The sequence below is a fragment of the Nestor notabilis genome, unplaced genomic scaffold (assembly GCF_000696875.1).
Source record: "Nestor notabilis isolate BGI_N333 unplaced genomic scaffold, ASM69687v1 scaffold4286, whole genome shotgun sequence".
Classification (NCBI taxonomy): Eukaryota; Metazoa; Chordata; class Aves; order Psittaciformes; family Psittacidae; genus Nestor; species Nestor notabilis.
The window spans coordinates 1-129501 of NW_009934101.1; the positions used below are offsets into that span (position 1 = coordinate 1).

The following is a 129501-nucleotide window of genomic DNA, read 5'->3' on the forward strand; positions in this document are numbered from 1 at the left end:
TACAAATATATATATATTTCCTTTTCAGGTGAAATGTGATCATTACTGGCCTTTTACAGAAGACCCCATTGCATATGGGGACATCACAGTAGAGATGCTGTCGGAGGACGAGCACACAGACTGGGTTTATAGGAATTTCAGAATTAGCTATGTAAGTGATGACAGCTCCCACCTCTCCCCATGGTTTGAGTTCCTTTAAGTCTTAGAGACAAAATGTGCTGTGTTGAGAATCTTATTTCACCTGAGGCTTTTCTCATTGTAATTCTTTTTTTAATGATAATGAGTATTTTTCTAAATCTTTCCTTTACCCCTGTAATGTTGTTTTCTTCCTTTTTGTTTTGTTTTTTTTCTTCGAAACTTGAAAAGAAAACTTCTCAAGTCCAGTCTTCATTTTTTGCCAGCTGAGTTGTTTTTCATCTGTGGCAAAATGAGAAAAGAAAGACAATGGAATAGAAACAGGAAAAAAACTTAAACTTGAAAAATGCAACAGTTCTTAAGTCAAAATAAAATTGAACCACCATGAGGAAAAAAAGCACAAGACAAATCCCAAACCCAAAAAGAAGTTCATGCTGTTTTGATAATGATGTCCTGATATCCCCTGCCCTTGTTAATCAAATAGTGTGTAAATTGTTTGCCACTTTTTCGGCTGCCTTTGCATTTTTAGGCTGTATTTGGGGAAAAAAAAAACAGTACAAAGTGACAGAAAAACCTCAGTCTGACTGAGCATGACTGCCCTGTTAAAACTCCTATGAACATGCTACTGTTCTGCTTCTCCCATTAGGCTGATGAGGTGCAAGATGTGATGCATTTTAACTACACTGCCTGGCCAGATCATGGTGTCCCCACAACCAATGCTGCCGAAAGCATCCTCCAGTTTGTACAGATGGTCAGGCAGAAATCAGCAAAGAGTAAAGGCCCCATGATTATTCACTGCAGGTAAATACTTCAAGGAAATGGAGAACTAAAGGCTGTAACTCATTAAATAGATTGGAAAACCATTGGAAGCCCCAAATCTGCTCTTCCAATGACCAGAGGAGGAGATGTGCACAGAGACACACATCTGCAGGGAAGCAGCACACTGTGGCACACTGCCGGACAGACCACACCATCCATATTATGAAGTTGTGGAAATGAGAGAGCAGGGGCAGGCTCTGGGCTGGTGTAAATCGGGGTTGCCCGCTGTGCTCCTGAAGGCATTTGTTGATCACATCCAAAGAGATGACTCTGCTCTAGAAAGAAATGCCTTAGTGTCTATGGCTGCAGGCTGAAATCCCAGCCCCACTGAAGTCAAAGCAGGGGACTAATCCTTTGCTCTTAACTCAAGAGAGCCAACTCCAGTGAACAGTGCGTCTCTGTGCTGATCATCCTCCTCTAGGCATTTGGGTTTTGGTACAGGAGGTGGCATGAAGAGCACTATCCTGTGGTAGCAGTAATACCGGTATCCTAACAGTTATTTGGGTTTTTTTGTTAGTTATGATATCATACCACATTGGTTCCTGATGCAGTTCCCTTAACTAGCTTCAAACTGCTTTGTGGCTTCTCATGTGAATAGGTACTTGCAACAGGTTTCTCAGATACACACAAATAGGTGGTTTGCAAAGGATGAATACATGGGTGGAAGGGGGCGGGGGGGGAAGAATGTATTTATCAACTTCTACAGCAATTGTTCTCAACATTAAAAAGTCACAGAATTAATTTATCAATTAATGAGTCAGAAGTTCTGTTGTATTCATCTTGAAATACGGACGGTTTTCTTAAACACGGGCAAAAAAGCCCAACTTGTTTTGTGACAGTACGTTGAGCTGTGTTGAGATGAACTGTTACACTTTATTGCAAATATTTTCAAGGCTTTTCTGAAAAATATGACAAGACAGCAGAAAGAAATTTTGCTTAAGAGACACACTTCTACCCTCAGTAGTAGGTATGGTGTTGGGATGCTATATGAAATTCCATAAAACCTCTAAAGCCACACTCCTAATTAAATCAGATTTAAACATTACTTGTGAAATCACAACGCAAAGAATCATATGCACATAAGAATCTCTAAATCAAAGCAGTATGTCTTTTTTCTAGTCACTAAGCTTCTCTTTGAGGAGGATAAAGATTTTTCAGCCAAGTGGTTGCTGGCTATTTCTGTCTCTTGCTTCCAAGACAGAAGTCTAGAAGTAGACTCTTCCGGGTGGTCTGTCTTTTGAGGATGAACTTCAGTAGTGCAGTGCTTTTGCAAATCCAAGAGCTTTGCAATGTGGAAAGCTGTGGAACTGAATGGTTCAGGTTCAACTCCAGCTGCCTCTGTGCAGCAACCAGAGTCTCTACAGTTACGACTACAGCCCCTGTAGTTAGAGATGCCTCATGAAATCTTTGAGGGGAGCAGTGAAAGTAGGAAAAGCAGACAGCTATGTGTGGATGAGGATATGTATGCACCTTTTGTATGTGAGTGCATGGAGAGAAGTACAAGAAGGTGAAATAATTGGAGAACCATCCGCTCCATACATTCCGCCCAAATAATGGATGAAGAGTTGCATGGCATTAAATCCTATCTATTAACCAACCTGTCTGACCTCAGATTACCTACATCTGATTATCGCACCTGCAGGACACCTGCTTTTTGCAGTACCATTGATTTTCCTGTATGTCCCCATCGAAAAGCCTGAAATGAGATGCATGTCTCTGTGTGTTGCAGTGCTGGCGTGGGCCGAACAGGAACCTTCATAGCCCTGGATCGGCTCTTACAGCACATTCGTGATCATGAGTTCGTAGATATATTGGGCCTGGTGTCTGACATGCGGTCGTACAGAATGTCCATGGTGCAGACAGAGGTAAGATCAGTTTACTTCAACATTGTTAAAGTATCATTGGATCTATTTCATACATCTCTGTAGTGTGTTCATTTCCAGTGACTGTTGTTCCCCCTGAACACTTGACAAAATAGCTATGAGTAGATACAATTAAGTATTCATCTTCATTGCAATATTGTCATGTTATTAATCTCCTACATAGATGAGTCTGATAATATACATACAATCTCACTGATGTCTTTCTGGGGGGATGAGTTATTCTCACCTTCTGTGAAATTAATATGCAAAAAATGCATTAGAATAGATTAACATATGAAATTTTCAAACCATTTTGAAAAGAATTGAGCTTGCTGAGAGGATTAATAGCTCATGAAATGATATCAGTATTGGACAGCCATTCCGGCTTGTTCAAGAGGGTATCATCTGGCCAAGCGCAGGAACTCAAGTTACACAGTGGTAATACAAATAACAAGCAAAGCAGAGAAAAGGATTGCGAGTCTGCCAGACACCCTCCTTGCCCCTTTCACTGCCTAAATACCTACTGGGTAGGTCTTTTTCCATTTTTCTAAGTCATACTGTCAGAGTATATCATGGAAAAAAAATCACAAAATCTTTTCCTAAAGTGGAAGCAGCTTTATGCATCTGAAACCTTCCCAGTTCCTCTGCTAATGAGGGAAAGATTTCATGCCTGTTGTGCTCTTCATTGGGTAGACACAGGGTAAGCTGGCAACCTCCATATAATTGGAAGTGCCACCATCACTGTTTGCAGGCTCGGTCTGGCAGATAATTTAATGCCAAAGGTTATTGAATCCAGAGCAGAGCAAAGCAAAGAAGATCTAACTAACCCAAAGGCAGATCTGAAACCCTGATGTTGATTTCAGCTGTAACTGCTGTAGCACTCCAGAGGTGATGTAATTCTTTCTACTTTTTATTTCCTTTTTTCCCATGTACAAACTCGCTGCCTCCCTGGGGCTGGTGTCAAGGGCTGGGCTTTGGCTGATGCTGAGCTCCTGCTTCTCCAGGCAATACCTAAGTGTGGCTGCAGAGGTCACCAGGTGACACTGACACTCAGGTGCAGAGGCCACGGAGAAGGCTTTCCTTACAAAACCTGAAACCACACACAGCTCACCTGAGTTCACGTTGCCCCGCACACTAGAAACTTGGCAGTGTTTCACTGAGCAGTTTAAGAAAACAAATGGCACAGGCCCAGAAATGGGGTTAGATTAGAGAATACCCTGAGTTGAAACCAGTCCCTTCAAATTAGAGGAAATCAAGGCATTTCTGTCATCATTAATATCTCCTGGCATCAGCAGACCACTGGGAACAGGGGCCAAAATTCAGACTCAGATTTTGGGACAGCTTTTATTGCTTGAGCTCCACTCACTCCCTGTGCCTAGTGCACATAAACTTTATATAAGGATTCATCAGGGTTTACCTTCTCTCTCTTTGAAATCTAAAAGTTATCAATTAAGGTTATTCCAAATTGAATTACATGATTTAGTCTACATGATGACAATGCTTAGAAAAGTCAGGCCATAACCAAAACCAAGGATAGCCACAGTCTTGTTGCACAAAAACCTGTCCACAAATATAACAGTGCATGTAATTGACCCGACCTACTTACAGTGTCACTTACACAGAGGTTGATAACTCCCCAAATAATTAACCAACAACTGCTCTGTGAATAAAATAAGGTTTCAGCTTTTTATTTGTAAAGAAGTCAAGCACTAAGGAACATGAAGTTCGTTAAAATATTTCAGGTGCAGATGTGCCATGGATGCAATTTGTTGCACATAAAGCATTCAGGTACCTTTCTGGGAAGGAATTAATTTCAAGCAATATAAAGTAGACCCACTTTCGCTCAGATTCAATGGAATTATTATATTTTATTCTGTTCTACTCTATTCTCATCTCCCATCATCATTCAGGTTATTAGTAAGGGATTATGATGCCAGGGCAGCTCAGGTGGATTTTGTGCTTCCTCAGCTGCTGTCTGTAACAATTGCTGGCTATTATTTTGGGAGCTGACAACACACTGTACATTGAGAGGGTCTTAGGAGGGAGAGACAGAGAAGCTCTGTAGGCTGTTACTGAGAACTATCAAACTGTTTCACTGTTTGGGTTTTTGTCATGCTTTCTGAGGTGCAAAAATGCCCACTTATTTGGTTGTCTCTTCCAGGAACAATACATTTTTATTCACCAGTGTGTGCAACTGATGTGGCAAAAGAAGAAGCAGCAGTTCTGTATCAGTGATGTTATATATGAGAACGTCAGCAAGTCCTAGTTCAGAGTCACAGGTGGTAAGTAAGTCAAACAAGCCTGGCCGTGCGCCATGCCCACAGCCTCACATCCCAATTGCTCGGATGCAGCCAGCAGGCAAACATGGATATTTGCTCCAGGAGCTTTGCAGGTGGTTTGGAGCTTTCTGGGCCTCATCCCCCATGTTCACATGGACAGTGAGAAGAAAATCCCTCTAGACTCTAGCAGTACATAATCTGCTATACTTTCCATGGCACTGGAGGAGTATATTGGCTCACTCATCAAAGAAAAAGAGAATCTGGAAATCCTGAGTTGAGCCATCTAACCATTCCTTTCTACTTGTCCTAACATTCCTTACAAAGCGTAAAGGAGCGGAGGACTTTAATATCTTCAGTCAGTCTCAAGTCATTTACCAACCACCAGGTTTACAAGGCCAGCAGAGTTTTAGGGATGCTCTGGAGCACTGCTGTTTTGCTAACAGAGCTTGCTGGAAGGCGAGATGATAATTAAAATCCTCTGACATGAAACCCTGCAGATTATTTTTCATAAAATAGAACCAGGGAACAGGAAGGGTCTCAAACTGCTACTACCTTTAGCATAAGTGAAGTGACCATAGACTAATAGAACAGTTTGGGTTGGAAGGGACCTTCAAAGGTCATCTAGTCCAACCCTGCAATGAGCAGGGACATGTTCAACTAGGTCAGGTTTCCCAGAACCACATCCAGCCTGGCCTTGAATGTCTCCAGGGATGGAGCATCCACCACCTCTTTGGGCAACCTGTGCCAGTATTTCACCACTCTCATAGTAAAACGTTTCTTCCTCATGTCCAGCCTGAATCTCCCCTCTTTTAGTTTAAAACCATCATCTTGCCTTTCCACTGGGCCCCAGTGCCTGACCTGTTGCATGCGGTCCCCAGGTGCAGAGCAAAACAGATGGGTCTGACCTACTAAGAGGTTGGTGGTGGGGGTAAGCTGTGAGGATGTACATTGCCGCTGTTTAAGTCAATGAGTTTTAGCTCATTAGGTGGCAGTCGTAACACAGCCATAACCTTAGTACTTGCTTTTTGGGTGAAGCAGGAAGCTACAGACTTTAAACACAAAGTAGCTTCTCAGACAGGTGGTGGAGAGCTGGGCTGTGTGCACCAACACCAGCAGTCTCCACCGTGTGTCTGTGGCGTTGCGCATGCTCATAAAATGAACCCTGATTTGCCTTATTTTTCCTAATGTTCAGGTAGTTTACTGTCTCATCTGAGTCCCTGGTAAAAATATATACCAAGAACTGTATTGATTTCCTTTCTTATCTCTGAAGCATTCTGTTTGTTCGGTTCCAGGTGAGATCATGAAGCACACCCATCTTCCCTTGCTTCCGATTATTTTTCTGATGATGGTTTGAACAGCCAGTTATTCTGCCACAAGAGACCGCTGCTTTGCAGTACATGGACAAAGAAACTTTTACCTTTCTGAAGCACTGGGGAGACAAAGCCTTAACGAGCCTGCGGTGTCTTTCGAACTGTTTCATTTCTGGACATTTTTTTAAAATACTGGACCAAATTCAACTAAACAACATGAAGGAAAAGACACTTTATGTGCGTAATATAGATCGCTCCAGATGTTGGGTTTTTGTTTGGTACTTAGGTTTTTTTTCTGTGCAGGTTGGGCTTAAGGTTAAAGTAAGTGCAATATTTTTTTAATGGTTGACTGAAGAGCTTTCTTCATGTGTCACTGGTCTGTGCTAACGTCCATAGGAGAGCAGGCATTGTTAGTATCTAATAATACCTCATTAGTGAATAGCGAGGCATGAACATACATGAAGAAATCTGGAGATTGTGAAAAGAAAAGGGGTTGGGAGGGTGGGGGACGTTGCTGGGTACATAGATTTGACTGTTTCTTACAGCACTGATGTACATGGGGCTTGGGGGGAGCACGAGACCCAAGGAATGGACTGATGAGCAGAAATCCAAACCACGAAGCCTGAAGCTGATGCAGGCAGCTGACACTGAGCCGGGATGGTTTCGGTTCTTGACTGTGCTAGTACTAAGCAGAGGGACCACTCTTTTTGCCAACCTTTTCAGTAATGTCACTGATCAGGCTCTTGTTTTACTGAATATAATTTAAGGGCATCTGAGTTTCAAGCTGGGATACCTTAAACTCCATTACTCTATAGGATTTAACTCTTCAAGCAGTCTATGGTGCCTATACCCCTCATTTGTTTATTATTTTTAGTAAGTACTAACCCTGTGTAAAAAACATGAAGCTGATTGAGGTGAGGGGTGGGAAGAAAAATAAAAAGTGCTTTAACAGATGTAACTTTTTCTCCAAGGAATTCACTATGTTACAAAAACAAGGGTTTGGCATGTGAAGGGCTGGTTATTGCTTTATTGCTACAAGGCTGCCAAAGCATCAGTATGGATTCCTGCAGGGCCTTCGGGGTCAGGGTGGGGGGCTCTTTTCTTTTTTGCTGTCAGTTTCAGTTCTAGTCAGAATAATTAACTATATATATATTTTTTTTTGTCTTTGTATAATTCTGGTACATCATTGTGTATTGTGACATGGATGCTGTCAGAATGGATGTTGATGGCATTTTTGTAACCTGTTGCTTTGTGTCACCTCATTGGAAGTTAGCAGCAATGGTACTCAATGTAAACAAAACAAACTTGAACTGAAAGTAAACACACTGGATTGCTTACCTGTGAAGAAGTCACTATCAGCAAAACAGCAAACACACCCGCATATGCTTTATGTTCACTCATTCTGGGGTCTGCTATTGCCTGTCAGGGTTTTGGGGTGTAGTTCGGTAGCTCAGCTACTTCCAGGATCCTGATAACCTCCTTCAGATGATATTTGTATTCTTTTCTTCCAAAGAGTTATTCCACTAGCAGGTAAATAGTATATTCCTTTAACATTTACTTCACCATCATATTGGTTACAATAGGAAATTTCCTTCAAACTGTCCCATATATATTATGCAAAACTGCATAGTCTTAACATAATCGCCAAAATAAAACAGGTCCTTGTGAAGGGTACTGAAGAAACAGGACTCTACCTCTGGTTATTAAATGGGTATGATATGAATTGCCACTCCCTTCTCTTTCCATGCATCTACTATTTCTACAGTTTCCACTAGCCCAGTCCTGAAGCAGAGATGCTACTTGTCTAAATAATCTGCATAGAGGTAGCTGTCTTCAGGGAGTGGACTGCTAACAAGAAAGGCTCTTACTTCACCAGGGAGCCTCAGCTGGAGGGCTTGCCGTTTCAGTAGGAACAGCAAAGATTTGTCTGGCCTAATTTGAACAGAAGACAGCCCTATAAATGAGCACTTGGCCATTCAGACCTTGCCTCCATGCTTTTTTAAAAAACTGTATTTCAGAGTTTCATTGTATGTTTACTCAGAAAATATGTTCACATCCCTATAGACAACTAACAGGGAAAAAAAACCCACACCACCAAAAAAACAACAAAACCAAAGCAACCACAAATGTTCTTGCTTTCTCATCCACTGCCTCCTCCCTCCTGCTGGCCATTGCCCACTGAGTCTACATTTATTCTGTTCCACAGTCCAGCGTAAGTAGGTTTCTTTTAAACACCTCATGTGCACACAAAATATCACAGTGTGAGCTGGCTGTTAACAGAAGGTTGGCTGAACATGACAGGGTACAAGACTGCTGCAAAGATGCCAAAATCACATCGTTGCAAATGATACTGCCTGAATAGCCTCAATTTGCTAGACAGCTTTGGATGCATGTCAAAAATTATTCCATTTGCACAGTAACAGGTGTGTATTTTTCCTTTAATAGTTACTTAATCACAAGATCAATTACAACGAAACTCCTTCAGAAAAAACTCCTTTTCCTACCCTATATTATATGCAAAAGCTGCTTAAGTCGGTGTGTTTGGATAGCAGTGGAAACCATCTCTCCCAGACTACAAGACGTAAATAAAGCAATGCAATAGCCTGGGTGACACTCTGTTTTTCAGAAGACTCATGCAGAGTCTTTTAGCCTGACTTGACAACTCATACTTTCGGCTTTACCTTGTCACTCTCCTTGAAAGGAAGTCCAAAAGAACAATGTTTTGGACTCACACTGCATGTTGATAAGGTTTCCAGCATATGTCAAAATAAAATTCTCAAGTCACAACAGCTGTAAAGCTGCCTGAAACTTCAGGTTTTGTAATAGTTTTTTTGAACTATGGGTTTCATGCCTATAGCTCTGCTGACATTATAGATGCTCTGTACTGATCTGCTGCTCTTACAGCATCTACTGACCCAGATGTATGTAAAAGCAGCTCTGCACAGTGAGTGACCATTAATCAAAATCAGGGCAGGTTTTTCTCCTTGTTGACACATGCTGTGCATGCTGCCATGGAAGGAACAAACAAGTAAACCCAAGGAAAGGTTTCAGAAGAGCTAAGGAGTTTTTAGGGCCATGTGTGAAAAACGTCTTTCCTAGCACAGCCTGTGCAGTGTGTCCTGACATGCTCAGGTCTTCAGAACTGTTTCCTTCCATCCTCACACAAAGATGAAGAACAGGTTGGGAAGCCTTACTTGTGCTCTACTTCATTTTACATGGAGGTTTCCTCCACCTAAAGAAGATAAACTGCCCCTTGTCAAATATTCCACAGCATAATCTTAAGCACCCCAGTGGCCCTTCCCTCCATCCATTCATTAACCATCCAGTCACACCACCTTCCTCCCACTTCCAACTTTTTAAAGGGCTTGTGTGAAAACAGCAGTTTCATTCAGGCAGGCAAAAGCTGCTGCTTTCAGCCATTTGTCACAAGAAGATAACATTTAGCAATGTTGACGTGGATGGGAGGGGTTGAGCTTTGCTGCTGCTCTGACAGGCAGCAGTGGTGGCTAGGAAGCATACAGAACTCTCTTTATTTTCTTTCATCTCCTGTTTTAACCTACAATTATTATCAAAAACTAGGAGCACAGACTAATAACCTGGTACTGGATGCTGACGAAGTAGTGTAAGGCCAAAGCTACACCCTAAGCATGTAACTACAGAGAAACTGAAAAAAGATACCAAAGAGCTAAAGTCAGTTAAATAGGCACTTACTTGCAAATATTTAACATAGCTGCAGTAAAAATTCAACCTGTTTGTAAAATATTTAAACACAGAACCCAATGCACACTTACAAATTACCTTATGTTTGTAATTTCCATACATAACATTGTTGCTTGTATGCGAAGGTGGGAGGCTGAGCACAGAGATAATAACCTCAAATACTCTTGATGTATGAGACTCAATACTTGAGGCCGTTTGTTTTGTGTTTTAGACACTGCACAGACCTCGCAGTTGAGGAAAACATCATAGAAAGAATGGGCTCCTATGAACTAGTAGCCTGGCCAGAAACATGGGCTCCCATTCATAATCATGTTTCCCTTATGCATGAGGTGCAGCCCAGGAAAATAAACCTGCTGAGTGAACATAATACTGCTAGGAATCCTACTCACTCTCCACCCTGTTAAATAGGCAGACTCATTCACAGTGAAATAGTAAAGTAGTTCCTATATTACCAAACACAACTTTTCCACATCTAACAAAGCACTTTTTGACCTTTAAAAACCTGCTTTGTTTCCTTTTCAATGACACTTTTCATGTATCACAGCTTTCTAACGAATTCACGTAAAGAAAAAAAATCCTCACTGCTCAAATCCTAAAGAAAACATTTTGAATGAAACACTGCATCTTACTGCTTTCATTTAAGACACTGAAAATTTTGAAGACGGTATTTGTTTTCACTTGAGGAACCCCAAAGGAGATCTCTTCTTTTTGATTTCTACTAATTGTCAACAAGCTGAAAATTCAGAAACCATGCAGCAAAGGGGTAAAGCTCTCTGCAGTGCTTTTAACCATCGAGGAAATTCCAGCATAAAGGGAAATAGCTGCATTAATGCCATTCAGACTGTAACACAGTCATGCCATTTCTGTAACACAGAAATCATGAAGTCTAGTTCAGCAAAGTTAAAGGGTAAAATATGGCTTGAGTTGTACTTAGTAGTTAATTTTAAAAACTATGAAAGGTCATGGAAACAAGCCAACAAACCCAGCTCCAAAGCCCCCAGATTGTTCTGCTTATCCCTTAAGGCCTTTCATCTTTTCCTCCCTAGTGTCTCCAAAGGTGCCTCTGAGCACACTGACCATGTTCAAACATGTATAGAAAGAGCCAGACAAGAGGTACACAGAAACCCAGCTCCAGACAAACAGTTGTGAAGCCATCTCTTTTCTCTCAACGTTGAACATGGATGCTTCCTCCAAGACCTCCACATGCCAAACTCTGCAAAGTTCGAAGAGCTTCAGAGCTGATGCCTCCTGGACAAAAGCAAACCCTATGCTGAATGCTAGAATAAGCTTGCAGAGAATATGAATATTGGCTAAATATTTTGGTAATTGACGTTGGTATAGAGGTGTAGGTAACTACCACAATGCTTTTTATTGCATCAGCATTCAACCTGTTGGAGCGAGACCAGAAGAGGGCCACGAAATGATGAGAGATGGAGAACTTCTCCTACAAAGGCAGGCTGAGAGAGTTGGGCTTGTTCAGCCTGGAGAAGAGGCTGCTATGAGGAGACATTACAGCACCCTTCCACTACCTAAAGAAGGCCTTATAGGAAAGTTGCAGAGGGTTTTTTTTTTACAAGAGCTGGTAGCAACAGGACAAGGGGGGATGGCTTTAAACTGAAAGAGGGTAGATTTAGATTAGCTATTAGAAAGAAACTCTTAACTGTGACGGTGGTGAGACAGTGGAACACGTTGCTGAGAGAAGCTGTGGCTGCCCCATCCCTGGCAGAGTTCAAGGCCAGGTTGGATGGGGCTTTGAGCAACCTGGTCCCTGCCATGGCAAAGGGTTGCAACTAGATGATATTTAAGGTCTCTTCCAACCCAAACCATTCTATGATTGTATGATTTTCCATGAGAAAAGACAGTGACTCTAATTCTTAAATACGAAGTTTCAAAGACCTTTTAAAAAGCTTCCTACTCCTGCACTTACAAGTAATCAAGCATCTATGTAAGAGTAGCTTCCGATCTTCATTTTCTTCGTCATTCACCCTCCAGTGTAGAGGACTGCTGTACATGAAATACTCTTCAGGTAAGGTATGGATGTTTACTAGAGAGGGTAAGGAACAGGAAGTTTTACATGTGAATCAGAGAATACATCAAGCCTTTGGAAGTCTGGTTTTGACCTTTAACTGTAGGACAGGCAGTGAGACAAACAATCTTCCCCCCTAAAGCTATGTATATAGTATGAATGGATGCAGTTACTCAGGTATGCTGGTTCAAATGTTTCCTACTGGGAGAAAGCAACTGAGAATCACCATTCCTTTCACTGAGTATAACAAGATTCCATTTCTTAGGGATTGCTATGGCAGTTGGAATCTTCCGTTTGGGATTTTTCACTTCTCGACCCATTTCAGGATAAGACTACATTTAAATGACAGGTGTAGAACCTACGCGCTTTTCACAGGCATAAAGAATACATATTAAATGTAAAAATATATATAGACATGTAACCAGCACTTAGAAGTAGCATTTGCAGGGACATTTACAATAAATGGCACTAAACACGTTTATTAAGATTTTAATTTTCCTTTTATGAAAAATGAATAGGATTCTTCTTTCCCTTGAACACAGAGGAAGAACAAACTAATGGCAAAAATCAAGAACACTTTCGTATTTCAATACCATCTTTGTAGCCACAAAGATACAACTATTTAACAGACAAGAAATACTATTTATTGCAGACTTTAAGCTGATTCATGTGAAAAAGGCACTATGACACTTAATCAAACTAGATGATTAAATTTGTCTAAATTAAGTGATATTATATATTATATATAATACATATATTATATATAAAATCACATGACCATGTGAAATAACAGAATATTTTGTGACAATAATCATTGGATCTTCAAAAAATAATATTTGCTGGAAGTAATGTTTCCTTTTCTTCCCCTTTTGCCTCCAGGAATCCACTTTTCAAAAAGGTTACATTTATAAAGGAACAATAGCTTTTTACATAAGGAAAACCTGATATCTGGGATCAACACACAGAGAAGTCTAGATTATACACTGCTCTTTTGATGGGTTAAGTTACAGACAAAAAAAATGAAAGTATATTGAAAAAAAGTATTGTGAATTGTTTCATGGCTACCTACAGCAGATCTGATCACCTCTTTGAGCTGACTTGAGTTACTATTTTCTAGTTATTCCTTCATGTGCAGTATTACAGTTCATCACAGATGAAGTATTGATAAAATCAAGGTACACAGTATTATTTTGCTATAAACAGCATCATTAGTAACAAAACATCTTGGGAGTGATGCAAGAAAGATTCATTCTATGTTGGGCTGCTGTTCATTCTCTAAACATTTCCTCTCTGATTACTGGCATCAACGGCTTAAGTAAACATCCTGCAGCCAAATGCATGACAAGAAAAACTAAGCCAAAAAGACATAACTGCACATTACAGCAAGAGATCGGATTCAGAATCTTATTATTACTGAAGGGTTAAAATGTTTTTTAGTTGCTGCCTTAACTCTCGTATGAATCACAAAGACATCTTCCACTTTGTCATATAATTCCATCAAGCCAAGACTCATTTGTGGGTGTGAATGAGTCATGGGTCAGTATTTTCACCTGTCAGGAACCTCCATTGAATTTCTCAGCTGTTCATTTTTAACAATGAGAAGCCAGCAGCAGGGAATTCTGTGGAGACTACTGTAAGTTTTCTTTATGGTGGCTAGTTATGTTTACATAGTATAGTAAGACACTCCTCTTCACTGCTTCCTAAAGCAAAGCTGGATGATACAATGCTATGGACAATGGAATTAAGGAAAAGAGAAAACACATTTAGTGGCTGCTTCCTTCATCAAAGGACTCCACACCTGAATCTGTGGCAGCTGCACTGATTTTTTCTTGTCGTCTTCTCATAATTTCTTGCAGCTCTGAACTACCACTGTTAGCCTACAAACAAATAAAAAAAAGAGTTTATTTGTGGTTTTGACACGTGATGAAGTTCCTCTGCCAACATTTTGCCATTTGAACAATTTAACTCACCTTGCAGCTCCAGAACTGAAAATGTCCCAAGAATCTGATTAAATAACATTTGAAATAGGAAAGTATTTACACTATCCTTAAACATGGACCCCAAAAAAACCTATTAAAACTGTCAGCTTGCCTTTCAGCACTGCTGAGCATCTTTACTTCTCATACAAGCCCCTGGAAGTTTTGGATATTTATGGGGTGAAATATGGCTTCAATAAGAGCAGGGTTAAAACTCAGCAAGTTTTTAGGATTCCACCCCTGAGTACTTAAAAATCACATTAATCATGTTTGGCAGTTAAAGCACATAAACCCTTGAGGGGTTTAGATTTACGTAAACACAAAATTCATACATGCACATGGATTTCCATAGCCAAGGCCTAAGTAAGGACCCAGTCTTTGTATCTCACAAGACACAATACACCTTCAGGCGTTTGCTGTTCAGAGACACAGGTTTCAAACTTGGAGCATGGTATTAAGTATTGAATCATATTACTATATTCGCAACAGTGAAGTACTGTGAGGACAAGGCTTTTTTTCACCTTTCCAGGTGAAAAACATGTCTGCTGACCAAGTCGCAAACATATTGCTTTGACAATGTAAATGAAGTTATTAGCAAGGCCAGGGTACACATCCACTAGAGCACAACTTCCAAAGTGTGCATGACTTTGAATAAAACTAGAGGATTATAATGCTAGTGTGTTATTTGGCTATGACATGACCTTCCAAGCCTCAAAACTAGCTTCCAAAATAGGCTCTGAATAAGGAAGCAGGATTGTGAAGGGGAAAATCCTTCAACTGATCTAAACTCTGAAAATTTAACCAATTACATAAAATTTAATTTAGATTTATCTAATTCCACTACCTGGCAGACAGGTTAGGTGTCTACAGGGAGGGAGGCTACAATGCTTCTAGGCAAATTACCATTGCTCTCTTCTCCCAGAGTGGAAGGGCAAAGCAAGGGGTTTATAATTTACTCTCTGAAGGTGAGAGAGCAGTTTTGTCTTCATTCACCTTGTCCTTGGCCACTTGGTTTCAGATACACAGCAAGCGTAGCAGTCACCCATTACTGAAGTCACGCATAAAAAGCATCAGCAGATACCCAACAGCATGCTCGATCAGATGTCATGTAGAAATATTTTTCTGAAAAGGACTGAGCAGCTGGGCTGAAAGTTTACCTTCCTGATAACATCAATAACAACATGACTGATGAGCGTGAAACGCTGCTCAACAGACCAAACTGCAACATATCACATAGCATGGCATGACAGGCGCATCCTACCCAGAGGCAGGGTACAGCATCACTACGTAGCCTATTGTTGTTCTTAGCAATATAGTTTTTGGAACAGGCTGCTAGACCTTGGCCCCACTGATTTTCCCAGCTTAGCCTCTAACCAGATCATGGCTCCAGCATTCAACCCCACTTCTGTGTCTGGGCTGGTGTCAGAGAGAATAAGCTATTTTTCCAGGCAATTTGATACTATTAGACAGAAACCATTACCAGTTCTAAAGCAATGTGTGCCCATGCTTCCCACTGATGGAGTGTTAAGACAATAACAAGGTGGACCTGAAGTGTTCCCTTCTGGAGATGACAAAGGTGGTGTTCAGGATACTGCGTCTCTATGCTTATCTTCTGTGGCACTTTTCAAAACCAGAGCTTGAAATGCTCAACAAAAGTTAAGGAAATGGACACGTAAAATCCCATAATCATGGACACTCTTCATACTTTCACTTTGCAATGAAAAAATAAAACCATATATATGACCAGCAAAGCTGCTGTAATGCACAAGGTGAACTCCAACTCTCTGGAGCAGCCCCAAAAAACAGATCCAAGAGGGATACTTTGGTCAGTACAGAGTATGGCACATCCCACCTCCTCCTGAGACACTGCTGCTTGCCACCACCATTTCTTCTGGCAGAATGGAGGTGTGTGGCCCTGGCTGTGTTCAGCTCTCTCTGTCAAGTTGACACACCAGTCTCGGTTAGAGTTATCTTTCTGCTTTTGCTTGGCCAGGCCCAAGCAAGCTGGTAAGCCCCAAACACCTTCCTTGTACTTGCAGTCTGTTACTTGGTCATGTTTATACAGGGCCACAAAACTCCATAAGAAATCTTGCTTCCTTGTACATTTTAAACTCTGGTGTGATTCAGGGTTAAATGGAATTACCATGAAAAAAAAAGTAAAACCATTCAAAGTATGCTATTTTTTTTTTTTTTTTTACTAAAATTTTAATAGAATTTTTACTAAATTCCAACAATAATTGGAATTCCATTACAAAATACTGACTTCATCTGCCTGAGGTAGAAAACACTAGAAGGAAAATTGCAGATGCATAAAGGTGAAGTTCTGGTTGTCCGTATTTGGGAATGCAGCCCCAAAGCTGAGAGGCAGGCCTTTCACTGGCTTGCAGAAATGGCATGAATCCAGAAACACTTGTGGAAGATCCCAAGAAGAAATAACAAATAAGGATGAGGCATGAAGTTCAGTAATACTAGAGAGTATGTGGGTTTGCTCTGTCTCTGGCTATTATTGCTATTTGTACTTAACACCCAGGACCTTAACTGCAAGATGACACCACCATAAAGGATGCCAGAGCACTTCATGAAAATTTATCACTGATTAATCATGTAGGACAATAACAGTGGTCAAACCTATAACCCAGCAACAGCTTGTAAAAAGCATTCAACTGTAAAATAGGCCTGACACTGGTACAAGTATGTGTGTGCTGAAATGGTTCTGTAATTGACAGTGTTTTGAGTTTCAGCAGTAAGAACATAGCCCTGTTTGGAACACAGAAGCTCATCTTTGCTTGGTCACGTGTAGACATTTTGGCTGCAATACTCATTCCTATAGCTTCTCTTAAACACAGACAGCCTTCCTAAGCCCTGCAACTTGAAATATGGTAGGGACAGAAAGGAAGATGCAACTTAATGTTTTGGGTAACTCGGCAAACATCAGGCTAAAGCAATCGGGAATTGCATAAATTCTGGAATTCATCAGTTAAACCTCAAATAAATGAGAAAGAAAGAAATATTTCAATTATATTTTCACTAACAAAATCCAATGACTTTGTTAAACTCTCGGTATCTGTTTGTTAACACTTGTAGAGAATTTATTAGACAAGTTTTGACTGCTCCGTTTCCTGCAGAGCAAGACCTAGACAAGCCAAGCATAACAACAGCATGGAGTGAAAAAGAAAGGAGACTTCTATGATCCAGTGCATCCCTGCTTTTCAAACCAACTTCCACCACGTAGGCACTTCCTTCTCACTGTACAGAAGCCTTACAAGACTGAAATAAGGTATCTGACATTCCAGAAAAGTTGAAGAATACACATATATCTCCACTAGGAAATGATGGATTGCTCTGGACTGTAGCAACGTACATTCCTAAGAATGAAAGCAACATGTTTCTCCCTCTCACAGGAAAACAGAGCTTGAGGAAGAGAACAAAGCAATTTTAACAGTGTTAGAAAGCAATGCTCTCTGATCCATACTGATCAGGTAAACTGTAAAATATGCATCATCTTAAACTTGTATTTAAAAATATATCTGGTAGTTAAAGCTTAAAATAATTTAAGACAGACAGTCCCCAGCTTCATGAGGGGCTAGAAACATACTTTAAACTTCTTCCAGATTTTATTTTAAACAGGATGTGAAGAATATAGCTTCTCATTTGGGTTAGCCTCACCTCTAGACAATAGAGTCCATTTCTCCACTTGCCACAGCAAGTTTAAAAAATAATAATAATAAAAAGTAGATGCACCTGCAGTTCTCCTGGTTTAAAATTAGCATGCATTCTCCCTAACACAACTCTGTATACAGGCTTACAAGGTGTTTGTGTTTAAGGCACAATACTACTACAATTAAAGCAAACTGCTACAGAGCAATGAATAGAGAGATAGAAGACTTTTATCCTTAGCTCAACAACTCAGCTAGCAGTGTTGAATGCGTTTTCCCCCACTAAGGAACACACCAATACAGATGCCCCAGCATTGACCTGAATGGCCTTAAAATTCAACAGTGAGCTCATGCTACCACTTTCTCATATCTAATAAAAAAAGTCTCCTCTAAAAATACAAAGCAAAACTAACTCATTACCACCAAAAGTACTAGGATGACCTGTTTGTCCAAGTCCAGGCAGAGCAAGAAGCAAGAAAAAGGGCAGTTTATGCTCTCCTATTGTTTTCCCCAAAGCTCTTTTCAGCTCATTTTGTCTTCCTACAGCCCGACTACAGTGCACAATGTCTTAAACTTGAGTTTAAGTTAAACCATGCACTTTTTCTAACGCTTTGTGGACCTTTTTACACGCAAGAGATCCCACCTGATGTTCTGATGGCTGAATAATGTTTCAACGTATTAATACTTCATAACTCAAGTACAAATAACGCTTATCAATGCCATGGGAACTGAGAAAAAAACAGCTGTCTCACAGAAAGAACTATTTACCTCTAGGTTCAAAAGTGGCAGCCCAGCCTCAGGTTAGTAAGAAGGGTTATACATACCTCTAAGGCAGATTTCTGTACCGTAATTTGGCTGTAGACTCGAGACCCTTCTGGGCAAACAGTCCTCAGTTCCTCTTTATTGAGGGAGAAAAGCTGAGCACCCGTCAGCACACCAAGGCTGTTGACAGTCCTGAGGTCACACCAAGGGAACAAACAGAGAAAAGCAAAAATACACTAGTCAAGAGAGAGTAGTAGATTGTCTTCTACCCACATTATCAGGTAGGAATACTAAATCAAGACAAATCTTTATGCAACAGGACTCAATAAGTCAATTCAGTACCTGTTATAAAAAGTACCTTTTGGTGGAGGTTAATATATAGGTTTTTTTCTCTAAATATATCTGTATCTCTATAGATCTATAACAACATTGATATAGTGTGATACATATATATATGCATATATACAGAAATATATATATGTACAATGTAAAAAGAAATTCTTTTTTCCAAGGGTGCAGCTGAGATGTCTTGAGAAGGCTGCTTCATTTTAAAAAGTGGACAGACCACATCCTAATTACTGACAGGAAGATAATTTTGAGACATTTTCTTACAGTTTCCCTCAAACTTACACTGGGTTGAATCCCTTAGACTGCAACCATGCTTTCACATCCTCAGGTGAAGAATCGTAAGTGATGTTAACTACTGGAATGTTTGGTCGTGGCACATGGAACTTCCTCTGGGCAGCACTCCGGCCGATGGTGAGCCGGTGAACAAGTTCATCCTGCACCTCCTCCATCTGCGATTTCCTGCCTAGAAAGAGAGATATGCCCCAGAGGAGTTATTCTCAAGGTTGCTTTATCAAAGACAGGTCATTTCTTTTACTTCAATTTAAATTTTAAACTTTTTTTTCCTTTAAAGATTCACTCACTAGATCTCATTAAATTATTCTTCTCCTAGAGAAAACTTCAATATTCCCACTACTCTCTTTGCAAAACAAAGAAAAAAAACCCCACGAACCCCAAAATTCAACTGAGACCCTAGAAAGAGGAGATGTTGCAGAGGCATAGATCAGTCTGACAGCACCCAAGCTGTAGAAGAAAATGAGCACAGAGGGTTACTCAATTGTCATAGTCTGCGATTCTTCCAATAGAATTATGTTGTTATAAAAATGGAAACAAAAAATATGAGAAAGAATATAAGACTGCTCACACTCTGGATAAGCAGCACTTTCTACAAGAATTTTAGTTTGTAGTGTATTTTTAGTGCAAATCAATGTAGGAAAAAAAATTTCTTGCTGCTGACACACATCGCCTTACATCTAATAAGCTATTATAGGTATCGAATTTTTGAAGGGGTTTTAAGAAATCTGAATGCACTCCAAGCCTGGAGTGACTGGTTAGCTGAAACTATGCCACACTTCACTTTAAAAAAGAAAAAAAAAAACAAGAAAAAGAAAAAAGAGAAGAAAAACATTATTTGGTCTCACCAGACACACAAGAATTGGGCAAAAGCTTTGTTGGGTTTTTTTTTATTAAACAAAACTGCACAAACTCGCTATCTCACAGAACCCATTTGTCTGAAGAACTTAGTTCATTTGCTCACCATTAGCAGGCAACAAACTGAAGCGCTTTTCATGAATTTCAATAAAATCAGTTATAACAACAGTGATTTTTTTTCACATGCATATAAAAGCTTCTGTGGAAAATTTCACAAGAATGGGTAGAATACAAAAGGGTATACGTATCTTCTGGGGCACAAAGAAGGTACTGATTTAGCACAGTTAAACTCTTCATGCAGTAGCTCTGGAATAACTATAAAAATCCTTTGACACATAACTTTAAATTACCACAAAAATTCTCAGGGTTTTCTTAGCAAGATATTTTAAATCATCTTTATTCAATCTTTTCACTTTAATACACACACAGTAACTACAGCACCTGCTCTGATGCACTCAGATTTCAAAAGCTATTCCTCTTCTCCCATTACACTGATAGCAACAGAAGAAAATGACCATAACTCCAACATGAAAAAACTGTAAGTCAGCAAAAATGTTTCTTTCTCTACTTTCCTTTTCAATCCCCCTAAAACCTCTGCAAGGACCAACATCCCTAGCCAGTTAGACAACTAAAAACAAGCTTTACATAGGCTTTTAGGATTTTCTTTTTAATCACTACAAAAAAGAAAAATCCTTGGTTTAGCCATTTTCTTCTTTCTTTTACAAAATAGCCCTAGGTTGAAAGTAGAAAAAGTGTATCTAGTAAAATATTTCAGGCATTTGGGCCCTATTGTGTTGGCTTATTTCCCCCCAGAGTGTGAATCAGAAGCCAAAATGAGATGTGTTCAGTGATACGTGAAGGTCTGAGACAGGATATAGAAGTAAAGCCTTCAGGCAATGTTATCAAAGCATGCACCAGTTTCTTTTCCAAAACAGGAAGAGAGCAAGAAAACTGCTATCTTTCTTCTATTTACACAGATTTTGAAAGACTTACGTTTTATCTAGACTTAGACTGTTTCAAAAGATAAATATTTAGCTGTTAGATAACAGATTCCTACTGTTGTTAGAGCATTATCATAAACAACGAAGGTATCCTCGGTGTGAAGGTACTACATCGTGTGTTCTCTGCAGGGTTCAGGTAGGTACTTAATGTATGGGCAGGGCTGCCTATTAACTGGGCTCCCAGTAGGGCACAGGAGCTCTCGTGCATGGCCTAGGGCCTCAGCAGAGATTGAGAGGGCAAGAAATGTCTTGTAACCACTTAGACTACAGCAACCCTTCACACCTCACACTCTGTATCTGAAGCCAGGATGGTCTTCACATTTTCCATCAGTAATGAATAGAGAAGGCCATCACAGATACAAAGGAACACCTGCTACAGCATGCAAAGTCCTTCTTACATGGAAATAAAATCATCATTTGTGTGTGAGAGAGAGAGAGAGATTCACCCTCATTTTCTACATCTTCTATAAATAAAAGCAGAAACCCAAGCAGTTAAGTAACAAACTGCCCAAAACAGGACAAAGCCAGAAGCTGGCCCTACCGTTTCCTTGGGAAGCAGGAGTGAAGCCTGTTCCTCCTGCCAGGCTGCTCTCCATTCATAATTTCCAGCCAGCCAATCTGTTAGGTGAAAGGACTAAAAAGGTCCTAGAGCCTTCCTAAAAAGCTATAAGAAATGCTTGCCTGCATGTTCCAGTTATGTTTAAGACGAGCAATCACATTGCTTCAAGTGCATTTAGTACAGAAAATACTGATTAAATAAGTTCTCCCAACTTAACTTGCTTTTCAGTCAATACAGAGTAGAAGCCTCAGCATCAGTTAGACTTCATGTTTACAAGGCAGCCTTAATCAGAACTTTTCATGACTGCCACACACTGCTGGATGCAGGTTGTCATGCTTTTCCACCTAAAGGGCTACAGAGTATGTAGCCACAACAAGGACACAAAAGTTTGCTCAATGGTCTGCCAATCGCTGATGCTTTAACCAAACTAAGGGAACCTGATTATGAGACGAATCTCCAACAACACTAATACAGCATGGTTACTGTGCATCAGCCAGACTTGTAAGTCTTCTTGCAAGCCTTGGATACATGTTTCAGAATGGTGCAAATGCCCTAGAAATATGGATGACCATGGACAGAAGTGTTAAAACCAGCCTAACTGATTTTAAATGCAATTTAGATTGTAATGTGGCAGTGAGTTCAGGTGGATCACATTCATCAGCCAGAATACCAGCATGGGCATTTACAGTGTAGAGAAAACCACAGTGATTCATAAAAAGATGCGATTTAGGACTGGGACAAGTGTAGAAGTGTTTTGCCCCTATCTACCACTGTGATTAGCGAGGGTCAGAACACATACATAGAAAATTTGTATTTTAAACATAGGGTTAAAGGTAAATATTTCAAAAACATTCATCTGAAACACAAGGTTTTAAGGAATTTAAGGATGAAGCAAAACACAGAGAAGTGGAAGAAATATTTTTTTCCTTGTTTCCTAGACAAACTTACGATCCACGGGAACTTGCTTCTGCCTCTGGGTGTCTCGTGCAACACTACCACCACTGTCACTAGAGGTGCTGCTTTGACGACTGATGGCTGCTGGCGCTTTGGGCATGGGAACTGGTATAGGTGCTGGTGTGCTAGGAGGAAGAGGAACAGCCACAGGGACAGGAGCAGGTGTTGGAGGTGGCGAAGGAGTAGCAGGAGCTGGGTCAGGTTGCTTTGCAATATAGTCTGTCCTTTGTTTCTGAAAAGATGCAGAGAGACTCAGTTCAACAACAGTCTGGACATCAGACAAACAGGTTTCTGCAGAAAACGCTGGGATGCTTTGCACCAACTGATTTCATTTATTACACAAAGACATCTCACTTGCTAGATATAGCTCCAAAACTTGCCAAAATTTGATTTGGCTTCAATTTCCTTCTCCTTGGGGCACAAAACTTACAAGCAATGGCATCATGTGAAATATGTTTCTTTCCTTCAAACGAACGAGTTCTATAAACTAAATTGTTTCTAAATCCCAAACTTCTATGCCCTGGCACTTTTAAACAACTTCCAAAATTTTTGAATTGCTGGACTTCATCACTACAAAAAATGTATATTTTAGAGATGTTATGTAAAAAATAGTGAAAAATGAACATATCCAGCCACACCTAAGCCTGACTAATGGTTTAACTTACAAACATCACTGGGTTGGGCTAACACATTGTTTCTTGAGCTGTAAGCACCATTTAAAAGATTCCTGCTCCTCCTACCCATTCAGTTGTGCCTTTTTAGCTACTTGTGTGACCACTATATGCCACCTCAATGTAATAATCTAATTAAAAAACCCCAACCCCCAAGCTCCACAACTCTTGGAATAGGACTGTTGTTTCTTTTCCTCCACCTTCTTACACAACGTTCTAACAACATGCAAGTTAGCTTGCTGCTATTAACTAGGTAGCAGGTGCCTCAAAAATAATTTTGGGGAATAATTTTTCTCTTTCTTTGCCTTTAGAATGGCACCAGTCGCAGGAAGACATGTATTTTTCCAAAGCAATCCCAATGACGGACAAGCCCAGAAGCTCATAAGCTACCTATGCTACTCTTCTTTCAAACAGTTCAAACTCTGCATCTCATTTTTTTAACAGTGCTCCCTCTCCACGGTTTGGGATTAACACATCTTGAAAGTTTAATACTGAAGTTTGTTTGCTCAATAGGAATGCCTCATTTCTTAGTTATGAGAAGTCTGCTTACTTTAGTATGAAAATAGATGAGTACATTCCCCAAATTCATTACTTCTTCCTGAAATACCTTTCCCCATTTCCCTGGAGGCAGAGGGTTTATGGCAGCTCAATTCGGGAAATATTTGTAGGAGCCATATGTTAGACATTGAGCAGCAAATCACTGCCCTGACAACAAACTTTCATTAAATGTGAGCAACTGCCCTTACACAGGATTCCCCAGCTCAGTAAGTCTAACTGATGGACAAGGCATTTTGTAGTCAATGTAAACTGGGACCATTACAGCTAAGCTATGCTGAGTTACACCAGCAGAAAGCTTATCCCATCAGTTTCTATGGCCAGTCAATTAAGCCTAGGAAAAAAAGTCTTTTGCTTCCCTTAGATAATTTTCATGTAAACTGAAGCAAAAGTATAGTCTTGAAATACATTCTCCATTAAACCTTTGGGTTGTTTTTTTTTTCCTTAGCATTTAGTAATTCAAAGGTTAATGCAAAGTTCATCTCAATTACTTTGTGTCCACTTTGTGCAGTGCATTGTGAGGAGATTTTTAAAAAACCCAAAATTGGGTTGATTCACTTTTCTGTGAATCTCTAGTACTTGAATGTTACAACAATAAATATTTTTTACATGTCAAATGCAAGGAAAAGTGAAATGCACAACATAAAAGAGAACAAGTAGAATAATGTATATATATAAGAAACCTGTCCTTTGATGGCATACAGTAAATAACCATAATTTATGATATATAGATGTACTATGGTATATCCAAAATATTAAGGAATTTTAGTTTCACAGATATTATTATGTTCTAATGATATTCAGATAATTGTTTTAACTTGTTGACAGATTCCAATTGCTAGACTGCTATCCTCACAACGTACCTTCATGTGTGCTCTGACCTTAAACACCATGCAAGAAAAAAACAGAGGTTTTTTTTATGGTAGAGAGGATTCATTACAAACCAAAGCATCAACTGCACATCACCACAATCATCATCCAGAAAACGTGATAGCAAAACACTACATGTAGCTCTCAATGGATGCTCCTGATATAGTTTCAAAAACATGTTGTACTGCAATCACAAGCCTCATCAAAAGTACTTGCTGGAGTGAAAATAAAAATTAATCTAGAAGCATCACTCAGATTCTAAATTTACAGATGAAGCTACATTAAAATACACTTCACATTTGTTGAACAATGCCCAAAAGCCAATTATACATTCAAATCACATTTCATTTCTTTTTATAACACTTCTTTTTTTAACTCAGATCTTTTGAGGACATTCATCCCATCACTTCTAGTTGTTGCTACAAACAAAACAAGCATGCACTATGGGATTTGGTAACTACATAGTCCAAAAGAGTAACTTTTGAGGTTCAATTATCAGAAGACTAATTTTGTTACCTCTGAAAGCTCTCCCAGCAATTGCTGTGAGGAAAATGGAGTAAATCACATCAAATAGTACTGTTAGATAGGTAAAAAGTAACTCACACATGACTCATGAAATTTCATGCACATTAGCAATTTAAAACAAAGGAACATCAGTGCTAATGATTACCTCTTCTTACTCACTAAGCAACTCACGTAATGAGTTATTCTAATTTTCTTCTTTTGAATAATGAACACAGCGTTGGCTACAAAATACACATATGTGAAAACATATAAGCTCTTTTCAAAGACAGAAACTTGGAAAGATGTTTAATAAAAAACAAAACCCAACAAAAAACTGACAATGGATTTAAGAGTGTAAGGTGAATGTAGAGAACACTTGCAGCTGTAGAACAAGAAGGATTAAGTCACAGCAGGTATTAAAAAAAGGAATTTATTCATTTTAGCTTAAGAAATATTGCGTGGCTTAGAAAATGAGATAAAGGTTGCTGTTGACACACACATACTCACTAATTTGCTGACAGCCATAAGAAAAACAAACTCTGGATTTTGTTTTTCCTTCTTTGTATTTTTTTCTTTTAAGAAATAACTTGCAGTCCTCAACTCATGTAAATTGGAATAAATACTTTAGATTACTTGGAACAGTGATACACACTCATTAAAAATCTGCATATATCAGAAAAGCTCTGGAAAAAGCTTAAGTTTTGCCAGTAAATCTTTGGGTTTAGAGGAAAAAAATAAAGTCCCAAAGCTCTTTTCAACATACTACAGGCTGCATCTTCTCAAAAATCAAGCTTCAGTATGATTTGATCAATTTTGAATGTAAGCAAAATAGTAAGTTTGAGTAAAAGTGCTAACTAATAGTATCAACCTTAATTCTTGATCATTGTAAAAAAACTGGGAACAACACCTTCTCAAACACAGTTTGGCATGAAAAGAAGGGAAAATGTGTATTCAAACTATGGTAAATACAGACTTTGCATTAAAGAGGTGTTGGATACAACCACAACTAGCATTTGTGCTGGGAAATGCTCTCATTAAGTTAACACAGACACAGAGCTTCCTGTTTAACTCTCTTCTCAAACTTTTTAATGCCACATTCCTGTTTGCGCAGTGCCAGGAGTTCACCGAGAGGGCTGCAGAGCATTCAGCCTCAGTTTTGTCAACAGCATCGTGGTTTGGATGTTTGCGTCAGACTCATTTCAAGCCAGAAGAGAGAACCGGTTACTTGTCTTCACCCAAAAGGGACAATAAGGTACACAAGACTGGAAGAGCAAATTTCAAGTGAGGCCTTTTGCCAGAGTTTCCTTTGGTGGGTTCAGCTATTATGCAGAATCAAACAGCTGCCTATTAAAATCTCATTACAAGTCACCTAACTAGCTCTTTGCAGGGTATAATGAATGTATTTTTTAATTGGATCTGCAAATCCACCTTGCTAAAATCTTGCCAGAAAGCAAGCAGTACATTAGGATAGAAGAAGAAATTTAGACAGAATTTACTTAATCAAACTGATATTATGTAGGATTAGTCCCCATTTATTAAAAAAAAATAAAAATTAATGGCAAACTGGAGACTTTTAATTTCTATCATTAATCAGATCCTTTTTATTACTCTTCAGTATGTTTTTGTATAGTAAGTGGCATCCCATAATTTGGGATTGGATCAGTGTTGAATTGGACAGGAAATATTTTTTTTTTTAAAGCCATCAAATAGTCTTGGCAATTTTAAAGAGCATTCGATGTGAAATGAGATAAAAGAGATACTGGCTTCTGGTCAAAAAATTATGACAACTCTTTGGCCACTGCAAAATGGACACCTGGGAACTGCATCTCTTCATTATAAAATACTTCATGAAAGATATGAGTTGCCAAAAGATGAGTATGACTCTGTCACGGTTTAAGCTAAGAAGGAGAAAAATAACTGTCACAGCTGAAGCCAGGACAGACACTGACACTAACTTGGAGCGCAAATGATGTGCTTCAGGGGAAACAACTTACCACAGAGATATTTTAAGTGAGCTGCTAAACAAGAGACTTGAAAGAAAGGTTTTGATAGTAGACTGTCATCTAAGAATTGCAAAGGACGCTGTTATGAATAAATAGGGTTATGCAAACAGGTCCCAAGTGAACCATGTACCTGTTACAGGCAAAGAGTCAAATGAGCATGCTCAGGGGTGCTAAAATTATAAAAATCACCATAAAGTTAAGAACAACACTGCTGACATGTCTTGGTAAAGACGCTGTTCGTCCTGTGTAACTCACTATATTCCTAAATAATTTCACCGTATTTCAAGCTTACATTTGAATATGATAAAGCTACAAGGAACAACCTGCCAGAGGGCAAAGAAATGAAATTATCTTAAATGTTGTCCTCTGACCCTAATTGCCATACTTCTGTGGAGAGCCTTTGAAAATTACTATTTCATTATTTCCCACGTCATGTCATTATTTCAAACAGAAACTTCAAAACCTGTGGTGCATTACAAAAAACAGTGTAAGAACTTTCTGCTAAGAATTTCTTGGCAACAACACACAAAGTGACATGTACCCGAAGAAAAAAGTCAAATCTTTAAATCAGGATTTGAAAAGCACTCTGTAAAATGAAGCATGCATCTAGACAGGCAAAACCCATAACCAGTTTAGAAAGAGCTCATGGGTCACAGGCAAACAATTAGGCACAGGAGAAACTCAGAAAGGTCTGATCTAAGCCTAACAAGCTCAAGACTGGTCTACCAAATTACTGTGCCAGAAATAGCATAGGATCCATTTTTCAAGAGATTTTCCATGGCAAAACTGCAAATACTGAAAGAGCTGTAGCATTCATGATTGCTGTGCACACAGAATTCGGCACAGCAGCACCTTCAACTGGGACTTTCAAAAGAGTTTGCAGCAGAGACAGTTGATAGTAAGAGTATGGCATTTCTCTTTTTTCAGCCATCAGCTGGAGTGTGTAGGCACAAGGAATGAATATTAGATTAAATTTAACTTCAAGTTTCAACAAAAGTTTGATTCGGATTTGGACTGAAAAAGCCTGATTCAGAGGCAGGCCTGGAATTCTGCTTAATCCAAAAACTTGTTTGCCTAACCTTTCAAAATCATTAGAAATAAAAGGAAAGAAAATACAACCTCTTATTTCATGATCCTCCAGCCCATTTAAATGGTGTCTAAAAATACACGTTACAACTTTACCCTGTATATCCTTACTCAGGTGGACAACTGCACTGACGTAAGACTTGTTTATTTTTTATATGCTTTACACACTAATTCTGTTCAACATATAAAAGAAACAACAATAACAAAAAAAAAAAAAAAAAAATCTTAATTCCACACCACAGCATGAAAGAAAGAAAACAAAAACTAGGTCAGAAGAATAGAGTTCTATTGAGGCACAGGCACAGTAATTGAAAAATACCTGTTTTGTGAATTCAAAAGCAAAGACGCCTATTTTTATGACTCCAAAATTACAATAACTAAATAAATTCAAGACTAAGATAGAGACACGCAAAATCAGAAACTAAAAAGAAAAGATAGTGTTCACTCTCCTAGGAGAAACAAAGATGACCCTACCTTAAATAATTCAAACTCCTTCTTTGGCATCAACAGCTATCAATCCACAAAGGATATTTGCAATTAAAATAAATGCATACACAGCCATTAGGATTGAAGTTACCACCTCTATGAAGATAAGTAGAACAAAACCCCCAAACTTAAAGGGAAACATTTTCCTGTCACTCTATCAACTTTATTCTCATGTTAAGACTCTATGCTATACAGGAATCAGCATGTACAAAAAATACACATCTTTTGACATACCAGTGGAACATGCATATGTTTTAGCCTTGCTGTGAATCTCTTTGTCCTCCACATGCACACAACAAAAGAAAATTTTGCTCCCAAGGAGCAGACAGTACCTGGATGCTGCGGGTATATGCAGGCTCTGACCATCCTAGACCACCTTCTTGGTTTCTCAGAGGGTCCAAAATGTTGTTTGGCACAAAGCCTGTGCTGCCACTTTTATTCTGAACCTTCCACCACTGCTTTCTGTCATCCAGAATCTGAAATAATTTGGTAAATTAATTACATATTGTTTTCTGGCTTTCTTCCTGCCAGTACTTAGACAGTGCACCATTTAGAAATTAAACCAGGATGGTAAGAGGGCTGGAGCACCTCCCGTATGAAGACAGGCTGAGGAAGTTGGGGCTGTTCAGCCTGGAGAAGAGAAGGCTGCGTGGAGACCTCATAGCAGCCTTCCAGTATCTGAAGGGGGTCTACAAGGATGCTGGGGAGGGACTCTTCATTAGGGATTGTAGTGGTAGGACAAGGGGTAATGGCTTTAAACTTAAACAGGGGAACTTTAGGTTAGATACAAGGAAGAAGCTCTTCACAGGGAGGGTGGTGAGGCACTGGAATAGGTTGCCCAAGGAAGCTGTGAATGCTCCATCCCCGGCGGTGTTCAAGGCCAGGTTGGAAAGAGCCTTGGGTGACGTAGTTTAGTGTGTGGTGTCCCTGCTCATGGCAGGGGGGTTGGAACTAGATGATCTTAAGGTCCTTTCCAACCCAAACCATTCTATGATTCTATTACTTTGTCAGGTTCTGTGATTGCCAACAGATTTTACACAGATGTCCCTAAGAAACCCCTGTAAGGCTCCTTAATGATCACCATCATTACTTCTACATGGTCACACTGCACTTTTCAAAATGTGACTCTCAAGAAAGGATATCGAGAAGTGTGAACTCAGACATGTGCTAGACAAGACAGTGGAATCAAAATCTGCTTGTGCAGAGAGGCTGGCTTCTTTACAACCTATAAACTGTCGACAAAAGGAGTAAGTAACTACTAATAAGCCAAGGAAAAGTGCATCATTGTAGGAAAGCACAAATTTGGAGAGAGAGTACTTCTGAGTAAACAGAGAGCTGGAGCAGGATGGCCAGGAGAAGTCCAAAATGTGACTACCTGCTGTGCAATCTCTCATGCAACATTTTCTCTCTTTGTTGCTCCCTCCCTTCCAAATGTTTCTAGCTTTCAGAGTACCAACTCTTCCAGAAAAGGACAGTATTTCACTGTTTGCCAGAGCCAGCTAATTAAATACTATGAAATGAGGCTTTTAAAAGCAGTATCGGAGAAGATGGAAGAAACACACAAACATATTTCTAACATGGATCTCTACAGCATCAAAATTCACAAGTCAGTGCAAAATCTCTAGTTATCTTGTCTACAATGCAAAACAAATGAATTGAACTTATAGAATCAAAGAATAGTTAGGGTTGGAAAGGACCTTAAGATCATCTAGTTCCAACCCCACTGCCACGAGCAGGGACACCACACACTAAACTATGTCACCCAAGGCTCTTTCCAACCTGGCCTTGAACACTTCCAGGGCTGGAGCATTCACAACTTCCTTGGGCAACCTATTCCAGTGCCTCACCATCCTCCCTGTGAAGAACTTCTTCCAAATATCTAATCTAAACTTCCCCTGTTTAAGTTTAAAGCCATTACCCCTTGTCCTACCACTGCAGTCCCTAATGAAGAGTCACTTCCCAGCATCCTTGTAGGCCCCCTTCAGATATTGGAAGGCTGCTATGAGGTCTTTCCATGTTAAGGGAAATAAATCAAACACATTGAAGTAATATTAAGAACAGCCACACTGTCCACAGGAAAGGTACCCTCTGCTTTAGGTAGTGCCTGAAATTCGTGCTTTCTCACTAAGTGGGTTGGGGTAGAGGGGTGGGGGGAGAGAAAATTACCTCTACAATCTCTTCTTTCATGACAGAAAGCTCACTGTTGTTTCGTGCCATAAATTCATACTTGCATTTGGCATATTTCTTGGTCTGTGCTTTACTGTGTGCTTCATAGTTTCTGCAAAGCAAAAATCAGCCTTGTTCAGGGAGTTATTCAAGCAACTAAAAACACTGACAAAATGCCCTCTTCCCAGCCTGCAAAACATTTAAACAATCCTCCCCCCCATCATAACATGATGCTGCTGTACAACTACCTATTTTTAACACACTGATTTAAATGCCAGAAAAAAAGTAAAAAAAAAGAAACAAAAGAGGCCATTTAGCTACATGGACCTCAAGAACTGGCAGTCTTTACTGGCTCACTGTTTGCAAGATCTATGATAGCAACTTAGATTAGCAGGTACTATTGTTTTAAAATAAACATGTACACTATATTTAGTCCATTTTCCTACAGTAGGTTAAACAATCATTTTCCATATAAAGAAATTACTATACTAAGTACATAATTGAAATTTTGTGCTTTGTATGAAACTGTATTTCTGGTGTTCAGCATAGTGTTTCAAATCCATAATAGATGAATACATTTTTGCCATCAACACCAACGGAATTAAACTCTGAAAAATGCTCACCTACAGTGGGTCAATTTTCTTAATTGACCATAAGATACCATCAACTCTAACAATATCAACTTACTGTATTAATTAAAAATGAGAAATAACTTCTTGGCAGTTACAAACAGGGCTCATTGTAGAACAAGGTACACCACGGTGTAACTCTATGTCTTTCCGTTTCCATGAGGAAAGACCTGTTGAGAATGCCTTTGGCTAAGAAGCTACTAGTTTCTTTGATGTAGTACCTCTTCGAGTGGAGAAGCCCCCCAGCCCCCTCAAAACAGGTACAAAAGAAACAATAACATTATTCACTTTTTGCAAATTACACCCAGCAACCTAAACACATACCAAGTAATAAGGATGTTTAAAAAATAATAAATCCAAACAGAGAATGAAAACATGAAGTGATCAATGGCTTGAAATGCTGCACACAACTTCACACGACAGATATAACAAGTATCACAGATATCACAAATGCAGACAGTTGCTCATGTTGGTGCTGTGTAACTGTGGGTCCTAGGCATGCCTGAGTAATCCAGTAGTTATCTAGCTACTGCACGGCTGTGGAGAACTGTCTCACCTGACTTGAAGAGCAGAATAAAGGAGGAGTCATATTTAGATTGAAAGATGATTTTGAAAGAAAGACAAAACACTACAAGTATTTAAGGAGAGTGAAAAACATGGGATGAACCCCGGCCTACAGAATAGCTGTTATGAGGCTGAAAGATGTGTGTGTAATCCCATTTTTTTTCCACAACCCACTCAAAACTAATATAATTTTGAACTCCTTACTGTCTCAGGGATATGACTAATGTGCCTCTGAAAGTACTTGTACTTTTAAGCTGCCTTTCCAAACTCATTTCACTAACTGTGTCTTCATACCTTACCCACACCTAACTATGCTGATCCCTTCAAAAATATGTCAGGAAGGATTTTATAAAATGCTTATGTTTCAGCTTGACTCCACTCTGTTGCAATCAACAGCAACATCCCCAGAACATGGTCCAGGAAATGTCTGCATGCTTCTGAAGAGACCATTATTCTTTAAGCCCAGCTTTATAAGCCAAATAGTTTACTTGGGGCACAAATATTCTCAACACTTCCCTTCACCCTTCCATCACTGTGTTTTCTTACTGCCTATGAGATATACCGTACCTGTAGCCCTGCTCTCCAGTGCAGGCTGCTCAAGAGCCTAGTGGATCACACAGACTTTCCAAGTCCTTTTCTTCAAATGACAGTGCAAAACCAAACTACACAGCATACTACTTTGAAAAAACACAGAACTTGCTGAAAAACTATTCAGTACTCTTTCAGCATCAGAGTCACCAATATACCTAATTCACACTAAAGGTTTAAGATCCTGACAGCTTAAATCACCCAAGGAAAGCTAGATAGTGCTAATTTTTTTCCTAGTAGCTGGTACAGTGCTATGTTTTGGATTTAGTATGAGAATAATGTTGTTAGCACACTGATGCTTTAGTTGTTGCTAAGTAGAGTTTATATTAAGTCAAGGACTTTGCAGCTTCTCATGTCCTGCCAACGAGAAGGCTGGAGAAGAAGAAACTGGGAGGGAGCACAGGCAGCACAGCTGACCCCAACTGGCCATAGGGATATTCCATACCATACGACATCACGCTCAATATATAAACTGGGGGGAAAGGTGGCTGGGGGACACTGTTCAGGAACTGGCTGGGCATTGGCCAGTGAGTGGTGAGCAATTGCGTTGTGCATCGCTTCTTTTGTATATTCTAATACTTTTATCATTAGTATTACTTTCTTCCTTTTCTATCCCATTAAACTGCCTTTATCTCAACCCACTTTTACTCTTCAAATTCTCTCTCCCATTCTGCTGGGGGAGTGGTGCTTAGTTGCTGGCTGGGGTTAAAACACCACAACAAGGTGTAACATACCTGTCCCAGAAGGTAGTGGCTTGGTCACTGCCTATGGACCACTCATTAGGGATGTCAGCTTTGAACAAGAACCAGCAAACAATGGCTGAAAGGATCAGCTTGAATTTCTCACTCCCTCTCCCAAACCCACTCCTTTACCTACTTCTTCACAGATGTTTTAAAATTTATGTTTAAATGGAAGTTACCTGGGGTAATACACATTAACAGCTTTCCCACAACAAGGAGCTCCTACCAGGCACGTTAGATATCTCAAGAGGCAATTAACAAATGGAAGTTTGTGTTGCGTTGAACAGACTGCAAAATAAGGGCACACTGGGGTGTCTGCATCTCTACCAGCCATCTAGACTCCCTCCTACAATCAGTGGTGAATAACGGGCACCACTACAGCACGTCTCATTTCATATGTTTCAAAAGACTAATTTCACCTTACATAACTGCTTCTTAGAAACACCCATTTCTCTTTACCCGCCACAAAGGGGGCCTGGATGACTCTTTCAATTGCAGTCAGACACAATGATATCATCAATGTATCAGTGCAGTAAGACTCATTCTCTAAACCTGAAATGGAGGCAACAACGTTTGCATGGAATACTCTTACTCTAGAAGGACAAAATAGGTCTTATCCCATTACAGGTAAGAGAGAAAGGAATTTACAGCACAGATCACCTAGATTTCAAGCTGACTGGCCCTGAGACAAGAACCCAAAAAGTAAGCAAGTTTGAGAAACTGCTTAAGAGATGAATACTACCACTGTTATTGTTATGAAGAAAAAATCCAAAGTTTGATAAAAGAATTTAATTGAAACCTGCACACCACATAGGAATTTGTTTGCATGCAGATTAACAATGGCATCTTTTAACATGTAGCTCAAAACAAGGGATTATGCAAAGGTTTTCATCAGTAGAGTTATATCAGTGCTGTTTTATGCAGGTATTTCATCCAAAGTAACTTAGTTTGAATATCTTCTCTGGCACAGAAGCCAAAATACTGTTCATACAGTGAATGCAGAATAGGATTTGACATGGGAGAACAATTCCAACACTGTTTTTACTGATTTACTTCTACAGCTTGTGTTGGTATAAGTTCTCTCCTCAGATAAGGCCGAGACTCTGAGGATCACTGCATTTGATCCTGCCAAGCTGTTTGGATTTAGGCTAAACTGAAGGGGATGAAAGAAGATATGCAAAAGGACACTGGTTGCTATGCAAACATTTCAGAACATTTTTGTAACATATGAAAGCGAATGGAAGAAATGAAGAGTTACTATTCTGAAAGTGGATATTTATGCACCAGCTCAGAAAATAAAAAGCAGGAGACTATGGAGCACTAAGTGAGCAGCTAATCAAATCCAACAATCATTCTAAACAAAGACAGATGAATCTCAGAGCAGACTTGTGATTCTCTGTAGTTCTGAAAAGAGCAAAGAGTATATTTAAAAACATGAAACAGAGCAGAAATAAAATCTGAACCCAAATAGGAAGATTCTGTGTTCTCAGTTGGGTTGGAATTCCACTTTATCATTTTTGACAAAAGCATCAATTTAACAGCATACATAAACAGGGTAGTTATATAGAAATTATACTAGAAGAGTCTTTATGATATGCCTTAGAGAAGCAAAAGCAGAATACCCACTGCTAACCAGAATCGCTTCCTCATAGAAACAATGCTCTGCTCCAGACACAACCAGAGGTAATTACAGACACCGCCACCCCAACAGCAATCAGTCGGGACAGTTATCCACAGCACCACGTACGCCGTTGATTCAGTGTTACCTATCTACATGTCGGCTAACAGTTTGCTTAAAGGCAGCAACAGCTGCCCCCTGGTCCAGCAGAGGCCCTCTTTTGTAAACTGTGTTACTGAATGCATACCCATCAGACGGAGGATAGTCAGGAACACTGGGAGGCTGGAAGACAAAACAGAAACAAAGGCACAAAGTGGATTAGTGTCATTAAGCAGCCTAGTTCACTTCACCCAGCACCCCTGGGGTCCCTGTCAGCATTCACACATCCTCAGGTGCTCATGGTTCTGCTATGAAAAGTTAATAACTTCTGCATTTCGAATACATAAACAAGGAGATCAAACGGGTAAGAATAAAAGAATTTCTATCCTAAGTCACCCCACTGCATTAATATTGCAGTGGATATTCTTTAGAAAAACAGTTCTCTTGGGCAAGCTCCATGTCATCTTTCAGATATCACTACAGCAACACAACTTATAAACAATGGCTGAATGGCTTTAAAATAAACTGTGCTGAGAAACTGCTTTGAGCTTTTGTTCTAGATGTACACTTAAAGCCAGAAACCTCTAGCTAGCTAAAAGTGAGTCTCTATAACAAATAAAACCTCCCAAGTAAAACTGTCACTCTCTTGCAGGATTGTAATATGAAGTGGCTCATTTATGTCACCCTCTCGCTGAGAATGACTGTAGTCAAAGAAGAAATGCAAAAGGAATGTGATAGTTGGTACAATTAAGGATTCTAATTAAGGAAAATTATCAAAATTTATTGCAAGCACATATATAAGACTTCAAGGCTTTAGGAAATTCTTTTTAAAAAGCAGTCCTTTAAAGAAAACCACTTTGAATCCAGCAATGATGCTCTGCATCTAAGTAAGAATTATTTTAACCACCACTCCCCAAACCAAAACAAGCTAAGCAGTTATTTTCTGGAGATTACGATCTTGAGATTGCTCATTCTAGATCTTTTCTCGTACCACCACCCAGCTGCACAAATAAGAATAGCTGAGATTCATCAGAAATTGCCAAATCTCTAAGCCTGTTTTGTTGTCGGTTTGGGTGTTTGGGTTTTTTGTTTGGTTTGGTTTTAGTTTGGGTTTGGTGTTTTCCCCTATCTGTGCGGCTACAGAAAAGGCACTCGCCTAATTTCTACCTCCAAATATCTGATCTGGTACTCAGAGACATTTGGATATAGGGCTGAGGGGTTATGAAAAGAAATTAAAACCACACAAAAATTGCCACAGGCATAACATATCCTTTAAATTTATATAATTAAGTTAAAAAAAAAATAACCTCGTCACCTAGCTTATGCCTTACATCAGAAGACACCCAGGAAGCAGGAACTCATTTTACTTCAAACACAAATTATTTGCATCACCTTAGCCTCACTGGACTATCTATCACCACTTCCCCACTGTTTAACTGCCATTTGAAGTCCTCATTGTTGAACCAGCTTCATCCTGAAACCCCTCCAGTGGGAAAGCTGTGTGTGTGACTAGATCTTAAGATTTAGGGATGGAAAGAAAAGTTAAAAAAAATGGTTCTCAGGAGTGGGGACCTCTAATGCACTTTGCCAGATGCCCTGGCAGTCCCTGCCCAGCAGAGCGTCATGCACCTCTTCTCCACTCACAGCACGACACAACTCTGGACATGCAGCCTTGGTCCTCTGGAAAGCAATGTCACACTGAGACACGAAGCCAATTAGTGACAGGACACAAACACTTGTATTCTCATTTTTCCAGCATTTTTTGTTAAACAAGCTGTTATAGCAGACTTATGAAAGAACAACTATTCTGGTATCGCCCACTCCAGAGCAGTCCTTTTGTTGCAGACAAATAGCATTTTGCACTCACACAGCTTTTTCTGGCTGAGCACCCACGGTATTTCACAGCTATTAAGCAGCTCAGCACTTTTCCCCCTAGGGATGTGCTGAGGAGGCACTAGTGGTGTGGGGAGCCAAGGTACCAAGGTTAAATGACTTGCTCAAGACTACGTGGGAATCAGTGACAAAACTAAGACCTGACATAGAATCATAGAATGAACTAGGTTAGAAAAGACCTTTAAGATCACCAAATCCATCAGGTTCCCCAGGTAACAGGCACACACACACATACCTTCAAGTGAACTGGGATATATTATTTTTGTCTTATTCATCAAAAGAAAAATAAAGAGGCTAAGTTGGCACAAACAACTACCAATCCAACCAACATTACCACGATGAAAAAGAATTAAATCAAATTCCTGAGACACAAGCAACCAACTTACCTCAATATATTCTCCCCCCAAAAATTTGTTTCAACTTATCAATAACAATAAATAATAAATTACATCATCAGAAGAGAAAAATCAATGGTGCTCTCATTTCAACACTAATTTTCCTTTACTTTTTTTTTTTTTGTGTTATTATTTAGGAAGGAGCTTAATGCAAAGAACAACAACAACAAAAACCCTGCATGGAAATATACAGCAGTGAAACTCTGAGACAATGTTTGATGAGACTTTCTGGGAGATGACACCAATGGCAACAGTTAAATTTCACATTATTGTGCCCGTTAGCTTTACTAAATGCTTTTTTGATCACAATGAATCACTGGCAATAACTTAGTTTTGGCACATTTATTCTTGTCTATCTTGTTAGGCATGAAGCCAAACAGTGTTTTAAGTAATCAAATATGTACCGTGTTATTCTTCGTTTGGCAGACTTTTTACCCAGTTTGTTTTTCTTTATAGCTAAGTAGACTTTTTTTTTTTTACTAACAGATATTTTCATGAAAACAAAGTTTTATTGTGACAAGCTTTCTATAGGCAGTTTTGATAAACTTCTGCTGCAGAAGCTTTGTTGTCTCCAATAGGAGAATTGCTCCACAAGAGAACACTGTCCCTTAAAAGCCAATAATCCTTCCCTTGAATCTTCTTCCATATATGCATTTTTTCACTAACAGATAATATATATATATATTATAAAGTTAAAATAAAATCCAGTATGATGGTGTTAACATGTACTCAAGGAAGATAGGGAAGACTGGGGACCGAACCTACAAAATTCTTAGGTGCACTTCATACCACAGCTGCTAACAGGGGATCTTGGACTAACTAATACTTAATTTAAACTAAAACTAGCATACAAAAATAAATTCAAATTTTAAATTAAAACTTACATCATCCTAACCACAAAAAGCTTTCAAAATGAAAACTTTTATAAGTATATAAAGGCAATAGCTTTTCCTGTGAATTAAAAAAACCCCAAACAACAAAACCCACATATATTCTTCAAATTTTCACAAAAATTGAAGTACAGGGAATTTCCTAACTGTGTTTTTGGTGGCTGAACAGGTTTTGGCTTTGTATAACTTTAATATAAATGAAATGAACTTCACTGATGTAGGAGGCATCAGAGCACGGTTACTCCAACAATGCCACAGAATGTTTTCTTTACGAAGGAAGCAGTTGGTGCAGACTTCAGCTGATTTACAAAACGCTGTTGCAGGTAACCTACCTCAGTTGACAGTCTTTTCATTTCTTGCTTCCGCTGTTGCTCTGCAACATTTGCCACAGACTCAGCCAACTGATTGAGTTCTTGCTCATTTGGAGCTCCCATGAAGTTCAGCAAAGGCGGTTCCCAACCATTTCGGAAACGGGGAACATAAGGTGGAATAAAATGGTCTTTGGGCCAATCCGTTCTGTATGAAAAGTAAATAAGACATCTGTATCAAGGGCCACACAAATAATGATTTAATAGGTTTTCCTGAAAACCAAAATGCTTTAGAATTTTTATTAGCATAGAGAAAAGGTTGGGATTAAAGTACAGGTAGAATTGTGTTAGAACACAGAAAAACTGGAAAAAAACATTTACTGACCACAACTGTGCTCCCTGCAGGAAGAAACTGCTCCTGCTGTAAGGATGTGCCAGTGGTAAAACACAACAAATATCTGTCTTGTAGCAAAGGATGAGTAATAGAGGACTCAATCACAAATAAATCTAGGATTTAACTGTTAAAAAGGGAAAAATACTGCAATGCTCTATTTGTGTGGAAGCGCCAGACAAACGGTTTCAAAGGAACAGCCTGCTCTATAAGAAAGCCTGAAAGCAGGTACAGAGCATGGAAGCTTAGGGGGCCTAGTTACACTAAACAAAAAAGTTAAGCAAGAGCTTTTACTGACAAAAACCCCAACTCTACATACTCCAAGATACAAGAATTATCATCACATTTGCTGTTTTATTGTCCAGATTGACCTCTATAAAATACTGTATTACTTTTCAGAGCTTCATTAACATCCCCTATTGTAATACAAAATACCTAAATTTAAAGCTTTCATGCTCTGGCTTTGCACTGTACATAGCAGACTGTATCTTCACAGTGGAAGAAAAAATAGGAATGTACATTACAGTCTTTTAACAGTCTCATTAACACTGCTTAAAATTAAAGGAACAAATACTGCCAGTCACACAAGTTGCAGGAGCAGTCAGCAACTACTAGCCCATTAGCAGGCCTGAACTAGGTCAGTAACCCTTGAGTTTTATCATTCACCTCTCTAGCTACACCACACCACAGCATGCCTCTGGATACAGAGATAATCAGATCATCATTTCTTATCTGCACAGATCAACCAACTTAATTCTTCACTGCCCAACACGACCTACTTCTCTTTCCATTAAACTTTTTATCAGGAAAGACTAAAGAAACGATGATGGTAGTTCCCAAGACAAGAGCCCATTACTTTATCCAGTGATCTGTTTTCCCTGCGCAGGGCTCCCACACTGTAAGGCATTTTCTACTGCCAGTCCCATCACAAGCTTCTGTGAAGCCAGCACAGCTTGGAGCAGGTAAAGACAAGCAAATGGTATTTGGATTAGGTAAGCTCTCTCACAAGGAGCTACAATTCCTGTTTCCAGCTCATTTTGTAGTAGCAGGCCAAATGATAAACCAAAAGGATGAATTTGGACATTCCTGGTCCTGCAGCAGAGTGAGATCAAGGAAGGGAAAGACCTTTACATCACTTTCCCACATGCTCTAAAGCCTTCCATGCAGCCTTCGTTTCCAGCAAAACACTCAACTACTTTTTAATTAATCAGTTAATTAATTAAAGAAATCCACTTGGTAGATGTTTATGTTCCAACTTGAAATCTAAGAGCAGAGATGAATAAACTTAAAATACATTATACATTTCCAGCCAAGCTACTTAATCATCACCATATGTACTTACCTACCACAGATTAGGATTAAATACACTTTGCTAATTTAAGATGTTTCTTTTGTGTGCTCTGTTTACCTAAGTAATTCTTGATACCACGGACAAAACAAACATTTCTATCTGCATTTTCTCCCACCTTGAAACTCATAAAATCAAACCACTCCCAAATCTCACTGAGGCTAAAGACATCCTTTCAAAAACTTCAAAGAACAGTTCTGAAGAGACGAAAGCCCAGCAAATTAATACTGAGTTTTTTGGGGGTTGGTAACCTGGCTAAAATTGTGTCAAAATAAACCTGAGTTGAGGGATCATCTCTAAAATATGCAAAGGCTTTTTCTCACCTGGCTTTGGTCCATGTGTCACCCAATGACATCCATAACTGTCCTTCCTCACTGGTGACAGTATATCGTAGGAAGTCTATCGTATCTTTTGTTAAGAGGGGGCTGAGTACTGTACCAGCAAGCTCTGGACCTCCTGTTGTCTGCACCACCTAAATGCAGGTATTAAAATAATACAAAAAAAATACACATTGTCAGTGAGGAAGCAACGTGAATGGAAGTTACCTACAGTGCTGCTAGGGAACATTTATCACTTGCAAAAACACCCCCTCAAAAAACTCTGAGAAGCTAACAATGTGTCTTAATGTCCTACAGCTTACCTAAACCATTTATTGCAGAAGAACTCATATTTGGTCACCATTTTATAATTAGACTCACTTTTGGCAATGTTATTCTTGCTCTTCTGATCAAAACTACACATACTTCCATTAAATAGACGTATGTCTATGATTTCAACTCTCCTCCTGCATTATGCAAAGTATCTCAATATTTTATTGTTAATTAAACATTATAATGGCAAACTGTACACACACAAAGCTAAAGATGAATTAATTAAATATATTTAATAAAAGGAATATATGCAGAAAAGGATATATATTATTTTTTAAAGAGAACCTCATCACAAGATACATACATTTCTCTGTAGTTATTTTCAAGGGACACGACATTTCAATCTTGTTATCATTGAAAAGGTTGTAGAGCATATAAACAGAAGAGTTCTGAAGGAAGACACTGAGAAAATTATAAAGCCTTACCATATGTAGTGGGGTAAAGAGAAAATGAACCAGTTCAGCTGCACTAGGGTTCTGGATATGGAACTTTAATTTGGCCTAAAGGAATGGAAAAATGATACATTTTAGAAGACATTTAACTTTTATAACGATAATTAGTTCACATAATGGCGATTGCTGCTCAGGCCAGAGGTCCACCTAAGCCCAGTGTCTACAACATCCACTAAGTGCAAGTGCTCATTCATCCAATTGCTTTTGAACCCATGCATATCTTTAGCACCTACTGTGCAAAACAAGAAGTTCCATGACTGGATCATATACTTTGTAAAGAAGCATCTCCTTTGGAAATTTCCTGCCTCTTGGTTTCATTAGTATTCTGTAGTTCCCTTCCAAATGAAAACCAAGCAACCATTCTCTACTTGCTTTTTCCAGTGATTTTCATAACCATTTACAGATTTATTACATTATTCCTCTCTTTGGTCTTTTTTAAGCTAAAGTAATTCTTTCAAGCATTCTCCTCCCTGTACTTTCCTCAATTTTGCTACACTGGGAACAAAATAGGTTAGGGAACATATCGGCAATATTGATGTTCTTTATTTGTTAATTTTCTCTATTTTTTCGTCCCCTAATAGTTCTTAACATTTGTTTGATTCATCACCATTGAAAAAGGATAATATTTTCACAGAAATCTGTATAACACCAAACACCAAGATTTTGCTCTGATTTATTTTATCTATTAGATTTTTCCCCACCTTTCCATGACTACCGTATCTATCAATATTGAATTTCATCTGTCACTTTATCTGCTGTCATGAGATATTTCAACATTTGTAGACTCTACACTCCCCATTTGCCAGAACACTCGAATGCCCATTCAAACAAGGTTTCTAGTCATCTGCCTGTAACTTGCTATTCTGATTTGCTGTTCTTTAACCTACTACCACTTCTTCAATTTGAAACAGATCATCTCTTGTGCCCCCCCCCATGAAAAATGGTTTTCATGAACATTTTGTGCACTATCAAGCTTTTCAAAGTAAACATACACACTAAAAAATCATACACTTTCTGATACACCTTCTTGGAGGATTTCTTTTATCTACTGATCACCCATTCGCCCTGCAGGCTCCAGAAGAAACAAGTACACCAGAATGTGTTTTAAAAAGTTATAGTAGTTTTTATCACATCTTGCCGTCTGTTCCTCAGACTGCTTTTGGCTAGCCTCAACCTACTTTTACATCTAGCCTTCCAGAATGCACCCGCAAATGAAGAAAGGAGAAGGATGTGTTTTTACTTCTAATAGCTTCCTAACATTGTTCTTCAGTCATAATAGCTCACTTTTGGTCTTTCTAAAGGGCTTTTTTGACAGATGGAAAGCATTTTCGAGAAGCTTCTGGCATTGTGTTTTAAAATAGTTTCCATTCTACCGACAAAGATTTTATTCTTCTAGCTACTCCTTTTATTTTTAAAATAGATTCTTCATTTTATACAGTTCTCCATGTCTGACATGGAAAAGTGAAATTTCAGGCTTTCGTGGCTCATGCAATGATGCCGAAGTAAACTATTACAAGCATGTAGCTCTTCAAGAGCAACATTAGAAACCAGGTCCTAGATGCTGCTGAGCACCAAACCAAGAACTGCCTCTTCTCCTGCACAGAAGATGAAGATTAAAGATGCATATGTTGCTCTTGGGTGAAAAACTAATTTAAATGCAGAACATAGTAAGAAGTAAGAATGGGGGAAAAAAGAACCACATTACAAGCACTGAGGAGGATCAGCATGTTCTAAGATATTCATCCCTCCAAAACAGCAATCCTTTAAGGTCAGAATCACAGCATTCAATATAGGGGTTAAAAAATATATATTCTTAACATTTCTAAATACCTCCTATAGCCCTGCAATCAGAGTGCACTCCCCAAGAGGGAGGAAAAAAACCTGATTTGACTCAGTAAATGCAAGAATGATTTTCCCCATTGGCACAGCTTCCACAGCAATTGGAAGGGACAGTCAGCATCTGAAAGTAAATGCTTTGAAGGTGTCCCACTTGCTGCCTTCCTTTAATAGCACTTGCAGAAGAGGAGATGCCAGCAGAAAGCTCCTGAATTGGCATCTCTGCTTGTTGAGAATCAATCTGTCAGATGGAGCATTCTGAGAGGCCAGAAAGGTCCCATGTAATGATAGCAACAAGCACAGAGAGTCTGATGGGCACAGCTAAATAGAACTAAATTAAGGCCACAGCTGGCGATGCTGGCAAGCATGGAACAGACCTGTGAGCCCTACAGACATTCCTTGAAATTCTTTCATGAATTTCAAATAGAAGGATTTAAGGAACCCAAAAAAGAAGAAACACAAAGATGCTGAAACAGAAATATGCTCATCTAGTCACTGAGTAGAGAAGTAGAGGAGCAGTATCCCAAAGCTCGAAGGAAACCTAGGCCAGAGATGCCCTGCTCTTGCCTCAGTTCAACCTAGGATGGAGAAGGAAATGATGGAAGTCCAAGACCAGTCAAGTATCTGCTGAGCTACCTTCCTGTGTGCCAGCCAAGGACCAAATAAGATTACATATCCAGGTATATCAGCATTCTTCAAGAGGATGCTTGTGGGTTTGCTCCTTCTGAAAGAGCAGTGGAGACCAGGATAACACAGATTCAGATTTACAATTCCCTGGAAGGCATGACCACCTCTGACTGGCTGGCAGCAGCAGGGCATTTAAGACCCACAAGGTCTTAAATGGACAAGGCACCATGAAAGTGAGGCAGAAGACAATATGATCTTTTTGACACCCACCTCTCTCAGGGGCACCAATAACAAAGTATCCACACCCTCTGGAAAAGCAGGACCCTCCAAGAAAACCCAACTTAAAATTAATGACCAAGAAAATCCATCATGTTACTGATTATTCCTCCTCCTCTCCACCTTCCACCACAATTTTAGTTCTTCGCTTCTTACTAGTGGAATAAGACATAAGAAAACCAATGCAGCAAAACCAACACTCAGATTACTTTGTAGTGGTAGGGAAAACAAAGATCGTGTTACACTTAACATCAGCTGTCCCAGGAAAAAAGCATTATCACATGCCTCACATCACCATATCCACTGGCAGTTACTTACCAGAAGATTGAAGCCATGCTTGAATTTTTGGAAGCAGTCAACAAATTCATCTGGAGGTGGTGGTTTTGCACGGAGAGTAAGAACTCCCTCTGGTGAACAAAATTAGATTTTTACAGATCTGTTTTTATGGTATATAATTTCTATAAATATTACCAATAAACACATAAATACATTATAAATTTGGAAACTTGCAGAATTTTGTAAATATAGAACCATGACAATGAGCATACTCTGTGGTCAATTCTCTTACTAGACACTCCCCATCAACTTCAAACTCATGATTTTCATAGGTTTCCCACTAAGAAAATACTGCACAGGGTTTTTTGTGCTCAAAGTGAAAGAAAACTACTACATTAATGAAAAAAACAACATAAAAGGACACAATTGCTAGCTACTTCAGTGACACTTAGAGAAACAGAAATGTGTACAGCAAGAACTCCTACCTCCAGGTCCTTTCTTTTTACTTTTCTTCGCTTTCTTCCTCTTCGAAAGTTCAGTAAAAGCTTCAGCAGCTTTTTGAAGTTTGGTAACAAAATACTCAATGTCATCCAAGATATGGTTCAGAATTTGCTATGGGAGAAATGAAAATAACAGTTTCTTTATGAATCTATAGCAGAAATTCTCCAGAAATTCAAATGACCACACTCTGACAGCTTCCAACAGCTTCCTCAGAACAAATTTCATGCTAGAACTTTCCATATTTAGATTCATTATATTCTTAACTTTACATGCCTGTAGAATATTTTACGTCTCAGATTTTTAAAAACTTAGGGCTACTGGAAGTTTTAGAACATGTGCAACAAGATTATTAAATTCAGATTGCAATTACACAACTTGTTCAAACATTACATTTTCTCTCACCACACATGAAAAACATTCTAGTTATTTGAACAGATAGAATTTTCCTAAACAGTGTAACTTCGTAATACATATACATAATACTTCGTAACTACTTAGTACTTAATCCTTTAGTACTAAGTATTAAGCTATTTGTTAAATGTCAGAATGTAGTTTTATAGAAAAGTGCTCTTTGAAGAATTGTTTTCAAACAGCAAAAGCAGGAGAATGAATGAGCCCCTGGTGAAAAAATCACATACACCGATTCAGCAGGCCCCAACATGCTCTCCTCAAGATCCTCCAATGTTGCTAAGGGCAGAGTGGAAAAGTAGAAATTTACAACTGACAAATGGGGAAATATTTGATATTGCATACATCATAGGACCTGCCCAATGTAGTTGCTTATAGGAAAGAAAAGTTTAGGTTATGCAAATACATATAGTCCAACTGTCTTCAGAAATGACCATATGCTTATTTTCCAGATATTGCACATGTCTAAGTCCCACTAAATTGATGGAAGTATTTATCCTTACAAAGTCTGCTGAATTTGGTCTTCCAGACAAAATTACTATTAGTGTTTCTAGTTCTTCATAGCAGAGAATTTTATAACAACATTCAGTCTCCCCCTTCGCCTCCCTTTTTTTTTAAGGAGAAAAAAGTACGAGAAAGAACTACCACCTATTCATTTTTAGGTCTACCACCCAAACATAGGCTGCCTGGAAATCTTTCCTGCAGAACTGAATTGCTCATGTGGAAAAAGGCTTTCCATGAAGTAGAGCTGCAAAATTTCACAGACATTAAACAATATCACTTGTAGTTTCTCACTTACAACATCTCTGTCAATCCGGGCTGCTATCATCTCTGTTGTTTCTTCATGATCGTGGTATTGCCTCTGTTTTTCAACTGCAGAAGAGAAGAGAATAAGACATCTATATACGTGGAAATAGTAATTAAAACTTCCTATACAGCTTATGTTTTAAACCATACTACTGTAAGAAGAAGATGGACAAAACTGTTTGTACCATTCACTTTGCAAGGACTCCACACAACCTGAAAATCTTGCCTGGCCCTTTTCAAGTCTCACAAGAATCTTAGGTGTATGCTTTCAGTCAGCTCAGCTGAATGAATGAAGTTAACCACAGAAGTGTGGTTAGCCAGGTTCTAAATAAAAATTTACTGCAGAAATGGCAGTTTACAAATACAACATAATGAGACATCATCCTATTTTGCAAAATATGCTGAAAGCTACTCCAGCAGAAGCAAGCAATTACAAGTGTAGCCATGACTTCAAAGACAATTTAATGTAAAAAATAATTAGCAAAAAGGAGTACAAAGTCTGGCAACATAGAAATGGGAGGTAATGATGTGATAGAACTGGTATTTCTAAATAACAATGGATAAAGTCAGTAACTTTTACTGAAAAACAACAAGGGTTAATATTCTGAGAAATCATAAGTTCTGTACTTTAAGGTCACACTAAATATAACATTGCATTTTTTAACAGGCGGGATTTGAGAAAATACATACTAGAAAAGATCCACCAGTGGAATAAAAGGAACTGCAGGAACTCAGATCCACAGGTGGTCTGGCAAGACTCCTGACAAACTAATGAAACTTTTCTGAAGTGAGAAGTCAAGCAGAAGAACAAACTAGCTTTTCCTCAAGATAGATATAATATTGCAGATAAATAAATTAAATCATTACAGATTTCTCTGAACATTTTTAATTGTTTTATTTGCATAGTCATGTACTTTGTTGAGTGATACAGTTTAATAAATCAAGAATAATAAAAAGACTCCATGGTTAATGACTTCTGATTCTCAAATCATAGTATCTATTAATCAAAAAACAAACGAACAACAGAAAAAAACAACTAACCAACCAAGTAAAGGTCTCAATTTCACCTTATTACAGTCTATTTTACTGTTTCAAACAACAATGTTTTTTATTGTTTCAAAGAACATTTTTCTTCAAAGAAATCTGATACATATAAAACTGTTCCCATAAGAGATGGGGGGGAGGAGGGTGGGCCAAAACAAAAACAAGAAAAAACCCTGCCACCGAACAAAAAAAACCAAACCCATTAGAAATGCTACAGCATTCCTCGATTAAGGCTTAAAAGAAAAAAAGAAAACAACAAACAAAAAAGAAAAAAAAAACCCAGTAACAACAACAGAAAGAACTAGTTTAGCCATACAAGCCATTATAAAGATGAACCTACAACAAATAAATAAGGCTGATCTCTAGTCACATTTTAATCCATGATTATAGTTTTTAATTTTCAAAAATATCTGACCTACACTCTCCATGTTACTGAGAGAGAATCACTAAATTACTGGAGTTATGACTGTGTGGTTGCTGTGACCATTACGATGTTCACAAAAAAGCCCAGGTTAAAATCAGTTGCCCATACCCCCACCCAGCTAAACACAAGTAAAAGCAGCTCTGAACAGAAATTCAGAAAACAGACAAGTGCAACTAAATGACAAGTCAGATTATGACAGTCAGGTCTTATTCCGCAGATGAGGCAATGGTGGCTTGGGGCATTTCAAACTATACCAGGAGAATATTCCTGTCTGCTCTCAGTGCAGACAGATGGGTGACCTTGTACAACTATTTCTGTATCTGGATTCAATTACTGTAGTCTTTATGAAAGTGGTCTTTCCAAATTATTTTTGCATCACGCAAACGTACTGCCCAGAACAACTGCTTGCCACTGCACTGCGCGGTGGTGGGCTCCCAGAATACTCACACTCGCCCTGCTCAGCAGCCCACGCAGACCACGCTGCCACACGGCTTCTCACATCCACCTGGGTGATGGTCCCTGGTGGTACAGGGGCAGGCGCCTGCGGCGGTGGCGGAATGGCACTGTCAGCTTTGGATATCATTCTAGAGGAAAAACAGAAAGCCCACAAGTGACACTTGAAGAAAAAACACTGTATTTTCTAGTGCTTAATCAGAGAAGACAAGGAGATTTCACAAGGACCTCTTCTGTTCTTGAACATACTATGAGCTTGCCAAGTAAGCAGTACTCAAGACCATGATGTGTAAATATGTTGAGTGCAATTAGGAAACCCACTCCATGATGGAGCTAGCAAATCTTTTTTGCACGTTTTTTTACCCACATGGTAAATCTCCAAGCAGTGTCAGAGAACATGACGTCTAGAGATCTGCCAGTTTACACAGGTAAATTCAGTGGCTTGGATTTAGTAGGAGGAATTTTTATCACCATATGCAGACTACTGGCTGGACTTCCATTTTGTGTGAAAGTTTTCATTAGAAGCTACATTTTAGCGATCACAAGTTGAGCATCTAGTCCCTAAATTTGATAGGTTGTCAATCACCTGTTTCTTAAAACCCTACCAGCACAACCAATTAAATGTACTGGCTGATTTTCCTTTTTGCAACCTGTCTTGATACAAGTATACCTGCAGTGTTCCCATCTGCAGTTTTCCAGTTCCTAATGTAGTTTTTAAATACCATAAGGAAAGAGATCTTCAAAGTCATTCTACAGCTTGATACCAACAGACAAAAAAATCCCAACTCCTGCCATACACACACACATCCCATCCCTTCCCCCTGCCCTTACGTAAAAGCAAAATCTTCACCTTAAATTCATCTCTTTATAATGCCGCCACATTCAGCAACACAAAATGTCAACCCTTATATGGTCTTTGAACACTGAACAATAAAATATTTCCTTCACCTTTCCTTCTTTCAGTCTCCCAAGCACTCTTCTCTGCATGTCCCACACTTTTACTTGACAATAACGTTGCAGCAACCCAATAACACAATGTCAGGCACGAGGGTCTCTCCCTATGACCGAATGCCAGCATGCACATTGTACACCAGCAAGTAACCGGCGGTAAGCTGCCATGCACTCATGACCTCTTCACTTCATAAGCCCTCAGAGACTGATATCTCAGATTATTTTTCCATCAGATGTACTGACCTACATTCTTTTCCCAATTATATCTCCCAATTTAATTAGAATTAAATTAATCCCACTTAGTTTCCCATTCACATCCAATGTGTTTGGGTCCTCGACTGCCTCTTTGTGCTTATACCTGTTTGTTAGTCCCACAAACAGTAAAGTCTACCCATTTACTTTAAACCCTCAGATAAAGTCAGACACCGTTCCAGTTTTGTTTTGTTTTTATAGGAGTATCCATTACTCTGGGAAAAGTTCATAATTTTTCAGAATTTAACAGGTAGCTAAGACTGTTACAAACTCATTCATGTAATGGTGACGTTTTTACTTAATGATTTTTGGTCCAGCAAAGACTTCTCTATCTGAACCATAAAACTAAGTGTTATTGGGATATATTATCAGTATATTAGTTACATACTAACTTTTCAACAAGCTACCACCATTATCATTCATTATCTAATATATGCGTGCCCTTGTTTCTATGCCTCAGTCAGTTAACTTTCATTTCTGTATTAAACTTCTATGAACCCGACAGACTCTTTTCCCCCTACATTTTCCAGCTGGCAGAGAAGCCTTCATTACCAGGGAAACAAGGAGTCTTCAGCATCACTGAACAAGCAGGCAGGAAGATTATTCTATCCACAGTTGCTATTTCATTTAACATCTTTAGATCCCAAACCCTTTTAACATAATCTTGTTTATTTGGAGTTATGGAGCATTCATGTTTTTAATTTACATTCTGCTTGACCCATATGCAGAATTGAGACACACAATGCTATTCTCTGGCGTCTGGCATTGATGTCAGCTGTTCCCATCACTAAGGTAGAATCAGGAAAGGTAAGAGTGATGCTATAAATTGAAAAAACATCAATAATTATTAAAGCAAGGTTTCTACACATGGTTTTGGAAGTAGATTTTTAACTAGCAAAAACCAGCAGAAGACAGCTGGCAGACTTGGAGAGTTTCTGAATGCTTTAACACTATTTGATAAACCTATATACTGCCAAGAAGTTAGGTTTTTACCTCAGTGTTTCAAGTCTCTTCTTTTGTTTCCCACTTTTGCTGTCACTGATTGCACTTTCAATATCTTCATGAATAAAGCTAGCCTAAAGAAACAGAAGCAGAAACCATGAGTTATCAGCTAGGCTATCCATATATATGAAATAAGTATCTACTCATGCACTTCTTTTAGAGCATCTTTAGATTCCAGAATATTTTATCAAATGCCATTTATTTAAAAGTTCTGGGGTAAATTCTTTTACATATAAACAGAACAAAGGAATACACAATGCTATTGTCTGGGAGTTAGTATTTTTGTCACTGTTCCAATGTCAAGCATTATCACCAGATGAGTATGTAATCTAGATACCAAATTTATCTGAACAGCTGTAATTATCTCAAGTCCACCATTCTTGCATAGGCTATTTTTTCCCCTCTGTGCAAGTTATTTTTGTTTTTCTCAAGTATTTTAGGGGAAATATATACTGTAAAAAAAAAAAAATCTACTATAGATAGTAGCAGCATAAAGGTTTAGGAAAGTAACTTGTAGTGATACAGCTTCCTCTAAGAAATAATGACAGCCTCCAATTTCTCTTCAATGTAATAGAAGACGAATTTTTCAGCACATTTCCTAATCCGTAGGCTCCTGCCTCTCCATAGCTGCAGCCTGCTTCCACTAGCGGCCCACAAGTGAAATTTTGACGCATGTCTAAGGCATTAGTTTAATAGATCTTTCATTAAATAGGTCACAGCTTCTCACAGGACTCTGTTACTTGTCTTCAGCTGACAAAATAATTTCCTACACAGGTTGTCAAAGCCTGAGCATGTCAGTGTCTGGCTAACTCTACAAGGTCCGCATCTTCCTTAGTACCTCATAGCGGAGATGTATGTAACTTTTTGGGAGGAATATGTAACTTCTGCTGGGACCAGAAGATTTTGTGCAATTTATGATCCAAGAGGATTGAGGGACTTCTCAGGTTATAATTAGTTGCACTATAGATTATGGATGAGAGATACATTAAGATTAAAGAATTAATAGAAAAAACTTAAGGAGATTTGGGGAACTTAAACCCAGAAGAATTCCATTAATCACACTTTATATTTATTATTTAGCTTTTTTTTTTTGTTTAGAAAATATTAACTGCCTCAAGTATTATTGATTTTGACTAATTTTCTACAGCAGAAGCTCCTGAGGTCTGTGGTAACTTCTAAGGAGGAACAAGGCAAGGAAGAAAGACCTAACGTTCCAGAACAGCCAAGTCTCCAGGGTAAGGAACAAAAACCTAGGATATGGTCACAGACTCAAACACTACCTCAGAAGAAAAAGGGGATCCTGAACTTCCAAGTCATGTGCATGTGCTCTGCATTTTTATTTGTATACAAAGGAACAACTTCAAAAGATGAAAGTCTGAAGGAAAGAGACCACCTCTACACTTTGGGAAGCTGGGTTCAACCAGACGTCAAAAAGGATCCCAGCGTTACTTAACATTATGCCACCTGAACTTTTCACAGGATCCCAAATTCCACCAAACCAGCAAATTCTGGACAATGAATCCCATGATTAGCCAATTATCTTCACACCACTCTCACTACACCGATTTCAAAATGGCTGCACAGTGTGATTAGCAATCTGTTGTTTTAAGACAACGATATGAACTACTGCAAAGGAATTTTAAAAAATCCCCATGAATTATAAATTGGAATTTAAAGAAATACCAATTATATAAGATAACTAACAGAAATTAAAATTTAGAACCCTGGAAATAAAGAAGTATTGCAGAATACATTAAAAATTATTTATGCTTGAAGGAAATATTTTAATCAGAGATGAACAATCTCTTTCCTTGTTTTGTCCCTTGTTTTGAAAGTAGTATTTTCCTTTTTATTATCACTCCAGCGGAGCAGAGATGCAGAAAAGTGAGAATGTGAAGAAGGTTTATTGTTCAGTAACAAAAAAAGCAGAAAAAGGGTGAAGAGTAGGTAAGAATAAGGGCTCAGATGAGTTCTTTGCAGATTATAAGATAAATATGTGGTAACTCAAACTATTTTACACCACTTTCTTCAGAAACATGACAGCACACCATACACATAGTCCAGGGATTTACTCACTTGCAAACCTAAATGAACAGCTACAGAGCCCAAAAATCAGTATTTACAGTAACAATATATTTGAACATGCACTAAGGATTCAGCCTGCATACTGGACTACTCTCTTTCAAGACAATACTGCACTACATTTACGAACATACTGTAAGTAGTGTGGATAACGTTAAGTGCATTAAACGTAAAGCATATTTGTAAGAAAAAAAGAACAGAATTATTTTCTAAGAATCAGCTCATTTGATTCTATCCACTGTACTTGCTAATTCACAAAATTTCCTCTATTTGAGTAAGTCATAGCAGATCTCCATTACTATCTTACCTTAATCTCATCACACTGGAAAAGATGCAAATCAGGCTTGCTTTGGGTTGGTTCTTTACATACCAATGCAAGAATTGAATTGTAATTGCATGCATTCATCACGGCTTGGCAATGTTGAATTGTGCTTAAAGGAAAATTCTCCAGTTCATTCTGCCAGAAGAGAAAAGAAAAAACAAACACTAAACACCACCTTACTATACCGTGTCCTGATCTCAGAAAAGCTGCAAGAGTTAAAAGGAGAAAGTGATAATAAGCTAATTAAAATACCGAATCTCACATAAAGCATTTTTCTGCCCGTTTCCTTTTTTACTCTCTCTCTGAAAATGAGACTGCCACTCACAGATCTTACCTTTGATTCCAAGTCCACCAAACTGACAGCTTTGTCATCCACTTGAAGAATCATATCTTGAGTCCACACTTTGCCTTTGGCATCCAGCAATTTCAGCTTCCTTATTCCATCATCCACTGTAATCATTGCCTCTTTTCGGTCCAGAACAAAGGTAGTCAAGTGCTAGTGAATGGGATGTACATTTAAAAAACATAATTGTAATTTTCCCCACTGCTTGGCAGTGTCAGTACTCAAATTGCCAGGAAATAGCAATGCAAATTATTCATGAATAAAAGTGCCTTTGTATATGACAGATCCCACCAATAAGCTGTAAGAGAGGTTGTTTAGTCCATAATGTCATTGGAAGTCAACTGATTTTTGTAACTTACTGTTTGTCATCCTCTGTCATTTCCTCACCACAGCAAGTGGTTAGACTTGAAGGCATATTCTGACATCTTTCACACAGCAATGCTAGAATTAAACCCTAAGCATTTAATTAGCTTCCTTGAGAAGTGAAAACCTGCCCCTCTTGGCAAGCTGAATCCAGGAAGCCTCAGCAGAAGCTTTCCGGAAACACACTGCCTGTGTACCTCCATCACCACCCCAACCGGGAGTGTCCTCATCTCTTCCAGAGCTACCAGCTAGCATGCCAATGGCAATCATGATGGGCTTACATCTTACTGGGATACCTTATGGACAGGCTAGACGCTTCTTTTATGCGGACCACAGCAAAAATGTAGTGTGCTAACTACTTGTGCTCACCATCAACTTGGAATATTCTCCAGATTCAATTAAGGGTCTAGAAATTGAATACCAACTCACAGACATCACCTCAACTAGCTTGCCTGTCATTATGGTTTTGACAATTTCTCCTTCAATATGCCAACCATGCAAGAAAACCCATAGAACTATTTCATTATATCCAGGCATAAATCCAGCTCCACATTCTTACTGAAGACCTGGTTACACTCATTCAAACTGAACCAATTTTAATATATGCCTGCACACTTATTTTCTAAAGAACTTAAAGAACACAAAGAAGAATTAATTGTACTGTCTTCTATTACAGGATAACAGCACTTAGTAACGACAGACAGGAGCTGCATATAATCAAAGTATTAAGTTGTAAAGTGAAACAAACTGTCTACTGGCTGCTCACACAGGAATGCTAAGATTCCAAATACAAGTACTAATTTTTATGCCAGTACAGTACCAAAACCGTTATGGAGAAACCAAAGAAAAATAGACAATTAGAAGCAACACAACTATTCATTTGCAAGCTGATCATAGGATAGAAGCACTTGAAATTAAGACTCTTCTGCATATGATTTCATAATTTACATCCAATTTAAAACACAGAAAAAAACCCCAACCTATGGTATCTGAAAGACTTGGCTTAACCCATGATAGTGGTCTGACAGCAGTGGGAGAAAGTTTGTGCCAAAGTAAGACTACAGAATGAAGCACTGCATCCAAAAGTGCTTAACAGGCTACATATGGGCACCCAGGATTACTTTGCTGAATATTTTAAATATATCTACTCCTGAATAAAATATGCCAGCAGCATGCAGTACTTCTGCAAAGCGGCTTAAGATAGGAAGTAACATACTTTGCACTTCATGTTGGAGAAGAATCTTTACAGGCAGAATATATTTAACTACTACGTAGTAGACAAACTTGGGCTTCTAGGGGTTAATGCTCAGCTCTTTCTGAATGTTGTCACCTCTGCTGATTATAACTGATTAAAGCATTCATTTTAAATATCTTCCAGTGTGCCTTGCCAACAGCCAACAGCTCTGCCTCAAGCTTGCAACAAGCCAGGTTCAGAGACAGGGCAGCATAACACGTTGAACTGATATCCCATTGAGAAGTCCTGTCCATTTGCCAAACTACACACAAATCTGCTTACATATTTCTACACAAAAATTTCAGCTCATTATGGCAAAGCTATAGAATTTGAGACATTTCAATGTAATCTATTCTGAAGTGACCTCGGGCTGGCAGGGTATTTTGGGAGATGTATATGCCTTCAAGCATACATATCCTCAAAAAACATGTAGGCAAAAATAACTGAAAGCTATAATTGGTATAGCATTCATCATCTCACCTCTACATGATACTGGGAAGTTTCGGATATGCTGCTGGCACTGTCTCGTGCATAATTCTTTCTTTGTTCTAGAGATGGGAGAAAAAGAAAGAATAATTATTCATTCAACTTCTTATCCTGCTGTTTTGAATATTTCTCAGAGATACTTAAGACTAGTTGTATAGCTGAAAACGGAAGATGAGTTGTTGTTAATTTCTGTATTTGACAGAAAAAAACCCTCCACCTCCACATATTCCAGCACAAGGATCATACTTACATCAACGTATTAACAGAGAGCCGATGGGTGCAAACAAAAGCCAGTTATCTCATCACAGTGAGTCAGGACACCGGAGGGGAGCAATGTTCTGACTGAAAGCGCTTCATTGGGAAGCCTGATTACTGAAATCACTGGCTTACCACTTCGGCAGCAATATGCTAACTAGCATCAGGCTTACTGTATTTGCATAAATGCACTTGAAAGCAAAAGTATTTTCTAATATACATATAATTCTGTTAAATCTACAAAGCAACAAAGCCACACATGAACCAGATCCTTTATTTTTTCCTAAACTGTTCAAGTTGATGAATTACTAATGTAGAAATATGCATACAAAGGAATTAAACAAAACAGAGGGAGAGAAATACACACCAAATATCTCAGCTAAAAAGACACAATGCTGCAAAATCAGAAACATCATGTGCCTTTTACTTTATACAATAGATTAATATTAACCTATTTAATATTAAATCAGGAGAGGAAGGAAGAAAAAAGGCAAGATGAAGACACAACACACACCCAAAACGCAATATACCAAATTTAGATGAATATTGAAGAAAACCTTTCAATGTTAGAAAAAAAAAAAAAATAATAAGAAAAAATCTGAATGCAACATTTGGAAGGTTTTTCTCTTTTTTCACTACAACCACTGAAGTGCCTGATCTAGAACACCAGGAGCTTTATCTAAGGAAGAAAGTCGCTGAATGACATGGCCAAGAAAGGTCCAAAGAAACTCTGCAAGCAGCCAATTCTTTTCTCTCCATTTCATGAAATAACTTAATTTCTGATCTTCAAGTGAAATAGGCAGTTTGATTTTGTTCAAAGGAAAATACCTGCCATACATAGAAAATATATCAATTTCATCATACTTGGAATACTTGGAGGAAAAATAAAAATGAGCAATTCTGTTGACAGGACTGCTAAGTAACTTTTTGCAAAATAAAATGCTAACTACTACCAAGCACATGATCTGTGATGTACAGGAATCTGCAGTGAGAACATATAAAAGCTACACTGTAAAAGTCTCTTCTGTGACCAAGGTTCTCTCATACAGGAATTTCAGGTGCTGACAGCGCCCTCATTTTCAGATGTCACTTGTGACACTTGTGTATGTGTCACCTTATGTAATCACACTATTATCTCTTCTTGGCGACTTTCATGAAAGACCCCACAGCTGGTGAAATACCTCACTTGGCTTGAAGTCCCCCTCCCATGATGAAATACACTGCTCATGCAGAAGACCCATCCTGCTCCTGTACTAGTATTTCTGCTTTTGCAGCATTTACTTTAAGTACTTATTTAGTTGATTTTCTTTTTAACCACAATACAGACACACACACATGCACACCCCAGTAAAGCATTAAAGCAGTACTGTCTGATTTGCTACCTTTCTTTTTTTGTTTGGATGATGATCTGAAGAAGTAAAGTCCATCTGTTCCTAACAAAACAAGGGAATTAGAAAGCAGTATCTAGTTTAATCCCATAGAATTATTTGCATCTCCAAGGGCATCAGTTAACAGTCTTCTGTTATAGACTGCAAATGACAGTTAAATGCTGTCCAGTAAGAAAAACTATATGCTATAAAAAAAAGTCACTTGCTTTAATTAACAATGCATCAGATACTCAGTTTTGACTGTTACCATATTCTTTCCAGTGAACAAAAATAGTTTTTAACTGTATTGAATTAACAAGGATAAGAAATTTTATATACACTGTAAGATTTATAAATCTTGCGAACAAAAACAGTTGGAGTTGTTTTAAATAAACAAATAAATCCTGGCATATGTAAAGGCTCCAAAGGAATTAAAAAGCAGAAAGTAAGTTTTGCAAGAGACTCCCTGCTCTGCTTCACATATATCCTGTGTTAAAACAGGATATACAAAACATTCGTAGCACTGATTAACATATCCTCTTCCACAGAGCAGCACAACACTCACAAGACATGATGGCAAGGTTTCCAACACACTGTCATATTGAGAACAATAGCGTTTATATAAGAAACGGAGCTTTCTGAATGCTAATAAAATCCGTGATTGCCTATACTAGTGAGCCAAGGAGTGCCCCTCGAGTTCTGCATTCTTAATTACAGCAGAATAGTAACAAGAACTTCAATACAATTTTCAATTGGCAAAAGTCAATCTGTATTTGTGTAATAAACAAAAAGTATGACCACCACAACAACAGTCCATACCGAATTTAGCAACAATTCCTATTTACCTATTTATTTCTTTAATGTAGATAGAATGCTTATTAAAACCTGCTGGAGATCCAAGTTATAACTTATAATAGAATATTTCAGTTGGAAGGGACCTGTAACTACCTAGTACAACTGCCTGCCCACTTCAGTGCTGACCGTAAGTTAAAGCATGTTGTTAGGGCATTGTCCAAATGCCTCTTAAACACTGATGGGCTTGGGGCATTGACCACTTTCTTTTTATCTTATAGGCTATTCAACCTAAAAACACCAGGTAATGTATGTCACTTACGCAGACTTGGAGACTCCATTTTCTGGGAGTCCAAGTGATGCAATCTAAACATCACACTGAAGCATGCAAGCTAAAACTGGTGAGGCTTCCAATCTTGTTGCAGTTACAGATCCGACCTAAAAGAGAGTGGGTACCTCACAGGCTCTTAAAAGTTACTGCAGCACTGAGCAGCAATGTAATTTTGTATGAGCTAAGAAGTAGCCTACAGCAGCTATGAATGCTGTCAACACTGGTAGAGGTAGATACTATGGGTAACTGCTCCATCCTGAAATTACCCTTCAAAATGCATCTTCTAATAAGTACCCTAGCATAAAGCAAAATCCTTTCACTGCTTCTGGAATGGTTTTTCCTCAACCTTTGTTTTTCAACTCTTTTACAATTCAATAGGTAGAAAGCGGGTCTCCTTTCCTATTGTCATGGCTTAGCCCCAGCCAGTAACTCAGCACCACGCAACCACTGGCTCATCCTCCCTTCCCTCCTCTGAGCAGGATGGGAGGAGAGTTGAAAGAATGTAAATCCCAAGGGTTGAGATAAGAACAGATTAATAATTAAAGTACAATATAGTACTACTACTATCACTAATAATGATAAGAGAAATAACAAGGGGAGACAACATAAAACTAAAAAGGGAAGGAAAAAAAAAATCAAACAATAAACACAAGTGATGCACAACACAACTGCTCACCACCCACCAGCTGATACCCAGCCTGACCCGAGCAGCGATCTGCGCCTTCCAGCTAACTCCCCCAAGTTTCTATACTGGGCATGACGTGCTGTGATATGGAATACCCCTTTGGCCAGTTTAGATCAGGTGTCCTGTCTCTGCTTCCTCCCAGCTTCCTGTGCCCCTCCTCACTGGCAGAACATGAGAGACTGAAAAGTCCTTGATCAGGGTAAGCGCTGCTCAGCAACAACTAAAACATTGGTATGTTATCAGCATTGTTCTCAGACTGAAGGCAAAACACAGCGCTGCACCAGCTACTAAAAAGGAGAAAAATAACTATTACAGCTGAAACCAGGACACCCATACAGGATTAACCCAGCTGCTAATCACCCAGGCTCCCTGAGAGATGGTTTTCTTGGCTACCTTGCATAAATTGCAATGAACTCCCACCATGACAACATGAGCATAACACAAAGGAAGAATTAAAACTGATATAAGCCTGTAAATCTGTTCTGCATCCTTCTCTACCCTGATGACACAAGAGTCTGCTGCTTCTTCCTACAACACCTCCGCATTTCCATTTCCAAGTCAGATATATCTGAGCATAATACTCTCACAGTCTTTTTAATTCACATATAGCTCCTTATTTTTCTTCTTTCCTACAGAGTTGCCCATTGCCATTCTTCTGGAAATATAGCTTTTATCTCCTTAACTCTTTCACATACCAAAGAGGTTGATTATTATTCATCAATATTAATCTGACTGCTTTTACAGAAACCCTAAAAAATGCCTCTAGACTTATAACAATCTTCAAATGCAAGTAACTCACACCCTAGTACTGAAAATGAGCAACAGAATTTGCACATTTACTGAACGGACTGGGTCTGTCTGGGATGGAGTTAATTTTCTTCACAGCAACCTGTATGGTATGTGATTTGTGACCAAAACAGTGTTGATAACACAGGGATGTTTTAGTTGTTGCTGAACATTGCCAAGGCCTTCTCTATTTCTCACTCTGTCACCCCAGTGAGTAGGCTAGAGGTGCCCAAGAGGCTGGGATGGTACATAGCTAGGACAGCTGACTCCAACTGACCACAGGGATATTCCATACTGTATAGTGTCATGCTCAGCAATAAAATTGGCAGGTAGTCTTGCTCAGAGACTGTCTGGGTATGGGTCTGCTTATGGAGGTGGTGAGTATTTTTCAGGTATTTTTCCTCCCCCCTCTTTCCTTCACTTGTTTATCTTGATCTATCAGTTTTTCTTGCTTTTACTTTTCCGATTCTCTCCCCTATCCTGCTGCAGGGAGGAGCCAGGGGGAATGAACAAACAACTGGGTAGGTCCTTAGTTGCTGGCTGGGGTCAACCCCTGACACTGAAAAAAAAATGTATATAATTTTGTATGCTCCATTTCACTCTCCTAATCCTCCCAGTCAATCTCAGCCTCTCATGGGTCCCTTCATGTGTGAAGAGAGTTATTGAAGGTAAAGCGAAATTCTGCAACAGAGACTTCCAGATAGGATTTATAAAACTATCAAAGGATGAATTCAACTATCAAAATTATTGTTTGGTTTGTTTGGGTTTTTTTCTATTTACTCTGTTTACTGCAGCTCTTACATCCCACATGTAAAATACAGTGCAGGCTTAATACTGCAGTTAGCACAAACCCTGCTGATACACTGCACACAATTTACCTAACATATTTTCCTTCTGATAAAGAAAAAAAGAAAAAAAAAAAAAAACAAAAAGGATCATGGCACAAGGCACTTAAGTTAAATTCTTAATCACAATTATATCAAATGCAACTCAGAGGAATTCGAGCAAAATAAAATCTCTCACAATGCAAGGCAATAAACTTAAAAGCAGCACAACATTTCACTCCTAGGTCCTGGCTGAAAGATCTACTAGCTACTAACCCTTTCAAAGGAACAGGAACATCGATCCGCAGAAACTAATACTCTTCCCACTGTCTGATATGCTACTGCTATTTGTGTCTTTGTGAACTTATTATTGAATTCACCAATCATCAGGAGTGGACCATATTTCTGGTTTCAAGATGTTAAACGGTACTGATTTCATGCTCTATTTGGAAGCATCCAAAACATCATAAAGACAAAGACTTTTAGCCAAGTCAAAAATACTACTAGACAGTACATGACACAGACAAACAGGATTCAAGATTGCCTTTGCTCATATTCTTCCTTGCCTTCACTACACTATGTGCTCTCCCCAGTTCTTTCTGTGAAGGACTGTTTCATACTTTGGAAAGGTAACAATTCCACAGTTTCTGGAAAAAAAAAAACAACAAAACAACAAACCACCAGCGTTGCCCAAGGTTCTTGAGGCAGAGCTATGAATAGAACCAAAGTTAGAGTCCTATCTCTCCAACTGGAAGAGAGTGCAGGATTCTGGCAAATCAGAAAGCTGCTTAATAAACTGGACTGTAGCCTGTGTCTGTGCCACTGTCCAGAAGACTACAAAGAGAAATGTATCGCAGGAGGAGAAATGTAATGATTTATTTAGCTAGAGAAAATTCTTATCAGAAGCAAAAATATCTCAGGCTGGGCCTTAAAAGATGACCTGAAGAATGGTGGTGTTGGTTAGGGCTATGATACCTTTAAGCACAACAAATTTTCAGTTCCTAAAACCCTAAAACAGAAAATGAGGAATCTCGATGCATAGACTCCCACTAATGTCTTACAAATAGTTGTATAGGCCAGATGTAATAAATGTTATCAGTACTACAGTTATAATAACACGAAGAAAGGTAATGGTGGATTCCATCTTCTCCTTCCATAGCCAAATTGAAAAATGTCTACACAGTGTACAAAGAGACAAAGCTCTGAAATCTGACGGCAATCCATGTGGACATGGATTAAGAGTCTCCCTCACAAACTGTCCTAAGAATCCTGGAGTAACAGTATAAATTATTACCCCACATCATCAAGCAGAAAAGCCCAATACTTAGTTTACTATCATGTATTTGTGGTTTGCATTGGACTGATCGCTGACAACCCCTTAAAAGTGTATTGCAGCAGCTGGAAAAACTCAACTCTCGACTGAGAGCAAAGTGCAGGAGATATGACCTACGCATCCAGGGAGAAAGATCAAAACTTAAGTTCAAAACAAATTTTCAGAGGAGCAAACACTATCACTTTCATAGATTTATGCCACAAGCTTCTCAGTGGCCATGTGGGAACCAGCTATCAAAGGAAGCGTACTGTTTGGTAAGCAACTGTCAATTTAATTAAGAGTATCAAATAATAGAAGCATGTTACATGGATGGCTTCTTTTAATGGACTCATTTACTTAGTCTATGATTTGCTTGTGGTTTCCTTGAATTTATTACACTGCAGTTCTTCTGAATGAAATATTCGACCAATGCAAAAATACACAAGCAATTTCACTGCTAGCACCTAATCATAGCCATGAGAGTATAAACACAATGTCTGAAACACCTAGTCCTTTCTGATGCAGTGTGAAGACAATTTTAGCAACATTTTCAATTCCATGCCATACAATAATCTGACAGTTTTGAGCAAACCACTAGCTCGCTACTCCTCAGGAATGGGGCTGCTCCACACTGTGTCACTTGCTGGCAATCCTGCAGCACGGCTCTGGCTGATGCTGCATGTCTCCCAGCAAGCAGAGCTGCAGAAGACAGATGGAGAAGCCACTGCTAGAACAACAGATGACAGTGTGAGCCACAACCAATTTCAGATAGACCAGGAAGCAAACGATTAAATAAACCCCATAAGAATGTGCAGAAGGCATCTTCCCTCCCAGTTCGGTGAGAGATTTATCATGCCAATAGAAAACAGTTCATTTCAGGAAGGAAATGAGTGAAAAAAAAAAAAGCATTATTTGGCAGAGGAGAGAAAAAAGGCAGTTGCAGGAAGCTTTTGCTCTCTGATAACCACATCAGAGACAGTTACGCTCCAGTCTAGTTTTTAACCGAACTGTCTGTAACACCAATAAAACCCCAGCCTCCTTTCCCACTGGCACTGTGGCCAACCTTCTGCCTGATCTCTGAAGTAACTGAACAGTCATGCATCACCTCAGACTGGGACTCAAAAGATAAACTTCATGCCATGACATATAGGTTTGTGTGTCCGTGTATACACATGCACACATATACATATAGATACACACAAAATTATTAACAAGTTTTTTTCAGTCTTTACTGTACTTGGAAGAAATGTAGCTCAAGACCAAGTGGCCATTTCAGAGCCCATGTACCATCTTCACCTGTTGGTATCCTTCGACAGGTGTTTTAGCCCAAAGGACATTCAAAAGTCTTCCAAAAAAAGGAAGTCTGTCATGCACAAAATTTGTTGCTAACATTACATTGTCGCATTTTATCAAAGAAAAAAACCACAGTCCATTTTACTTCTAACATAAAATTATCTGTCTTTTCCAATATAAGTGAAACTATTAAATAAATGATCTTTATGTATTTACATAAACAAAATACCCACATTTAATATACATGTACATAACGAATTATAATAAGAAAGCCAGGAAGCCTCCAATCTGCTTCATAGGCTTTCAGTGTCATGGATCTCAAATAAAATACTTCAGTTATTAATTATAAATAAAGTATTTTATAGTAAGCATTTTTAACACATCTTAATAATTCCAGTATCACTCAACTGCTTCCCACCCCTCTCCCCTTGGGACAGCATGCACAAAAATCCCTCACACCACAAAGGAAGAAAAGACACACACGGGATGCAGCAGAATGGTAACATGGTTGCTAAAATTAAAAGTATCCTGAATTTGAGAAAGGTTTAGGTGTTTTCCTCTTTTCTCCAGTTCATACATTTAGTAATACTGACAGTCTAGTTCTTTATGCATTCAAAACAGACCAGAAGCAATTCCTCTCCAAAATTTGTGTCAATATATCTTCACTCAGAGCTCCTGGATAATTGAGTCTCCTACTTCATTCAGTTCCTGGCAAGTGCAACTACAGTTTTGTGATGTATCTACCAGCAATGGAAGTGAACCAAGATCAACAATTCATTTTACAGGAGCAACCACACAGCAGTTATATGGTAAGTATTTTCAATTAGTATCTGAATTCAATCAAGCATTTTAGAAGTAAAAGACTGTTTACTATTACACATCTCACATTTACTCACTGGTCCCATCTTTTCTGACACATGACAACCCCATCACATGTTTCATATGAAAAAGCTCAGAGAAGTATTATTTTAGAAGCCCCTAAAGATTAAAGGACATGGTTAAGGCACATTTTGATACTGCCATACTGTTCAAAGCATATACTCTTGAAAAATTATTATGATGATTATATAAAATGAAAAACAAAAGGGCAACATTCTCATAGTGTCTCTGAAAGAAATAATCTACTAAGAGTTTTTCACAATGTGTCTTTCTGGTTTCTGTTACCACCTACTATTTCTGTCAACACGTGCAATCAGTTTGTTGAGTGAACCCATACAGGATGCAGAAATCACCATTTAAAATGATCGCTTCAGAATTTTTGTCAGTTACAGTTCCTGCCTTTAGAACTATGTCCAGTGCCTGACTTCTGTAGCATACCACTAAAAATGATAAACTTAGAGTGATTCACATGCAACGTCTTTTTTAATGACAAATGTTTCACATTGTTTCTACTTCTGGCTTTACTGATTTTTTTACAAGTGGATCTTCACACTATTCTAGCAGCATGCCTGCAGCCACCAAACCACAACACCTTTTCCACACCACTCCTTTTTTCACGGGATACCAAGCTAGGAGACCTCCAATCTCTTTTGTGGGCTTTTAGTCTCATGAATTTCAAAGCTATTTGAAACCCAACAGGGCAACTGATAGAAAAAAGTTCTTCTCATGTGGTCATGGATGAGTAACCAAACTCCAGACCTGTAGGGTATCCTTCCAAGGGCAAGGTTAACCCTGCTCTAATGCCACAAAGCATCCTGCCATCACTTCCCTAACCTCTGAAGTCACTCTCAGCCATCAATCCACCCAAAATAGGAGAGAGAACTAGGGATGTTGAAGTTCTTGGCCACTGCTTTTTGAGCTTTCCAGTTTGGTAACCTGCAAGAGAGGTTGTAGATGCAGTAAGGGAGAGCAGGCTGAGGTGTGAGAGGGTCGTGCACAGCACTGGGTTCTCAATGCAAACCTTGTTCTTCCAGTCTCAACAGTTGTACTAACTTTCAAAAGAGCATTTAACAACAGGCACAGATTTACACAGCAGAAATCTCTCAGCCTCATTGCTGCTTCTATTTCCATTACCAGCACAGTTATCAGCAGGATGTATTCACAGTGGAGGTGGATGACCAGGAAACGATGCGATTTGGCTGGTAAGGACCATGACTACATTCTGTGTCAACAGTGATTTGGCTATAGGCTAGAGAGTAGCATGTACAGCCAAGACAAATACTAGCATTTGTAGCAGGTAAGCAAAACAACATTTAGGCGTTTGTAAGGAACATCACATTTGACAGTCACAAAGTCTATTGAAAATAGCAGACCAAATAGGACTCCAAATCCATTACATCGAATCTGATTTCCATGAAATCCTTGCATAAAACAAGGATAATACGTAAATCCCTCTTCTGCTAGCAGGGGATAAAATTGGGGAAGCAAGACGGGGACACAAGTCATGAATCAAACCTATAGCACTGCTAGACTCCTGAACGCTTTCTCCCTGGTACGTATCTTAGCTATACAATCACTCCTAGTTTTTTGATAAATGCTTTATACATTGCTGCCTTAAAAATTAGCAGGTGGAAGTTCTCTGCTTAGTAAGCCATAAAAACATTTTCTAGCTAGCCTAGTTAGTTTTACCAGGAATAAAGTCACTTTGTTCTTTAATTTAGATAACATACACACCCATGTATGCGTACATACACTTTCAGATTTATATGCATAAAATATTTCCACCATGACATCACAATCAATATTTAAACAACAATTTTAACATAAAAGTTTAGAGGTTTTAAGACTGCTGCCTTACCATAAAGAGCTTTTGCACTTGTTCTTGAATTCTGCTCCCTCTCTGATTGGGCAAATGTTGGGGAACCATAGCCACTGGAAGAAAACATTTCTGGTTAACTTCTGAAGAGATGTATTTGCCACACAGAAACAGGCACTAAAAAAACCCCTCCCCTTATGTAAGAGTACACATACCTACAACATTACTAAGAGAGATAATGATACTGGATATTTGTTCTGCACAGTGATTATAATGAAATGTGGTTTACTTAGGCTGGAAGCTCTTCTGAGCTCTTTTTTGTTGCGTTAATACATCATCATGCACAATGGGGGTGTGGTATACACATAGATACTACCATAATGTAAGTAATCAGAATCACTTAATAACAACAACAACAACAATAATAATAATATATTAATATTACTACTATGCCACAGACTTGGTAGGATTTTTTTTCCCTGCCTACACAAGTGTTAATTGTTTTTAACAATTTTAACTGCTTTTCATAAGACTCAAAAGGACTATCATTGCCTACAACACATGAAAAGCAACCCAACTTCCTTCTAGTACAACAACAAGAATGAATCATACACAAACTCACTTTAAAGGGACAACAATATGAGAAACAGCTGACAGCACAGATGCCCTACTCCATACAGGAACACATGTTCTTTGGCATCAGATTAGGATAATTCTCATTAGTGCTGTGAATGAGCCTAGCGCCATGCTTCTGATACAGGGAGAATCCTCTTATCTCGGGCAAGGTAGCACTTTCAGGTAACAGTTGCTCAGTTGTGTTTACTGTGAAAGAGTATTTTCTCACAGATGGAAAGGGCAGCCTCATCTTTTATGCATAAAAATGCATCCACTCAGAGCTAACCTCAAACCTCAGGTATATAAAGATGTCTTCAAGTAAAATAGTAAATAGGTTATGGCTACAGCAATTTTCCTGTTCCAGATGATTCCATTCTGTAATACATATTTACCCTTACATTAATCAGACTGACCAAGGTAAGTCCAATGGTATCTGCCAGTTTGGTTACGTGGCTTGGAAACTACACATTCTTTCACAGAAACTGCCTTTGTATTATTCCAATGGGATATAATAATTCTAACTGAAATGAAAGCGTAAAGAAGAAAATACAACAGTTTTTTGTCCATAAAAGGAAAATCAAAAGCATGACCTTACTTCATTTGAGGAAAATAACTTCCATATCCACCGGGAGGGGTGTTTGATATATGTCCATTCATTCTTATCGTCTCTTACTAAGGGAAAATATCTGGGAAAAGAAACAACAGCATATGAATTTAAGCCTCTTAAAAGATAAAGGTTTAATACAGATGTAATACAAACCTAATGAGAAAATTATCGTTCAAATGGAAAGAAATTGCATCAGCAAGCTAAACTGTTGTTATTTGCATTGTGGTGATGCCTTAAAGATCCGTTACAGAACTTCTCCCATTTGCAATTTGATAGTTATTGCTTCAAATAATTTAGTGAGGGGGAAAAAAAAAAGCCATTATTTTGATACAACGGTCTTTAAGAATAGCTTTAACAATAAAAGGCTGACTAAACAAAGAACAACATCCTCTGCAGAAGTGAACAAGATGTTCCGAATGGCCACTTCAACAGTCAAGCATGTTTGATTTTAACCCCCTGTTCATTTTTCTCAAATGAAACTTTTAAAATGAGCTTTTGCTGCATTTCTATGAAACTTATCAGATGAACTGAAAGATGCATTATTGAAATAAAACACAATTGTTGGCACAAAAGGAAACTTGGTTACCTATTTTGGGACTAAAAAGGTGTTTGGGTTTTTTTTAAGCAGCATTTAACATCCATGAAACCTCTCATATAACAGTGACACTGAAAGGCTATGAGAAAAATTCCTTCTCCCTTCAATAACATGCCTATTTAAGTTAAAATTGACTCTGGAAAGTGAGTTTCAAAAGCCTCTAAAATTAACCAATCTCTATTCAATTTTACCATAGGCAAATACTCGTTCATTTATACATATATGAATAATATATATTTGAATATTTCCCTGAATCTCAGTCATTAAATAGAAAAAAAGATTTCTTTTAACTCTATAAAATAGCCAGAAGTACCAAAGATAAAATTTGTACCTAAAAAAAGCTCCATTTCCAAAGTAAGCACAACCTGCTATGTTATACTAGCACTACCTTGCAAATAGCTTATCTTCGGAATCATTAAGTCAACTTACTGCTTCACTTTAACTGTTCTCTTTCTGTTTTACAAAGCAGCAGCAGCTGACTGATCTACAGTACCTACAGTATTTTGTATCCACATATGTTCTGCTACTTTCCTCTCTCAGGCAAAAGTACAATCAATATCAAACTCTGTTCTCAGCTCTGAAGTCTTCTGTCATTCAAGAGAAGTATGAGCTGCTTTTGGAGTTGTGTACTGAAAACAGAATCATTTTTATACCTTTCTAAAGAACACCTGACATCTACCTGAGATGCAGTTATCAAAGCTAACTAGACCTGAATAATCACGTGGAACTGTGGTATCATGCACCTTTAGTGAGCACATACTTGGTAATTTTGGTTAGCAACTCTTTTTAATTTTTCGTTTAAATTTTGATTGCTCCTTGCAAACCATCTTTACTGACATACCCACATTTTACTCCCATTTCTCCTGCACAGCCCCACAACTATATCATATATCCAACCTGTTTGGCTGCTTAAAGCCACTTTTTATAGAGTGCAATACTTTGCAGCTGTCTTCAATAAATTTCAGCCTGTGCCAAGTGCTGCTCAATCCACTAGTGACAGCAACCTTTAGGAAGCATTCTGAAATCATCCCATGACTTGGAAGAATAAAAATATTTATTATCCCAGCAGAATTTGCCAGGTCACTGTGCACTTGCTCCTTGTTCCGTTTCAGCAACTGCAGGACTGGATCTACTCAGAATGCTCTTCTCCAGCTCTTGCTGCTATTAAGCTCTTCAACACTTCCTATCGGCTATTAATTTTTATAGTCTGCAGTCGTAGCTTAGTTTGCTAACCTGCTTAGCAGTTTACCCTGTGATTAGCAATTAGCTTCCTAAGAGTGACCAGATCCAAAAACCTTACACAAACTTCCTCTACTTTCCATACACACATTATTTAGAATCAATGAATCATAGAATAGTTAGAGTTGGAAAGGACCTTAAAGAAATCTAGTTCCAACCCCCAGCCATGGGGATTTAAGATAATACTTATTTATTAATTCTATTCTCCATACCCTTTTATCATTTGTGATCTTTTTCATATCCCTACTCATAACAAAGTCTGCAACTATATGCTTTAAAGTGAGATTTGGAAAAAAACTTGGTTTTAGACTCCCTCAAAATTATGTCACACATCTTAATCTGGCAAATATTTGGTTTCTTATTTGTACTCAATTTAATTTTATGAAAGTGGTGAAACAGGTATTTTAAGTAGAAGGAATGTAATATAGTAGAACTTAAAGCTTCAGTCTTTGAATTTAGCATAACACACCGATTTTTGAAGCAGCAATGAAGCTGAGCAGCAGATTTTCACATTAGGGGAAGAAAACATGTCTTCAGACTAAATACTTGCCCACTGGAAGGCATAACGCCCCTTAGAATTAATATAAAAAGCTTTAAAATTATATTTTTAATCAAGTGATAATGTAAATCTGAAGTTAGAAATGACTGTATTTCAAAAAAAAACAAAAAAACTACAGCTCATTCTGCCAACTTAGCATCAAAAGTTTTAGTGAGTTTTAGCTGATATGCAAACAAAACACCACTTGCATTTTGATAGCTGAATAAAGCCAACAGTATTTCCTGTTCCTTACACAATTTGCCACTGTTAAAAAAAATCAAATGCTTTTGAAATGCCAAGACAGCTACTTTAACATGACAATTTCAAGAGGCTATGCAATGCTTCTAACACTTCATTGGAGAAAGCCCCTGATTGGGAATACAAACAAACCCTTTACAGTCATTATTTATAATTAGTCTAAATATTTATAACAGCATCAAAAAAGCTTCCAGTAATTCCCGAGAATTATCAGGCAATTTCATCTCTCAATCTAAATGTTTCAAAAAACCAAAAACAAACCCAACCCCCCCCCCAAAAAAAAAAAACAAAACAAACAAAAAAAAAAACCACAAACATTTCAGAAAAAATCTAATTTTTTTATAAAGCACATGATGAAGAGAAGGTAAAAAACACAAAAGGATAACAGAATGTGTAATGCTTCACTTATTGTTCACTTGTACAAGCTTTCTCTGCTGCATTTCTCATCTCAAATGCTCTTTCATCTCTTACAACCAGTCTCATAGCAAAAATCAGCCCGTGCACACTGCAAAGGCATTGTCTATTAATAAACTCCACTTCCTCTTTAATCTCGCTTTTCACCTCAGCCAGCAGTTCACAGCAACACGCGCTGGTGTCCTAGACCTTAAAATAAACATCCTTCAGAATTAACTGTACCAACAGTTCACTTCTGAATATGCCCAAGAGTGGTCATGTCTTTCTCAGGATCCTGCAAAGAAATCATGCATTCTTGGAACAAGAAGTACGTAAAAGCAGAAAAACGAAGTATAAATTTAAGAAGAAAAATAAGAAAATAGGTAAAATAGTAAGAAAACAATATATTATTTTAACATATTTTGAAATTCTAAAACCAAATAAATAATAAATTCTTTTCCCACAATATCAGAGACAGAACAAGAAGAAATCCAACTATGACTTCACAGCTGCCATCAGCTTTATTTTTTAAGGGACTGTAGCATATTGATAGTAAGCAGCAATACAAATGACAAGGTTCCAGCTTTTGGTTGTTTAGTAGTCTATTAGGGGTGGTCTAATCCCAAATATGAGAAGTATTATATTGGTATACAACATAATTACATCAGTCATAAATATTCATTTAAAAAAATGCCTGAATGCTAAAATTACTCTTCACCTTCCCCACCTTGTAGCACAGGAGCCTTATGAAAACAGTACAATCTGTTTGTACAACAAGCTGACACATCAACAACTCACATGCCCTGCCATTTCATTTCCTAGCAGGAGTTTGAAGGTAACAAAACCCCTCAATTTATTTTAGAAAAAATCCTCTTCTAGGAAGGCAGAGCTATCTCATTAAAGAAAATGAGATATGCCAGAGACTAGTGCTCTTTTTAACTCACTCTGATCCAACCAGTCCCACCCAGTGGCAGATCACAGTATCAGATGGGAAAATGAGAGAAAAATGGCTTAATGGGTGGATATTTTAGAAATGATGGAGCAGGAAGGGTTAAGGAGAGGAGGATATAGAGGAAGGAAAAGGAAAGCCAAGAACCACTGGAACACTAATTATCTACCCATTAAGAAACTGTTGTTAGTAACAAGTCATTATTATCACATGCCCCAAAACCCCCAAGAATTCTTCCCCGGCTAGATAGCAGACACAAACTGTAACTCCAGCCTAAACAAAAACCAGCGGACAATTACAAGGTAACGCTTATCTGTAGCAGATCTGACATTGTTGCAACGTCAGATAAGGACACCTTTTCTCCACCCTTTTCCTTTTTAAAAATATTACGAAACAGTAAAAACAACAATAAGAAAAATCACATGCATCCACGCTACACTGTAACTCACTATGCATTCAATAAACACACTTCTCATTGCTACTCCACAGCATTCAGTACTGCTGTTCTACAGAATGTAGAAAAAGCACTGAACTTGCTGCATGACTTAATATTTTTCACATGGTTCTTCTCAAAGTTCACCCTGTTCACCCCAACACACTTTCCTTCCCCATGCTTAATAAAAATAGTTATTATTTTTAACCCCCTTGTTTCTCCACGCTGATCTTGTATTTTGGTGTCTTCTCTGTGTCTGCCTTGTTCTGCCCGAACACACTCCTATTTGTATCTTTGCTCCAGCCACAGACTTTACAAGTGGGAAACTCCTGACAGAAATACATCCCACAGAGTCAGATGAAATGTTGCTGCTGACCTCTGCTTCAGGGCTTGCTTCGGACAACAACCAAGAGCAAACATGAGTTCTGCTGGGTATTCAACATCTTGCCTCGAGATAAACACCAAGATGCAGATGCATGCGCAAGTAAGTATTACTTCAGAAATGATCACTGGGGATTTTCCATCCTCGGTACATTGGTATCAGAATTTCTCTGAGGCAAGCTGCTTCTGGTTGGGCTGGCAGCAGCTTTGCACTTTAAAGTTTTCCATTTTCTATTAAAGGAATCAGTGCATCCAAAGGCTGGTCAAAAAGAGGACAGTAAAAATCACACAGAAAACTGCAAGCCAGACCCTACAAGTGATGCAGTTTCAAGATAAAACTTTGGTTTGGACTTCATTCACCACTATTCTGGCTGTTGTCTGCTTTGCCTCCTTCAAGCCACTATATTAATGATAGGGGAGATAAAGTCTGGGAAAGGAATAGGTACTCCAAGCAAACATGTTAATACAATAGCCACAATGAAGTAATCTTGAAAATCCTCTTACTTTCAGCTCTTCGCTGGATTCAGAGCAGTTGTCCAGGATGGCCACAGTGGTAATTACACTGCATTTGAGTTTATACAAATTTGGCACTGAGTCACATCCTGTGTTTAGGTTTTAACACATCCCCAAACGACCCTTCTGCTAGATGCAATGTTAGCTGACTGGGGTGCCTGCTAAAGGAACTTGGATAGGGAGGAAAGGACTGGGTACATCCCTCTCTCCCCATCAATTTCACTCCTTATGGAAAGTTGATCTTAAACCCAGAATATTATTTACCTGTTTGTCTATGAGGGCATAGGGGTAGGAGCATTTCAAGAAACTAAAGACTGATAGCCAAATGAATACAGCTCTGGCCAAGCAGGGGACCACACCGCACAACAGGAGATACAGCACTGCCCAGAAGGAGGCATTTTTAAGTGTATTCACCCCCACCTCCACAAAGCAATTGCAGATGAGTTCAATCAATCCCACTTTTTCCATTTTCAAAGAGTGTTTTGATTTGCATTGACACTTTCTGAAATCTAGAGTTTTTTCTCCCTCCTTTGGTAGAAGGAGTATGTTAAATTAACCAGCAGTATTCCTTTCAGCAGGAGGGGTAAGATAAATGTGTTAAGAAAATTTAGTGACATAATTATCAAAATAGGATACTGGATATGTTAATTAAAGACCACTATTCAGAGCAAGAATTTTCAGCTAAAAGAGATGCTTCCTGTCGAAAAAACTATTAAGACCAAAAATGCCCTTTATATCTCCTTGTTCCTACTATGACATTTGCCAATGCTTCACTGTTAAGGAAATATTCTAAAAATACAATTAAGATAGGCATCTTTTATTTTGAGAAGGGGAGAAATATGAAGACCAACAGGAAGAACTGAATAAATAAACTTCAGGCAGATCCTGTTCGTAGATTTAGCTCTTATTACTGCCACAGTAATAAAGACCCTGCTTGAAAACAGGTTCTTACTCTGGCATGGCAACCTATTTCCATTCATTTCACCCAGGTCTGGGCCATGATTTATAATTAACTATATTGAAAGAAAATAAAACAGCTTTATAGATACAAAAGCTTCAAAGACTTAAAAATCCCTATTGGAACAAAGGAATGTTAATAAATGTGCTAAGCACTAAAGCCACCACTCACTGCTGTTTTTAATTAGAGAATTACCCACCTCATCTAAAGCAAGATGAGTAGTTATTAATTACCAAGATCAGGATAATTGTGCAGAGCTTGCAGAAAGTATCACCACAGCAGGAAGAGCAGTATTTTGTATACAAGCAAAACAAAACACCAAAAAAACCCAAATGAAACACCCTCCACACATACAGAACAGTCTAAAGAGGAAGGCACCTGTGGCACATGAAGGTACTTGTAGGAAGAGGTAGAAAAAGGTAGAAAAAATTAGTGTCTCTGGTATGTCTACCTCAAGTATGCGAAGATCAAAAAAAGAGTCTTCCAATGGAAGAGGTCATAGATTTAGAGAGTTACTGGCATACTGCACCAGAGCTTACTTTGGCACCTCATCTACAGCACCCAGGAACCCCTGTGCACCTGTGTGGACTTGCATAAAGGACACTAGGAAAATATTTCCTATAGGACAAGCCCCAGCACCATCAGTAACTTCTCCTTTCCAGTGTTCAAGGAACAGCTATAAGACAACTGCAAAGAATGAAGATCCTATTTGAGTTTAGTATTTATTATAATTCAGAGCAGTAGTTCTCAATTCACACTTGACTTTGAAGGCTACAGTTTTTATTACAGATCTGAGGAAGGGCCCCAGAGCTTGGAAGGTGTCTACGTTATTTCCTACCCCCACCCCTCATCCAAGTACAGTAGTGAGCTAGCAGACGATACTCTTTCTACTCATAAATCCTAATCCAAACATGGCTGTAACAGTGCACTCAATACCTCCACCTGAAGAGGAATGTACAATAAGTGGTTCTGGTTTGGGGTTTTGGTGGTTTTGTTGTTTGCTTAAAAAAAAAAAAAAATAATTAAAATTGAATTGGAACCACTGACTGGTGAATACAGCTGAACCAGCACAGACAAAACAGTTTTGTTTCTATTCTTCACTCTCTCTGCTTCTTTTCATGACTTCATTTTATTCCTTTCTATATCATAATTCAAACAAGATCATAAGATTTCAAAAGAGAGCACTCCAGACATCGATTTGAAAGTCAGCTTGTGGTGTACAATCAACAAGCCATCAATTTGACTTTAGAAATGAAAGCTCATAAATGATATTATAATACTATTGTGCATCTTTAAATGGGCTAGCAGAAAACTCAGAAAGAAGTAGTGTGCAACAGGTGCTTCTTTCCAAATGCCATATAAGCACATTTCCCACCACCGTGAAGCCACCACAAGTCAAAAAGATCCATGGAATTGGATATACTTTTCCCTTTCACGTTGAAAACAGTCTGTGAAGTTAGATGATGAAATAGTTCTGAACAGTTTCTTGCCCTGAAGTACTTGTCAAAATGTTAAGAAATTGTGCGAATTACTATAGTGGTACTGTAAGTGTGTAAAAATGAACAGAACAATGTCTCTAGGTGTTGTCTGCTGTTTTAGATAAAGTCTTCCTTTCAGTCTGGCAAAAAAAATGTGTGAACTCTCAACACAGTTAAAATACTGCTTGCTGCTGCAAGTTGACCAAATTAAACTCGCTTAACCACCTACCCACATCTACTTGCAAGCTTAATAGCTGTGTCATGACACACTGACATTATTAAAATTACTGTGTTAGAGTCCATAATAAAAGCTGCACTGAACTATATAATGACATACTCCAACCAGACCATTAAAATTAACATGAAGGAGAAAAAAGGACAGTACCTTTCATCAATGCCTCTCTAATTTAGTTTAGTAAAACCATGGCATGATCTGATTCTTGTTTTCTGATATTTACTTTCTTTAGTTTTGGTGAATTTAGATATATTAGCTTTTATCCTGTAGTCACTGTAGCCAGACACACAGATGATATCTATTCTTATTTATTCTTAACATGGCAGCACACAGAATAATCCAGAACAAAGGCTCACTTCTATTAAAATCCATCAGCTAATTACTTATAAGAACCAATTTCTAGGATACTAGTAGGTTATGATCTTGAATTAAACAAGATAAAATAAGTTGAGTAGGAGCAACATCCACAGATTTTATGATTACCCTAAACACCTGAATGCCATACTACCGTAGACCACCCTTTGACGGTATCCTTTGATGATATGGTCCCTGCATATTTTATGAAATCTTGATCTCTTCCACTAATAAAGTGCCTCATATGCCAATTCACACAAGGCTGGAAAGCCTCAAACTTTACCACAGGAAGGGTTTATACTCTGCAATTTCGATGCAGTTCAGTGAAAAAAAAGGTGGCTGTGTTTAATGAAGGTGAACAAACATGTTAAAAGCTATTGATCAGACCACAGCAAATTAGCAATGTTGAGCTGAAAGGTAAGCTCACAGTGGAGCTCAATAGCAAAACTAAAACTTTCCTTTTAAAACTTAATAAATGAGCACATGCTATTCTAATCATGATGATTTATTCTTCAAATTTCCATGTTAAGAAAGGTCCAAATCATATAATGAGCTACAACGTTGATAGGCAGAAACTCGTGACTTCAGGTACCATGATTTAAAACAACCACCACCATCACAAGTTTTGGGGATTAAACAGGATTTTAATGCTAGAAAAGTAAAGTGTTCACATTCTCAGATGTAATTTAAAATATTCCCCTAATATTTGTCAGTGTGCTTGCAACATCATGTATACATGAAAGTATTAAAATAACGTGATACTGTGAAAGTATTTGAATTAATTCCAAATCTAGTCAGCAGGTTTTCACTTGTCATGAACATACGAAACACATAAAAAGCAAAATTTGTCTTCAAAGCTATGTAGTTATGAAGATGTAGTGTATAGCAGCAACATTGCCAATACCTATGAGTCACGCCTCCGTGCCCTACCTCTGCATGGAGTTTTGACTCTGAAGCTGGTTTATAGACACTGACAATAGAAAACTACATGTAATCTTTAAAACTTACCCTGTGTTACAGAAATCCTATTTCTTTCAAACTCAGGAGCCTAAGAAAATTGCTGTGTCATTAATCTATGGGGAAAAATGCTACTTCTCAAAGTTGGTATCCAAGTTGCCATCCAGTCACTCAACTGACCACTCTCTCCTGTGTTTTCCATTAATAGTAAAAGACATCATGACAAGGGGCCTAAATACACAGTGTCCATGTGGTAAGGTAACAACAAAACCAAAACCACAGGGACTCTGAAAAAAAGGCAAAGAGACAAAAGATAGAAGAAAACAATATTAATTTTTAAAGAGAATTGGAAAATAAGTTGCACTATAAGCGATTTTAAGACCTAGCACCAGCAGTCACTGACTTTTACAAACCCTGTTCAGTTTTCTCATATATGAAAGAAAGAACCTATATAACCATCCCTCAGGGTTTTAAGTGAACCAATTGAGATATTCAATTTAATACTGTCAAAAATACAATTTTCCAGTTGTTGCTGGGGAAAAAAAAAAAAGTATGTTTTTCAAGGGAACATTACTTTTTCTTTTTTCCCTTCTACTTCTCCCTACCCTCCTTGACACTAAACAGGTAATCTAAAATTATTTCCAACTCCACAGCAGAGTGGAGTAACGTAGAGGTACGAGAAGACCTGTGTGACTTGTTTGCCTGTGCAGAATTGCGAAGTCAAATGTTCAGTCCCTCTATGTCATACAGGATTTCCCTGATGTTTCTCCTTCTGAACCACGAATTTGAAACAATAAACTTCAAGGATGACTTCCCCTCACCTAGGGTTAAAAACAGGCACATGACTGTGCAGTAAGATGCATGACCTTGGACACGGTCTACGCAGTTCTCAGCACTTTCAGACACACAATAACTCACCTGTACCCACACATCCGCTTGTTTGGGGCACCAAAAATCTTGAGCATCAATTTTTATTTGCATTAATGCTCACATAACCCAAAGAGACTATATTGCAGTTCAGCACGTAAACTAAAGGCATCATCTTAAACATCTAAGCATAACTGATCAGTCCACACTGGGGCTACAATTATTCAGCACAAAGTGATTCAAGTGTAAAAGAACATACTGAACTGAGTCACAACTGAATGAAGTCACACCCCACCATGGTATTAGCCATGCATTTCTGTAACTCAGCATTTATTTTGTGAAAGAAAATATACTGAACGATCACAGATTCCATAATTTGTGGGAAGAAAATGAATTTAAACTTTTGGAGTTTCATGTCTCTGATTTTCTAGTTTCAATTATTTACGTTTCTCTGTACAGATACGATTTTCTCCTCCACTAATCTGGGGCAACCAATGTCAAATTTTTTAGATGTGGGTTTGTTGGGTATTTTTTGATTCCCTGATCAAATGCAGAAACACGAATATTTTCCAAATCAATTAACAAAGTCGTATTTCCAAAAGCAGTCTCTGATGTGAATGCCCAGGCTTGGCAAGTTGCAGGTTTGTCTTTTAGAAGTAAAATACATAATTTTTAAAATTTCAGCGCCCTTACAGTCATATACTAGGTTTCCAGCAAACATCCAGTGATTAAAGATACCAAAATTAGAAACCTTTATAAAGGAAAAATTATAATCAGTACAAAATGCCTTGGGCTCAAATTTCCTTTAATTGTGGAGTTTGATTTTTCACATATCACAAGAAAATTTCACCCAGAAATTTGCCATTGCTGGTTACAAAGTCAAATTTAACAAGCCATCACTAGAAAGGGATCGTGAAATACTGTAACCAGGTATTTTACTGAGTTTTGCTCATTCATTGGATTGAAAACAGTCTGCTGAGGCATTTCCAGTGTCTTTTTCTTTTAAAACTGATGTCAGATAGGTTCCCAATGGAAACCTCAGTTTGGGACAGGAGCCCAACATACTCTGCTCCCAAGAAACCTCAGAGGAGCTCTGATTTTTGGAAAGTTCCCATAGATTTTGAAAAAAGATAACTTGCAAAAATCTTTCAGAATATGGATTTACTGTTCTCCACCCAGTTCTTTTATTAGAAATAAGCATGCATGAAATAAATGTGAGTGGGAAGGTAGAGGGGAGAAAGGGAAGGAGCTAGAAAAGCCATACGTGGTAATGCGTTTCGATCTTTTCCTGCTTGGAGGGGTGATAAGATGTGGCTGGGGAAATCCGAGTGTATCATGCATTTCCATGCACTTCAAGAATTGTTCTAGAGCTGATTCTAGTGATCTTAACAGGATGTACGAAATACCACCTAAAAAACTTTTTTCAGAGATATGGCTACCCTCCTACAGAGGTAAGAAAGAGTTAAATATTTTTACCTTTCAAGATGAGTCACTACTTTATAGGAATCTTGCACAAATGATAATCTGGAGACAGTCCTTAAAGCAATGAATGTTATCTTAAGAACTATTTTCCATAAGGCCCTTATCCTTCCGGTTACACCCATGTGGCTGGAAAACAGAATGCTGCAAAAGATGCTAGAGAGAAGACATCCACAGAAAATTTTTGAAGGACAAAGGACTACATAAATAGAGTTTTCTCCCACATTGTAGGCAACTAAGAAATCCTGTTTATCATAAAACTTCACCAGATCCTCAGTAATAACTGAATGTTCTTTACAGAGATTTAAGTTGCCTACACTGTTACACATTTTCTATTTGGTGAGATTGACAAGGATATTTTCTCTTCTTCCAGAAGGCACACTAGATAAACTTTAAATTCGTAGCCAGTTTCAAAGGAAAAATATTTGTACTACACAAAGCCTTCATTCAGAGTCCCTGTTTTTACTACAGGAAGAAAAATAACTGTGCCCCAGATAATTTGTTCATGTATGCCAATAAAAGCACATTGGATTAGAGCCAGCACTTCTAGCAAGCACCCAAAGATTTCTGAAATCCTATGAAAAGCAGAACTCTCTTTCTCTAGTTATCCCTTTTCTATTTGTCGCTTTTATTGCAGTACTTATTATTTGTCTCTATTACATTTGTCTTTACACTACTGTGAGAAGCAACTACAAAAGAAAAATAAGACTAATGAATAAAAGCAGAGCACTTTTAAGGAAAAAAACCCCAAACTTTCAGGTATCTTTATACAATGTTTAAATTGTTAAGCATGTATCCTTTTGAATTCCACTCTAATTAAAAATGATAAAAAAGACTAAAGTATATTCATGTTTTAGAGGTATAAAGAATTTAGAAACACACATAATTAGGTACATCTGCTTTCATGCAGGACTCTGATCTGTTTGCTGCTCAACCTAGAGCAGGTCTGTGGCAGAACCAGGGTATAAAAGAACTCGTGAGAAAATTCTTGGGAAGTTATTCAGATCATAGCAGGATTTATCATGCATATGTGCTTCCCTAAAAGCCCATGTTTTTATAAACAGTTTCTCAAACAATCACAGAAAATGGGGATGAAGAAGAAAGAAGTCATCTTGTATCCTTAAGGGAGAAGCAACTGTGCCAAGAGACTTCCCAAAAGGTATTACTTCCCAACTTCTTCCTTGGGCCACTAGTGAGAAAGGCTGAAAATCAGGGTGTCACTACCTTTACTCTGGAAATGTTTTTCTCAATATATTATCTCAAGCTTTGTTGCAATATAAACTCATTTGACACTGCTTCTATCCACAGCATACCCAAGAAATACAGTAGGTTCTTAATTTTAGAAAAAGGAAAAAAAAAATAAAGGTAACAACAACATGCATCCAATCAGTGTGAAAATGGCTTTATAATAATATCCTGTTCCTCAGTCTTGTTTGATGAAGAATAGTTGGCTTACTGTTATCTCCTCTCTCCTTCACAACTTATCACTCACATCAGCATTGCAATAGGCCTACAAGGATGTTGTCTCATGCGTATCATCCTGTACGTTTTTCCAGCTAAGCAATCCAAAGTAAGCAGATGTCAACTTCTATTTTCCCGTAGGAGCCCACAAGGCAAGTTTCAGGGGGAACAATATTATAGTTACTTCATCTATATATTATCTTTCATTATCACAGTGTTTTTCTAAACTGCATCCTCTCGCTTCTTCAACTTTGTGTAACTTCTTCTTTTTCCTCATATTGTTTAACTCAGCCTTATGCTTTTCTCCTCCTTTTCCTTTTGTCATGAACATCTACATGTACATGACTTTCTGAAACAAAGTAATTCAAGACAAAATAAGCCAACTGCAGCTTCAAAAATAGTTCCTGATGTTGACCAAAGCCTTTAAGACAGGGACTTAGCTTGCCATGCACATTGTGACTGTCCTTCCTCCCCTGTCTGACTGGGATGGATGACCACCAAGATAGGGGTTTTGTGACTGAATGTGTTAATTTCTGTTTCCCAGCTACTGCATTAAGCTTTCTGAAACCTCAGTCATTCACAGGTAAATTTAGGTGAAACAACAGAAACAATTACTACTCTAACTGCCTATGCCCTTTCTGCCTTTACAAGGAGGCGAAAATGTGACATTAAAATCTCAATTTCTCTCTGTGAGCCATAGTTTGAAATCCAGTGCACAAGAGCAAGCTGCAGCTTGCGGGGGTTAGGATTATGGCCCAAATGAGATTTAGCACCAGGATAGGGCAGTTTACTGGCACAACAGGAAGGTTGTCAGATGTCCCATCTTTGTCCCTCCACAAACAACTTAGATAGTCCGCAGGCTACTCACACTTGGTCACATTCCAAAGATTTTTGCCACAAACCAAGGAGGTAGCTATTAAGAGACTCCCTACCCCAAAGTGGTACTTTGCAGAAAGCTTGCTGAACATGCTCCTCAGCCACTTTCTTACGCTCTAAGAAAGACCTAAGTGGCTTTTTAAATCCTCTGTTCTCTCCAGACTCGCCTTTACTCCAACACCAGCTATCCATGTGTTACTTCAGCGATGTGCTAACCCACTTTTATTGCAAAAAGAGGCCACAACATGAAGGGAGACCTCCACAGAGTGCAGTCAGCAGTGCAGACCCAGCAAGGATTTTGCATCTGAGGTGCCATGTCTCCTGCTGCTGCAGTCTCCAGCTGGACACTGTCTGCCAGACAGCAACACAGCAGCAGTGCCTGGCATTACTAAATCTCCTCTGGCCTGGTCTAAACCACTACATTTTGTCCCCTGTTTCCACAAGCAAGTCAGAGAGATGCAGCCTGCCGTTCAAGTAAGAAAAGCCTCCCAGGTCTGTGTGCTGAATGATGGCCCACCCCACTGCAAAATGGCCCTCGGGCTTCAGCTGCTCAAGGCACAGCAAGGACTTGGGTGAGGGCAGACCTTCAGTCACACCTCAAGCCAGTATTTCAGCAGCAACCTGCCCCATACCACACTCAGCACACTGTTCAGCTGTGTGCTGAGCAAAGATGTTTCTCTAAGCACCAAAGTGCTAATGGTCTGTAAAGACCTCTCCCAAGGCAGAGCTACCCCACCGTATTTCCTTTGTGAGCCATGCAGAAGGGCTGGTGGGAGTGAAGCCATTAATTGGGATGTTGCATCGTGTGGTGGGAATGGAGAGGTGACCAAACCATTTCCTGTTCCCACATAGCAAGGTTAATACTCCTAGCCAAAGGCACTGGTGCAGTTAATATCTAGCCAAGCTGACCAAGCCAGCTACCTTCATGCTGTTTGTTGAAGGGAAAACAGCATGGCTGCAATCCAGAGCACTGAAGGTGACATTATCGAAATACATATCCAAAAACATTTGCTTCCTTTGCCATTATTCAGCTTTGTGACTCAGTTCTTCCAAGCCTGTGTACATTTCAGCCAGTGTCAGCCTCTCAGGTGATGTTAAGGGGAGATACATGCACCCATTTTCTCTAAACGAAGTTAAAAATTCTGAGTAAGATTGCTGCTCTAATCAGACTGGGGAGGCCAAAGGATTACAGAAATTAGAAAGGGAGGACATTGGAGTCAGCTCCTTTCCTGCTACAAGACCTCTCTCCTGGGCACAAGCTTTCCAGTTTTACAGCACCTGTTGAAAATCTTACACTCAAAGGAAAAACACAAATGCAGATGAGACGCAATAGAGTTGTTCTGCCAGGAGTAACACACTGCTGGGAGCACAACCATGCTGCCTTTCCCCTCCTGCCCGTACACCCCTGTGATATTTGCACAGTGCTGCTGTCACCCAGGAGTTTCTCCTGTACCTTAGGAGGGGCCCTTGATTTAGATTCTCACCCCCGGCTAAAGGAAAGGCACATCGTGTTTCAGCTGACAGCCTTGAGTCTTGCTAAAACCCACATTCATTTGGAGAAAATACTGAGAACTCGCTATCCAGGGATGGGAAGAAAGCTCACCCTCTTTCAGGCTCAAATAAGGGCACTTGCTGCCAAGAATCTCAAAACCCTTTATCATTTCTGGAAGACTGAGACTGCTGCCCCCGTCTTCCTCATTGCTTCTTCTCCCAGTGGAAAATGTATTAGAAAAACCACAGATTTGGGGGAGGGAGGGAATCCATTATTCTATAAACAGGGAGATCCCAACAGCTATCCTAACACCTTTCCTGTTGCCCAGATCAACTGGAGAGCACCAGGGGCTCCTGTGTTGTTCACTCCTGCCAAGTTTTAGTATTGCTTAGCAGACAGCTACTTCTCACCATGCACAGGGCTTTCCTCTCCCCAGCACTGGATGGTTTTGTGTCATCTAAGAACAGAGGCACCAGTCTGCCAGGCTTTGTAACCAGTTCCCTTCACACCTGCACCATCAACAGCATGACCCCACTTTCTTGCCCGGGTTTGGCACAATCTGGATGCTCAAACCTTTTAATCATGACCAGAAGCAGCACTGCAGCCCTAACACATGCAACAAGACAATTCTAGAATGTGATGAGAAGGACAAAGTACTCTACTAACACAAAACTAGTGGCAGTGATGGCTCTCCTTCAAAATTTTGAGCATATATTGTACAGTGTACTCATTCCCAATAACGAAGTCTGCCATCTGCTACAGTTCAATGTGTTACTTGCTTTGAATGGTTAACAAAGAAGTCTTTTACCACTGTAAACTGTCCTCAGTACATAAGATAGTGTCTCTAGTGAAGGAGGAGATGACATTCTCTTGGACTTGCTCTTGAAATGGAAATATGTAAAATGTGATGTCATGTAATTTGCACTTCTCTAACAGTAAGCTGTTCTTATCTAATGTTCCCCTCCTCATGTTTTAGTGCACTCCAAGGGGAAATTATCCAGGAGGATAATACACATGATGCAGAAAACTAGCCACATGCAATATAAAAACTAATTCCAAAATGACCACAAATGCTTTTCCAGAGCTGATTTCCAGAACTGTCCAAGAGAGGCAAGGAACGGAAGAAATCTCTCACTCCTGACTCACGTTGTTGGCCGGAACACGCGATGGCTCATTACTCAGAAACGGTATTTGGATGCACCACCATCCCCAGATGAAGAGTGCTGTAGACAGCGGAGGAAGCATCACAGCTCCAGATTTGTGGAAGAGAAAAGACTGCACAAAACTCGAGGAATCTGGGATACATTTCAATCCACAAAAGTAACAAAGGAAACTATAAGCAGCATAATGATTTTTTTTATGTATTTTTTAATTATCTAGAGATAACTATCTCTGTGTTATAATATTTTTTGCCTACTGTCCACATCCCACAAGAGTCTGAGTCAGCTGTGTTGCTCTCTCCCAAGGCTACAAATAAGGCCGGGGGAAAATCTTGCTTCCACTGTATTTTTCATTCTTTTTTTTTTTTTTAATCCCTGTTACTTTTTAATCCCTGTCTTGTAACACACAGAGAACCAGCACTTGAAATGTGATTGCTATAATACAAGAAATACTCAGATCAAAAGTTCAATACTTAAAGTTACAAAAGCAGAAAACAAAAGTCCACAGGGTTTGCAAGAATAACATAAAACTGTTAGAAGAAGGAGATGACATTTAAGAATTATTTAGGAGCAGTTTGCAAGAGAGAAAATCACAATAGTGTACTGAGCATGAGAGTGCTTGGACATTGAAATAGTTACTCAGCACAGATAATCATTACTAGTCAATTAAAAGATAGGCTAAAGCCTAAATCCATGATAGCATGGATTAGAAGTGAAAGAAAACTAAAAGAAAAAGAGCATCATGAGATGCAAACCAGTCTTTCTCCAAAGAAAAGCTTTTTTCCCCCTTTCTGGAGAGTTTTAGGGGAAGGGAAGCTGAGCAGTCAACTGCCCAGCTTCCATTAGTTTCTTTAAAATATTTACTTTGAAAAATATTCCAATTTCATGAGAATCAAGGCACTTACATGCACCAAGATGATACTCAGAAGAACACGGCATGAGTAGTATTTGTGTGTGTGACAGTGTAGTCAGCTGGACATTTTTGTTGTCTTTAACACTCACTTCCAAATGCTTCAGTAAATAATTTATTTCACCACAATATGCTCCCAGTATTAAATCTCACACCGTGTAATTTGAGCACTGCTGTTCATGGATCTGTCTGCTCAGAACACCCAAAATATTAATTAGCCTTACCTGATTAAAACACCTAAACCAGGAGAAATTATTGGAATTCTATGAATCCACCAAACTTTAAAAAGTTTTAGAAAGGGTATTTAATCTTTCCAGAAATCTACAATCCTTCACTTCACCAGCTCATCTTGGAAAATTACACCACCACCCTCACCCCCAACTTTCCTCCACACCCTCTTTTCTTTGGATATGAAGGGGAAAAAATATCTCAATTGCCAATACCAGGTTGGTCAAGAGCAAACCTCAGACGCCAAAACTTCGGCATTTTAATAGAATTTCAGCATAAAATAGGGAACCAATGAACTTGAGAACCTGCTTCTGTTCTAAACTGCTAGGCCAAGTTGGAGCTAACGCATGGCTGTTCTGCAGCTGTATCAGCTTTTGGTTGACTGTGCTTACTGCACTGTGTGCATAAAAAAAAAAAAAGGCGTACATGGCATTTTTTATTTGTTTGTTTTGACCACCTCACATCAACACAGTTCCTTGGAAAGGAATTAGAAGTTAACTGATAAAAGATTACAGCTAGAAAATAACCTGGGTTGAACGAGGGTTCCACAGAGGTAAAGCTTAATTATTTACAGTTTAGTTCCCGACAGACCAGGTCCCAAGGTCATTTATCACCAAGAATGAATATAAAGCACTGGTTTCTGGTTTTTTAGTGCAATAACCAGCACTCAAGGTGAGTAGGAGGAGATATCGGCCCTTAAGTAATACCACAGGATGGGTTTTCTGAGCAAGAAAAATTACAGAGGATAAATGTATCTTCTTAAACAGGCGAAATATGTTCCAAACCAAAAAGAACTGACATAATTTGTCAGCCTCTTTTACTGAATCTTCAATGAGAGAAGCTATTCAGAACACACCAGCAGCTCTCCAAGCGAACCATGAAAGTGAAAGCTCTCTGGAGCAGCAGGATGGGGAAGTCAGAGACACTGTTAACCCTTGTGACCACAGAACACACCACAAGCTGGCATTGGAAAGCCTGCCAAACACAGATGATGCTGGCTGTGAACCCACAAAGCCAACCCCATGTATGCAGCTGTTGTCCTCTCCAGGATCCTCTCCCGATGTGCCAGCATGGATGGCTTTTTCCCTAAAAACTGGTAGGCAAAAGAAGCAGGAGCAGCACGAGGAGCAGGCACAGGCTCCCTCCTCTGCGCAGGCACACACTGGAGAGGAACAGGAAAAGCATACACCCCATGAGCCAAGCCAATACGAAGGTTTCAGAAACAATACACCTGGGAGCAGGCACAGCAATACTGGATGGCATCAGCTTTTATAACAACAAAACAATTGCCAAGACCAGGCAGGGATCTTGGCCACAGCAGAAGGATACACCCACTAGTGCAGAAGGACTCGTGTGCCGCAGTCCCCCAGTGACAAGGGAATCTGGAACTGGTAGTTATACTCAATGACTTGGACTAGATGTCATCCCAGATGCCTCTTTATTTGTGTCTTTATTGCAGCCACAATCACAGCCCTAAAGGTATCTCCACCCCACAACAGATATGAGAACAGTGATGAACATAGTACTAACTAAGGCATAGTTCAGGGCAATATCTGTACTCTCCATGGCATGGCTTATGTGAACAGCCCACATCATTGGGGCCAGCACCCTGCCAGGGTTATGATGGCTTCAACAACTTGCAAAGGGAACCCAGAAAAAGAAAAAATCAGGTGATTTGTGGGGGTGTAACTTTGTAATACAGGTATTAATCATACAAGCCAAAAGAGCATAATTTTTAGGACCTGCCTTCTGAAAATAAAGCTAGTTTCAGGTAACTAAGAATGAATATCACAAGGTTTAAAACATGCACTAAGCCCTGTGTTGATTTAACTTCAGAGCAGGTATTTGTACCATTTCAGATTTGTATTTATTATTCAAGTTCCAAAAGCATACGATTCTTCTTCTACTTCAAGGAAAAAAATGCTATGTTATGCACTGGTAGTTAACGTACATGGGACCACAAATCACCATTTGTAGAATAAACATATTGTGAGGATACATATCACTATAGCTAAGCAATGGTGTTTATACTCTATGACAGCAGTAGCAAAACAAATGCTTGGTTATACCAGGAATGAAAGTTCAATGATTCAGTAACATTACAAATCAACTGCAAAATAAATATACAGAAATGTATCACTAAGAAAATGTATTATTGCTGAAAGTTTTATTCCAGTGAACAGGTGGGATCACCATTTTGCTACTGAGCTGTTTTTAAATGGGCACAAAGGAACGGAAGTGTGTTAATGACCTATCAGAGGTGACAAAACGCAACAAGTTAATTCTTTTTTTTTTATACTCTCATTCCCCTGCATGCACATACTATTTGTGTCGTCTTAGCAGTAAACATTTTGTGGCTAGGTCTCATTCAACGAGAGTTAAGAATAAGACTTCTCAACAAAATTTGATACAAATATATACACAGACCTTTATTTCTATGAGCTATCAATTAGACAGTGACTTATCAAGACCCTTTGACTACCAGCCTATGCAAATATATCAAGTTGTAAAACAGACCCACATGCTTAACTCACCTCTATCTTTTAGCCTGTGAATTACCAACCATTTTCCCAATTCCGTGCTGTGCTCACCAGTTCTTTTGCCTGTAGAACCTACTCCTTAACTATGTTTAGATCATGGTATAAATTGCAGAATAAGTTAGGCTGGGAGCAATCTCTACAGGTCATCTAGTTCCAACCTGCTGATCAAAACAAGGCTAACTTTGAAGTTAGACAGAGATAAGACCTATGAATTGTATACAATAATCACAGTGACTCCTCAGGCAACCAAAAATTCAGTAAGTGATTGACAAATAGCTCCTGATCACAAGTTGAATAAACTCTCCCATTTTGGTTCCATGCTTATGTCCTGCTACATCTGAATGGAATCAAGAACAGAAGCAAAGGTCTTGGCGAAAGCACAGCTGCCAACCTGTGACTCAAATGCAGCTCAATAGCATTTTAGGAAACCTGGTGTTGGGACAGCCAAGCTTAGAAGAAGGCAGCATAGCAAGGACAGATAGCTGCAGGAATCCAGGAGGAAGGTGACAGCATGGTGGGGGGAAGACTGCGAGTGAAAGTCAAGAGAGCATTTCTCTGGACGACAGCAGCACAGCTCAGCTGGCTAACACATGGAAAGGCTCCTGCAAACCCATTTAGTATGGTTTGCATGGTCCCTGGTGACCCAGAGATCCGACTTCATGAAGACATCTGTATTCACAACAGCCCTGCTACAGCTGTTTATACTTTCCCCTTAACCGAGGCCTCACTATGGGGCCACAGGGAGGAGAGTGACAGAGTTACAACAAGCTCCATCCTCTAGCACAGAGCACAGAACGAACATTTACTATCTAGCACAGACAATTTGTCAGGCTGTAAACTGATACAATTGCTTGGAATTAGCATAAGTCATATGCATATATATACACACACACATATATATGTTTTGGGTTTTTTTTAATAAGAATTGTAGCACCTCAATATGTCCCAATATGTCTGGCTTTGCCTCTTCAGACTTAACTCACCAGGGATACAATAAGGAGCTATGCCAAGTGCAACAGGCTGCACGTTACTTCATGGTTTGACCATCCTACACTACAGTTTGTCATGATTCCCACATGCAGAAACAAACGCTGACAAGCTTGAAAATGGTCACTCAATAAGTATAGTGTTGAAAGCACTCTGCATTAGGAGGTGTGTCCAAAACACAGAAAAAAGTTTTGCTGTTCACACTGCGACCATACTGGAAAATTAAATACTGCTTCTCCACCAGCAAGAACAACAAGAAGGTTGTTAAGATTTCATACTTTAACAAATCATAGTGCTTAAAATGATCCACTGCTTAAAATCCCTAGTGTTTTCATTTCCTGGCAAACTGAAAACAATTTTCCTTCTGTGCTTCCTCTCTGTAGTACAGCTGAAGGACCTTGGTGGTGGGAGAAGGTCAGTGTCGATGAGAAAAACAGTCTTTAAAACACTGATTCACTATTTGATTTTAAGTACTAAACTCACAATTTTGAGACAAAGCCAACTTAAGAACATTTAAGTCCTGTGACCTCAAAGAAGATGTAGGAGTTTCAAGAGCAAGTGTTTGAGCTTGCCCCAACAATCCCTTTCTGCAAGTCAAGGAAGCAATAGCATGAGCAATCTCAAGAGCAGCAAACTACTAAAACACAAACAAACAATCAAAACCCACAAGCAAAAAAACCCAACCAACACACAAAAGGAAAGGGATGGGGTGGATTGCTTCTACCTTCACATATCCCTCACTTTGCCCTGTACGTCGCAAACTGATATAAATTACTTTAATCTTTTGCAGATCATCAAAGATTTGGTTTATTTGTGGTTTCGTCCTTTCCCCAGGCTCTTACGGTCTCTTATCCTCCATGAATAAGCAAAAACTGTCAATAGTTCAGACGTGAGTCCAGACAGCTTCTCAGTATTATAGAGTGGTGACTTCCAAATGTTTGGATAGTCAGGTCTCAGCATTTATTTATTTAAAGACAGAATATTGATCACTTTACCCTTAAGAGAAATAATCTCTAATTAATTTTAAGCAGAAGTTTTCTGTATGCCACGTCTACCCTCTAGACTCAGGGTATGTCCCAAAGTAAAGATAAGAAGCTGGGCCAGGAACCACAGAGCACACATAAAATAACATAAAGGAACAGTTGCCCTAAATACTGCAAGCCCAGCGCTCAGGGTGGATGTAGCAGCCTCCCAGGAACCCTTGCATCAACCCATGCCCAGCTCAACTCACCTAATTAATCTGGAATCTATTTCAGCCCCTCTCTGCCTCCACACCTACCCTCATGTTAAAACATCATGCATTTAGAAACTGGTAGCAATTTTTCTTTTTAACAATTAACACCAAATCCCAAACCTCTTATAGCACCCAGACAAAATTATTCTTGCAATATAATCAATTACTTGTATTTCCTCTTTCTCTCATACCTCATTGCTCATTCACAACTAAGCTGCATCTTCTGATGTGCTTGCTAACAGTACAGCATTGTTGTAGTTCAGGCCACAGATGAAATGATAAAATAAAGTCAGTAAAATTTGCATGCACAAAAGATAAATAGCAAATCTGGGGTATAAATCAAGTATCTGTGCATGTCTCTAGCTTGCTTCAATTCTGTTCAGGCTGACAGGTATTTTACTGCAGGTATTTTATCAACAGCTTGACAGTTGCATACAGACGACCTAAACAGAAAGTTTCTTTGAACCTATTTGATAAATATTGAAATAATGGAGAAAACAAAGGAAGAAATTTCTAAAAGCAGGTTTGAAGCCATTTTTCGAAATGCTGTTTCCCCTCAAATGGATTTATACTTCTAGAAGAGTACTAAACTCCAAAGTAAGGAAAATAAATGCTCTGAGATTAAAGGCAGCAGTTCTGGTCTGATAAACAACAACATAAAACCAGCACCTTTGCACTCAGCAGATCTGCCTCCGGTGTGCGGTCAGAAGTAATTGCTGCTGACTAGTGAGATAAATAAGGTCCTACTACTTTCATGCTTGTTTGAAACAGGATATCAGTGGTATTGTTGTGCAGCACACTGAATACTATTGTCTTCTATACAAAGCTAAGTTCTTCATTAATTTTCAATTATGTACCTGAACAGTTCTTGCTGCACCACTCAATAACAGGTAACAGGACACAGAGACAATGTCAGAGCATGCTTTGCCCAGCACGAACTTTGTGATGTGAAAATACTCAGGGAGATGTGTCTACAAGACTGGGAAATGTTTAATCCAGAGCCAAACAGAAATTCCAGCCTCATAAAGCTACTTTTAAACAAGCACTTTCCAGATTCAAGGGCTGCAGTTTTTCTTTATAAAATGCTACAGATGCAAGCAATCCTAAATGCGGGGAAACTAGAGCAAGAAATTAGTAAGCAAGTGTGTTGATATGAAAAAATATAACAAGCAGTTTTCACTGCCAAAGTTCAATGTTGTATGTGTAGGCTGCAGGTATAGTACACAGAAAAAATATGTCTTACTGGTATGATACATAAATACCAGCTCATTTCAATTAATATAGACCAGAAAACCTGTTTTAATTTATGATACTACCAGAATATGACTGAATTTTATTTACAGGACTGGTTAGTAAGTGATTGAAAATAAACAGGCCATGCAAATTTTCAGCATTTAAATTGGCAACCCACCACCTTCTAGAAACTATTAGGAAACATTATGCTTGGAAGTGAGGGTTTAAAATACTTTGTAGTGTATTTTGACGATACTTAGAACTTCAAAATTGGAGAGATAAGTAAGTCCCTGAAAGAAGAAACAGATAGGGAAATAAGACAACCTTGTTTTGTGCCTGAGCCTCCCAGGACTCACAGACTAAATACATCACCATTGTTTTCTTACCACTACCTGACTTGAAGGCCATGAAAGCGAAGTATTTTCCTTAAATCAAATATAGCATACAACATATTTCCATCTGGAAGCACCTGCATCTGTCTTCAACATATCAGTAAAAACTCAGCGTTGCTACTGGATGTCACACTGCCATTATTATACCTTTTTTCCCCCATCAAAATCCACCAAAAATAATTATATCAAGCCTGACGTTTCTCTTTTTCCATATTCTTTCCCTTAAAAAAAAAAAAAAAAGCTTCAGTGAAGTAGTAAAGACTTCAATACACTGTTCATCTTAATGAACAGACAGTAAATCTATTAGTAAGCATTACTAAAACCATTCAGTTTGTGCCAGTAACAACGTACATGCTTGTGATGACAGATCCATTTAATTTCATGCTACTAAAGAACAAGTCAAAAACTTAGGGCAGAGAACAGAAACAGATTCACTAGAACTTCCATGTTGTTACTAACAGTCAGAGCTTTCTATTCCTTCCATATTTCAGATTTAAGAGGCTGGTTGACATCAAAAAAATATTTTTCTTACATCAGAAGAGTGTTAAAATGGTGCCAAAGAAGATTATAGGAACTTGCTCTCTCTTTTGTTGCATCTTTAGGCAGACACTAAATAGAGCTTCTGGCACACAATAAAATAAACTAAATCAACTTCTCTTAAACTCGTGCTTTCCATGATTCAAGCTACCAAGCCTTTAAGCTATGCCAAGCTTCTGCAAGAATTAAATACAGTTCAAGTTAACCTGGCATAAAAGGCTGGGTCCTTATCAGATGAACAGCAGCACAACTATCAGTTCAGTAGCTTCACAGCCATTGCACCCTGATGCTTGTAAGAGCTGTCTCTGGTCCAGGATCCAATTCTGCCAGTGCTCACCCACAAGCTGAGGAGCTCTGCGCAGAGCAGGGAAGGCTTCTCCCACCAGTTCACCTTCCTGTGCTTATTTATTACTATTGCTACATCCCTTTTTACCTGATAATAAAGGTAGCTGTTCGAGCTCCTCAGGGATGTGCAATGTGAGGATGCATCTCAGGAAAGCAACTAAGAAGCAGGTGGTATGACTGCAGGCTTGCAGTGCATCTTGATTCAATCACAGACCTGGGATGCACAGTTTTGGAATGGGAGAAATTCTGGTTTTAAATAGCCCTCTGCTAATACATAGGAGCACCACCTGTGCAACATATGCTCACGTACATATATGCTCCAAACATTTGCACACCAGAAACAGTTATAACAACATATTTGGTACAATGAAGAAATACATTAAAGATCTCTCACATGACCCCACCCATCCACACAACATTGCACTGAGATTTTTTGGTCCAGTCCTAAAAGCAGCAATGCCTGGACATCACTATACCAACACCGATATGGTGTCGCTGCTTGTGCTGGCTAAATACCTTACCATGTTTTGGTAAATGCAACAGAGAATCCCCTTTGGAAGGGACCCATCTTCAATTCTGCAATCAAATACTACACACTGCAGAAGCAGATGTATTCTTACTAGGCAGATGCTTAGTAGAATGTAAGAGCATCTCTGTGTAAAACCTTTCTACAGAAGAGCTTACATAAAAATCACAGATCAAAACCCCCAAACTACCGTATAAACCTAGCACACAGCTGAGCTAGCGTGGTAAGTAGTATTAAGGACATCAGCACTTCTGTTTCTATACCCCGTTCCACCTCCTGATCATCATCTTCTGTACCACCTCCCAAAGCAGCTCCCTCTAATCTTCACCTTTTTCTCCCCTTCTTGAACCACTCAGTTGCCATAGACAATCAGGTGATGAAGCACTGTGCAGTAAGAATCCCTTCAATTCCACCTTGCTGGACTTCAAAAAGTTGTTCTGCCACCAGAACCTCAGCTGAGTTTTGCTTTCGGAAATGACTGTTCATAAAGCTTTAAGGGGCTCCGTGTTTGTTCAAACACTTCAGAACCTTTGCCCTTTGCTATTCAACACAGTTATTCAGTAAGAATCTGGGTACTTTCCTACTCTTTCTTAACAAGGTGTTGGGGTGGGGGGAAGTTGCTGAAAACCACCTTTTTTCCTGAAGTTCCACTGACACACCCTTACGTAGGATTCTCAGCAGGGAACAGTCTCAAATGTCCCCTCTGAAGCAGGCATAGCATTCCTTTGAGGGACATGGAGAAGATGGACACACAGACTACACAGCTCATGCGCACACTGCACATGATGCTAATAGGCATCAAAGCTAAAACTTCCTCTGTCCCTCTGAAAAAACAAATCTAACCTGTTTAAGGGTTTCAGGTATGCATTTTCAACCTTGAAACAGGAAAACTTTTCAGCAAAGAGCTTTTAAATTGAATTCCTTGTCAACAAAAGTGACTGGTTTGGAGAAGTGATTGCTGAATGTATAGAGAGACCCCTCACCCCAAAACTGTGAACAGATTCTCAAGTTGCTTTGGATCCAGACAGGCAGTTTCTCCATTTAACACATCCACTGATCTGTTACCACGTTCTCATTTTGTATTTCTGCTTAGAAAGTTAAAAAAATATGTGGCCTAATTTATAAGCAGTGTGATAGTTCTGGATTTTCCAAGCATTTGTTAGTACAAACAGAATTAAAATATATTTAAGCTCAGCTGCAAACAGATTTTAGTAGACTTTAACAACTCAGGTAGCAAAACAAATAACAGGGCTTTTTCTAGACTAACCCCAATGTTTGGACAGGTGTCTGGCATTTATATGACATGATGGTTACTAGAGTATTCACATTTATGCCTTAAAGCTGTCACCAACTTTCCCTCCCTCCTGATTAGGATAAAAACAGAAACAAAATATCCGCTTGCAGTTCCTGGTTATCTCCTTGACTGATCACAGCAGTGAATAACCAGACTGATTTGTAAGTGATTAGCAGCCCCCTGCACTTTGATACAGTACAGAAAAGAGGTTTCTTCTTATGAAGACAAGACTAAACTTCTGTTTCTTTTTACAAGCAAAAAAAAAAAAGGAACCTTTCTGAAGAGACTGGGTGCTTTCGGTTTTGTTTCTCCATGTCTCTTTTTCATACATGCCAACTTAAATTTGCATACCTTGTTTTTCCTGAGAAGAGAACGGGAACTGGAAAACTAGTTCACTGATATACATTAAAAAAAAACCCAAACCAAAAAAAAAAAAAAAAAAACCCCAAAAAACCAAAACAAACAAAAACAAAACAATCCCCCTCCCCCCCCAAAAGCCAAACCAAAACACAAAAAACCAAACAAGCATACATTATTGTTGAAGACTTATTCATAAGACACTATGTAATCTTGCTTCTAAAGAGGCTGTTACAGTCACACTTCCTCAGTGGTCTTCATTTTGCCTCCAGTCTTACACTTTCAGTTACATGGTTTCCACTAGCCTCACTCTCCTTAACTCAGGAATAAAGCTGACAAACTGAAGTACACCAAAGGTGAGGTTTAAAAGCACCAAAGAAAATGGTCCAACATGGCTCCAGCTGGGAGCGTTGGCTCACAGGGTAGAGGCAGAGTCTCATTTCACTTTCTCACATCCCTTATTCATCCCTTACCTATTTCAATATAAACCAACTCCATTAAGCCAGAACATGCCCAGGGCCCACCATGAAGGATGTCTCTGCGCTCAATTAATTAGACAGTGTAATCACCAAACGAGTTCCTTCTCACTTTTTATAGCAACTTGTACCTTGAGACTCCAGCCAGTGTTCGGTACTCTTGATATTTTATATATTGTGAGTTACTAATGACATGGATTTAGACATACACCAGGCACCTGAAAAAGGCAGGCAGAAACTGCTGATGGCAGAGTTGAAACCTCTGATACCTTTGACAGAGTAGAATTTTAAACGTTAAGCAGGAGCACATGGATGGCAACACCAGCTTAAAGGTAGTAGAATCACTCAGTTTCAGCTGGCTGTTAAACCAATGAATCACTACAAAAATCCATGCAGGATACTGTAAAATAATCTGTGTGTTTACTGTGCAAAGTTATAAGGTGTTATAATTAAAAATAAATCAGAAACTGTAATACAGTGAAATATTTTGGAATAAAAGTAAACTAATGCCTTTTATTAAAACAAGCACTTAACTAGCAGTGACAGAAAGTAGATAACCATAAATACACATGAAAAAGCTAAGATGGTACGTGATTTGTTCTCAATGAATATCTAAACATTAACACTTACTCTGGTGAATCCTAGTGCTTTGTGCATTTTGATCCTTATAAACAAAACAGATTTGAACTAAAAATGCTTGTAATGAGAAAGTAAAATATGGATTAGCATCCCTATTGTATACTCACTCCAAAGCATCTTCAGGAGCATATGAATCTCTCTCAAACTCATAGCTGATATTATTCAAGCCTTCCTTTCTCAGTGTTTTGTGATTTAAAAAGAAAAATAAGAGATCAGATTGTTAAATCTATCTTTTTCTGCTTCACTTGCTTTAATTATTTATCGAAATTATTTCAAACTTCATGAGTTTGAAGCAAGTGTTCTTTAATGCCATACATCAATGTAAATCCCAGAACACCAAGCACTGAAAGAAGAAGAGAAAAAAAAAAATTATCTTTCAGAAGAAGAATAATTAAAAAAAAAAAGAAAAAGAAAGGAGAAAAGAGTGTGGTTTTTCCATACGTTCAGGTCCCCTTCTATTTAGCTACTTAAAACTAAAAACTCTATTTAGCTACTTAAAAGCACTCGCTTACCTCATATTCACAACTTGTCTTTGGAAGCTCAGTAAGAGCTTTAACACAGTAAGTAAATACACACATTAAAATAAACCAAAGTTCTCTTTCTAAAGCGAAAATAATTAGAAGCACTGCTGTAAAATGTAACTTTGTTTCAGTTAAGCCTGATGAACTCTAGGTACTACAGGAAAATATGTAAGTTTAAAATATAGAAGAGCTGACATTGTCTTTTTGGGAAAAGATGAGGGAGAGGCTGGGTGCTGCAGGAAAGATTAAATCCAAAAGTAGGACAGCCATCAGTGTTGCATCTGCAATAGTCATCACCACTCAGTAAGCTGCTGTAGCCTATGTACAACTAGTACTCTGAATTCATGTTAAAAGGCACTCCGGCACAGGGAAGCTGCAACTGGGAATCCTTAAATGCGACTCAAGATGCTCAGCACGTAGCTGTTACTGACACAGGCATTTTAAAAATACTTACAAGATTTCTAAAAAATCCTCTCCAAAACTTCAAATAGGGTTGTTTCCAACTTGATAGATTTCCTGATGTGTTAAAATATTAATACTTTTTTAAAACTATTTAACAGAAATACTGGATATTGTAAGATAAAATATTAAAGCATCCATATTAAATATACAGAACTGTGCAAAATAATCCCTATATTGGTACTTTTGTTTAAAGTGACTAACCACATTTTTTTCCCAAAAATTTCTGGAGGACATTTAGGACAATTTATAAATTTTAAAAAACAAAAGGGGGAGGAAAAAAAATAAAAAAAAGCTTATAATAATCTACAGTAGTATTCAACCGGAAGTGGAAAGCACAACTTGTATCTTTTAAACATTTCTATTAATATCAACTTCACTTCTATTAGAACTTCAAATTTCAGTATCACTGGGGTTTTAATTCAGAATTCAAACATTATTAATGTTCTCCAAATGCCAATAAAGGATCTTCTAAAGACACATCACCTACTGCAAGTCTCTCCTGTGTAGTTTGAACTAAGTCTTGATTATAAGGATTTTGAGAAAAAAGCCACTTATGCAGAATCACTGTTCATTCCTGGGGCTAGCTGAACACGGGAGGGGGAAGCAAGTTGCAGCTGCTTTTGCAAGTATTAGGACTACAAGCCATCTGTATTTAGCATCATTAGTATTCACAAAGTTATTTCTTAGCAGTTTGGTCAAACACAGACTATGTGGTCAACCCACTCCTTAACTAGACTAATTCTGAAGGTCAAACACCTTCAAACACCTGTTAGCACCCAACAGCACACAGACATCCAAAGGATGGAATCACTGCTTCTAGCAAATGAGCTCGGAAGTCAACCTGGTCAAAAGGCAGGAACTTGTGCTTGGGGCGGGGGGAATAAAAAAAGAAAAATGAAAAACACACCCAAAAAACCTAGTGCAATTAAAAGGGCTAATGCTAAAACAGTTCAGTTTAGCATGGCTCTACTAATTTCTCACGGGCTGATTCCAGATGGTGAACAGTTCCTGCCCCATTTGCCACCTTCCCTCCTAACTAAAGAAGGAGCATCCTTCTATCCCACCTCCCTACAGCACTCCTTTCCAAGCAAACAGCCTGGCACTCAGACCCAACTTGCTCCTATCTACATTTCCAGCAGAACCAAAGCTGGTGACAATATAGGTGTGGCCCAGCATTTACATTTGTGAGTCATTGCCCTGTGACAATAACCACAGGGCACAAAGGGACTCTCAGAACCCCAACCACTGGACTGCCCAATCATACCACTACCAAACTGAACCAAACCTAACCTACCACTGCTCAAAACTCAAGTACAATTTTCTCCCACCCTGTGGCACTCTTTTTTGCTTTTTTTGCACCCTCTTTGTCAATTTAGTTGTATGAGAAGAAAGTAACAGTAGGCAGCTTTATCAAGTTAACACCCTTGTTTCCTCCACTGCAAACAGTAAAAGACAGACTACACAAAACTGTCCTCAAAGTACAGTTCAGCGAGAGAATTTAAAAAAAAAAAAACAAACCAAAACCAAAAACAAAACAGCCTGATTATGGATAGGTGGACTAGCCATAACCCTGTCTTTGCAGTTCACAAGGTCAGAGTACAAAATGTTTCATACATTCTGGAAAGAGTTTCTATTATTGGAATACAGCATAACACACTCTGAATGAAGTGTCATAAGTTACCTTGGACTTAGGACTTTCAGATTGCTCAAGAATGCACTGGTAAATACTTTAATTCAACCATTTCCAGTTAAAAGAAAAAAAAAAAAGGCAAAGCTTACAGGAGAAACATAAGTAATAAATGGTAAATTAAAAGCAAACATACCTGGATCCACTGAAATGGGTTTCCTGCTCTGGAACCAAAAGCTCCTTCCTTGTCTCTATGGGATGGGCAGCTGCTCTCTTCCTACTTTAAAGTTTTTTATTTGCTTCCCAAACGACATTAAGAGCCAGGAACAGGCAACATGCCAGGCAGAAACAATCATCTGAGCCCAGGACAGCAGCAGGTTGCCTTGAATCACCACTAGTGCCCCTGACGGGAGGGTCTCAGGCACCAGGAGCAGGGTACCCCCACCGGCTGCCCACCCAGTCACCCACAAGAGATTTAGGAAGCCTGGGTAAATTCAAAACTCTCTGCATCACCAGTGTCACATGGTTAAAAGTAAGATCATGATAGAAATGAGGTGGGTTTCTTTCCTCATCGCAACTTAAACACACAGATAGTGACTGGCAAAGGGCGTTTTCTGAGTACCGCTTTAGGGGTGGGTGAAAGGTAGTCAAGGTAAAAGTCAACAAGACCTTTAATTAAGCTGTGAAGAAATTCTTGATTTCAAAGTCATCTTTGTCACCATCAAGGACTCAGCAAATAAAACCCAATAAGCAGCTCCCTAGGCATTATCTGCATTGCTCACAGCTGTTTGTCAATATCCACTGAAACAAAAGATAAGAGTGAAAACTACTTGGAGTCTTGGGTTGAGAGGTGGGACTCTGGATCAGGCACAGGACACCTGTGCCTTCATGTACCTCTCCTGCACTCCTTGTTCTGGGGCGAGGGGCAGCAGCTGTAGTGTGTTTTTCCCCTTCCTTTTTACAACTTCAGGAGAAGTTGCAACTCATGCTTTATCTCTGAATTCCTTAGGTAGGATTTGCATTCTGCCATTAGTGCAGTAACACCCACAGGCATTGATGAGAAGAAAATGACAGCTACACAAAGAGAGCCACTGCATGGACCCATGGCTCTGAGTGAAGGACACGGCCTGACCTGGTGCCATGCTCACCCAAACTGACATTACACTCCTTTCCAAAGGGCTCTTTGTCTTACCTCCCTCCTTCCCCCAGTCCTAGTAGGTCCATGGCCCATGGATCCACATCACCTCTTAAAAGGAGCTCCTCTTCCCTCCTCCCAGATTCACAGCTATCTTCAGTATCTATTGACAGACTTACGTCCTACTTAGAGGTTACAACTGAAACCAGAGACTGTGCTAAGTCAATGGGAAAACATTTGAATAATCTGTTAGACTAACAGAAAAGCTCTCAGAGAAAAGGCCCTTCACATTTCCACTTCCCACTCGGTACCAATGATACTTGATTTGCTCTGAGCTGAAACAGCAAGCATCACACAAGCCATGGGCACAGCTCAACAGAAGTGCAGGCATCACTTCAGGACTTCTCAATCTCTAAAACCAGGAACTTTTTTGCCTGCTCTCACCACCGGCTGGCATTGGAGGTCCTCTCTCAATGGTTATGACAGCTCAGGGTGAAATTTATTATGGAAGCATTATTTTAGTACAGCACTCTACCCAAGTGATTCTTCACTATTCTAAACCAATTCCAGTTTGCATACAAATGATATATCCACAACAACAACAAAATTAAAATATCCACATCAGATTTAAACCATATTCTTTCCTTCAATACAAAAGTCAAAAATAGTTTTGCAAGCTTGCAAGTCTACACATTGCCTCTAAGCCTTAACTATATGCTGAAAGTTCCTCGAAGCCACATGCTTCATAACTTTTGGGACAAAAATCCTAATGCTCGGAAAAGAAACCCTCAGGATTAAGACTGTCTACTCACAGCTAAGATCAACTGGAGCTGGACACGATCAACAAAATGAAACAAAACTGTGTAAACCTTGTAGTTTGATGTCAGGCAAATAATTTCAAATTAAGCCCAAGATTGTTGTGATCATCACACTTTTATCATCTCCGAGGAATCAGATTCTGAAGGTCTACAAAGTACAGGTGATAGTAATGCTTTAAATTCTCACAAAAATCTTCTTTTACAAGACATTTCACTGCTGATAAACTATAAATGCTCAAAGGGCCAACAGTCTAAGATTTAACAATGTTGTAAACCATGCACTGATTTTAATACATACTTTGACAAATGACAATCGAAGCCATTAAAATCCTTAAATAGCAAGTAAAAAATTCTTTCATAGTTAATAATACATTCTTTCAAAGCCCCACCTCAAAAATATTTAAGACACAATCAGGAAGCACTGACACTCGAGATGCTGCTTTACCTCTTCCCTAAATGACAAATAACTTAGCATATCACAAAGAGGTGTCATCTTGTCTATAAGTTAACTATTGCATGCATTCCTGATTGAGTTTTCTAAAGGCGTTAACCAAGAAGTCTTCTATTTATTAAATAAGCTGTCAATTTGCTTCTGTGCAACAGCTACCCATTGCATTATAATTTTACAACAGTGAATACCATTGTAAAGGGGAAGAAGAGAATAAAAGTATGCCTACTCACAGTAGTTTAACTCAAGGAATAACCAATTTAGCATCAACAAAACACTAAATCACCGTATATTTCAATGCAAAAAAAGGTAGCTTTACAAGGCAAACATCTAGACAATTACCACGCTCTTTTCAAAGCCCCAAGGACCAAAGTCAAGTTTTATTATACTGTGATACCACAAACAATAAGGACTTTGAAAAGGTACACTTGTCTACTTAGTGACATTTTTTAAGAATGAAACTTGAAAGAATAAAGAAAAAAAGTAAATCCAAATTAACAAATTTGGACAGAGCACAGCAGAGAACAATGAGAATTCCTAGTCACATGAATACTATTTGCAGTATTACTTTTCCAGTTTGCTTTGAAAAATCTCAATGCATATATTTTGGAACATTGCTGATAATGAAAACCAAGAACATAAAATCACTAACATACATTATGCCAGAACCCCATAGCATTTCAACTGCACCTATGCAATCCCTACCAAACTTGTCTGAAGGGTTTTCTACAGAGATTATTGTGAGCATCGGGAGCTGTATATGATTCGGTACCTTTCCTATGGCTTCCTATTTATACCACAAATTTCGCCTCACATTTTCTATCAATACCACACTGTCATGTTCTGTTATTTCAACAGTAAATGTAACCCCTAACACCTGAGCATGGGACAATTCAGAACACCAACTGACAGGCTGTGCATATTCTGGATGCAACAGAAAGTCAGACAGGACACACACCCCAAAGCCTAGCTTTGCTTTGCCAGGTCCCCCAGGTCTTAGGAACCAGCCAGGAGACAAAGGGTTGGTTAAAAACACGTGGGAAGTGAGTTCACCTGGGCAATTTTGAGGAAAAGCCCAGAACAGACAGTAGTAGTTCAAACCAAAGCTGGAGCATCAGGATAGTAACAGATACCAGGAACTCCTCCCATTTACAACCACCTATGCGAGCAGACCAAATCTCTAACTTAAGTTATAAACAGCACCTGAAAGGTTTTGCTTGTTCAGTGCTGACCATTTCTTTGCCAGCAAAGAAAAGAAAGAAGCCCAGAGAAGAGCGAGCAGGGAAAGTGATTTCACACACACACGGAGCACTGTTAAGTACAGAGAGGAGGAACTAACTGGGGGAGGGGAGCAGAGAAAGGGGACTGTGGCTTGCAGCTGCTTGACTAATTGTGTTTTCCATATTGATAATGAATTTAAACGGCATGTTTAACTGAAAATTTTTAAGTAATGGGAAAAAACATACATCCTTATTAGTGAGAAGGGCAGTGTCACTCTAACCACCTTCAAAGACAGCACAGAGGAAGCTTTTTAAAGTTTTTTTATTTTTTCTAAATAATACAATCCAGTAAGCAATGAACGAGTTTAAAGTGAGACCCTGTTTATCTAAATGGTCACACAGTAGAAAGACTCTTTTCCCCTCCTATTTTGTTTTGGTTTTAAGAAGACAAGTAACAATAATAAATAAGGAGTTCAGGACTGAATTTCTCTGGACCTCCTCTTTGAACTCGAGTGAGAAGCATGAGAAACAATTCAGCAGCTGCAGAAGAAACATCTTTTTTTTTTTTTTTTTTTTAAAGAAAAAAGCATACAGAAGATATTCGTAAGAACTAAAAAAATCATTTATCCAAGAAGGAAAAGTTAACAACTTTATTTAAATGAGAAAAGCAATGAAACAAGAAAAAATGAGCCCATCTTTGCAGCCACAACCATAATGACTTGTACGTTTGATCCATTTGCTTTAATATTTTACATCTCTTAGCAGCCAACACTCCATGGTTGACCACAACATAAAGCAGGTGATTTTTGTGACCTTCACTAAGAATTTTAGACAAAGAAAGTCTCTTCTTTACACGCAGAGGGATGAGCATGAAAACTGAAGTAAGAATTATACCCTTCCCTCTTGAAAAGCTGAAACCTTCAACTGGTGCGTGCAGTTCAATGTTTTAAAACCATACAGGTGTATCAGTGTCATCCTATTACTCTTCCTTTTCATAGAGGGAATTTGTATTTCCTTATTTGCTATGCAGAGCATATTTTTTTGCACTTCACCTCTGTTACAGGGATTGACAGTTGCAGCCAGCTGCACCTTCCTCTGAACAGGCACGTGCCAAAGTTCATGGGTTCATGAAGCTCTCTGGGAAGCACATATAACTTTACCCAACACAATTTGATAGGAACATATTCATACTGTGTAAGCTGAATCAGATCCCTATTTATCAGCAATTAAGTCTACCAAGAAAGTAGCACAGCAGCCTCCTCTTTACCCAAAATGCTACTTAACCATAGCAGACAAAACATAGATGCAACCCTATTACACAAGGCACATGTTGCATGACCTGTGTAAGAGCTATGGTATGTTAGCAAGGGCTCTTGATTAAACTGCAGAAAGGACACCAACAGGGATGAAATTGGATGGATATTAGAGACTTGGTAGTAAGCACAATGTCTTACCATGTACCCAGCTTCAAACAGTGGCCTGTGCCACAAAAGCCAGAACTGCAGGTTTGCCTTGACCTAACTGTAGAGCAACTGAGGAGTGAAATGTAAATCACGTCAGCAAGAAAGTGCCTATCCTTTGAAATTGCAGAGTATGATTCAGCCACCTACACCCCTCGTACTGACCAGTACCTGCATCTGAGTGAGCAAGTGCAAAGATGACCAACAGCAAGAGGCACAATGCTGACTACAAGAAGTTTGTGTTCCTCTCCTTAAAAGAAAACAAGATAATTCCTAAAGCAGCTACCTACTTAATTAAGAGGGACTGCCTGAAAACACAAGAAAGCAGGTGGTAGGTATTGAGGAAATGGACACAGTTTTGTATCTCTTAAAAAAAAACCAAACAAACCACAGCCACCATCACAAGCATGAACAGCACTTAAAAACTCACTATTTAGCTGGCTGTTGCAGATTTCAGTGAAGTGGCAATCTGCAAGTGGCTTCTCTGCACATGCAAAACAGCCATCCCACCAACAAGTGAATTTCATGTGGCCCAGCGAAATTCCACATGGTACAACCTTATCACAGTAATGTTTGACTGTGGAGGAAATGAAAGTAAACTAGCTCCAGGTAAATAAATTTGGTAATTAAGTATCCAAAATGTATTTAATTTTGGATGTTTATTTTTGTAAGCAAATGTAACCTTTAGCTCATTGCTACTGCACCACAGATACTATTTGGTTACACAACTATATGGTGCTTTTAGGAAATACTGTTTGTAAATAAATAGCACAGAGCAGCCTTTTACTCTTCCCTCTAAACAAATCTCCCTTGATGCAGTAGCTAACAGTAAGAAGTTCTGCCTGGCTTACAGCTGGCTGTATTGCACCTCAACTACTGTAAGGAATTGCACAAAAAAGTAAACTCTCCATTTATAACCTGGGCTGAATTAAGAAAAAATCTTGTAAGTAAAGCTACTGGAAACAATATATTATAGAAAACATACCCATGGCTTTAAATTTTCTATATATCAACAGATCTTTCATATAGAATTTCTAAATAAATAACCAAAAAGGAAGACATTTCAATCCCCACACGATAGCAAAGAGTATTTCAGCTTCTGCTACAATAGCTACAATATAAACTGAGGAACTGTAATATGCCAACATAGGATTACCTGCTAAGATGTACTACATGAGAATTGGGTTGCTAGCAATTTTCAAATGTTTTGCTATCACATCCTCATTGGCTCACCCATTACAGTTTCAGACCTCCACCAAAAATTGCAGTAAGTAACAGATTACAAAACTCCTCGGTCAGCACTGTCTGTTCCTTACCCCATTCACACCTCTGCATTTCCAGGAACAAGGTATCTGTATATGCCTGATAAAAATTAAACCAGATACTAAAATGTTATTCTCAACTATTCATGAAAATACAAATCAGGAAAAAAAGCCCTTAAAATTTTACACAGCACTGTTCATGCTATGAATTTACATCAGCAATATAAACACTGAGCCTGTATTCAGTTACAGATATTCACAAAATATATTATTCCTCTAGTTTCAAGGGAGAAACTAATGAAACAGAGTACCCAAACACCAATCAGCTTTTCTGTTTAACGCATACCAGGGTGCCAAAAAGCTGTTTTTTCAGAACAGCTGTAATCCAAAGGAAAAGAACCTGGGTTTAGAAATTAATCATTTCATTCTTAATGATCAGTAGTCTAGACAAGGTATTGAGAATGTTATTCATAATCCTCTTAGATATCGATTCTGCCTCTTCAAAAACCCACTCAGTGGTGAGCTGCATACCCTGCCTTTTCATACTGATCTTGCAGAAGGATGCGAAAGCCGAGTGGGCTGAGGCTGTGCACAGACACCCCTGACCTTCATGGAGACGTCACACCGCACAGCTCCTCCTTATGTGGGAAGCTGTCCCTTTCAGTGTGCTCTCCCTGTTCACCTCCATTTCTCCGTGTGGGAATGGAAAGAAGAGTTTTTCTCTTTCCTCTCCTGCCAAATCGCTCCATTCAGACCCAACTTGTGAAGCCTGAAAAGTTGATATCAGAACACAGGCAGTTTTCAGAAGTCTGAGCACTCCCAGTGAGGGGAGACATGTTTGTCTATGGGTCTGCAGAACAAGGCTTTGCACATGCTCACTGGTGTGCAGCTTTTCCCTCTTGTTACCTTAAATAGTGAAGGACCAAATACTTACTCTGCATCTGCAGCTAATTTACAGATACTGCATGTTTATAATCCAAAGCCCCAAGTGGGCGTTCAAATAAGTGCCAGATCTTAATAAGTGTATTTTAACTCTATCAAGTATTTAAAAAGAAGATAACAAGATACTGTCAGCTATTAAGCAATGACATTCCCCTGCTAAGTTCCCTGATTAAACACATGCAGGAGAAACAATGCACTCTGCAGAAAGAAAAGAGCATGTATTGACTCCTTCTGTCAGCCATATTTTCTTAACATAAGCCAACATCAATCAATCTCTTCACTCAAAGTGCAATTCTCACCATCTCCATGTGGAACATGTTAATGATTCTCCATTAAAAAAAAACAAAAACCCAAACCACAAAAAACATCTGTGTTTATCAGGTACAAAGCAGTAACAGGCTTCAATATACATAGTGCTGCTTTCTATATATTAAAGAAAAGCTAGGAGGTTCTTCTCTTACCACACAGCAACTTCATTTCAAAGACACTGTACTAGCTTCAACTGACATAAAATACAAGCTCACAAAGCCAGTCTGGGTGTTCTGGTTTGTTGGGGTTTGGTTGGGTTTTTTTCCTTCCTTTCTCTATACTTCTGCCAGCACTGAATTTAGTGTTAATTAAAGTGCTGGCTTGGCACTGCACTAGGAATGCAGCACTGATGCAGCTGCGCTGTTGAGCAGCAACACTTGCAGACTGCAACAGCAAATGTGAGATGGAGAAGCTTATAGAAGGGAAACACAGGTGGACTTCCCTCACTTCATGAGGTCTCCTGCTGCCGCAAGCCATGCAGGCTGCCAAGACAATGTGTATATGACCAAAGGGTAATCTCAGTGGTTGGAGAGCACGACTAAGCCTAGGAATAAAATAACGGCCCTCCTACTACAAAAATAAGAGTTTACAAAGGAGGCTGTACCACTGTTCTGATCCTCCAAGGGAGGTTTTCTTTCCTGAAGTGAAATGATGTAATGAAAATTACATACTTGGTTAAACATGCAGTACTCTGGTGAATAAGCTTCTAGTGGTAGGAAATGCTTTTCCACAGAGCTATACACACATCCCAGCACAAGCCAAGTCCTCCCACAAAAGTCTTAGTGAAGAACTAGCTGAGGAGAAGGAAAACATGAGATGTTACCTGTGTGAATAGGCCAACAGACTGCAGGCTATGAATCAACTGATTCCCATACCCAGTACGTAATTTATGGAGACCATTACAGACCGAAGCTTTCACATAAAATTATGAGAACAATTAATGCAGTCGGCAAATGACCATTTGTTATTCTCAAACATTGCCTTAAAAGCAGTTTGCAAAACAGCCTCAGCAGATACTACCTACCACCTCGTATGAAAGCAATGTGAGGCTGTTAAAAATGAAAATAAGAAATTATGCCTGTGTACTGGGGTGGGGGGAGTGCAATGTTGTCTCCTTTTGCCGATTTGAATAAGCTATGTCTTTTCCTTTTCAGCTCATCCTCTGAAGAGTATTAATGTGACCCAATGCTACAACCAAAAAAATGTAAAGATCTGGTGATGAAGTTCATCAAAGGGACAGGATTAAAAAGCAAGCAGCAAGCACTGCATATGGTTTCTACAAAGCTTACTGCAAGTCATCTCCTAATGTCAGTCTACATTTGAACACCTACCTGCACATCAGTGCATAAGTATTGCTTGTAGCCACTTTGCTCTCCTCTCAGAAAGCTAAATCATGGCTCTATAGATGAAACTGCAAGAGTATCCAAGAGCCCATCCAAGCGTATTTCGGTTTGGTTCTTTTCTTTCTGGCAAACAACACCCAGATACTGCTCTGGTGTAATCAGCTCTCCTGACAATGTGAAACTCACACTTTAAAGAGCCCACTGACAGATGGATTCAATTTAAAGTATGACTATGAACAGCTGCTGCTGATCACTGCCTTGTAAAGTGAACTCATTCATCAAAAAATATTACAAAAGACTGAACTTAATGGAACAAATGAATGTGAGGAAGTACAGGAGGTGGAGGGTTAGCCCTGGAGAATGTGTTGGATGTAAAAAGCACAGCTATGGTACTGCTATTAATTTATTCCTGTAAATGCTGGCTCCACTCTATCAGCAGCATACTCCAGATTCTCAAAAATCCAGGAGGGGAGCCTGAATGAGAAGACGTAATTAAATACTCCTTATTGAAGGCGATTTTAACTAAGTGAGCCTCTAAAGGGACCTGACAGCATGTTCAAATCGTGCTGGGGAAATCTTCAAGATGACAAGCCCCAAGAAAAATGCTGGAGGGAGAGGAGGTTATTTCCCCAAGTGCTCTAACTCAGCAAGAAGTCCCATCAGTCATGCAAGAGGGCCAGGCACTCTGCCTTCACACCTTCTCTTTAAATACTGTGAGAGGCTTTACTGATTTTAAAACGTTTTCATCTTCCTCTTTGATCCTTCGGTATGGCTGCAGTCAAGAGCAAGGCAACCTTCAAAGTACAAATGAAACCACCAATTATGATGGTCTCTGAAGAGATGGGGAGCTGACACACAACTGATTAATTCACACTTTTTTTTTTGTTTGTTTTTTTTAAAGTTCAGGAATTACGCAGAAAAAGTAGGCATTTCAAACTTCCCTGTATTTGTCATGGCCACTGGATCATCTCTGAATGACTCAGTTTTCCCCAGAGTATTCCCTACAAATTATGAAGGGGCAGCTTCACAAACATTGAGAAGCAGGGTAATATATGGGGAAGAAAATTTTCTGTGAGCTGCCTCACGTGGTAATTCATCTTGCCAACACTTGCTAGGGTTCTCTAGCAAGCGGGGAAACAAAGTTTCCAGCACTTTCTTGAAGGCAATTCTTTACCTACAAGTGATATTTATTCACACAACTGTACTATCCAATTATAATTGTACCAGTGCAAAGTTATGAAGCAAGCATGTAAACCTCATGTAGAATATTCATACATATATTCTAATTTTCACACACTTTCTAATCAATGTACAGTTATTAAATCAGTTTTTCCTATCTTAGTATGAAAAACACACATCTATTTTAAGCTGCAGTATATTTAATAATAATTTGTTTATTGATAAATGGGGAGTAAAAAGAAACAATATTAAGCCACAGAGGATCCCCCAGGTTTTTTTCTCAGTATAGAAAATGTAAACACAGTGGTAGGAAAAAAGGAAAAAAAAGAAAGCCCTTTTAGATAATAGCATTTCCCTCTTTCCTTCTGCAGAGTACCTTTTTCAGTCTACTTCTCTACCTACTCCAGCCCAGGAAACAAGACAAAGCTCAAGTGTCATAACCTTGTACAAATAAAGCATTATCAGCCACCCTGCCACTGCCCTTCCATGCAATGGAAAAAAGCTTTGCCACCACCCACTCTCCTGCTACCTGGTATGAAAGCAATGTGAGGCAGCAATCAGTAGATTAACATCACACCAATAACTAGCTGTAAGACAACAGTTTTGTTGTTTAACTTATTTTGGGGAGCAGCCTACCATTGCTAGGATATGCACTCTGATGCGAGGGTGAAAAGCAGCGTTGTTTTAGATGCAGGAACAAAGGCACGTGCACACTATTGCTCACACACCCTCAGCAAAGGTTATTCATCACCACAGCAACCTCTCAAAACAAAGGTGGAAGCCAATTCAAACAGCCCTGTTCCTCTGATGACAGAGGATGAAGGGTGCTCTCCGCATGCACCCTACAGGGGGCTTGTTTGCTTGGGTTTGCGTTTATGTCACTGGATGTCATTTACTGATTTACTGATTCTCTGCCAGCATGCAGAGAATAGCCGTACTTACACATTAAACTTAAAATTCTTCCATAGCCCCAGTTAAAAGGGCAGAAAAGAATGGGCTGATATACAGTTCCTTCTTGCCATGTAGCTGAGCAAATGCCACTCTTACACATACCCACATACCTTCCTTGCAGGCTCCCCTATGCACCAGGAATACGTGCTGTAAAATAAACACCCCACCTAAACCCAAGGAAAAGCCCAACCTGTTTAACTACCATTTCTTCCTCCTTCTCCCGTCATCGCTCTTTTTTCTCACATCCTCTTTCACTCTGTGGGAGCATAATGATTTTACATACGTTAAGTCAGTAAAAAAATTGTAAACTCAGCACAAACAAAAAGCAGACTGTCTTCTCTCCCCAAATCTGGAAAAAACAAACCCAAGTGCTTCCCCAAGTAACTGGAAGAAAGAGATTATGATCATTTCTAAACCTTTTCAACTACAAGCCAGAAGGAGAAACCACTATCTGTAACGACAAGCTGTCAACACTTGCCGAGCATCATGCTCTCGTTTGTGACACTGATCCTTTGCCTGCAGAGCAGGGCACATGGGCATCAGCAGCCACACCGCATGCAATGACAATACTCAAAATGCCCACATTTCTCTATTTCTGCAAAAGCAAATCCCCTGCCTGAGCAGCCAGGTCTTGATGCGAGAATGCCCTCCCTATCTTCAGGATTTAAAAGATATGGTAACCGTATGTTTTGAAATACAGGATTAAAAAAACCCAATGGTTCCTAGGAATTTTATTTTGGAAATGGAAAACACAGGTGACTGGAGCAGATAACACAAAGGTTCAAAAGTCAAGCCCATTTACCATCAGCAAGTTCAATTTTGGTGTAGGAAAACCACCAGAAATACCCATCTAGCTTCAGTGATTCCATGGATCTAAGCAAAATGTATGCCAACAAAAGAGTGGCTTGATTTATATCAACTACTTAAGCTAACATTATTTTTAAGTTTCAAAATAATCATTGATAGCTGACCATTAACAATTTGCAGGCTTATAATGGCCTTCAATTTCTGTCAGTGTGTTTCAGCATTCCAGCAACATCTGGGGCAGGAGGTTCATTTACCCAACTCTGCAACATTTGTATGTCCTGAGTTCAGCTACAGCAGTCATTTTTTCTCCTTCTTAGTAGCTGGTGCAGGGCTGCGGTTTTGACTTTCAGCCTGGGAACAACGCTGATAACACCGACGTTTTTAGTTGTTGCTAAGCCTTAAACCATGACATTGTAGTAGCCAGTCACATTTGTCTAATGCTGCTCTGACACCAAAAGATGCCTACAATTAAGAAAAATTACAAATGAAAAAAAAAAAAAGAAAATTCAGGTTACAGATAAAAATTCAAACTGCACTTTCAAAAGAGTACACTGCATTTGCAGCTAGCAAGAAGCAATAAAGTTGGATTGAAAGCAAAGTGCAAAATGCCATCTAACCCCACGAGCAGGACACTCTTCACAAACACTGCACTTGAAGCTCTGTGCTCTATTACTGCAGTGCTCTCAGAAACAGAAAAACCCAAACCTTCATTTGAGCTCACACACATGAAGTACAGTCATAGGCAAAGCCATCAAACTGGATGTATGCACAAGGGGATGTACGTCATGATGTAATCACTGCTTGACGTGATAAGCAGGCATTGGCTGACTCAACCTTTATTTGCGCAGTGAATTTTCAATGCACCTCCCTGATGGATCTTGGGTTTCAAAGGGAGTCTTTCCACAAGGAAATACTTTCCCACCCACACTACAGGGGAGCAAAGGTTTTTGCCTTTTCCTCCATGCTGGCATTCAAGCTTGTGAGTCAGACTGGGACCACAGATACAACAGACAACAACTAGTCTTAAATTTGGGACCTTCCTGACCAAGACATAGATGTGCTTCCACTGTAAGAGAATAATCTTTGTCTACATTAAATTATTAGGCTAAATTATTAGGCTTCTAGAAAATCTGTGGTCTCTAATTTCTCATAATTGAAAACACTAGTGGAAAAAAAAGTGCACCTACCCAAGTGATAACAATTTTAAATAAGAAACATTGCTCTGATTACTCCTTTGCTTTCTCTATTTCTACACACCGAGAAAATCAATTGCAACAATTTTAAAACCTTTCTCCTCCAAAGCTGCTGGAGTTAGCACTAAAGCTGTTACATTATTTAAGCACTGGGGTTTCAGAGTTCTTGAGCAGTATAAAGGAATTGCGTCTACCTTCAGTGGTTCCCAAGATAGCAGCTAGTATGCCTGAACTGAAGCAGGAAAAGCAAGAGTAGTAAGAATAGAGGGAACTTAAGGACAGGTATCTTCCAACATACAGCTCAGTACAGCACTGATCTCCAGCTATTTGTCCAACTATCCCAATGAGCACTCTTAACAACACTGTAATAACCTGAAAGAGTCAGACAAGAGCCCAGGAAGTATACTGCCCATCCCACACCCACCCTTACAGGGGCTCCTTCTACCTTCTCAAGAAGATAACTTCAAGTCATTCTATTTAAAGCACCAAACTTCAACTCTGATATTCATGGGAAGATTAAGTATCTGATGCTGAGCTGTATCTATGCTTTAATGGGACTCTATCCATGCACAGAGAAGCTACTTCACCCAAATTTCACAGAGATGTTTAAATGATTAACAACAGCTAAGGGCACATATGTTGCTTTTAACAGCAACATGTGCTTTGCAGACCAGGCTACATCTCATCAGTAATTCCTTGGTGCAACACTCCCAAGAAGACAGCAGTCAGGCCAGCATGACAGAGACTTAAATAAAGCGGGGTGTTACAAGGTGCAAGGCAGCACTCCACACATTTGCTGTCAAAGAATCACAGCATTTCAGCTGCTGGAAGAAGCAGATTGCCATTGTTTTATCAAGGAAAAAAAAAAAAAAAAATATCACAGATGGGAGAAACTGACTGGAAACCACCTTCCTGTCAAAATAAGAAAAAAAAATTGCTAGCTATTATCTTTTGCAGAGAGGGTATGTCTGGTATTTAACTGAAGACAGGACCATGCTTCAGAGGTCAAAATAAGCACACTCTTTTCTTTACAAAGCATCTTAAGAGGAAGCTGGGGATGAAGTCTGCGCACAGCCACACAGAGATTTAAACAGAAAGGAAGGAAAGAAAACCACGCGCTTACATAAAAGGCTTTGGGGAGTTTCATTTTCTATTCAGCTGGAAAGGGAGTGAATAAGCATGCGTGTGCACACACACACACATATTTTTAATCATCCTCATGCTGACAGCAGCCAGTCACTACTTCTGTTATCAGAGCCCCACAGCTTGTATTTCCAGGCTATGAAGCACTAAGATGGTATAAAACCTCCTCTGATTAAAAAAGCGTGGTTGATATCGTCTAGTACAACACACCAATTGCTACGGACCTGAAGTTTGGCCTCACCAGGAATTTACTCATTCAGCGGAGGGAGGTGAAAAAATAATCCATAAATATACAAACAAATAGCAAGGATTTCCTAAGATTAGCTGGTAACCTGGATCGCTCTCATTATTTCTAAGCTCGTCAGTCACCCTCTGGGAAAAACAAGCAAGGCAAGCCTTTGCATCCAGAAACATACAGTTTGCAATAAGGTGCCAGTTGTTAAAGAGAGAGAGAACTTGCACTTATGTACAACTCACCAGTGACTACTTGTGCAAATGCCACGTGCCTGGGATTAAAACTTCAGCCTGGGTAGATGCTGTCCCTGCTACTGCTTGATTCAGATCAAATGGCTGGCATCTCTCCAGTCACTCAGAAGGCAGTTGCCCAACAGGACAAATCACTGAAAAAAAATAGAAAAGAAACAGGTTCAGCTTTGTATAACATGAGTGGAATTACAATCAGTCAGACTTGCTAGGTGCTGACTTCTTAAAAATGAGACTTCCCTTACTGCATGAGAGCGAGAAGTACGTTTCTGATTAGAGTTCATCCACTACTGCCAAACGTGAACTTTCTAAATACCAGAAAAAAGAACTCCTCTGTACAGCTAACAAGAATCTCATAGTCAGGATACCTGGACAACCTCCACCCTAAACCCTGCTTTCAAGCACTGTTTGGGGCTGGATCCCTCTTCAAGGCTGGGTGAGGAGTTCACAAAACCATGGACCTGACAGGCCCAGCAGAACTGAGAAGGCCGCAAACCCAAATGGAATGAGCATGTTAACACATTTGAAACACATTTTCTAAAAGCTTCGTCACACACAAGAATGGAGGTATTGCTGAGTGTGGAGCCCCTTCTTCACCTCACTGTGGCTGGAGCTCATGGGGCTCTTGGGAGAGGAAGATGCAGTAAAGGAAGAATAAGGTGAAAACCAAGAGGAGAGGCAGAGGAAGGAGACAGCAAATGGTGTAACTGTTAGATTTATTTATTTATTGGTGACGATTACAGTAACGTCAAATTTTTTGCCACCTCTCAGTCTTGAAGAGATTAAGAGTTCAGACAAGCTTAGTCCTTTTCTATTTCTTTTCTTTAGTTTTATCCAACACTTTGTTCTAACCTAGATATACCAACAACTGGCTTCATAGATGCACCATCCCAGGTGCTGACCGGTCCTTCAAAATTTGCCAAACCTGCCCTGTTTACAGTTGAGTTTTATTATGAGTTACTTTCTTTAGGAAGTCACTTTGACATTATCCCAATTCAGTAACTTTTATGAGAGGTTCTATTACACACACACACACACACACAGGGACAGCCCTGAGGCGATGTTTTCCATTTTATGACAAATCCAATTAAAAATAATTAAAAAGTACATATTGATTTGATACAGCAACAGAATTAGGAAGAAGCAGTAACAAGTCAATCCTGTAAGAGGGCAAGTTGCAATAGGTTAATTCAGTCAATCTGAATTGATCCAGTAGTTGCATATTAGTATAGGAAGTAGTATATTGACCTACTGTATGTACTGAACCTCATCAAATTGCTTACTAATACGACCAGATTATAGAGGTGGTTTATCTGTTAGTCACATAATCCTGTTAAAAAAATAAGAATAAAATATATAAATAAATAAATAGTATTTTAAGGTGAGATTGGCAATTACTAAAGATTTGCTGACCAGGAAACCCATGTTAAAGAAAGGGCAACATGTGGGCACAACACTATAAGGCAGTATAAACTGCCTTCCATCCACACCTCATTTCCCAGCCTTTCCAGCTCATGGGCCTTAGGCAAGACCCTCTACCCCTCCATGCCCATTTTCACTCTTGGAAAACAGAGATAAAGGTGACAGTCTTAATAAGAGTGCAAATGATGAGGAGCACACTAAGAGCCAGGTATAGTTAGCAGCACATCCAGTTCTTGCCAATACCCTGGGTCAGTGCGAGAAGGTTGCCACTGATTTCAGAGGAACCAAGGTCAAACACTGAAAAAGCAACAGAACAAAAGCCTTCAGGAGCACAGTGAGACCTTTGTGTGTAAGTCTCTCTTTTAAAAGGGCAAGGGGGCAGACACAGCCACCTGAGGATACACCAAAGCAGAAAAAGTTAACACTAAATAAGACACGGTCATCTATAAAGCTCTGAGACAGAGGGAATAGGCTTCACTTCATACATATGTATAACCACCACACATACATATGTATATGTATGTACATTAAAAAAGATGACAGACTACACTTCTTTTCTTTCCCAGTAGTAACTTGTGATCTCAGTAGCTTCTTACACAGAATTTAATTCTTCTCAGCAGTATGGAAGAACTAACAAATTCTGATAATAAAAGAAAGTACCAAACACATCAGCACATTCATTGTTTCCAAGCTTCTTATCTCCAAAATTTGCAGCAGGCTTTGGGATTCTCATCTGAAAGCCAATGTGAAATAGAAAAAGAAAAAACAGATTTCACTGCTGGGTCTCAGAGTTCCTCCTTGCTAATGTGATTTTACTGTCTGCAGCCATGGACATGAACACAGTTAATGAATAATGACTGTGCAAACAAAATATCAGACAATGATGGGAGGGGGAAGGAAGGGTAAAATAACTGTGTGGGTGGCTTGGATTGTGTTTGGCATCAATTAGAAAAAGCTTATGCCCTTTTAATTGTAGGAAAAAGGCTTTGCTAGAAAGATGAGACAGGGCAATCAAAACACTTTAGTCTTCAGATTTAAATGTATGGAAATGGAAAGTTTCAGGGTTGATCTTTTCGGTATGTTTTCTTTCCATAATAAATAATTTAGCTCTTTCTCAAAAATTACATCTGACTGTGTGTAAATCTTCAGCTCGTTTTGAAGCTGCTACAGCAGAGACTTGCTCTGCTTTTATCACTTTCTGGGAATATTACTTACTACAAGTAGGACTGCCTCCTACAAGGTATCTTTCATTTCCCTTCTAGTAAGAGCCCAAGTAAGCAGGAGTTAGAGCCACTTGAAGAATCAGTCCAACAACCTATCAACATCACTTAAGATCCTCCCCTAATTGGTTCCATTGAATATATTATCAAGAGAGGGCACTAGAGATTGTCCCGTTTCATTAAGCTTGCACAGTGCACGTTTCTTTCCCTCATCTTATTTATAACTCCAGCAGTTCACACCAGATCCTCACATGTGAGAAATGCCTAATATAAGCACGTGAAATGCACTGTCCTCCGTACTCCTTTAGTAACGCAGAGCAGCTCAGTAATATCCTTTTTAAAAAAATAAAACAAAATAAAATGGAAAAGGATATCTGTCTACAACACTCACAAACAATTCCTCAATTACTCAATACAGAAAAAACCTTCACAGCTCTGGATGTTTTACTGCCGCTCTGTACTTCTACAGCTCTTTTTCTGTAACACCAGCAATCACACAACCCGTATTTACATGATCATTTCTACAATGAGCTATAACCACTTCTGCATAAGTGCTATTTTATAAACAATGTTTACTACCCTACAATTTATAATCACCATTTCTATTATTCAGTATCTTTCATCAACAGATCTCAAACAGTGTTTAGAAGATTTAATCAGATTGCCCAACTACCTCTGCAGATGTGTCTTATAAAGTGAAAGCACAATTATACAAGGCAGAATTTATCCAGGAAATAGGAACTGTGATACTTAATCTTGCCTAAATAACTGAGAGATAATTTAAAGTAAGGTATCTACAAAGAACAGTGTCCATGCCAAGAGACTGTTTGTATTGGTTTTGCAAAGGGGACAGAATGTTCTCTTCCAAAGCACCACAAAACAAACTTCCTGAACCAATGTGAGTTTTCTTTTTGCTTGTATTTAATCCAAGTAAGTGCAGCCTGGCCAGACTTACTTAATAAGGAAAAAAAATAACAACAAAAAACCAAACAATTAATTTGGCATAGCCTTGTCTTGAAAAAGCAGTCAAAGCTCCAAAGTGAGTGGAACTGGCCACGTGAACAAACCTAGAACCACTGTTGCTCTGTGAAATCAATAATAATAGCTTGGAATGGGTTTTTTTGTGGGGTTTTTGTCCCCTTTTTTACTGCTAGTGTCTTGATGCACACCAGCAGGGTTTGAAAACATGCAGGTAAGAAATGCAGCACATTGAGGTGGTAAAAAGCCACAGAAAAAAGAACTTCAAGTCATCAAATACCAGTTTAGTTAACATGCTTTGTTCCTAAATCAGTCATATAGCAAAAAAAAAAGGCAAAAAGTACAAACAAACAAAAAAACCACCAGACAATAAAAAACAAACAAACAAAAAAAAAAATCAACAAAAAGCCAACAAAAAGCCAAAACCCAAAATCAAATAAACCAAAACCCAACAAAACCCCAATCCAAATGAACAAACAAAAAAACCCAAGCAACTTCAGCTCAGCTTCTATCTCCTTTTGCCTTTCATGAGCTGATGGGTAAGTCTCCAAGGAAAAGCTTCTTTGCTAGGCAAAATGCAGGAAAGCATTACTGGTAAGGTCAAAAGAGGCAACATATCAATTAGCGTGATGTTTTTGTAAACACTGATTAGAAATAGCATTGGATTTAAAATTTTAAAAAAATTACATATACCCTCTACCCTGCATGAGGACACCGAGCCTCCAGAAAAACCACACTGACATGTAACTGTACAACAGTTCTGTTTATACGTACATCTGTGAAGGTTTCTTGACTATCAGAAATCCTCATTTCACAAAACATACAATGCAAAACTACTTCCAGCACCACTAGAAATACAGTTTCCCCCACAGATGTACCAGAGGCATATCTGTCACATTTGCCACATAAATGCCCATCTCTTCTCACAGTGTCATGGGCTAAAATGCTGCATCATTTTACCTGAAACTGGCAGAATGCCAAAAGAGATGGAAATCTCTGCATAACTCATACACAAGTTGGACACTTCTTAAGAAGATTATATTCAACAATATCACTTAAAAATGCTGCACTACAATCCCACTGCAGAAGAATCATCCTAAATAGACCAATAAAATATCCCCCAGAACTGGGAAGGATATTTAAAAACCAAACAAATAAAACCCAAAACAAAACAGCCACTGTTCCCATTTTCAACTTCTTGCAGGGTGTACAACGAAATCACATCTACTTTTATGTTCCTCCTACTACAATGTTTAGGTTTTGAGCTCTGCAAGGATCAGGTTTATTAACCGAAAATAAATCAGTACCATTTTTATTTTGTAATAGGAAACAAATTACATTGGTCTCAGGTTTTAAAAAAGTTGTTTTAATATATTCAACTTGGATCCGCTTCTAAACTTGAATGCATAGATGTTACACTGGCAAATATATTCATACATAAACCCTTAGTCTCCCTACCAGAGGCACATCTTGATAAAATTCCTAAAATTCTTCTTTTTTAAATTGAAGTGAGATTATTAACAAAAGACTCACGCGGTAAAGTTTCTGCCTTTCTAAAAAATCAATGGACAGTTGGTCTTACATTTCAACAGACCACAGCTTTCTTGTTAGCACTACAGAACACAAATCTCTCTCTTTAGATACATGCATGCAGTAAGCAAACAAAACTGAGAGCAGCTTATTATTCGGGAACATTAGATTATTGTCTCCAAATATTATTACAGACTTTAAAAGGATGCACATAGAGAGTATTGCAGTGGGGTACAGACACATGGATTTTAGTGGCTCAAACAAATTCCCTACCTACTCCCATGACGGGAGATGATAACATTGTGAATACCCTTTAAAACTGCATCGGCTCTCAGACCTTTGACAAGGACCGATGTAGCTTAAAAGATGTGTGGGAAGCATCACATGTGGTATTGGAAAAAGCAGTAAGAAAAATAATCTGTTTTTTGGAAAGGAGCAGTGGGGCACGAGAAGGGGAAGGTATTTTCTAGTCATTCCAAAGGCTGTTCAGAACAGAGCTGCTTAGCCCTTGATTCCCAGACTTACCACATCAGATATGAAGAGCATTTTAACACCCATTTCCAGCTACTACCTTGTGGCAAAGCCACCCATCATCTCCCTGTTCACCATGTAGACTGTTTGCATTCCTCCTGCACCGCCAAAAGACTTAGTTTATTTCATTTTCTTTCATCCTCCTATTCCCTTAGAAACAGAAGTTGTTCGCTACAGGTGCTCAGAGCAGCAGACATTAGACTGTGAAAAGAACTGTGCCAGTTCTTCTAGCAGACCTTTTTTGCTCAATTTTCCCATTCAGCAATAGGAAAAGAACTCCAGATGACATTCCTCCAAAATACGGAAACAAAGAGGACATGCACAGGCTAGGGTAAAACAACATCTATCGTTCGCATATCTCAGCACTAAAGCCTACCAAAACGTCCGCTGTCCTCAGCAGCAAAGAAAGTGAACTTTCCCAGCTGCTTGCTACCAGGTCCTTCCTCTACTAACCCTCTTGTAAAATGAGACCTGAAATAATCCAGGCACCCATCCCACTGTAGCCTGAAAAGTCAGGTTCCTCTTATTTTTTTTCAGAAAGGCAAAGCACACCACAGAAAATGCCCAGTATTTATACTGAAATTTAACAAATAAACCTGTTTATAAAATTTTTCTCATTTTGCCTTGTGTAATTTTACTATGACCATTAGTCGTGTCAGAATTCTAGAGAAGTGGAGGAAGAAATCCAATAAAAAGGGAATCCCTTTGGAAGAAGAAGGATGAGGAAGCAGCATGAAGGAATAGTCAGTAACTATAAGGTTAAGAAGAAAACCCGTAGTCAAAAGGTGAATTGGTCAAGACTGGTATAAATTTAAAACTGTACAGTTATTAATCCTTCTTCAACCTGACCCTAACTCTGTTATCACGCTGCAAAACTGTGTCATCAGGAAAATCTTAAATCTCTTCTGTTTATCAAAGAAAGCACAAAAATCACGCAGCCTCTTGAAATCACTTCTACAAAGAAAAGCATTAGAGGTTTCTACACCAATATACCTACAGAATTCCACCACATTACGGCCACTGTGGTAATAAATGTTATTTTAAGCACAGCCTGTAGTAATAAATTAGTTCTAGTGCCAGTAATGTTCTCTTTGTAGCTGAGAGGCAGGAGGAATTTCCCCATCATGACGTAATCAGAAGTTGCATCCAAGCTATATCAAAACTTGGATTCATGAAATTTTTATCTCAAGAGAGTAGACACAGCCTCTGGAACTGCTGTTGAGCTCATACTTTTTTTTCACACTCAAGCACATCAAGTCATATTGTTTATACTCAATAATAAAACCAGATACTCTTCATCAGTACATGCTATACTTTCCCTGGGAATCACATATAGGCACAGTATCAAGACATCTGGATGCCACAACTTTCAGTTCATCTCCGCATTTTCTCGAACACCATTTCTCACCTATGCCTTTACATTTATCCCTAATTAGAATGGCTGATGTTAGAGCTCATCTTGTCTAGTGGGGTCAGAGTATTGCTGGTAAGTGATGTTTTCCAGTCTCTTCTGATATTGCCCATCAAGGTAATAAAAGGTTCTGCTCAAAGCAACCTGTTATGCAGCTCAGCAGCTAATGATCTTTTTTTCTTCTACTCCATCACTGGTACTGACCACAGTCTTTGAACTCATTACTATTTTCTGTATGACCTCTACTTCATGAATTAATGGTTTATCAAAATTAAATGTGTTTCATTCTATGGCATTCCACGTTAAATCACCCTAAAAATCAATGCAACTATGAAAAACGAGGTTTATAATAGCTGTTATTAGTCCAGTAATGCAGCTGGGAGGACGGGGGGGAGGGGATTAGAGAGAGTAAACCTGTTTTCAGGCAAACTCTCGGGACTAATGAAAAAAGCAATGTGTTACTTTGTCCAAACAAGAATCAGGAACCTAATAGTCTGCCTACTCTGCAAACAAGGACAAGGTGGCAGTTTTCTTGGGGCCACTCTATTCCTTCAAAAGAATCTGCAATTCTCTCAATAGAGCATAACTACTTATTTTTTAAGAAAAAATAAAAATAGAGAGATTCAAACTACAAAATATATTTTCATAGTATTTATTACTACCACTTTTCTACTTCTATTGTTAGTTCCCATTGCACTAGTACACAGTCACCAGGAGTAATACAGACTGGAGCAAGATTCTGGGCAGGATAGAGCTACTCTGAAAGGCATGGATTTTTGGAGACCTTGCACTATATATTCTCTTCAAATCCTACATCAGAACAACAAATATGATGGTCCTCTAGCTCTGTTTCCTGTAGGTGATGATTCGTACCAATGATGGCCAAGTACTACCATGTTCTACAGTGGACAACCACAAAGTAATAGTCCTTAAATTAATTTCTACCTAGATACTCCCAAGTCTGAGCTAGGAATCAAATCCACAAAATGCACCACTTATGCTATAAAAGGTTTTTCTTGCTAATGTTTCTATTATTGAAGCCTATTAAAAGGTAATGTTTGCAGTAATGTCCTGCAGTAATGCACATCTAAAAGTTAAGGGTGTACAAAAAGGAAATCCCTGTGTTTAAATACAAGTTCTCTAAGCATCTCTCTTCCTCCGTTTTATAATTTCAGAACAAGAGTGTTTGTCCTTGACCAGACCCCAGTTTCTTTTTGACTTTCCTGTATCATCTCATCCATGCTTTTATTTGTCTTACTAATAAGGACCTGATCATGCAATGAGGCACATGTATGTACACAAGTGTAATTAACATTCATTTTAGACCTAAAGCAGGATTTATATCACAAACAAACAAAAGCCTAATCCTGGGCTAACAGATCATACGTAAAAACAAACATACAGGAAGCTCAACCTCCCTGTAAACTGGGAAAAAAATAAAAAGCCCCAAACACTATGGTTACATGGACACTTTGCCCTGGCTCTGCATTAACCTATCGGCATACCCCATGTACTTCCAACTATTTTTCCCTGGCAATTATCACCAAAACACAATAATCTAAAGCAACACAGCTAGACAAATTTGGAGCCACACAGCCACAATAAGGACATTAAAGACCTCTAGGACCAAACTGGACTTTTGTGCATCCCATCCAAAGTAGAATATGTGAAATCTAGGTGAAAGCCAGCCCACTGTTTCCCAAGGATACCTAACGCTTTGTGCTGCCAATGTCAACAAAGTATTTCAATTGTGCTTGAGTTTGTTCATTGCATATTATCACTACCATGCTTAACATAGTCAAATATAAAATCCCGCTGAACAAACAACTCCTAATCCTATGTTTCATCATTTTAATCTTACAACCGGAGAATAGGATTCTACTGGGGAAAATAGATAAATAAAAGCATAACACCACTCTAACCATTTAAAATAATGTTCATCACCTTGATATTTTATGCAAAGTTACTTTTAGACTTGCATTTGTGTCTGTAAAATATCACATTCATGGTGCTGAATCAAAAAACAAAAAAATAAAAACAAAACTAAAATAAACACACACAAACCAAACTGGTAAACAAATTCAAGAAAAACGTAGATAAAATAGTGTTTACTGTAGGCTGAAAGAGGTTATGCCACGTGTTTGCATGGAGCAATAAACTCAGGATCAAAATACAAAACTAAGGACAAGAGGTTGTAATGGAAAGGCTGACAACATACCACAAAACACATCTTACACGTGTATTACCAGGCATAAAACAAAAGGAGAAAGCTTTTACTGTGTTCAGAGCAGATTTAGTGCAAACCCATGAAGCTCCTATGCACAACACTTTTCACCTCTTCCTCACCATCTCTCTCACAGAGCAGAAACCTGGAAATATATCCCACGGAGCAGGACAACTCTGCAGCCTTAAGATCTGCAGAAAACAACAAATGTATCTTAAACTGATGCTGCCTATTTGGCAGTGAGGAAACCAGATTGTTCTGCTATTAGAAGCAAGACCTCAGCTCAGCTGAAGTGTGTGAAGTTGTGACCAAGCCAGCAAGGGCCCAGTCTTAAACTCTTACTAACAGGTTTGACTGTGAATGGCTGTGTATGTTGAAGTTTGTATCACTGCAATTTATTAGACGATCTAATAAACCACAGCATAACTTGATACAGAACTGGGCTCAGTGATCTTCTCAAAACCCCTACCAAAAGCAAGGAGAGTGCTGGGGGCTCAGCAAACGTCTCAACTTCTATTACATCAAAACACACTAAAGCAAAGAAAGAGGAAAATTCTGGTAACTCTCCCGGGAAGTTTCTTTTGCGTTTTTTTTCTGAATATTACAAATACCAGAGAAGAGCCCTTTTTAAGCCTAATGAAGAAAGTAACAGTTACCAGCCTAACTGGAAGCTGACCTTTACCAGTTCTTTGCAGGAGATGTTATGAGGTGTGAAACTCTAGAACCCTTTTGCAGTATGTCAGGTAACCCACTGCATTATTTACATAGCCCAAGCAGTGTTGTTTGTCTTTAACTTCAAAACAATTTGTGCACCTTTATTAGAGTTTAATAATAAATCCACGGTTTCCCTGTTTGCCAGGATGAAATAGAGACTGCTAAAATAAAGGAAGGATGCACATGGGAGACACACAGGGAAAAGATGACAGAGAAACCTTTTGACATGTGAGCACCTCCCATGCAAAGACAGGCTAAGAAAATCAGGGCTGTTCAACCTGGAGAAGAGAAGCTGCATGGAGACCTCATAGCAGCCTTCCAGTATCTGAATGGAGCATACAAGGGTGCTGGAGAGGGACTCTTCATCAAGGACTGTAGTGACAGGACAAGGGGGAATTGGTTTAAACTTAAAACGGAGAAGTTCAAGTTAGATATAAGGAAGAAGTTCTTTACTGTGAGGATGGTGAGACACTGGAACAGGCTGAACAAAGAAGCGGTGAATGCTCCATCAAGGCCAGGTTGGAGAGAGTGGTCTAGTGTGAGGCATCCCTGCCTATGGCAGGGGGGTTGGAACTGGATGATCTTAAGGTCCTTTCTATAGTATGATTTAGAGTATGATTCTATGATCATACTCTGGAGAAAATAGTTTCATTTCCCAGGAGGCTCAAAACACTGCTGTCATGCCATGCTATAAAATAAAATTCCAAACACAAACCAACTACTTCAGGTTGCCCACCTAGGACACTGACCTATGAAATAAATAAATTATGTCAGTGGATTACACCAAGAACACCCTGTGCAAAACTTCTGACAAGGTTCTAGGACTTGTTTTAAGATAAGATGAATGAAGAAATGGGCCAAGGGATGAAGTAAATGACAGCTTGTAATGAGAATGTTTCTAGAAGAAAGACCAAAGCTAATGCTGATGACTTTCACAGCTCTGGAGCACTGAAATCTAATTTAGTTCAAAGAAAAAAAAGAGTAAAATACACTGGTGATGTCTGTTTGTGTGCAAATTTTTCATGAGACATAAAAAGACATGTAAAAGAACACCAAATACATCCTCGAGAATCAGAAGTGGAGAGATGCCTTCTTGTTTTGAAAGAGGGTAATACTGGCCTGATGATAAGTATTTTAAAAAAAATTCTACTGGATTTAAATAAATAGAGCCATTTTCCTCAGGAACAATCAATAGATCTAGTAATGCAAAACTGACATCTGTATTATTAAAATGCAGACATCCTCAGGAGATTAAGTAATTCTGCATGGTCTCGCAGATCTAACAATTCTTAGTACAGGATTTAAGTGGAAGATTTAAGTCAACTTAAAAATACATGCAAAACCCACACATGTAAGTGGCTACCATCTTTACAACTTTTAGCTTTGTCCCTTTCTAACATATGGAAATATCCACTCTAGGAATTATGTTTCTAACATTAATATTACTACCAAAGTTGTAAATTTGATCAAAATTATTTACAGGCTTAGCATGACATAACGGACTTATCAAATGAGCTTTCAGCCTACTGGTCTGCAAAATAATCTTCCCATGAAGACAAAAGCACAGTGTATTACTGAAAGTCTAACTCTAGTCTTTCTAGTCTAGAAAATGATTAAAATGTATTCGCATGAATGTGTATTTAAAATATATCCACATTTTAACCAGAAAAAGTAACAGTCCGCTCGTCTAATAGCACTTTCAAGCTTTAAACTCTGCAATATTATGATTTTCTCTTTTTTTTGTCTCTCATATCAAAGCTTAAATTTAATTAAGATTAATTTGATTTACTAGCCCTCTAGGAATTGGACAAACACAACTAATATATTAGGCTGAAAATTCAATCTTTGATTAATAGGCTCAGGCAACTCCATAGGGACTCTCAAGTCCTTAAAAAAGTTAATCCTCATGTAAGTGTTGCGGCTTCAGAGTCTGGGCTCTTCAGTGAGAACATGCTAAACACTTTCCCCACTCAAAGGAAAACAAAGATGTGGCGATTCTCCACAAAGAATTAACAGAATAATAGCTGGACTTATAGTGAAAAGGTTCTTTGTCTTGAAAGGCATAAATGCATCTCCCTGCATAAGAGATGATTGTGTTAACTGGAGCACTGCTTATTCTGTTACACTAAATATTGCCTGAGGACCTCAACGAATTATGAGATGGCAAGGCTACATGCCAGTTTATTACGTTACTTCAGAAGAATGATGCTCAGGCCAGGATTTCAAAGTTCTAAATCTTTCTTATAGGAAATTAATGTAGATGCACGATGACTTAAAGTACAGCAGCAGAATGAAGATAAAGCATTCAGCCTGTGCACATCATCCTCTACTTGAGGCTAAGGTAGCTGTTCCACTGAGAGATGACACATTCCACCTACAATGTTAGAAATATCTATGTACTTGTCAGTAATAGCTTTAAGTTTTATCATAAATTAACCTGGCAAAATTTGCTCAGTAACAACCCTGGGCCAGTAACTTCACAAGATGCCCTAACCTACCCTTGTGAAAGTAGTGAGATTAGCATGCTCCACTCTGTAGAGCAAACAACCTCAGAACAAATTCTCTCAGGAAAAATAGGCAGGAAGATGCTATATTTATAGAAATGGGAGTCTAAGTCACTGGTTCATTTTTTTAACCCCTCGTTATTTATACTGATACCGGCAATGGTGGGATGGCTGCTGAAAAGACCAAGAAAAAAATAAGTTTTGACTCCAATGTTGTCAACACACAGCTGGGAATTTAAATACCTCCTCCCTGTTCCTGCAGTTAGTAGCAACAACATGGCAAAACCTTGTCCCCAAAATGCTACTGATTTACATGAAACTGCCAGAAACGAAGACTGCTTTCAGTGGGCAAAACCGAACACAGTGGGCAGCGATGGATTAAAATAAGAAATGCTTACTGCCGAGCTGCAAAAATACTGCAGCAACAGGAAAAGAAGAATATTATGTTTAATCACCTGTCTTCCTGAGGGAAGTAAAAACATTCTGCATACAAGACTGACTCAGAGACATAACAATTCACAGAATGAAAAACATGACATATTTTTCAGTCTCTTTTCTAGGTACTTCAAGAGCATTTTTGTTTGCACTATAACCACACAATGCTGATACAACAAAGAGCCCATCAGCCATGTAAATCCTATTTTTAAGGTCCAGTGAGACATGATTATGTGTTATTCAGGTTACGTGTGAATTCTTCTTGACAGTATGAAAGCTGGCAGCATCCCAGCAAGAAAATAATTTCCCCATGTATCAATGCTTAGACAGTTCCAAACAAACTAACTTTAGGTTGGCATATTGATTTTTAGAAATCTACAAATCCTTTGTGATTTGACAGCTTCCAGCATTACTTTCACTGTGAATCTCCTTGCAAAACCAGGGCTGAAAATCACATTCCTCTGTCACAATCCAATGGAGAACTTCTCATCCAAGCCACGAAGCCCAGCTGAGCACTTTGCTGAGCAAGCACTGGGACAAAGCAGCAGATGCAGGACCCAACAAGGAAGAAAATATTAATATGAAAGGAGTCTGTACTTCTCATTTTTCCCCTTTATAAACTGTTACAAACCCTGTATTTCACTCCATTATGTTCCAGGTTGAGCAAGACTGCAGAACATGGAGGGGGTTGGGCAAATATTTTCCTTAATTTGCATGAAGGAAGGGAAATATCTATGGCCTTACACAGCTATTCTCAATCAGTGTCCCAGGGGTATGAATTATACCTGTTCTACCTAACTGAATGCTTATTTGCATTCAAGTCAGGACTGGGATGCAAAGAAGCATCAACAGCAGATTTCTAGTTATAACTATGTAAAACACTACTCCTCTCCCAACTATCAAACATGATTAAGAGTTTAAAAAAACCCCAAACTGTGGACATGCACAATAACTCCCTCTTCTCCACCTACAGCAAAGGCAGAAAGACAATTATGAGCTTTGGTTTTTCAAATACTTTCCGTTTACCTTCTCTTCAAGGACACTTACAGAGAAAACAAATTACCTATGGCTTCCAGGTTGGTAACAGAGCTGGTGTACAAACATGTCTCAGCCTTAGGCCTGAGATCACTATCCTAAATGTCTTTGTATCTCTAGCCTTGAGCAAGTTCAACTTGTTTACTAAAACTGGCTTTAAAAAGCCCACCAAAAACCCACAACAAACAAAACAAAAATAATCCCCAAAATCTGCAGCGGAATATTCTCCAAGGGCAAAGGGGATCTGGCAGTATTAGTCGAGAACTAGATTCCCCCCTGTGCTTCTAAGGGGAAAAAAAAAGAGAGGAAAAAGAAGAAAAAAGAATGACATCATGTTGATATCCTGGCAAATGGAAGCTATGGAGTTCTTGAATTACCAAAATGGCTTCTTACTTACCACAAAGTCATGGAATCCCCACCACAAGCAAGGCTCAAAGGCAGTTTGGGCTCAATAAATATCCATCTGTTCTTTCTTTTTTACCCCACAGGCGCCACAGCCACCACTCAATGCTGCAAATAAATTGATGATGAGAAGCAGGCGATAGGAAGCTACCAGCTGGAACTGAACAAATATTTACAGATGTCCCAACACACCTAGCACAAAGCCTACAGAAGTTGAATGCAGCAAACTAGTAGGATCTGACCATGGCGAGAAAGACTCTTACAACGATTAGTCCAGGCACATCATGAACAAATGCACACGTAAAATACACCTACAACCAGCAACGAAGGTTGCTATCCCTCCCAGCCTCTCTTCTCTCACCTCAACATGCTCCAGAACGTGAGAACCACCACTGACTACAAACAGCTCACAGATGGTGCTAAACCCCTCAGCTAGGTTACAAGGAAACCCAAACCCAACACCATAATTCAATCCAGCTGCAACCTCAGAGAGGCACTCAGCCCATCGTCTGTGATCCAGTCTGTGCTCTGTTTGGTTGAGTGCTCGGCCCTACCACAGAATGAGAGGTAAAACATCACCCAAAATAAGAGAGAACATTTTACACAGGAGAAGGAGAGCAGCCGTCAGATTCTTGCATGTGGGAGATGCCAGCATCTTAAGAAACAAGCCTCTTTTGATTAAAGCTTGGCAAAAAAGGCACAAAAATCAAAGAGGAGGGAATTATTCTTACTAGATAATGTAAAAATACTTATACAATAAATAACAGTTCATCGTCATCTAGATTTCCTCCACTCTTTTAAGCGCATATGCATCCCCCTTTACTTCTGTTATCTCCTCAGGAAAGGGGTGATGAGAAGGAAGTGCTTGAACTGCCCTGGACAAGGTTCAACCTCTAGGACATTAACTCACCTCTGCAGTGCTTCTAAAGGAAGCAATGCGATCTTCAGGAGCAGAAACCCAGCAGCGTAGACAGTACGCAGTACACATCCAGCCCCTGCACCTGATCAACTGGGCGTCCCCACATTGTGCTCAGCTCCCTTCCCACAGCCACTGTGCTGATGGAGGAAGAACCATACTACTGGAGACCAACAACTTGGGCCAGCCCCTCCATCACTGCCCATCAGCACCTGGGAAGCTCCAGAGCAGCATTTCCAGTTGCTCACTCAACAAAGAGTGGGAAGGAAGGCACAGAGAAAGGGGATGCAGCAAAGCAAGGCAGAGGCAGAGTCATGGATTACCTTTTCTTAGTACACCAGGGATGCTGCTTTATGAGTTCACAGACTTACCACGTTTCAAGAGGACTACTAGAAAGTTACATGAAGTGTGCACACCTAACTCAAGTCCCAGATGGGATATACAGTGCCCAGTTACCATAGCAACTTTCCTTTCAAGGTCCAGGACAAATCAGATTTCTGATGCTCTACACTACTGCAATTGCGAGAACAAAATGAACAAGATAACTATTGATACACTGTTATTTTAAGTGCCTAAAAAAAAAAAAAACAAAAAACAAAAACAAAGCAGAATAAATAAAAACATTTCACTCTAGATCATAAAACCAGGATTTTTTCCCAGGAGGTCAAGAGAAAACCCTATGCACAACAGATATTCAAAAGTAAGAATGCAATGAGTTGCAAAAAGAAAAATATAGAGCACACCTCCATGAGATGAAAGCACATCCTTTTAAAATGTTATTTAGCATAAGAGTTGTAAATATGTGTAATGCTTAGTGCAATACCTTGAAGGCTGATCAGGAAAGACCTTTCTTTAAACTCAGGTCACTACTTCATACAGGAAGATATCTTTCATTCACTAATTAGCATTAGTGCTTTTATAAGAGAATATTTCAGTTTTAACCTAAGCCACAGTCTCACCACTGTGTTACAGGAATTAATTATTTTGTTTAATTAAAATAATTAATTTTTATTTTAATTAAACATCATTCTCTTCCAAATCAGTGAGGTGCAGGCTACTTGCTATAATGGAAATGGCTTTCCTTTGTGAGCATTTCTGCAGATGTCCAGCTTGGTTATTTATACTATGCCTTTTAGAAATTCCTCATAACATTTTTTCAACTGATTCATCATTTCCTTTTATTCAATGTTCAAACCGGATGTGAAGGGACTCTATCAATTGTTCAGAAGCATCTTCATTTTACCAATGGATGAAATTTTATACTATTCCCTTAAACATGACTGCAATACTGAAGTGCAGCACCAGTAAAAAAGCTGGCAAGTTTGCCTTCCTTTGGGATAAAAGGGAAAAAATTGTACCGTTATCATCGCAAACAAAGAAACCCTGATGTTCCTGTAAACTATGACTCATTGAATTTTTGGGGTTTGTTTTTAATTTATTTTTAAAGGAATCTTAACAGCCTTTTTTTTTTTTTCCCCAGGAAGTTTAATCGTTGCAAAACTTCCTTTTCCGCCCAATATTCTTACCTTCCTTTGGGATAAAAGGGAAAAAATTGTACCGTTATCATCGCAAACAAAGAAACCCTGATGTTCCTGTAAACTATGACTCATTGAATTTTTGGGGTTTGTTTTTAATTTATTTTTAAAGGAATCTTAACAGCCTTTTTTTTTTTTTCCCCAGGAAGTTTAATCGTTGCAAAACTTCCTTTTCCGCCCAATATTCTTATCTGTTAAGAGCCTCCAAGCCCTCGGAGATTGCCAAGGTGAGTATCTCCAGAGAGGACGCGTTCAACACCGGAGCAGGGGGAAGCTCAGCATCCTGGAGCCTCAGTTCCGAGCGGCGAAGGCCCCC

At 38.9% G+C, this 129501-nt stretch overlaps 2 protein-coding genes across 2 annotated transcripts; one reads left to right on the forward strand and one right to left on the reverse strand.

The window, feature by feature from the left end:
* Positions 1-22: 22 nt before the first annotated feature.
* On the forward strand, positions 23-5082 carry LOC104407779 (receptor-type tyrosine-protein phosphatase O-like; the record flags this gene model as incomplete). Its single annotated transcript, XM_010017152.1, has 4 exons — positions 23-151; positions 782-936; positions 2684-2819; positions 4978-5082. Coding segments are annotated over 4 exons (525 nt in total), but the record flags the coding sequence as incomplete, so codon positions are not given.
* An 8363-nt stretch (positions 5083-13445) lies between these two features.
* On the reverse strand, positions 13446-66786 carry EPS8 (epidermal growth factor receptor pathway substrate 8). Its single transcript, XM_010017151.1, has 20 exons — positions 66700-66786; positions 65532-65605; positions 55144-55211; positions 53058-53219; positions 52709-52858; positions 50311-50393; positions 48109-48245; positions 46186-46259; positions 44963-45089; positions 44520-44608; positions 41436-41510; positions 40684-40832; positions 38646-38829; positions 35185-35318; positions 30898-31009; positions 29064-29207; positions 22551-22788; positions 19176-19356; positions 18608-18737; positions 13446-14028 (listed from the first exon to the last, which is right to left on the reverse strand). Exons 1-20 carry the CDS (start codon positions 66759-66761, stop codon positions 13915-13917), a joined length of 2487 nt encoding a protein of 828 aa, XP_010015453.1. The 5' UTR covers positions 66762-66786; the 3' UTR covers positions 13446-13914.
* Between the last annotated feature and the right edge of the window lie 62715 nt (positions 66787-129501).

Bases quoted from the DNA above. Each gene is read 5' to 3' on its own strand.
- EPS8 (XM_010017151.1), bottom strand. From the start codon at position 66,761: ATGAATGGACATATATCAAACACCCCTCCCGGTGGATATGGAAGTTAT. The intron at 45,090-46,185 runs GTAAGTGAGAAA...TTTCTCCCATAG, and splicing joins CCCGGATTGACAGAGATGTT to CAAATTCTGAACCATATCTT. The intron at 35,319-38,645 runs GTAGGTTACCTG...TTTGTCTTCCAG, and splicing joins TGAAAAGACTGTCAACTGAG to CCTCCCAGTGTTCCTGACTA.